The 144179-nt window shown below is 39.1% G+C and overlaps 1 protein-coding gene and 4 pseudogenes across 2 annotated transcripts; 4 read left to right on the top strand and 1 right to left on the bottom strand.

The window, feature by feature from the left end:
* Positions 1-426: 426 nt before the first annotated feature.
* LOC110346709 (metallothionein-1G pseudogene) lies at positions 427-614 on the bottom strand (annotated as a pseudogene).
* Positions 615-25197: 24583 nt separating this feature from the next.
* On the top strand, positions 25198-26942 carry LOC110346711 (protein lin-28 homolog A pseudogene; annotated as a pseudogene).
* Positions 26943-71920: 44978 nt separating this feature from the next.
* Positions 71921-72461, top strand: LOC110346796 (PEST proteolytic signal-containing nuclear protein pseudogene; annotated as a pseudogene).
* An 11058-nt stretch (positions 72462-83519) lies between these two features.
* On the top strand, positions 83520-142411 carry Sel1l (SEL1L adaptor subunit of SYVN1 ubiquitin ligase). Of its 2 annotated transcripts, XM_004837100.3 has the most exons (21): positions 83520-83720; positions 89471-89508; positions 90221-90449; positions 109895-110062; positions 111392-111497; positions 112266-112428; positions 114584-114637; positions 114728-114787; positions 116907-116988; positions 117324-117478; positions 119489-119545; positions 123048-123116; positions 124554-124631; positions 125647-125709; positions 126955-127042; positions 127522-127670; positions 128402-128567; positions 128909-128983; positions 130344-130516; positions 135555-135683; positions 138067-142411. In XM_004837100.3, the coding sequence occupies exons 1-21, from the start codon at positions 83651-83653 to the stop codon at positions 138274-138276; spliced, it is 2382 nt and encodes a 793-aa protein (XP_004837157.1). In that variant the 5' UTR covers positions 83520-83650; the 3' UTR covers positions 138277-142411. The 2 variants fall into 2 exon arrangements, with proteins under 2 accessions (XP_004837157.1, XP_004837159.1); XM_004837102.4 differs by lacking the exon at positions 90221-90449 and having other exon boundaries at positions 83581-83720.
* On the top strand, positions 95551-96702 carry LOC106007724 (mitochondrial glycine transporter pseudogene; annotated as a pseudogene).
* Positions 142412-144179: the final 1768 nt, after the last annotated feature.

The raw sequence follows: 144179 nt of genomic DNA, 5'->3' as shown, positions 1-144179 counted from the left end.
AGTCTAGACTTGGCAACCTGACATTTAAGGCCTGCAAATCCATTTTGTTTAGGAGACTTTGCCAAATCTGAATGCATTTCAATGCTACATGAAAATGCCCAGTCTCTCCTCACAGTCATCATTCTTCTCTTTTGCCTTGGACCAGCCCTCTTGAACCATATATCTTAAGTGCCCCGCTTCACACTAAGACTTTCTATGTTCATCAGGAACCATATCTGGTGTTGGGGTCAGGAGAGGAATTTTAAAGGCTGCCCTCCCCCAAGTCTTGTCTTGTCTCATCTTGTCTTTTTCGAGTCAAAAATTTTTATTATCAATCACATACTTCATAGAAATTGAGTTCAGCAAATGGACCAGGGCTGTTTTTGAAAAAGGTCTTGATTTGTTCCTGTCTTTCTATTGACATGTGGGAGCAGGCCTCCACTAATATTACATGCAGCAGCTACACTTGCCAAATCCCCCTTTGCAGATGCAGCCCTGAAAGCATTTGGCACAGCTTACGAGGCAGAAGGGCCAGCAGCTCTTCATGCAGGAGTCATGTCTGCACCCTGCATTTGCAGGAGCTAGCACAGGTCCCAGAGCTGCCTCCTGGTGGCACAAAAGCAGCAGGGATCCATAGCGAGCCAAAGCAGTTTCTGGAATCTGAAGGTAGACATGCACTGGTGCATGGGACTTGCAGGAGGTGTGGTCCCCAGGTGTTTCTAATCAGCAACCAACATTAACATTCACTGGGCTAGAACCTGCTCTCAATCCACTGCTGTGTCTTCTCTCTCTTCTGTTTCCTTTTGTAATGGATTGAATAATGCCCCCCAAAATATTCATATTCTTCTCCTGGAACCTCAGAAGGAGACATTATTTGTAAATAAAGTCTTCACAGATGTAATTAGTCAAGGATATCAAGATGACATCCAGAATTTAAGTCGCATTCTAAATGCAGTGACTGAGACAATTATCAGAAGAAAAGATATAGGAAAACACACAGGAAAGAAGGTGATAAAGGGTGGTAGGGTAGTGCAACTACAAGCCAAAGATGCCAAGCGTTCCTGGGAACCACCACTGGGAGAGGGCAATAAAGGAGTTTTCCCTAAAGCCTTCAGAGGCAGCGTGGTCCCACTGACACTTTAATTTTGAACTTCTGGCCTGCAGAACACATTTCTGATGTTCTGTTGTTTTTAGTGACCCAGTTTGCCATCATTTGTTATGGCAGCCCTCGTAAATTAATGCACCCTCACAGCAACTCAATCTCTGCCCAGAATTTCTCCAACATCTTAAATGTCTATGGATGTCCTTGTGGCTCTGGAAATAAATTGAAAATATCCTAACACTTCAGGGCACCAGAAAGACTATAGAAATGGAATAACTGTTCACAAGAGATGCATTAGACATGAGACTTCAGGCCCTTCTGGAGGGCCACAGCAGGCAGAAATCCAGGCTTCCAGGATGGATTTTTCTCATTACTTCACTTTCCTCCCATTAATGACAGTAGAGGACATGACTTTTCACTTTCCTTCCAAAGACACTAATGGACTCTTACTGGAAAGTTACTAAAGCCTCATTTCCCTCTCTTTCCAATCATCTTCTCTCCTTTCCATTTCCAAACCTTTCCAAGGTTTCTGTCCAGGTCTCCTTTTCCATAGTTACTCTGGTAGTCTCTTACCCCTGTCTCTCTTCTTTCTGGCCAACCAGATGGAGAGACAGTTCAGCATCTGAGAAGCCAGCCTTGCTTCCCACAGGCAACAGCTGCTTCCATAAAACAACCCTGGAAAGTCACCATGAGATCCACACATCTTGACATGAACTTGCTACAACACCAGGAGTCGTGGCTGAGTCACTAGAGGTGGTGCCAGGACCCTGCATGCACTGGTAGCCCTTGGCTTTCCCAGCCCCCAGAGCTGGCTGCACCTTTGTGAAACTTGGGGAACAGCCGATGCATTTAACGATGAACACCCCTCCCAGGTGCACCACACAGGTCCCATTATACTCACTCATAATGTGTAGAGTTCCTTTCTCCATGGGATTCAAAGCTTTTAGAATTAATTTTCTATCCTTAAAACCCCAGTTCACTGACTTGAAAACTATTTCCCAAAACCCTAAGTTCTCCAAATGAATTTATTCTTGTCATTGTCTTTTAAAACTACAGCTATATGCTAATTTATTATTTTCTCTCTGGAATATTCCACCAATGAGTTATTCCTGCTAGAAGGTAATGATCTGAGCCAGCCCACTTTTGACTGGAGAAGAGGGTAGGGATTGTCCCAAGGACTCTGGCATTGGGCCCTACAGTCATGTGCCACTTAATGATGGGGTACATTCTGAGAAATGTGTTGTTAGGCAATTTCATCATTGTATGAACATCACAGAGCATACCTTCACAAGCCTCCATAGCATCGACACCTACCCACCTAGGCTATAGAACAATAATATGTCTATTATATAAAGCACAAAAGAGAATGATGCTATCAGGAGATGCTGTAGATATGAAATACAGTGGACCCTCGAGTTATGAAGGGCTTGACATACGAACAACTTGGCTTACAACTGGAATTTTAGTTGTAACTTGCAACCAAAGTCTTGAGTTATGACCCAAATGCTGGGCTGTTTGTGCTTCCAGATGGTCTCAGATACAGATTTGACCCTTAATGAATTCTGGAAGGAACATTACAACATCCTTTGCTGTGCGGAGTTAATTGAGAAATCCTGAGCTGAGATCTGCCTCTTACACAGAAGAGAGATTTTGAAGGTTGTGTAGAGGAGCCTGAGCCTTCAATTGAACAACTGGAGTTATAACCAGCCCTGGAGAACAAATTGAGTTCGTAAGTCAAGAGTCCAATATATACGTGTTTGCTGTCCATGTAACACAACATACTGAGTTCAATAAACTTTTTATAAGAATCTACTCTAAAATAGCAATCAATTATAGTAAATTAGATAAACCAGTAATGGTTGTACATTACCATTATCAAGGATTATATGCTATACATAATTATATGCTCTATACTTTCAGATAACTAGCACTGCAGTAGCTCTGTTTATATCCTTATCACTGCAAACACAAGAGTAATGTGTTGCACCGTGACATTCTGATGGCTATGATGTTACTAGGAATAGGAATTCTTCAGCCCCATTATTACCTTATGGGACCACATCATCACATATGAGATTGGTCACTGACCAGAACATCATGATGTAGCACATGACTATAGTTCAAATGTCTCTTCTCCTTCTTAGTAGTATCAATCATAAATGAAAATATCAATAAGGAAAGAAAAACCAAGAGAGAAGAGCAGTTCTAACAGCTCTACTAGCTGAAATTCTTCCTACTGCTGGCAAAAATGTCCCAGAACAAATCCTTTATGTATGTGGTCTCCAAGATTTTATGCACATTCCAATCTAGCTTTTAAAAATCCTGATGACCAGCACATTCCCCCAGAACAATTCAGTGGGAATGCCTGGCATGAGAGCCAAGAATCCATTGTTGCTGAAGATCTCCAGGTGATTTCAGCATCCAGCAAAATCTGGGGTATGGAATAGTTACCAAAAGAGCCAGATATTTAGGCCCTACCAGGACTCACTCTATGACTTTGCAAAATGAAAATAAGATTATCTCCCCCTCCATATCAGAAATAGATTGTCAAAGAAAGGGACCTTTAAGGTTCTTGGAAAAAGACATTATGTAAATATGGGCTATTATTATTGCGAGTTGGCAGGTGTCTGGGACATATATTTTATTCTCTTTAATCATCCAAATGAGGCCAAATGTCCCAGGGATGTGGAATTAGCCCATCATTATGCCTAATGAGTACCAAGGATCCAAACGCAGGTGTTGTGAGAGGCAGCAGGAGCAATCATGAGTTCGGTTCTGCCACTAGGACAACCTTCACCTGCACACTTTATTGGAGGCAAACCTCCCTATGGTTCAGAATCTGTTGTTTTTCACTCCTAGCTCAGCAATGTGTATTGTGAAGCAAGTGGCCTTTTCTCCACTGACTGATGAGAATAAAAGGAATAGACCTTATTCTTTTCTCCCAGGCACAGTAGCCTCATCACACAAAATGAGAGTTTAATATTAATCCTCTCTTTTGAGTCTAATTCAACATAAAACCTGCCCCAATCTAATGGTGAAGTCCAAAACTGCTGATATACCACACAGTAACCTCCCGAGTCTTGTTTTTTCTTCAGCAGTAACTATAGCAATAAAAGGTTGGGGGGGAGTATAAATATTTAAGCACCAAAATAAATCTTTAAATGTTGAACAACTAGGTTATGTGATAGGTAAACTGGAGACTGGTCCCAGGAAGGCAGCTCATGGAATATGATTGGAATAGCAAAACCTTAGCCATTCCTCTCCTATCAGTGCAGCATTAGTGTGTGTCGGCTTCATAGTAGCTTAACTGGCTCAGCCCAGCACATGGTGTTTTTATGGCCCTATATAAACAGTACTAAGTCATTTTTAACTCTTTCTCCATAACTCAGGCTTCCAATCTTGGTGGCAGTTGTCCACCTCTCTCGTCCTCTAAAGATGCTCACGTGGAAGAGTACTGACATTTATGGAGCACCAGTACGCACCAGTCACTGCTATTTAAGAACCTGAATTTACAAAGAACAGCTACTAAGGACACAGCCAAAATTTGAACTGTTTGATTCCATTGTGATAGCTCCCCTCATTATTGCCCTAGCATTCTGAATCTCTATTTCATTGATGAAATGCACAGGGAGGAAAAGAAACAGCTGAAAATGGTTGTCCTCTTAATCCATGACTAAAAGCATCCAAATTTGTATGGCTTGTTCTTGTTTGAAATTATTACCATGTAGGGGTTTTCACAGGTTGCTTGATTTATCAATTATTCTGTTTTATATTATTAAAAAATATATCATCCCTTCAGATATGAAGCTCTATCCTTTGCTTTAGCAATCTAATTAATTACATCATTGATCAAACTCTTAATTAAGAATTTCATTATTTTTAAACACTTTAAAGATGTACTCACTTTGGCAGCACATATACTAAAACATTTTTAAGGTAAAAACCATGATTCCTGCAAATACATCAAATATTTTATTTAACTCATGAATTGATGATGGAACAATTGAAATATATACAGCCATTTTAATAAGTACATGTTAGAATAAAACTGCTTGCTTACATTCAAAATTGATTAATATCTTGCATTGTGATAAACCATAGCCTTTGAGGTTATCTTTTCCAAGAGACAAATATTATTGGCACATCTACTGAGTAAAATGAATGTTAGCCTATACTCCTAGAAAGTTGTAAAATAGACCAGTCAGTGAAGAGTCAAGTCAAACTGGGGCTTCAAAACGCAGTGATCTCTTTTGCTTATTTCAAAAATTTGGATAATTTTCTTAACATTAAAACACTGATGTAGGAGAGTTAATATCAAGTGTCTCCAAAACCCTCCAGTCAAGTTTTAGAGTTCAAAACTTGGATACATTCATAATCTGAATGATATCCATAAGTAATTGGATGATAATGCAGTGTAAATTGCACACATTTGTGCTAAATAAATCAAAGTGAGAGGAAGATTATTATAAACTGAATTAATTGAATAAAGAAGGCATCTTGAAAAAGGAAGCCATATTTTGAGCAGAGCTTGATAGAAATTATAGCATGTTATTTCATGAATGTGAAAAAGAAAGATGATCCAGATGGCAAGAACAGCATGACAGTAAAAGTAGGCGCAGAGAGGGATCTATACAACACTTCTTCTCAGCCATAGCAGCGCACTGCTCTCACCAGAGAATCTTTCTAAAATCGTCATTTCCCCAAGCTACACCCAGACCAATTAAATCAGAATCTCTAGGAATGAGACCTATACTTTGGTAGTTTTGGGGGCTCCCTAGGTGATTTCAGTGGGCAGTTATGGATACTCAAAGGGTGGCTCTTGGACTGACGGCACCTGGGATTTGGAGCTGCAAGCTCCAGCTGCCCCTCCTTGGCTCCTCAATCAGAATCTGCACATCAAGAGCCCCTGGTGATTCGTAGTCACATCAACATTTGAGATGCTGCAAGGTACTCTACAGCCAGTTCCCATCATCTCTAAACACAGGGATCACTGAAGCACTTGATTACATGCCATTCATCAGGCCCATCCCTCAGAGAATGAGTGATTCTGAGACACAGCCAAGGAAAGATGAAATTTAACAAGTGCTCCCTGTTGTTCCTATCAAAGAAGTTTGAGGAACATTGAGAAGAGCTTGCCAATTGTGAGATAAGCAATTTGATAGCCTTGACTATCAGACTGAAGGAGGTTGGGCTTGATCTAGCAGTGGTTCTCAGCCCTAACTACACATAGAACTCCTAGGGAAGCTTTCCAAAAACACAAAAGTACCTGGATCTTACACCTAGAGACTACTTAGGGGACCTTGGTCACCTGATTGGTTGATATACAGTTCAGGTTGAAAAATCACTGTTTTAAGAAGCTACCTCCTCTTGAAACAGGAACAAATGCAATGAAATAGTACCATGTATAATCAACAAATACAGTAAATATTTAATGTTATAAAATACATTATAGTAAAAGACACGTTCCCATTAGCCCCCTCCCTCAAAATATTCTCCTTCTATTCAAACACACTTATGAAATTATTCTTGTCACTTTCTGAAGCAGTTCTAGAAGACTTTTTCTTAAGTGTATTTAGTTACTCTGTCATGGCTGCCTTGATGTCCTGAATTAATTCAAAACATTCACCTTTCATGGTCATTTCAACTTTGGGGAAGAGCCAGAAGTTGCCTGGTGTCAGATCCAGAGAATAAGGTAAATGAGGTCATGCTATGTTTTTACAAGCCTGCCTTTCCTATGGATGGCAGTCAGCAGCAACAGTCACCATACTTTTTATCACATAAAGACACTCACAAATAAAGACTTCCAGAACTGCCTCAGAAAGTGACAAGAATGATGGAACAAATGTGCTTTGATGGGGAATAATGGCAATGTGTCTTTTATTGTAAGGAGTAACTTAATTTTAATTTAAACATTCACCATATTTTGATTGTGCCTTGTATTTTAGAAAATATCATCTGACAGAATAAGTGTTAAAAAAAATACAAAGAAATCTACTAGTTAGATGTTGGTGATCAAATAGAGGAGAGGGCTGTTGTAATGAGATTAAACAAAAAGCAGACGTTAATAACTAATTAGTATTTTGGAGTGATGAAAATATTGGAGGGTTATTGGTATATGTCCAATACATTATACACATTGAAATCCCCCACAAAAGCATATGAATCTAAGGGGAGGGCTGAGTTAAGGGGGTTGATGAGGGGAATGATTAAAGTATGTAATGTCTTTGTACAAATCCACCAAAATGAAACCCGTTAATCTGTATAGCCAATATGCACTAACAATAAATGTGGGGAGAATTTGTGGGAGAAGAATTTGGGGCAGAACCAACCAACATTACAAAGTTGAGAAAAGGAATTTGTTAATAGGTAAATGTATTCTATTTAGTTTTTGAAATAGTGGTTGATTATTAAAGTACAAGTGAAAATAAGCAAAGGCTGAGAACAGAGGTTATTTATTCAGAGAGTGCTATAGTGAGGGAGTTACCCACGACCACCTGTGTTGACAGAGACTTAAAATAGACAAGAATATAGGAAAACTTTATAGCAAAAGAAAGGGAAGGTTTGGGTATGTCCTCACAGTAGATTGTTCACATACAGAAACTGGAGGCCAACTAACTTGAAGCAGGGCATCCTTGTGTGATTTGTTTGAGAAGCATATTAGGCTTTCTCTGTTTTTTTCAGAAATAGAGGCAGGAGCAAAAGTTTTAGGCAGGTTGGCACTCATTGATCAAGTCCTGATCGTTTTAGGCCAATTGCTACGAGGTTGTGGGTCAAAGCTCTTTGTCATATGTGGTCTGGATGCTGTCCTCATGAATATTCACTCTTTCACATATCAAATGTCCTACAATATCAGATCTCCACTTCCCAATTTTCTCTAAAAATGACTTTTTCACCTAGTTTAACTAGGTCAATGCAGTTTAGCAACATCATCATTCATTCTTATCCCTTTAGATCTTTCTAGACCTTATCTTAACTTGATTCAGCTGTAGGAGAAGGAAACTGATTTAAGATATAGACTTTTATTATTATTTACATATAGTTCATCATGAGAGACCTGCCATTGTAGAGACAGTTTGTTATGCTCACAGAGTAGGAGGGAACACAGGAAGAAGCACTGGATTATTATGGTTTCCACTGGAAGGAACAGGTGAGACGGTAGGTAGGTTTGGGATCAGCTCCAGTGGGCTCTGGAGCACAGGGCCTGTCCTTGGTTGCATAGTACTTGGTCCTCAGGTGATTAGAGCAAGAGAATAGTAGTACTGACTGTGAGGTCCCAGTAAAAGAGGTGATGGGGTCATGGGCTCTGATTGGTCGAGGTGTTCATAGGCAGACTATTTACTATCTCTGGAAATTTGCCAGCCATGGAAAGGGCAGTCCCTCAGGGTCAGCTAGGTTCTAGGTGTCAGAGCATCAGCAAACTAAAACTCAAAAACATTGTTAATGCGGGAAGCAGATTTGGAAATAGAAACTCAGAAACTCTCTATAAACTGCTAATATCTAGTTGGTGATAGCAACTAGAGTTACTTAATGTGACATTTCGAACTACAACAGCATTTGATAGCACCATGAATCATACCAGCTTTGTGACCTGGGGCATGAATAGCAATCCTGAAACACAAGACCACCACCCCCACCTTTAGAAGTCTTCAGCACAAAGTCTTTCATCTCTGAGTCTTTCCATTTCAGAATCAACCGAGGACAGACCTGTTTTCCCCAGTACCTGGGACACTTGAGGATTGGTTAAAGCCTTGCTGCCCATCATAACCACATTTTCCATGGAACCCGATCTGGTAAAAACATTGTTTTGCCTGTTTCTACAACACCCCAGGGATTCCCCATCAAAGCAACACCCTCTTTGGTCCTTTATATAAGTGAAAGTTGGGCTCAGCCTGGTTCATTTACATGAAGCTTGTTTTTTTAAAAAACATGCCTTTAAGGTGTAGGAATCTAGCATTCCTTTAGGACTTGCTTAGAAAAGCTCCCTTTAAAAAAGGAGAGCAATTCTTCCCTGCAATGGGATGGAAGGGGACAGAGTAGAGTCTTGGATTTCACACAGGCAACATGGCCGCCTCTATGACACTTAAAACTCTACTGTCACTCCACTAAGGAACAATGTCATGGTGCCTGGATCCCAGCACCATGGCAGCAAATGGAAAGTAAGAGAGCAAAATCCCCAGCCTTAGAAGAAAGGGAGAGTCCAGCATGGCAGCACCCATTAACTGCATGAAGGAAAGGAACCTATATGAGCAGCAGGAGCAGCCACTTTTAATGGGAGTCTGATGTAGCAGCCACTGTCTCTCACTTCCCATGTATTAACCACTACCACTAGCTGGACATGGTGACACACTCCTATAACCACAGCATTTGGGGAAGCAAAAAAGGGAGTACTGTAAACTTGAACTCAGCTTGGGCAACTTAGTGACTTAGCAAGATGCTATCTCAAAATTTTAAAAGGACTAGGGATATAGTTCTGGGTTCAATCCCCAGAACAACAAAAAAAGGTACCACTGAGCTTCTCTGGAAAGAAAGTCTCCCATTCACCTTTGGGGGCCATAAAGCTTATACCAACACTCTGTCCCCACTCCTTTCCAGGTTTCTTTGTATATTATAATTCATTTTTTTAGAAGTTCCTTTAAAAAAATCAATCATGCCTAAACAAAAACCAAACTGTTTTTCTGTAATATTCCATTTTTGTTTTCCACTTGACAACACAGTGGACAGGTAAATAACCAAAGGTAAATATGAGTTGGAGACAAAGAACAAGGAAGAAGATTAAAGGCAACCAAGCCCAGGAGGATGGAAAGAAGCCAGGTTCACATGGAAGAGTCCCTCGACGCTGTGCTCTGGCCCCTACAACCACAAAATAATGATGCTTTTGTGTGCAAATGCTTGGCCCTGCCTTTCTAGACCAGTGTTTTTCCCCTTCCAAAACTGAACAATCAAGAGCAAAGTAAAAGAGAAAAAAATCTTTTCAGACCCTAGTACAGATCTGAGCTAAAGTGCTCAGTCTCTCTCTAGGGTTTTGCTCTGAGCTGAGATGAGCTTTGTAAGCATTGCCTGCTGCATCCTCCCAGCAGCAGCATAAGGAAGTGAACAATATTATTCTACCCACTCAGAGGAGCTTCAGGCAATCTGAAGGATTCTGCCAAGGCCATAGGCCGGGTCAGCATGCCTGACACAGAAATGGGATCTGGAGATTCTAATATCATGTTTGAATCCCTTCATATGAGAGCATCATTTAATATGAAATATTGTACCTCCCATCTGAAGTTCATTAAAATTAGTGTAATGTAAATCCAAATGAAGGAGCTTGTGTTTGTCACTCCAAAAGGAGGTACAACTTTAATATAGCCTTCAATCCTAGCTACACCCTTTCATCAATGTCATGGGGATGAGGTTGTTTAAATATTCAGCACCTTCTCTACCCATTCTATTTCACTAGTCCTTCGATATCAGCAGCTTCACAAAAACAAAAGTGAACATGGCATGGAGTATTCAGTGAGACGTATTTCTCTAGCCTCTGGACGTCCTTGCTGCCACTCCTGATGCAGTGGCTAACTAACCCTGCTGGCACCTCCTGTAAGGCAATATTTCAGCAGCACGAGAAGTATCTAGGTTAGTAGCTGAAAATTTGCACCTGTCTTCCCCATATAGACAAAGTGCTTGATAGGCCTTACATACAGAAATCCTTTAACCTATTACTAAAACTCAGTCAATAGAAACAAATGGTAGCTGTGAGGCAGAGGCCAGCATGGAACAGGAAATTGTATTCCTGATACCTGGAGATTTAGCCTGGTGTGAAACATAGTATTCAGGAATGAAGTGACAGATATCAGAGGCTGCTTTTTTCTTTTATTAATGCATGTTTACAGGAGACAATGTTTGCATTCCTTGTGGGGAGTTAGTACATGCACATAACACATCTTTTTTAAAAATCTCCTTTCCCTCCTCTTCCTTCCCCTCCCTCCTATTTGATCCCCTTCCTATTTGAGAAACATATATCTTCCTTCTTCCTATTATCTATCTTTTATTTTGCTCTTTATTTATATTTTGTTTCTCATATGAGAGAAATCATGTGATATTTAAGCTTCTGTGTCTGATTTATTTCACTTAACATTATGGTTTCAAGGTGCATCTATTTTCCTACAAATGACTCCAGTTTATCTTTCTTTATGGCAAAGTAGAACTCCATTGTGTGTAAATACCACATTTCTTTATCCGTTCATCTGTTGATGAGTATACAGACTGCTTCCAAGATTTAGCTATTAGGAGTTATGCTGCTACAAACATGGATATGCATATATCACTACAATTTGATGTCTGTAACTCTTTAGGGAAAATACCTATAAGGGAAATAGCTGGATCAAATAGAATTTCTAGTTTTAGGGAATATCTTTAGCAGTCTCCATACTGATTTCCACAGTGACTGTACAGTTTACATTCCCACCAACCATGTAGAAGGGTTCCTTTTTCCCCTGTAGTCTTACCAGCATTTGTTATTATTTGATTTTTTGATGATGGCCATTCTTACTGGGGTAAGGTGGTTTAATTTTTATTTCTCTAATGCACTGCAATATTATGCATCTCTCCGTGTATTTATTGGCCATTTGCATTTCTACTTTTGTGAAATGTCTATGCATTTTACCTGCCCAGTTTATGATTGGGTCTTTAATTTGGGGGTCTAATTTTTTTTAGTTCTTTACATATTCTAGATGTTAGTCTTCTGAGGAATAGCTGGCAAATATCTTTTTCCCATTGTGTAGGTTGTTTTTCACTCTGTTGGCTGTTTCTTTTGCTGCTCAGAAGCTTTTTAATTTGATATGATTCCATTTGTTGATTCTTGGTACTATTCCCAGTGCAACCGGGATTCTGTTCAGAAAGTTCTTGACTGCCCCTGTGACTACAATAGTTTTACCTATTTTATCATCCAACAGGCCAGGTGTTTCTCTTTTAACATTTAGTTCTTTGATCCATTTTGATTTTAGTTCATTACATGGTGAGAGATATAGGTCTAGATTCAATCTTCTGAGTGTGGATAGCAGGTTTTCCCAGCACCATCTATTAAAGAAGCTATCTTCCTCCAATGTATGTCTTTGGACACTTTGTCAGAGATCAGATAGTTGAATGTGCTTATAGTTGTTCCTGCATCCTCTATTCTGTTCCATTGATCCCCGTGTCTGTTTTGTACCAGAACCTTGCTGTTTTTATCACTGTAACTTTATAATATAACTTCAAGGCAGGGATTGTGATCCTTCCCACTTTGCTCTTGTTATCCAGAATTGCTTTTGCTATTATGGGTCTTCTGGTTCCATATGAATTTTAGGTTTTCTTCCATTTTTGTGAAGAATGCTGTTGGTAATTTGATTGGGATTGTGTTAAATCTGTATATCAACTTGGAAATGTGGCCATTTTGACCATGTTGGCTCTGCTTATCTAGGAATAAGGGATAGCTTTTCATTTTCTGATGTCCTCTTTGATTTCCTTTTTCAGAATATGGTAGGTTTCATTGTGGAGGTCTTTCAGTCCCTTAATTAAGTTAATTCTTAAGTATTTAATTTTTCTTGATGGTACTGTGAATGGCACTTTTTTCCTAATTTCTTTCTCAGTGGATTCATTATTGGTGTACAGGACTGCTATTGATTTTTATTTTTTAATTTTGTATACTGCTACATTGCTGAATTTGGGTATTAATTCTAGAAGTCTTTTGGTAGAATTTTTTGCATCTTCTATGTAATGGACCATGTCATCTGCAAATAATGATAATTTGAATTCTTCCTTTCCTATGCATATTCCTTTTATTTCTTTTCCTTGCTTAATTGTTCTTGCTGATGTTTCAAGTATTATGCTAAACAAGAGTTGTGATAGTGGGCATGCTTGTCTTATTTCTGATTTTAGAGGGAAAGTTTTCAGTTTTTCCCCCATTTAATATGATGTTGGCAGTAAGTTTATCAGAAATGAATTTTATCAGATTGGGATGAGATCCTTTTATACTTATTTTGTTCAGTGTGGTTTTTTTTACCATGAAAGAATATTGGATTTTATCAAAGGCTTTTTCTACATCTGTTGAAATGATCGTGTGATTTTTGTCTTTTCTTCTGTTTGTGGGATGTTTTACATTTATTGATTTATGTATCTTGAGCCACCCTTGCATCCCTGGGATAAAGCCTACTTGATTATGATGTATAATCTTTTTGATGATTTGTTCATTCTGTTTGCCAGTAACCTGTTGAGAATTTTTTTTACTTTTGGTTTTTTGTTTGGTTTTTTTTTTTTTTTTGATACCAGGGATTGAACTCGGGTCTTTGAGCTTTCAAGGCAGGTGGTACTTGTTGAGAATTTTTGTACCTGTATTCATTAAAGAGATTGGTCTTTAGTTCTCTTTTTTGGTGGATCTTTGTCTAGTTTTGGAATCAGGGTAATACTAGCTTCCAGGAATGTCTTTGGGAGTACTCTTTTCTTTTCAATTTCATTTAAAAGCTTGAGGAGTATTGGTGTGTGATCTTCTCTGAAGTTTTTTGTTGCGGTGGTTTTGTTGTTTGTTTGTTTGATACCGGGGATCAAACTCAGGACCTTGTGCTTGGAAGGCAGGTGACCAAACCACTGAGCTAAATCCCCATCCCTTCTGAAGTTTTTGTATAATTCAGACCTGGGCTTTTCTTGGTAGGTTTTTCATTACTGCTTCAATTTCATTACCTGTTACTGGATTACTTAGGATTTTAAAATCTTCTTGGTTCAGTTTTGGTAATTCATATGTATCTAAGAATCTATCCATTTCTTCTGTACTCCCCAATGTATTGGTGTACAGGTTTGTGAAGTAGTCATTAATAATCTTGATTTCAACAGTATCCAATGTGATTTCACCTTTCCCATTCATAATTGCATTGATTTGGGTCTTTTTCTGTTAGATTGGCTAAGGTTTTTTTCTATTATGTTTATTCTTTTGAAGAACCAACTCTTCAATTCATGAAGTCTTTATATTGGGGTGGTTTTTTTTTTTTTGGTCTCAATTTTATTGACTTTTGCTCTGATCTTTATCATTTCCCTCCTTGTGCTAGCTTTGGGGTCTTCTTTTTCTTGGACTTTAGGGTACATCACTAGGTTATTTATTTGACCTCATTCTGTTTTTGTGATGTGGACATTCACAACTCTAAATTTTCCTCTTAGGACTGCTTTCATTGTGTCCCATAAGCTCTGGTATGATACACTGGCATTATTGTTTAGTTCCAAAAACTGTCTTATTTCTTCCTTGATTTCTTCTGTGACCCATTGATTACTTAAGAGTGTATTATTTAGTTTCCATGTGTTTGCATAATTTCTGTGTTTCCCTCCTGCCAATGATTTCTAGTTTCATTGTGCTATGATCTGATAATATGCATGGTAAAATTTCTATTCTTTTACATTAACTTAAGATTGCTGTATCAGTTAGTATGTGATCTATTTTGAAGAAAGTTCCATGTGCTGCTGAGAGTATTCTATCACTGTTGGGTCAAATGCTCTGTAGATAATAAGTCCGTTTGTTCAAAGGTTTTGTTCAACTCCGACATTTATTTGTTGATTTTTTGTCTGGTGATCTGTGCATTTGTGATCCTAGAGTATTGAGTTGCCCACTATAGTTGTGTTTATGTTTATCTGACCTTTTATTTCCAGTAGTACTTGTTTTATGAAATTGGATGAACTGTTTTTCAGTGTATATATGTTAATAATTTTTATCTCTTCCAGTTGGATTGTTCCCTTAACCAATATGTAGTGACCATCTTTGCCTCTTCTGATAAGTTTTGGTTTTAAGTCCACTTTGTCTGAATATGGAATAGCTACACCTTCTTTTGGGAAGAGTCCTGTTCCATGGAATATTTTCCATCCTTTGATTTTTAGTCTGAGTTTCTTTTGGGGTAAAATGTGTTCCTTGTATACAGCATTACTGTTAGGTTTTGTTTCTTAATTCATTCTGCTAATCTGTGTCTTTTGATTGGGGAATTTCAGAAGGCTGATTTTTGACAGGTGGTTTAACAGGTCTACATTCTATGGGGAAATAAGAGGTGTTTTATTCTGATCTCTTTAGAGCTATAGACTTACTCTATCTGCAAATCATCATCACCATTTTTAACACTACCCTCACTGAAGGTCATTTTCTCTCCATGCTGGATATTAAACAAAAGGGTCTGAGTCACAATTTATGTGATTTACAATCTTAGCTATGCTACACTGACATCAACAGACTTAAAAATACACCAGTCAAAAAAACTGGGACTAGCATCAGCAATTACAAGAATACAAATTCAGGATCAAAAGAATTGAGTGGTAGATGGAGAGAGAGCTAAGAAATTCCACTTTAAGATTAAGAATAGTACAGAGTACCAAATACACAGAGTGAACACTGACGCCAATAGTAGATTACTCACTGATGTTATATATCCAGAAGTGTGACATCAAAACATCTGTATTATTGAGTGACTGGCCTGGGATTCATCCAAACATGTCACTTTGAACATCTACTTTTCTAAAAGATTATGTTTCAGGAGTTCTTAAAATGCTGAAAAGAAGAAATAAGACCAACATCCACAAAGCAAATGTATAAAACATTATCCACAGTTATCTAATAGTGATATACAAACCATAGGACTTGAGAGGATGCCAAGGCAGGGGAGGCATTCTAGGTTCAGGAATAACAGAGTAGTAGGATATGTGCTAATTAGAATGAAATTTTCAAATTAATCATTTATTCTACAAATAACACAGCTAAAACTGTCCAGTTCTGTTTCCTTTCCAAGGGTACTACTGTCATTACTGACCAAAGTAAAACAGAAGGGCCAGAGGTGGCACTGTAGGCACCTTACACAAGTGAGTGCCCTGTCAATGTAAACATTTAGATATTCCCAGTGGTGAAAGGTGGAAGGTATGGACAAAAGGAGCACAGCACAAGCAAAGACCTGCTCCATGATGTGTCCCCTGATATTACCAGGACAAAAGTAAGTCAGTAAATTCCTCAACCAGAGCAATCTGTGTGGGTGCACATACACACACACACACACCATGCATACCCACGTGCACTTTTCTGGACTTTGGTTCCAAGCAAGAACTGCAAAGTAGAGAGGACTAATTCTTGTAGACAGTTTCCATTTTTCTGGGTATATCTATCCCAGACTTTTCACTTTCTGGTAAACCATGAGGAAACACACACACACACACACTGTATCATAGATACCACTTTCCACTATGGAAGCTGGAAGAGTCAGGTTCACCCTCCTTCCTTACACTGCTCAATCTATAAAGGACAAAAGACTTGGACTAGGCCAACTGGATCCTGTTCCCCAAAACCTACATTCATAAGTGAGTGTCACAAGGATGTTGGAACAGCAGAAGCCATTCTTTGAGGCAAATACAGCAGCAAGAAGCAAACTAGATTATTTCCCCTGCAGGACTGCTACTTCCATTCCTGCCCAGCTTACTTGGTTTCTCTTTGTTTTATGAGACCAGTCCTCAGGTCTCTCCTTGAATCTAACAGATCTTGATATCCTCCCAACAAATTTCCTTTTTCCTTATGTCAGCCAGAGTTGGTTTCTACTACTTGCAATTAAGAATCCTGATACTGTTACAGCTTCTCAAGTCCCTCCTTCAACCCCCTCCAGAACCTCACCCAGCCTGTTCAAAGAACCACGCTCTCCATGAATTCATACTGGAATGATGTGGGTGCTCTAGGAGACACTAAGGAGAGTACAACCAGACAAAATGCAAACTTTTCAATGCTTTAAATTTAGCACATTCTCATCGTGCTCCTAGAGCTATTTTATTTAGTTAGGTTTTCAGGGAACCCAGCTTCTATTTGTCAGGTTTATGGTGGTGATGCTTCCCTCTTTTACTGAGGTGTTCAGAGTCTTAATTAGATAGCGAGTGTAAAGTGCTTTGACAGCATCAGATGAAAAGAGCTGGAGAAATCCCTAGGGAATTTCTTCTTTTTTTTTTTTTGGCTGGAAAGACACAAGAAAATTAGAAAGCTTTAACAATTGAGCTGAGGTTTACAATAAACTTTGAGGTTTTTCTCAGGCATCAGTGTGTAGTGTGGTACAAAGTTTGAATTTTTATAATTCTTGTCTTAATTTTTATTCTTCTAATTATAAATGAAAGAGTCATGCTGAAACCCCCTGCAGGGCACATTAAACTTAAATTCTCTATGATGGGCCTATATCATGTAAATAATCAAATTACTGTCTGCAGACCTAGAATCTTTTGAGCAAAAGGGAGACTGGCCCAGAGTTATGTGTTTAGGTAACATATCCAAGAGGAAGTCCAGGATTCAAATTTGAGCCGAATTATGAAAAAACAAGCCCTAAAATACAAATTTCCTGAGTAGGGGTTCCCTTTCCTGAGATTGAAACATAATGTTCATTTGTTTTTTTAAGAGTTTGGACTTTGGGCTAATTTAATTACTTTTCAGTAAGCCAAATCCTCTGCTTTAAGGTGGACACATGATGGTGGACCAAAATACATCAATCAAAAGCTTTTTCAGTTAGAATGAAAGGAGGTGGGTAGAAGGCAGCGCTGGCCACTGAGCCAAACTCCACAAGTAGTGACTCATGTACAACCCCAGGGAGGGGGGCAGATGCTGACCCTAGAGTAATGTATTGTGTTTGATGGATTGAAGGAGAGACTGGAAAGAGAAGAGAAATTCAGCAGGCCTGCAGCTCCAAACAGGAACTGGAGGCTCTGCAGGAGCCATACCTTCTCAAGGAAGCTTTTCAAACTGCAAAGTTCACCCAGTCTTTCTTTCTTTACTACTCAAGCCAGAGTATTAAGCATGGCCTTAAATCAAGATGCTTCCTTTTTCCATTTATCTCATAGAAAAGGTTGGCTTTCACCAGAGAAAGGCAAATTAAAACTACACCGAGACTCCATCTCACCCAGTCACAGTGGCTGTCATTAAGAATACAAAAAATACAATAAATGCTGGTGAGGATAGGGGAGAGAGGGAACCTTTACACACGGTTGGTAGGGATGTAAATCAGTGCACCCACTATGGAAAACAGTATGGCAGCTTTCCAAAAATCTAAAAATAGAACCACCATATGATCCAGCTGTACCATTTCTCTGTATATTCCCGAAATTGGCACACTACAGAGATCTGCACATACATCTTTATCATAGCACAATTCACAATAGCCAAGTCATAGAATCAGCAGCATAGATGCCTATCAGTGGACAAACGGATAGAGAACATGTGGTGTATATGCACAATGCAGTATTATTTGGCCATAAAAGACAAAATCATGTCATATGGAGGAAAACGAAAGAGGCTGAAGATTATCCTGTTAAGCAAAATAAGCGAGACTCAGAAAATCAAGTGCAGCATGCTTTTTTCTCACATGTGAAATCTATGGGAGAAAAATGATGTAAAAGTAGATGGAAGACTATTAAACAGGAAAGGAAATGGGAAGGGAAAGGGAGATCAAATAAGGATAAGGAGGAAGATATGATCAAAGTATGTTATACAAATGTATAAAAATGTCATAATGGAACCCATTCTTTTGTATAATTAATATGCACTAATAAAACAAGAAAATGTTGATTTAAAAAAAAAAATCTCTTATTTCATATTGGAGAATAATCCCAAGGGATTCACCTAAAGGAATAGAAGAAATGTATGTGCACTAGAAATTTGGGGAAGGATATGCTGGTCTCCTTTACTGCCACATACCCCCTCACAAGAAAAACAGAAATTTGTTTGCTACTGTATAATAAAGTGTCATTTCAAGTAGGTGATAGAAAAAGGAGCTGGAGCACATGGCTAATCTTCTGGATAAGATAAATCTAGATCCTTTTATATTTCTTTATACCAAAAGAAATTCCAGATGGGTCAAGTATTTAAATATAGATAATAATATCATAGATCTCTTTGTAAAAACTGAGCAAATCGTATTTATAACCTTGAATGATAACATCTTTTGTAGACATAACACAAAACTCTGAAGTAGAAAGGAAAAGATTGATAAATCTAATTATATAAAATATTGAAATTCTTTATGACAAAAGTGTTATATTCAAAGTCAAAAGATAAATGATAAACCCTGTCAGATTTTGAAGAAATGTGACAAAGAGATAATGCCATGAATTAATTAAGATTCTTTGCATATCTACCCAAAAAAGTGACAAGTCAATAGGAAAAGTGGCAAAAGATCTAAGCAAGTCAGCAGCAGAAAATAAAATAGCCCTTAAAGGAAAGATTGGAACTAGTTCAGAACTTTAAAAAATACAAATTTGACCAAAATGCGTTACTGTTTCATCCATCCTGTGGACAAAGATGAAAGCTCCTGCTACTCCTCAGTGTTGCCGAGGAAGTGAGATACCGGTGGTCATTTGCACACACAATTGGTGAGAGTGTGAATTGATGTCATTTTTTGAAAGGCAACTGGCAATATCTAATAAATTTACATTTCTAAGAATTTATCCCACAGATATGCAAATAAAAACATAAACAGACACTTGTTGCAGCATTTTTTGTAACTAAAAATCTGGACACATCCCACATGCCCATCAATATAAAAGTGGTTAAATAAATTACAGAAAAATCCATGCCATGGACTACAGCCATTACAAGATTGGGATCAAAAAAAAAAAAAAAAAAAAAGATTGCGATCAATCAATATGTACTATTAGAAAAAACTTGTTCAAAATAGATAGTTAACTGCAAAACAGCTAGCTTTAGAAAGGTAAGCATGATCCCATTTGTGAAAATAAAAATATGCTTGATATATAGACTCATTAGACAAGAATCACAGACAAGGGCTAATTGTGATTTTCTCTACCTAGAGAAAATTTTGGAGGCAAAACTTTTATTCAATGAATATTTGGAGAGTAGACTATTTACTAGACTCTAAAGACATAAATGTCTACAAAGCAAGCTGTGCCCTCTGGGAGTTTACCTTATGTCTACGAGGTAGAGGAGTCGGGCACCCAATACCCACCTGGATAAGTAGAGTAAGAGTGATGGCATCCTTCAAGATACAGAAAGCTTTCACAGGCAACACTCCAGAGTTGCCCACATGGACTCACACAAACCAGAGCCTTTCTTGTAATATCAGACAGTAGAGTGCAGACCCCTCCAGGCTACTGGGTCTTCACAGCTCCCCCAGAAATTGGAAACTAGCCATTCTTTGAAAGGCTTTCTCAGTCAGTGAAATGTTCACCTTTGGAAACTCTTTGCTCAGACGACCTGGGTCAAGGGATCCAGCTCACAAATAGGAGCCTGCTCTCCATATGAACTGCAGGTCTATTAAGCCTCAGATACCAAGTAATTACGAGAAAGAAGGAGAGTGAACACCTGAGGCTTTTATGATAGGCACAGAGGTCTCCCCTACAGCTGCATAACAAGTATTATTCTCCAAGCATCATTGCCCCTTCCTCCAGCCCCCTCTTTAATGCAGACACCCAGCTGCTCCAAAAGAGCTTATCTGATAATTCTATGGAGAGCTCAGAGGTAGAGCAATTTCCCAGCTCCCTACACTTCCTGCTGGCGGGACTACAGAGTCCATATTCTTCGCTATGTGACCCCACTATAAGAGAGGAAAATGGAGGTCAAGGAACAATTTGGCATGTGGAAACAACCCTGGTCCTTTCGCACTCTGTGCCCTAAGCGTTCCTTAACCAGCGGCTACTGGCGGGCACACCCTTTGCTGTGAAATCAATGAGTGGGACTAATGAGGTAATATGGTCTGATCCCACTGGGAATACAGCCTTGCACAGAAATCCAAATCAAAAGACTTTTCAGACTGGGTTAGAAAATAAAGATGAGCAATCTTCTGCTCCTTTGGGCAGGGGAGTGGGTCAGTACACCTGAGTCAACAGGCTGGTGAACTCAGCTTTCATGAACAACTTTGACGTCTTTCTTTCCTACTGTGTGTTATGTCAGCTGGCCTTCAGAGGGGTCACCTGTATATGAACAGCCTGGAACAAACCCTCTACCTTCACAGCTATGACCCAGAGCCACAGAAACATTACCTGTCACTAATCCACTGGGAGCAGGTGGAAGGGAAGATCTCACTGTTTTTCACTAACAGCAAAAACCAGTCAGGATAGAGAACTAGAGAGAGGAAAATGAAACAAGTTGTCCTGGACTCACGAGGCCAAAGCTTTGACAACTCCGCCTCTCTAGGCACAGTCACCTTTTGTGGAAAATGCTGCCTACCTCAGAAGCTAGCAGGGTAACTTGAGATATCGGTGAATGACTGCTGTAGATGTAATGGCAAACTAACTTGTACCCCTTGTTCCGGGGTAGCTGACTCACACGTTTCCTGCTCTTGGAAATAGGAACAATACGTTCCAGGTCCAAAGGACTTCTGTACGATAGCGACTCGATTTTTTTATACGTGCAGGACTTTGAGGAAGGCCCAGCAAATAATAAAAGAGACATTTGTTCTCCAAAAGTGACATCGATTTCACAATTTTAATTTTATTTTCTCACAGACAATATCAAGGAAGAAAGAAGAGGTCTATTAGTGGAACAGGACATTGTAACAGTGAGGCAGTTAAAAGTCTTGGGAAAGCTGCTCTTGTGCTCCTGCCTCCCCTTCCTGATCTGTGAGTTCCTGCCTTGGAGAATAGGGAAAGCACTTAGAAGGTACCAGGTGCCTCTGAACACGGCACCTGCTCTATTGTTATGACGCTGGAGGAGATGAGGCAGAGAGAACGTCCTCTTCTCCGCACCAGAAAATGCAGCCCTTTCCCGAAGAGCCTGACCTGCAGTGTCCGAGTCCTCTCTCAATCCTCCCCTTTTCTTTCATTTTCTACAACAAACGAGCAAAGCCTCCTTACTGGTCTCTTAGCCTTCTAGTCCTGCTGCAATCTTTCGTTACCTTTTTTAAAAAATCACATCTATGGGCCAGGGATTTAGCTCAGTGGTGCTGCTGTCTGCCTCAAAAACGCAAGGTCCTGAGTTCGATCCCTGGTACAAAAAAAAAAAAAAATCACATCTACTTCTCAAAGATCAGGTCAAACCCTATTTTCAAGCTGCACTTCACTTCCACTCAGTATCTCTGAAGTCTATTTGGGCCCTCCCTTGAGCCTCTTCTACAAACCAGGCCTATACTCTATCAGGGCCTTGCCATCAATTTTGTCAACATGAACATCGTTACACAAACCTAGGTAGTGTAAGAGTCAATCACTGGACGTGGCCTCTCGATGCAATTGAGAGACACAGTAAACATGTGGTGCGTGAGACTGCTGCTGGCATGACACAGCATATTGTTTTACAGTAAACTTTTTTATGAATGGAAGCCCAACACTCTAAAATATTTTTTAAATATAGTATAGAATGTACATGAACTACTAGCATAGTGGTTTGTCGTCATTACCAAGTATTATGCATTATACATAATTGTGTTCCATACTTTTACACAACTGGCAACACAGTAGGTTTGTTTACAACAGCGTCATCACAAACACATAGCACTTTGTGCTACTAGTTTGGGCTACGGTGTCATCAGGTAATAGGAACTTTTCAGCCCCATTATAATCTTACGGGACCACATCATTATTGGCATATGTGTGATCCATCATTCACTGGGGCATCATTATATGAAATATGACTGCATTTAACAATGTACAAGAGGCCTAGAAATCACAGAAAATATTGAATGCGGGAAGCAACTTGTAACTCCTAGATTTGGCTGTCTTGGGGATTGCAAAGCCTAGCCCATCCTCAGAAATCTCCTAGTGGGCAGAGGGTGCCACTTTCCACAAGCAGACCCTTTCCCTTATGCTTAGAGAGTTGCCTCGCATGACTAGGCTCTACAAGGAACAAAGCTCTAAGGCACACCTTCTAAGTATTCATTTCCTGCTATTTCCTACAACAAATAGCAATAAGAATGTTGAAAACGTCTGCCCCTTTCAAAGAAACCAACCACTACTGATAGGATGAGAATTGACCCCAACTCACCCACAGGAGGACAACTCTATATCTCAATGTGGGCTATTCCCACCCCTGCATGTGATGTGCTCATTAAAGCTAAGTCCATAGGCAACTTCCCCCTGCTTTGCCTGTGCCTTTCACCTTCTTGCAATCCTTACACCTCCACAAGAGCAAGTAACACTCGGGAACACGGTCCATTCTGAACTAATACTCAGAAAAAGAAAGCATTGCCCTAAAAGAAATAGCGTCTCCAGAGGTGCAAGAGACTGAAAGCACCAACATTCACAGTTAAATTCCTTCGAGTCATAGCCTCTCAGACACATTTTCTGATTATGATGTGATTGCATTTACCTAACAAAACTATATATTGGAGTGGTGCTTCCGGAGCATAGAAACAGGCTGATTCAAGTGTATAGAGTAGTCATTATATGGTGCAAGAAAACAAATTGTTTAGGGCTTGAAAATACAGGTTTATTGGTTTCTGTCATTGCCCTCTAGCTTTTGAGAATCTTCAGGCTAGGTTTTAGCCAAGAGTCAGATTCACATCCCCTGGTGTTTCTTACCTGACTGCTGTCTCTACTAAAAGAAGTACAGGAATGGGACCTCAGACCTGGCATTATGGCAGCAGAATATCTCTCTTTCTTCCTCACCACTTGCTCCATAGATCTTTGCTTTTTCCTGCTGTAATTGATAGCTGAACTTTCTGGTAAGCCCAGCTTTTTCAGTTTAGACTTCTATTTTGTCCTACTTTGTAGTCCAAGAGGAGTGTGATGACATTTGGTCTTTGAATCTCATAGACATTTGGGGAAGGAAAAGTCTCCCTGGCCTTGAATGCAAAATGCCTTGTAGAAATGTCCAATCTCTCCCAAAGGGAAGTTCTCATTTTGGCACGAATTCTTTAGAAGGAGGAGGGGAAGGCCCTGAAAAACAAATGAGCAACTTCTTAAAAAGCTTTTAAAATCAAATGTAAAATTCATTAAGAAAAGTAATGGAAATTTTATGGCTGGTGCACAGATAAATTCATTGCTGCCTCTAAATTCATCAAGCATACATACAGGAATGTATACCAAATTAATTGGAACTAACAGCCTCTTAGAAACTCTAACCAGCTGCAGACTCAGGGTAAACTAGTTGGAACAAAACAAAGAAACCCTCCTCCTCTTCTTTCTTCCAGGACCTGATTGAATTAAATGCTAAGTAAGCTTTCTTGACTCTAAAATATTGGGCAGCTTTGTTCATCCCTGATTGATGATGGCCAAGTTGTCCTCCCCTGCTCACACCCAAATAGAGGCAGAACTGGACAGGATTTTTCTTTGAATATCAGGAACCCCAATTCCACTTCATATAGCTCTAAAGCCACAATTAAAGTATTCTTGAAAAGAAAGATATTCTAACTCCCTTGTTAGATGTTGTCCTAGTCCAGCTGCACGAGGTAGGGAAAGGAATGTTGAATTTGAATGATTTACTTCCTAGGGCAATGTAGAGAAGAACTCTTGACCTCTTTCTTCAAGTTAAATGTTCTAGTTCTTTGATATGGTTTCCAAACAAGCCACTTAGCAAATCAAACAAGAAAACCAAAGAAAGTGGATAAGTCATTAAAATTATTAAAGTGGAAAAAAACATGGAAGTTGTTATAGTTCATTTCATGAATGTTCCCCAAAGGCTCACATGAAGGCTCTGACTGCAGCCTGTGGCACTGTTAGGAGGAAGTGGAGCCTTCAGAAGGTGGAGCAGAGTGAAAGGAAGTTAAGTCATTGAAGGCTGCGCTTGAAAGGAATATTGCCACCGTGGCTCCTTCTTGCTCTCTTTTTGCTTCCCAGCCACATGAGGTGAATAGGTTTCCTCCACCAGGCACTCCCCACCATTATACACTGCCTTGCCACAGGGCCAGAAGCAACCAGCCAACTGACCATGACCAGAACCTCCAAAACTGTGAGCCAAAATAAACCTTTCCTCATTACAAGGTGATTTATCTCAAGTATTTGTCACAGTGACAGAAAGATAACACAGAAGCCATGTGTTCCTGAAGATAAGTCAGTGTCACTTACCAAAATCTAAAAAGAAATTTTGTGAGATGTTCTGAATAGTATTCTATTGGTAATTATTATTTGGAGACTGTTATTGTACAGGAGAATATGGAACAGCCACCTCTTCTCACAAACACCTGTTGGCCTCGGGACTCCTCTGGGGACAGGAGCCATGGGCTCAGCCAAAGACTATGACCACGATGTCCTAGCAGCAATTTGCAAGTGGCTGTGCCAAGAAGGCTACCAAGAAGACAACTGAAGAGGCTCTGGGGCTCTGTCCTCGTGGTGGACAGCATCTGTAAGTGGCTCAACACGCGCGTGGGTCCAGCTTCCTGTCTGTGACCATCTGTGCACCAGAGTAAGCTGCATATGCAGGGCTCCCCGAGCCAAAAGGATGGTGAGGCAGTGGAGGTCACCTTTAAGAAGTCTGCCAAAGGTGTCACCAGGCCTGGTAGGGTTTTCTGTATTGGGAGTGAGAGGCAGCAAAGAGGAAGAACATGCAAAAGCGTAGATCCAAAGGAAACAAATGTTACAACTGTGGTGGTCTAGACCACCACCCTGAGGAATGCAAACTGCCACCCCAGCCCAAGAAGTGCCACTTCTGCCAAAGCATTAACCACATGGTGGCCTCATGTCCACTGTAAGCCCAGCAGGCTCCCACCTCCCAGGGAAAACCAGCTGTTATGGCTTGTATGTAGACATCTCTCCAAAGCCTCAGGCAGTCGTGGGTGGGGCTTTTTCAGAGGTGGCTGGATCTAGAGTGTGTGATGCTAGAATTGATTCATGGTGCAATGCTAGGCTCAAGGGCCCTAGAATTCAAGGTGTGAGTGCTACCAGCCCTAAGTAGCCTGGATAAGATAAAAAGGGCAGAAAGAGGCTGTTAAGATCCCTTGTTGCTTTTGCTGTCATCTACTTTCCATGAACTTCTCTGTGAATCCCTTCTGCTGTGCCACCCTGCCTTGTACCCAGCCGATTATCAACTGAAGCCTCTACAAACTGTAAGCTACATAAACTTTTTCCCCTTTAACTTCGGGTGGCAGGTATTTGTGCTAGCAACAAAAGAAAAGTTACTAAGACACCAGCCTACTTTCATTAGAAAGAAGAAGAGACCAACAGCCCTAGCCTGTTCCCAAAGGCCTACAATTGGGCACAGTGGGTGTGGGATATTCTTCTGCTACAAGGAGCAGGCTTGATAGGCAGAGTGGATGAAGTGGGGTGGGGGTGGCTGGCACCATCATATCTGGAGGGGTGCAGCATCCCCTTGTCTTCCCTTAGTTGGGAAAGGGGCTGAGGCAAAGGAACTGCAACCTGCTCTATCCAAGTGCAAGGGTTCTGGGGGAAACCACACTAAACCCTTCATGCTTTATCTGTTGTTTTACCCTAAAACCTCCAGCTTTTGAAAGTGGCCTGAATAGGGAAGTTGTTTTCCTTTTAAAAAAGGATACGTAACAATAATATTTACATTTCCAAGATAAAACAGTTATGAGACAAGATTAATGGACCCCAATCTCAAGAGCAAGCAGAGTTTATTTTTTTCACATATTGTTTCCCCATAACCCAATCTTAGGACAAAGACTGGAACTGTGCCAAGCAATGGGTTGTGAGGAGAAGCCAAAGGGTGGTTTGGGGAATGGCTGCAGACCTGCTCCTGACTCTCTCCCATTCCTTTCTGAGCCCATGGGATTTTATTTATTTGCTCCCTTGAATAACTGGACTTTGAGTCCCATCTTCTCTAGAATGCCAACTGCACTGTGTGTGAATGACCTATCTTGTGCATTTTAACTTTTTTGGTAATGTATTCTTGCCTTATTTTTTTATAGTTTAATCTCAACCTCTCATTCCTGTTCTCAGGTACATGAGCAACCTCAGAGATGAGTTGGCAGCAGCTCCAGGCCTGCACAGCCAAAATATTTTTGGCTTTTATCACCATGGCTAGCAACCATTTGGAGCGTGTAGTCCCTTCCACTACTTCATTTCTGCCCATTAGATCTGACTCTTCTGCCATCGTGTCCTCTTGAAACCCACTGCACTTTGAAAATGTTTCATGGGAGACGAGTTTGAAATGGGTTGCCTCATGACTTGATCTTCGACTGGAAGATTGGAAGGCGGTCTAAATAGGAAAAGATGGTGGAGAGAAGTTAGGAGAGGCTGGGCCGGGTGAAAGGCCTAGAGAAAAAGCCAAGTATGGGTAACAGTTGTCTAATCCTAGGACACGGGGTATGCTTTACATGCCAGAGCCACCCTTCACCATATTAACCTAGCTCTGCAATGTACAACAGGGTGTTTGTGTGTATATTTGTACCAAAAAGAAGTGAGTTGGTAAGGCTGAGTTGTAAGACTGAGATCCTTACGCTCTCTCTGTGCTGTGCAGAGATGGCTATAAGAAGCAAGGGCTAAAATTTTGAACTTTTCAAAATTCTTGGCTTCCAGGGAGACCCATAAGGGAGGGCCTTTTTGTGGCACCAGGAGACAGTCTCCTGCCCTGCCACAGCAGTGATTAATAATGTCTTGGAAGCTAAAATGGAAAAGAGGAGGGTTGTTCACATGCCCTGAGATCACCTCAAACCTACCTCACTGTGTTGAGACAGGACAATTGCAATAGAATGCACTGGCTGGTGTGTGTCTGATCTTGGTTTCTTGTCTCCCCCAAAAGCTGCCCCCTCTTAATTCCTGTATCTGCCTGGACTTCGTAAGACTTTACTGAATCTCTCAGTTGGTGAATGCTAGGTGGGCTAGTTTGTGTAAGTATAGTGTGCTGATTTTTCTTTGTGTTCTTTTGGTGTTTTATTGTTTACAAAATTGGTTTCTGGATAGAAAGAAAAGTAGTCAGTGCGTCTTTGACAGAAGGACATGCACCAGCCAAAAAGATTTGAAAAATAAGTTGGGGGGAGGGGAAAGGGATAATTTTCTTGAAGGAGGGATCTTGGACTGACTTATCTTTTTGTATTACATGTTCCTTTGCTCTCTATTTTGGACCAGGTCTGTCCTAAAAACTTGACTCTTTTCTTCTTCTCCCTCAAAAGAAAACCTATACACCCACACACACGTATTTAATTCTTGAAGTGTGTCTGCAGCTCTTAAAGGATTTATGCAAAAGTTCCAAAGGAGCCCCTGCCTCTTGTTCCCAGCCTCCTGAGTCAAGACTGTTATTTGACACAATTCATACCAAACATGTCACTGTTGTTCGGATGGATCAAACCTAATCAATCTGTAATCCTAGAGAGAAGCAAATGGGGGCTTTCTGTGTAAACAGTGGAGTCAGAAGACTAGGAAAGAGGATATGAATCTAGATCACTCAGAAACTTTTATCCAGGCACAAGAAGTATATGTCAGAGTGGCCACAAGATTGTTTATTAAGAGTCTGACAAATGCAACTCCATGCTTACTTTCAGAAACCAAAGCTTTGTGTGAAATCTTGAATTTATTGGGAAGAATTAATGGAAAGAGTGTGGGAAAGTATGTATCTGTCTGTTGTTTCCCTGATCTCTTCTCCTCATTCCTGAAATGCTTGAGACTAAGTCCCTTGGGCTTTGATGATTTCATCACTGGGGTGTTTATGTAATGGTTGATTTTGCTACATCTTTGCCATTTTCTAATCATTTCGTACATGCTGACACACATGCTGATTCTTCCCTCCCCTTCTCTGTTCCCTGGGAAAATACAATGAATAAAAACATATTGGGAGGGCCAGGGATTAGCTCAGTAGTTCTGCCACCTGCCTTGCAAGCACAAGGTCCAAGTTCAATCCCCGGTACCAAAATAAAACAAACAAACAAACAAAAAACATATTGGTACTCTAAAAAATTTTTACAATTTAAAATGTAATAATATTAATTTATTAATAACAAGTAGCATTTTTCAAGGACCAAATCTTGCTTTTACTGTACATCTACTATTTCATTTACTACTATTATAATTCCCTTCTTAAACATGAGGAAACTGATACTAGAAGAATTTAAGTAAATTGTCCAAGATTAATCAGCTAGCATATTTGTTCCAATCCAAAGTTAAGCTGTAAAAGCTCAACCATCAAGCAGTAGGTAAAGGGAGATATCAGGATCCTGAAGATTACAGAGAATTTGAGTAAGTCAACAGAGAAGCTTAATGTACAGAATGTGGGCTTGGCCAGAATTCGTTAAGAATGGATTTTTACCTCCCATGTGGGTTGCCATGTCTGAACACTGAGGCTTTCATCCTTCTGTAAAAGGGTTTTGAGTTTTACTCACATGGAAAGGGGAGAAGTTTCCATATGGTTCTAAGTATTTATTTGGGGGAAATTCATCAAAGTTAATAATGATGATATCGAAACATAACCACTACTTACCGACAGCTATCAGTCATCCTAGTCCCAGTCCTACATGGGAAAGGGAATTATTAGAGAAAAATAATCCCCTAGTCTGGGCTGCCTGCCCCTTCCATTGCTTCTCCTATGGAGAGATCTCAGACAACTTCCGAAGACATCTCTGGGCTTGATGTGGTGAGGGCCAATACTGTTCACATCCTGAGCAGCCTGTTAAAAGTTGAAAGAAGCTTTTCCCTAAAAAAGGAACAAAAATGGGCAAATCCTGAATGAGAAGTGATATTTACTTGCACAGTGCTATCATAAACATTTCCTGACCCCATTCTGTGTATCAGCCTCAAGAAAGATCTGGAGACCCAAACATGAGTGATCTTAACTGATATTTTTTGTCCCCTCTAAATGAAAAGAGTGGTGATTCGAAGAAGAAATTGTAGTTGTTTTAAATAAGGGGCTTCAGGGCAGGAACATAAAGGTAAATGGTTTGATAGTCTATGCTTTTTCAAAGATGTAAGATATCTAATTAGTCCTCTGGAGAATTGACAACTTCAGATTTGCAGCATTTTGTGTATTTGTTCTAATTGTGTTTCTGGGTGACTGCTTAATTAGCCACTTGTAGGTAACAGCAAGAAAGAAATTGCACACTGAGTTTTTTTTTCAGTGGTGTTTTTGGCAGGGCCTCTAGATCTCAGCTAGAAATTTACCTTTTATAACTATAAAGAAATTAATTAATAGTGGCTTAAGCAAATAAGGTATTATTTGTCTCACATAACAAGTCTGAAAGTAACTCTAGGATAGGCAAAGAGCCCCAAAATTACTATTTGGTCTACTAAACTTCGTTCTATCTTTTTCTCTACATCCTCATAGTGCTGGCCTTCGTGATTTTTTGGGGGGTGGGTGGTATGAGAGATCGAACTCCGGTCCTTCCACTTTCGGGGCAGGTGGCAGAACCACTGAGCTAAATCCCTGGCCCCTGGCCTTCATGCTTGTGCTGAGTGCCTCTTTGTTACCGCATAGTTGCTAGATTGTCAGCCATCATGTCTGAGTTCCAGGAAGGAAGACAAAGATGAAGATGAAGATGAAGGAGAAGGAGAAGGAGAAGGAGAAGAAGAAGTGGAGGGGTGAAGGGAGCACAGGGAATGGGGAAAAAATAAGGACCAAGATACATCATGTACAGGTACAAGCACCCAATGATAAATGTAAATGTATTGCATACCTAAAATGTACCAATAAAAGAATTTAAGAAGAACAAAAAAAGAAGCACCTACAAATTTTGACTTGTATCTCACTGGTCAATACCATCCCATAGACACTGATAATTTCAAAGAAGACTAGGAAATCAATGTTTTGTTTGTTGTTGTTTATTAACAGCCTCTCTAGTAGAGACAGAAAAGAAACAGATTTGGAATGAAAGGTTATTCAGCTGAGAGTATTTGCCACTCCTTTCAACCATTTTTAAGCTTCCTAGATGTGTTTAAAGGAAGAAGTGCAAAAGAGAGTGAAGTTGTCATAATTTTGGCATAAATATGTCTCTGGTACATATAAAAAATGATTATGCACTCCTGTAATCTCAGCTCTGAGAGACTGAGGCAGGAGATCTGCAAGTTCCAGCCCCATCTGAGCAACTTAGTGATCAGCAAGACCATTCTGAAAATAAAAACACTGGGAATGCAGCTCAGTGTGAAAGTTCTCAGTTCAGTCCCCAATATCACACACACAAAATAACCTTCTGCAGTAGCTACAGTTAGAAGCTCATTTCGTTTCCCCAACTTTGAAGAGGCTAGGCCAAATGAATGGTATTCCTGTCTTCTCACTGCACGGAGCTACCATGGAAAGCCCTGTTCATGACCCTCATAAGTTGAAGATGTCAGCAGGGCTTGGAAACCTTTGCCCATCAATATTGTGAAGAAAAATAACTCATGACAGACTTCACCACCCAAACCAGAAGAAAGGAATCTGAAATCAAAAGGACAGAGAAGACTCCTGAAGGAGTCCATAAATCATAAAAGGAGATAATTTAATGAAGTCCACAAAATAAGAAAGGACAACCCTAAAATGTGGAAAGATTATACCTTGAGGGTTAGTTTGAAGAAAATCACAAATTTTTGCTTCCTGTCTTTCCCAAATGAGTGTCTTTCCTAGATTCTCTTAGGATGGTGTGGCCCAGTGCAGTAGCCATGAGCCACATGGAGCCTTGGAACACTTAAAATAGAACTGTCCTCATGGAGATGTGCTGTCACTGTAGAATGCATGCACATTTCAAAGACTGTGTGAAAACATGTAAGCGGCCTCATTAGTAATTTCTTCCCATTGAATACATGTTGAAATGATAATAACTTAGAAATATTGAATTTATAAAACGTTATTACAGTTAATTTCATCTCTTTCTTCTTGTATGTCATTCATGGGTGTGGTTTGTGTTGTATTGTTATGGTCTCTGTAGGTCTACAAGGGTGATGTCTTAGAAAAGTCTACCTGTAACGGATGCTGCTGTATTCTGCTTCAGGTACCCTTGGCCCATGTCTGAATTCACCAACACCAGCCTCCAGGGACAGTTATATGCAAGCCTACATTTTCCAGCTTCCATCTCTAGGCCTATCTCTCTTCCTCTCTGCCTGAAAACTCCAGCACTCCCAGATCTTGCCCAGGGCAGCTTGGAAGTATCCAAAATTTGATGCTCTAGGAATAACCTTTAACCAGTAGAAAATGCTAAAGAAATACCCTGTCTTCTGGAGATGCTCAACAGCACAATTTTAAGCTATGTTCCACACATTCTCTCAGAGGGTCCCCAGTAAAACAGAGTACCAGTTGCCTGCACCAATAACTTGCCCATCAGTGTAGACTTTACTCTGTCTCGTGTCCCCCACTTCCTCCTATGCTTCCTGGGTTCACCTGCCTAATAAACTGCCTCCACCAACTATATCTCAACTCCTCTTTAATGAGCCCCACACTAGGAAAGCAACACAAATAGTTTCAAAATCCCTTGTTATAGGGCCCATGGCAAGCATCCTTGGATTTGACAAGTCATACTTAGTTTTTCTTCCTGGGCTATTATCAGGAAACATGTATTTCATTACTAGTTTTTTCTATCAATTTACTTAGGATTCCATTGTCAATGGCTCTTTTTTAAAAGATTCTATCCTAATTAAACAAAGAGCAGATCAGTTTGAGTATTTTTTTCCTTTCCAAGTAATTTGCTTCCATTTAAACTGTGCTTATGTAGTGTTGTTTTAATTATCAAGTCATTAAGGACATTTTTTTGGCTCTTTGAAATATTTTCTTCTGCTTTGGGCAGTGGTAGTTTCTTTTACCAAGCAGATTCAAACTCCACAAGACTATAAATATGTTTCTCACTGGGTCTGCAAGAAAAGGTACAACTATCAAGGCAGAAGGTTTAATGGAGGATAGCCACATCTCCTGGGCTATAAACAAGGGTCAAAGAATAAAGACACCCATAAGGTGTCCTGGATGCCTCAACCTGCATCAAAGTCTTTGCTGTCTGATCCTACACCTTCTTAGACAATATAGAGTAGTAAAAAAATTTTCTTAATTTTTAAATTTAAAAGGTTTTAGAGCCCAAAAGGTCCAGATTTAGATCCTGTCTCTACCATTCACTAGCGTGACCTTCTTCAAATCACTCATCTTTTGGAACCTCAGTTTCCCTCTCTGTGGCATGGGGGAGGGTAAGAGCCATTGCACAGTGAGCATGAGAAACATTTGTCCAGGGTCTTACACTTAAAGCGGACTCCTGTTTAGATAGTTTGCCTTGCCTCTAAAGAAAGTGTGCGTGGTAGAAAATAAAAAATTTAAGTTTTCAACCAAGCCTGCATTTTTAACATAATTTTTAGCATTTCTTCAGGCTTTATGAAGTAGCAGCCAGAGGAATGTCCTGAGCCTCTCTTGACTCAAAGCCTGATAAAAATAATTCCTGTATTTCCAACAGTTCTTTCCATCGGTTCATAGGGAGCATTGGAAAATACAAGATTTGTTTCACACCACTCATCCTTTCTTTTTTTTTCTTTATTTCTTCTTAACCAGCTCCTCGTTCCCTTCTGCCTTGAGCCTCCCATTGCGCCTCTCTGCAGCCCAGGACTCCCCAGTACTCCATCTTTTTATCTTGTGTCTGCCTCTCAAGCTAAGCATTCATGTGGACTGTCATTTCAGGAACCAGTATGTGTTGTGGCCTCAGAATTGTCTTATTCATGATCTCTCTAGGAGACCCTGAATGTTCCTTTCACATTTCTTAGTACTAGGCCTTGGAATCTACCAAGTAGCACTGTTGGCTAATGTACCTAGCAAAGTCACTGGCATATACTATACACAGTAAGTACTCGATTATTGCTAGGTTTTCTCCTCTTGTAACTGTAGTCGTCTCATCTGAGGTCTCAGAAAGCTGAGACTCTGTTCAGTGTTTAACTAAAAAAAATTACCAAGTGCCCACAAAGTTTATAGCACTTTACTAGATCCTAGAAGAACGTAAAAGAAGATCAACAAAGAAGCTTAAGACATAGCCTCTGCCTTTTCAGAAATTAGTAATCTAGTTGAATATAGTACAGAAGAACATATTGAGCCTTCAGTTTAAGATGCTATAGGCTAATGACATCTAAGAATTCCCAAATCTTGTCAGCCATCCTCCTCCTCACACTGTAAATTCTCTCACATGAAGGCCAGTGACAGGAATTTAAGATCTATGCCATTCTAATTACATGGAATCTGTTCTAAACTTCTTGTGAGGGGTTGCTGACAATCTGACTGGGGGTATATATTCTATCGCAAAGCCAAATGGGCCTTTCTAATCTTCCTAAACCCACACTCAAATTTTAAGATCATACTACCTCTGCTCTGAGGCACTGTAAGGGCCAACATGAGAGGGATGTGCACAAAGGGAGCAGAGCCCATCAGGAGCTGCCTGCCCAAATGCTGATCGAGTTACTAAGACCACTGAAGGGAGGCAGTATCTGTATAAGAGGCTTTTCAGCACGCAAGTGTCCTAGCCACTCATAAACATGGTCCAATTTGTGGATAAGAATCTAACCTCCTTCTATGCTGATATGAAGCAATCTGTATTTAATTGATAAGAAAATGGCAGGCCAAAATGCTACAAAACTCAAAGGCAAGGGTTCTCATTGGGGGTAGATTAATAAAAGAAGTAACAGAAAATTTGACAAAGCTGTTTTTAACTTAAACATAGAAGAATCCCTGAATATCAATTAAGATTAGAGACAAATTTAGTTTCTTCTTTCCTTCCCTTGGAACTTCATAGAAGTTCTTACAGGGATCTTGTTGCACATTTCTTCTCTCACCTCTTACAGTCTCAGTAAGTGTTTGCTCAATGGACGACACAATTCTGCAGCCAACTACTAGCAAGCTCACTAGCTGATCCTGCTTTAAAATACACATAAAGGAGGAGTGCTACTTGGTTGTTTAATGATATTCTTTATACGACTTCTTTCTGGGTATTTTCCATAATAGAATTGTCTGCAAGCAAAACAAGAATCGCTCCTTCTAATAGCATGTGGCATTTCATAGACAACTGTGAATGAAATGTAACAGAGCACTTTGAACAAATGCTCATTAATTGTGTAGTTCTGCTTGAGAGCAGGGCACTGCACATTTCTAAAATGAAAGAGTTGGAATGATCTAAACATGTCTAGGAAGTAATGAATAAATCTGTTTTGCTAAGTGTGGTAGAAATTGGCATCTCTTTTTATTTCACTTCTCTTTTTATTTCACTTATTTGATTTATGATAGAGAAATATTTTGCATTAGCTACAGAAAATAACTTAAAATCTAGAACTTCAATTACTATTATTTATTCTATTCCATTCTATTATCTGTGTATATCTCTCCTTCTTAGCACAGGTTTACAGCCTAAATATGTTTTGCTCCCTCACTTCTGGGTACATGGACCTAGAAAATATAAAGCAATGATAACTACAAAGCAAGTGGTGCCACAATCAGTCAGCCTTTTCCTTTGTATGCAGGTCACACAATCAAGACCCCTTCATCTTGAAAATCTGGCCAAAATGACAAAAACAAATCCATGAAATAAAAAATTAAAAAATGACCTGCCATTTAGCATGATCTGCCAATATTTTTGCTATCTCACTAAGTTATCCTCTAACTCCAAAAGAAATGTCACACATAAAAAAAATGAGGACACAGTTGAACCATTGGAAAACTCACCTTTCCATTCCTACCTCTAGAATTTTGAAAATTGCCCAAAAGCATAGTGGCTACTGTCTATATATTGTTGATGTTTAAAAATAAAAAATGTGAAGAATTCTGAAAATAGGATATCTGAATTATCACCCATGAAGTTCCCAAAGGCAGGTGAAATGGTATGAAAACTTTTGCCAGGGACTTTATTAAATTGGATTACAATCTAGGGAAGTCAGTTAGGCTTGCAATTAACAAATATGGAAAGTGGGACTTCTCTGCTTGCTCTAATGTTTGACTAATTGGTTAATATAGTATACTCCCATAGGAGACAATTAACCAGGCAGTTTTAGAAGCTGTACTTATGATTTAAGGAAAATAACACTGTACTATAGATTACAGTGAACAGGGGAGAAAAAATGCTTAGCCTAAATAATCCCAACCGTCTATAGAAAGTAAATCTCATAGATGATTACTTGCTAATTTGGCTGTTGCCACATATATTAGTCGGGATTCTCCAGAGAAACAGAGCCAACAGGTTATTAGGTTATTATATTGATATATGAGAGGGGATTTATTCAGGAATCAGCTCACACAATCATGGCAGTTGAAAGCCCCCATGGGGGACTGCCAGTGGAGACCCTGGAATGCTGGTACAATGGCTCAGTGCAATTTGGAGGGTCTCAGAATAGAAAACTGATGATGTAACTCTCAATCCACATTCAAAAAACTGAGAACCCAAAGGCTATCTGTTAAGTCATGGAGTCCAAAGGACTGGAGCTCTGATGTTCCAGGCAACAAAAGAAAAGTTCATCCCAGGTCTCATACAGACCAACTCCATAGATTGTTGCCACTAGGCTGGGCCCTAAAAGGCTTTTTTTCAAATGTACTGGGAGCCAGATATCTGCAAACTACTGAAACTGGCAATACATGAAAAGCTTTGCCAGAAAAAAAAAAAACATGTGAATATATTTTCTACCTGAAAGTCGATAATGTTGACTACTAAGATTTTTATCTGTTGGTATTCCAAAAGTGTCCGAATTGACTATGAGGTTCATATACCTAAGTTTCGGTAGAATATAAATTTAATAAATGTCCACCATATCTAATATTTTTATTCTAGGATTTTTTATTTGTTTAATACATATATATATATAGTCTATATATGGACATGTATGCTGGTGTATTTGTTTGGTAGCTTTTTGAGATCCCCAAGCACTTTGTTGGGAGAATAGAAAGGGTGAGTAGAGACAGTATCATAAATAAACTATTATTATTTATGATATACATTTTTATTCTCATGCAGTAATGCACAATATTATTTATTAGTTTAATCACTGTTGTGAGGATTGTTATTATTATTTCATGGAATAAAACTGAAAATGGAAATTGGAAAATAGAAAAGAAGAAAATACATTCTATCTGGAGTAAGATTTACCTGTAAGATTTACTAGATCTAATCTGCATGTGGACAGACTATATTTATTTCTGTTACAATGCCTTATTTGTCAGTGTATTAAATTGTGTCCTACCCCAAGAACCACTGGGCCATTAGTGACTGTCAGAGCATAAGCCTCATTTCTTCCCATGGCCTCTCACATCTCCCTTTCACTGATAGTCTTCTCTAATCACCCCATTCCTAAATTTTAAAATCTCAAGCCTTGGGTTACTACAGGGAAGAGTGGGGCACTCCTGAGGCCTTGGGGGATCCGGGGGATTCTAGGTATTCAAAACTTCTGAGTGCGTCCACTAAGACAGCCCTGACCGCAGCTCACACTCCTCTTTTCTCCCAAGTAAGGTCTTGACCTTGTGAGGTGTACCCGCTGGGTTGCGAATTCAACCTTCTCTGGTTGAATGATTCAGTGCTTCCAGTGATTAAATAATGAGCTTGCTTTGTAACTTTTCCCTCCCTCTGGCCACAAGAGATGAACGAGTGTTTATATTTACCATTCACTAGTCAAGGGCCTTAAACTGCCCACTGATCACCTTCAGTCTTTCACCCTAGCAAAAGCCATTCAATTAGTAGTCCTTATAATTCCCACTTCTCCAACTCTCCCAAGTGCCTAAACTACTGCACCCACCACTACATCCTCATTCACTGGTCTCCAACCCCAGCTCACACCGGTGGAACTTCTGGTGATGCACTACTGCAGCATGTTGATCGCTGGCATTATGCCACCTGCCATTTGCAATGGGGTTTTCATTCCCAACAGCTCCAAAATATTTCCTTAGAGTCACTTCTAAATCCACTTCTGTCTCAACTGGAGGCTGAGCTTTGTGGTGCAAGCCTGTAATCCCAACCCTCAGGAGACTGAGCCAGGAGGGTCACTGCAAGTTTCAGCCCTGACTGGGCTACACAGTGAATTCAAGACCAGCCAAAACTCCAAAACCCTGTCTCAGAAAACCAAAGGCAAAAACCGGCTTGCTAGGGCCAGTTAGTCTCTACTGGTTTAGGTCAGGTTCCTGGGAAACTATCTTTGAGGAGTAGCTTCCTGTGTAGAAATATCTGGGGGTGCTCACCTGAAACACACCTGCTAAGGCATGAAAAATAGAACTGAGCTGAAGAAGATGTTGGGCCAGGGCAGAGACTTCAGCCCATTCCACAGGAGTTCTGAAGCTGGAATTCACCTTGAGGAAAGAGCACTATCAACTAGTACTAGTTCTTGAATAGGGGGCACATTGAACAAGGCAGCTCCCTTCCTGGGGAGGGACTCCCAATGGGAAAACACTCCCATCAGCTTGGACAACACATGCTTCTCCTGAAGAGGGCCTGTGGGCAAAACACGCACCACAGCATCCACTTCATCCCCAGGAGTCAACGACCAGAATGATACACCTGATTTTAAAAAGTTGTCAGTGTTTTCTAGTCTGGCATCTGCAGATCTCTCTGGCTTCATCTGCCCCAGAGCCTCTACTCAGACTTCTCCAGCCACACTGGCCTCCCAGATGATCCCCAAATAACCCACAAAACTTTCTGCCTCCCACCATGACATTCTCTTCCTTCCCCTCCACTTCTTTTGATTGTTTCTCAACCAGCCTAAACTCCTCTTTTTCCAGAAAGTTTTACCAATGGCTCCAGCCCACACTGCCCCCCTCCAGTGACTGCAAGTGAACACTTTCTGATAATCACATGACACTGAGAATATCTTGGGTCTCTAAGTTCACTATTTTTATGTACATTTTACTTCCTTGAAACTCTGCTTCTTGCGAGGGTACATCATCCTTGGTCAGTGAGTTAGTGGGTCTCTGAGCCTCAGTGTCTCCATTGGCCTTCAACCTAAAACATATTCATTTATTAATTCAATGAACTTCTGGATATCTACTATGTATCAGTCTTAATGGCAATTTCTTTGCTCAATAGCTAGGAGAGAGAGAGTGGCCTTATTTATAGGATCTTAAGCTTAGTATATAAAAGCCAATTGACATACTGCAGCATCAGTACAAGGAGGATAAATGGAGAACAAGACAAGGGCAAAGAGGATTCTGGGAAAAATGCCATAGAGAGAAGCAAAGTCCAGACCCCAACTCCAACACCTACCTTCTGCTGTGACCGACTCTAGAAAAATTCAGGGAATAAAACAGCAAAAATAGAAAATGAAAGTCATTGGAAAGGAAAAAGTAGCTTTGAGAATTGGTCTTGAAATCTGTGATATTTCCTTTAGATTTTAGGGTCCTGAGGCAATGGCCATTCTTTATTCCTAATTTACTTTACTCCCTCACAGGTGTTAATCTCATCGGCTCTAAACTGTGCTCTTAGAATGAATTTCTCCAGGGCTGGGGTAAATAAACATCCCTCTTCTATGAAATCATGTATCCTTATTATAAAGTATTTTTGTTCCATTCTCTTGGAATTACTAAATGTGCACATTCTCCATTTTGCAAATGGGAAGAGCCTGAAGGAAGAAAAAGAGGCAAGATGAGGAAGGGGCAGGTGGGGACGAAAGCTAGAAATGTGCCCCAGCCCAAATCCCAGGCCAGTGCTGTCAGAGCATCTGCCTGGGGCTCCTCTTGAAAGAAGCACAAACTTCCAAGAAACAGACTTTCAATCCCCACAGAAGGGAATCATGCTCAGCAAATCCGCTGACTTCAGGCTAGATATCTTGTGTTTAAGAACTTGGAAGAGGCAGGAATTGAGACTCCTGCCTGCTCCTACGCCTCTGTGAACCTGAGTATTTAGTCTGCGCACTACTGAATAATTGATCTTCTTTTCCTCAGGATCTTGAAGTAAACCCCTCCAGGTCCAGCACTGTATTCAGGTACCTATCTTTTTTCCTGATTGCACTGCCACCAAGTCCTCGGTTGCCAAGCAGCACTTTTCCCCTGGCCCCTCACCTCTGTGTCCAGGAGCAGCCTTGGTGCCAGGTCTGGCTTTGTTCCTCAACACAGCTTCCTGTGGGGCCAGGAATGTTCACACTCAGGTCTCTTCCATGGCAGCGCTATGGATATATGAACATGCATTTCCCCAGAGTGCTTCTAGAATGCAGTAATACGCAGTGAACAGAAGAGAAAAGATGGTTATGATTCCTGGCAATAAGGAAGTGACAATTTCGCCACAGGTAGAGAGCATAACCAGGATGTCTGCACTACTGAAATTATAGCATCCTCATAGATGGCCCATAGGCTATCACAGGGTTTTTCATTTTCAACCCTTTTTCTCCACTCTAGTTTGAATGTTTGTGCTTCTGCAAATCCATTCATTCCATTAAAAGCCACCTAATACCTCAAAGCAGAGCTGCTTATTCTAAGTCAGGATGTTGAGTTCTTTTTCATTACTACTTGCTAGTAAGCCAAGCCTAAGCAGGTCTTCACTCCTCTGGGTCCTTGTGTCATTTCCTATACTGTGAGAATGTTAGACCACGTCCTCCAGTCCCTCCAGCTCTCAGCACACAGATGACCCATGGGCTTCACATGCATGCTTTTCTCTCACGGCATCAAAGTCATTGGCTCTAAACCTCCCATCTCCCCTCCAAATAAAGTTTAATTCATATTTAATTTTAGAGGTCCCCTCAGGACCTCCTTGTGTGGTTTGGTAAATGGTGAAGTTGGAAATAAGGAGCAGTTAGGAAGAAAAAGCACACAGGTCAGGTAATAGCTAGTCAATGATCTTTCCAAGACAGGAGGAGATTTGCCCTTCTCCACATTCCAATCATAATTCTTCCACTGAACTGTTCACTGCATTTTACACATATGTCACCCTCGTCAAACCCAGAGAGTTGGCCTAGCAGATCCATTTTCTGAAGAAGAAAACTGGAGGGGAAGAATGGGAATTGACTTAAAGCACCTTGCTCTTTTGACTTTGCCATGCTTGCCTGTCTCCCAGCACCAAGGGAAGGACCAGCCTGGTGTGGTCAGGACATCACTCTGGAACAGCCACTTATCATCCACCACCTCAGCTTTATATTTTACCTATTGTTGTTTGAACATTATATCCTCTTCCCATTAATATAGGAGAATCTGCTCTAATTTTAACTATAAAACTTTATTCTGTCGTTAGTTTTCATGAATATATTTCCACCTTTGTTGAATGCTTAATAAGTAAAATAAAATTCCATTATATGGTCAGTGAAAAAACTAACACCTTTGAGTGTTCTGAGACTTTACTAGGTGTTATGCTTCAAGGGAAAAATTGAGTCATGGCATAGTTAGCATATACAATGATGAATAGGTCTTACTGTTCTCTTGAAGTTTCTATGATTCACCCAGAGCCTTGAAAGAGACTTCAAGTTCCCAGACACTGTCACTTTTCTCTTTGACCACCTGAGAGTGGCTGTGTGCCACACTGGCCTGTCATTCTGCAGCTCATTATAACAAACCCAACCACCCATTCTTGCTAGACAGTTGTTCTTTCAACCTGTCTTTGAAATTCCTAGACAGCTCATAAAGGAGACCAGCATCACTGAAATTTGGTTGGTATAAAGCCAATATTCTCAACTTATTCTTCTTTTATTAGTTTTTTCTCTACAAGTATTTTTAAAAACTAAAAAATACAGAAAGGAACACAGAAATAAAAATCTAATAATCATCAAATTACCCCATCTAGAGTTGACCACTATTCATACCTTGTCATATTAATTTCTAGTGTTCTTTGATTTTCCAAATTTTAAAATCTCCCACATTGGTAAAAATGATATATTCATGAGAAACTAGAGACATGTATAGCTAAATGGATGCACATTAAGGCCATACTCTTAAGTGAAATAAATAGGACACACATGTGTAAATACCAAATAGTTTCACTGGTGTGAGAAACTGAAAGTGTAAATAAAGATCAGGAGGTACAATAGATAATGTGAAACAGGAAGAAAAGGTCCAAAGGGGAAGAGGAAGTGGGAGGGGTAGGGGAAAGGAAAGAAGGGAAAGGAATAAATATGAGAAAGGGAAAAAATGGAAACAAAGTCTTTGTAAATAGGGAGGGGTGGAGGGGTTGAAGGCAGGGCAGGGGAATGGGGAAAAAAAGAACCAAGATAGACTACATAAAGATACAAATTCCCAATGATGAATGTGATCATATTGTATACCTAAAATGTACCAATAAAATTAATGAATTAAAAATGGTAATCCCCGGAACAAAAAAAAAAAAAAAAATCTGCCTGCCCCACAAGCGCAAGGTCCCAAGTTTGATCCCCAGTACCCCCCTACAAAAAAAGATGTATTCATGTATAAATGTAAAAATTGCAGAAAATCACAAAGCTAAATGTGATAAAATAAAGAATTCAAATCACAACCAGAAAAATTCTTGTCCATGTATGGTTAAAATGATCACACATACCTTGCTTTACCTAAATACAGAAATAAGGAAAGGTAGATAAGTACAGAAAAAAGGGAGGGTGGAAAATCAATTTATAAAATTTGGCTTATCCTTATATGTATACTTTTCATTAAAAGGTGTTAATTTTAAATTTACTTTGGTTTTAAAGAAGTAAAAATACCAATTAAAAAATTGAAGAAACTGTTAAAATAAGTGCTTCCCTGATTTTTCATCTTCTGGATAATATCTCTGAGATTCAGAAATAAGTGTACAAGCTGGGTGTGATCATGTACATTTGTAATCCCAGCACTGAGGGAAGCTAAGGCTAGAGGATTTCAAGTTCAGGCGCTGCCTGGACAACTTGAAAACTTAGTTTGGCCCTGTCTCAATATAAAACATTTTAAAACTACTGGGGATGTAGGTCAGTGCAAAGGCCTAGGGTTCAGTCACCACAGAAGAAAGAGAAAGAAAGAAAGAAAGAAAGAAAGAAAGAAAGAAAGAAAGAAAGAAAGAAAGAAAGAAAGAAAGAAAAAGTCTTTTAGGTTAGATCTAAAATGACATCCAAAAGCCTGATGTTCAGAGGTGGGTCTTGATTGAAAAAGGTGGGTCACTGGAGGAATGACTTGGAAGGTTGTATTCTCATCCTTGCGTAGTACCCTCTTGCTTTGCTTCCTGGCTGCCATGGGTTAAGCACCTTTACCTCTACCATGCCCCTCTGCCATCCTGTTTCTGGCTTGGAACCCACCAACCATGGACTGAATCTGTGAGCCAAAATTAACCTTTCTTTCTTTAAGTTATGGGTATTAGATATTTTTGTCCCAGTGATGGGAAAGTTATGACTTGTGAAAGTTATGGCTGTTATGGCTTGTGTCTAGATATCCCCACAAAGCCTCATGCAGTCATAGGTGGGGCTTTTTCAAAGGTAGCAGAATCTAGAGTCTCAGATTGATTCATGGTGCAATGCTAGGATTAATGGTACTAGGATTAAGGATAGGTGTTTACCAAGTCCACTGATTGGTTTAGCACTACCCTAATCCCAATAGTTGGATACAATATAAGGGATAAAAAGAGGCTTGTTTTTTCCCCTTGCTTGCTTTGCTATCTTCTGCCCACCATGAACTGTTGCTCCTCTGCAATGGTTGTCTGCCATGCCATATTGCCTTGGAGTCAGCTGATTATGGACTGAAACCTCTACAAACGGTGAGCTAAATAAACCTTTCTCCCTTTAACTTTGAGAGTTAGGAATTTGTCTCAGCAATGAGAGAAAAGTAACTACGACAATGGCTAAAACAGAAAATTGATACCAGGAATTGGGCCATTGCTGTAACTGTACCTGACAAATCTATGGTTTAGACTCCTTTGGAACTGATTTTAAAGAAGTATTTGAAAAGGTTTGGAAATGTGAGTTAGAGAAACCCTAGAATGTTATGAGCAGCACTCAGAAGCTCAGAAGACCAGAAAGCTAATAGGAATGTGAACAGTAAAGGCCAGGCTAAGGAGTTTTCAACTGAGAACAAAAGCTCCATTGGCAACTGGACTAGAGGCCATGTATGTTCTACTCTGGCAGAAAATGTGTCTTCATTTTGCCCATGTCCTGAGATTTTATAGGAGATTACGATTGGAGGTAGTGAACTAATGAGTCTAGCAAAAGAAATTTCAAGGCAGCCCAGTGTTCAGGCTGTGGCATGGGTAGTACTAGCTGCTTTTAGTCCAATCGACATTGAGAATTAGGAACAAGCAGCAGAGCTGAATGCTTTGAAAAGTTTGCAGCTTTACCAGAAAGGAACCACCTGCAAAGTTGGAGTAAAGGAGAACATGGTTGCTGAAAGTATTAGCATGAAGAAGAAGCCAAGTGTTTCACACATCGACAAGAAGAAAGATGCTTTGAAGGTGTCTCTGAAATTAACAAGACTCCACCCATAGAAGGCTCAAGAGTTCAAAACTGTAAATCTTTCATTTGAGAAGACAGTTCTCGGACCCTCTGATCAAGAGAGAATGCCTCAGGAATTGGTTCTCTAGGATGCATTTCACTGTGCTCAGCAATTCAGGTACTCAGAAACCAAAACAACCATGGTCCAAGAGGGCCTGACCATGACTCAAGTCGGTAGCAAAACTTGGAGTCACCCAAGTGGTGCTGGTTTTACAGGGATGCAGAAAGCAAGAGTCATGGGATAATGGAGGCAGACCTGTGAGACCAAGCAAAGAACCCCTGAGAGGGTGATGCATGAAGTTGTTAGGTGAAGCTCAAGGTGCTGTGATGCTGGAGATGCCAGGGACATGAATTAACTACTGAGAAAAGAATCAAGCAGTAAGTGGAGCCAATCCAAAAGAGAGGCCATGTGGGCTGCAACCAGCAATGCTGTTGGGACAGGGCCAACCAAATCCTTTGAAGCTCACATCTCACTACAATCTGTCCCAGGTACTGACATGGAGCTACAGGATTTAATGTTTGCCATGCTGGGTTTCAGTCTTGCTTTGATCTCATTCCTTCTATCTCCATATCTCTCCATTTTGAAATGGAAGTGTTTAGCCTGTGCCATTATATGTTGGAAGCATTTAACTTTCTTATTTTCACAGAGGCTCACAGCTAATAGTTTGCCTTGAATCTCAGAGAAGACTTTGAACTTGAACTTCACAGCAATGCTGACACTCTTAAAATTTTGGTGACTCTTTGAGATGGACTAAATATATTTTGCATAATAAACATGACACTTTGAGGAGTCAGTGGCAGAATGTTACGGTTTAGATCTAAAATGTCCCCCAAAAGTTTACATATGGAGTTGAGGCCTGTCAAAAGGAGTGTGTGACTAGGGAAGTCACTTGGAAAGGTATACTTTATTCTTGGCTCCTCCTCTCTTCTGCTTCCTAGTTGCTCTGAGTTGAGTATCTTTTCCTCAGTCATGCTCGTTTGCTGTCCTGTTTTTGACTTGGAGCCTGATGACCATAGACTAAATATATGAGCCAAAATAAGCCTCTCCTCCTTTAATTTATAGGCATTGTGTATTTTGTCCCAGCAATGAAAAAAATGGCTAAGGCAAATGAGTGTATAGGAGGGAGGATATAGCTCAGTGGCAGAACACTGCCCTGGCATGCATGTGCCATGGGATGATTGCCCAGAATCACAAAATTTTTTAAAAAAGAAAAAAAGAAGGAAAGAAAAGAATCAAGCTCATAAAACATTAGAGGACTGGAACAAAATCTTTGTAAATAGGGAGGACTGGAGGGGTTGAAGGGAGGGCTGGGCAAGGGTGAAAAATAAGAACCAAGAGAGACTATGTAAAGGTGCAAATTTCCAATGATGAATGTCATTATATTGTATACCTAAAATGTACCAATGATTAGAATGAATAATCAATAAGGCAAAATAGGAAGAAAAGGTCCAAAGGGGTAGGGGTAGTGGGAGGGGCAGGGGAAAGGAAAGAAGGGAATGGAAAAATGATGAGAAATGGAAAAAATGGAAATAAAGTCTTTGTAAATAGGGAAGGGTGGAGGGCGTGAAGGGAGGGCTAGGAATGGGGAAAAAATAAGAACCAAGATGCATTATGTAAAAGTACAATTCCCAATGAGAAATGTAATTGTGTTGTATACCTACAATGTACCAATAAAAGAATTTAATACATTTAAAAAAAAAAAAAAAAAAAGCTAATGTTTGGGCCAGGGATTTAGCTCAGTGGTGCCGCCGCCTGCCTTGCAAGTGCAAGGTCCCAAGTTTGATCCCCGGTACCAAAAAAAAAAAGCTAATGTTAATGTAGGAATGGTTTCTCATCACTCTTCGCTTCTTGCTATGAAATATGAATGCTTTCATAGTCTCACATTTCCTCCTATTCTCTCCCCTTCTTCCTTGTGTTTATATGAGGTACAGTCAAAAGATAGGGGAAATTTTTTGAATTATAAAAATGTGTTACCGTAAAAGATGCATTGTTCTTAACTACCCTCAGGATGCTTTCCCTTGTTTTGAACACATCTATCTCAACATCCTTGCCATTGGCTGCAGCAGTTATGGAAGTTCTCTTTTATGAGTGTCTTTAGTTACACTGTTGTACCTGCCTCAATGTCTTAAATTGATTCAAAGCATTTACCTTTTATAGTCAATTTGACTTTGAGAAAGAGCAAGAATTACATGCTGCCAGATCTGGTGAATAAGGTAGATGGGAACACATGGTAGGTGATGTTTTTACAAACCTACCTCTCCATTATGGCACTCGGCATTCACCACATTTTTACCATACTTCATAAAGTCACTTACAAAGAGAACTTTCAGAACTTCTTCAGAAAGTGGCAAGATGTTGGTAGGAGTGTAAACTAGTACAAGCACTATGGAAATTACTATGGAGAGGCCTCAAAAAACTTACAATAGAAATTTCATTTGTCCCAGTTATTCCCCTTCTAGGTATCTCTTCAAAGATAAAGACACATGCATACCCATGACACATGCATACCTATATTTCTATCAGCACAATTCATAATAGCAAAACTTTTGAAGTGATTTATATGTGCATCAATGGGTGAATGAATAAAGAAAATGTGATATTTATATACAATGGAATACTACACTGCTATAAAGAAGAGTAAGTTTGAGTCATCCGTAGGAAAATGGACCTGCTTTGAATCTATAATGTTAAGTGAAATAATCATATGCACAAGCTTAAATATCATATGGTTTCTATTATATGAGAAACCCAAAGGTTAAATAAATCAAATACTATAATAGAAAGCAGACAATAGGAAATAGGGAGATAGATCTTTGGCAAATGAGAAGGGGAATGAGTTACCCTGGAAGAACAGAAGGGGGGAAAGGGAATGTAAAATGAATTAAAATGTGTCATGTACAGGTAATGAACACAATTAATGGATTCGTTATGTACCACAAACATGAGCCAACAAAAGAAAGAAAGAGGCAAGAATGACAGGATGTGTTCAAAGTAACGGGAAGTGTTTCAGGGGAGATTAATGTCAATGTGTCTTTACCATAATAAATGTTTTAAATTTAAACACTCATTCCATATTTCACTCACATTTTGTAGTTATATTACAATGCTTACTTATCCATTTTATAACATTCATATTTTGTTCTTTCACCATAAGTCCCATAATTTAGAATTTATTCCACATTTTTTTATGGATTCAGTGTTCACCAGTTGTATTTACCAAGGCTTCCACTTTCCTGTGTTCCCTATTTCAATTCAGACTTTAAGTGGCTTTACTCATTTATAGTTTCTTTCAAGAAGTACTTAAGAGTGCTGTATTCTGAGACTTTTTTCTCTGATTGTAATAAGAATACTTACCATGTGATCTGCCCTTTTAAAACTTTTAAGTGCAGGATACAATATTGCTAACTTCAGTTAACAGTCATGTTGCACAGCAGATCTCTAGAGTTTAATCATCTTCTATAACTGAAACTTTATACCAACGGAATAGCAACTCCCCACTTCCTTTTCCCTCCAGCCCCTGGCAGCTATCATACTGCTCACTGCTTCTGTATGTTTGGCTATTTTATATCTCTCATATGAGTGGTCTCATAAAGTATATGTCTTTCTGTGTGTGGCTAATTTCACTTAGCGGATGTCCTGCAGGTTCATCCATGCTGTAATATGGCAAGATTTCCTGCTTTTTTAAGGCCGCACCATATTCCATTGTTCATAAATATTCACAGTTTTTCAATTCCAGACACACTCAGCCACCTCATCTTCGACAAAGGAGCCAAACACCCTCACTGGAGGAAAGATAGCCTCTTTAATAAATGGTGCTGGAAAAATTGGGTTTCAACTTGCCAAAGATTAAAACTAGACCTATATCTCTCACCTTGCACTAAACTAAAATTGAAATGGATTAAAGATCTAAATATTAAAACAGAAACACTAAACCAGCTGGAAGAGAGGTTAGGTAGCACTCTTGAAGACATTGGGTAGGAAAAGATTTCATGAACAAAACCTCAGTTGCCCATGAACTAGCACAAACAATCAACTAGTGGGACTTTTTCATATTAAAAAGCTTCTGCACACCAAGAGATATCACCAACAGTGTGGAGAGACAACCTGCAATGTGGGAAAAAATTTTTACCAGCTGTTCTGTTCCTCAGACAAAGGTCTACTATCTAGAATATATAAAGAACTAAAAAAATCTGACCTCCCAAATTTAAAGACCCAATCCAAAAATGGGCATCTGAAGTAAACAGACATTTCTCAAAGAACTAGAAATACCAAATAAACATACAAAAAAAATGTTCAACATCACTGGTCATTCGAGAGATGCAAAGGAAAACAATGCATCCATCTCACCCCAGAAATAGTGGCTGCTATCATGAAATCAACCAATAACAAATGCTGGTGGGGCTGTGGGGAAAGAGGAACCCTGCTCCACTGCTGGTGGGAGTGTAGACTGGTGCAACCACTGTGGAAATCAGTATGGATCTACCTCGAAGAACTAGTGCCAGAAGGCCCATTTGACCCAGCTATTCCCCTGCTGGGCATCTTCCTGAAAGAATTAAAAGAATCATACCACAGGGATATATGTGCACCCATATTCATGGTGGCAAAATTTGTAATAGCTAAAACTTGGAAGCAGCCCAATTGCCCATCAGCTGGAGACTGGATAAAGAAAATGTGTTTTTTTAAATAAAATGGAGTACTACTCAGCCATAAAGAATAAGAAATTAGAGACATTTATAGCTAAATGGATGCACACTGAGGCGATACTCTTAAGTGAAATAAATAGGACACACACGAGTAAATACTGAATAATTTCTCTGGTATGAGAAACTGAAAGTGTAAATAAGGATCAAACGGTATAATAGATAATGTGAAATAGGAAGAAAAGTTCCAAAAGGGAAGGGAAAGTGGAAGGGGTTGAAGAATGGAATTAATAAGAGAAAAGGAAAAAATGGAAACAAAGTCTTTGTAAATAGGTAAGGGAGGGCAGGAGAATGAGGAAAAAAGAAGAACCAAGAGAGATTATGTAAAGGTACAAATTTCCAATGCTGAATGTCATTATATTGTATACCTAAAATGCACCAATAAAATTAATTTTTTAAAATCTTCTTGCTGAGCAAGTACAAGGACCCAAGTTTGATTCCCAGTACTGAATATATATATATTCCCATTCACCTGCCTTTTGTTGTTGTTGTTATTGTTGTTATTTGGGGAGGTTGTTTGTTTTTGTACTGGGGATCAAACTCAGCCTTGCACTTGCAAGGCAGGCGCAGTGCCACTAAGCTAAATCCCCAGCCCCTCATTCACCTGTTGATAGATATTTGTGTTGATTCCACACCTCAGCTATTGGGAACAGTGTTGCAATTAATAGTAGAGTGCTACTATCTCTTCAAGAGACTGATTTCAATTCTTTTCGATACATACCCAGAAGTGAGTTGCTGAATCATACTGTAGTTCTATTTTCAAGTTTTTGAGAAACTTCCATACTATCTTCCCTAGTGGTTGTACCATTCTGCACTCTCACCGATTATGAATAAGGGTTGGATTTGCAACCCCTGGTTTATTTTCAATTCAATCATTACTTTCTTGAATACTTCTTTCAGAGAACCACAGTGTTTTCATGTTGCGTCTTTTTTTCCCTTTTACATCCATTATCTTCCATTTCATTACTTTTACTTTTTTTGTCTTTTTCATTCATGTACTTAAATTATCTAGAGCATTTCTTGTTAAGATTCAGATTTCAGCAATGTTTAAATTTTGTTTTTCACCATCAGCAATTATTAGTTCTATAATCACATTGTTTGATTCTTCAACTTAACTCCATAGTGCATCTGTAACTCTTTTTTGTTTTGTGATCTTTGAGTTATTGGTTTACTGTATTTATTATAGTCAAATTCTTTTAAAACATATGGCCATTACAAATTTTTTCTTCTGTTCCTTGAATCAAGCTTTCTTTTAAAAAGGAGTCTGTGTAATATACTTCTTGCTTTGCTTTGTGGAGTTTTTGTTTTTGTCTTACTGTAGCAGCTTTGCATTGCAGCCATGCTGTTATTTGTATTTTGCTCATGCTGAACAGACCTATGCAGACTTGCTGGCTGGCCTGATACAGTGGATTGACATAGTGGTTCTCTTTCCACTGTATCTAAGGCCAGTTTAGTTTCCTTTCAATAGGAGGAGAAGTCATCTGAGGTAGTGGGCAGGGTAGCTTTGGTTGGAAAACTTATCCTTGCTCTCCCTTCCAATATTTTGATATCTATGCTGTACAAAGACTCACCGTACTTACAGCAGATAGCCATGGCTGAGTCTTATTCCCATTGCACAGTGACTTTGGGCCTCAGTAGACCTCTGCAGTTCTTTGCTCGGGCATAGAGGTAAGCTCAAACACTCCTTTCCTCCAGTATCATTTTCACAATTCCTCATTCAGAGGAAAAATATATATAAAGTCAGCTTGCTCAGTTTTCTTCTACCCAAATTTGGGTCTGGAAGAATTCTCAGGATTTTGTTGTCTCCCCAATCTGGCTTTGGAAGGGTCCAAGCAAGGCTAGGAATCCACTTTTTACCAGCAACTTGTGAGCCTTTCCAAAATATACAGCTGTCTCAAGGTTTATTATACCATATCAGGTCTCTTTTTTCATCTTATTACTGATTACCGTTTTTGTTTGTTTTTCCTGCATCCTTATTATTTTTGAGGGGATGCTGGCTTTAGTCTGCTATATTAGCCCATAGTCTCACATTTTCTTAAGTGATGTTGGATTGTTAAATTGTACAGCACATTGCCGCGTGCATCCCGGGAGGCAGGCAACTTCTGGCACAATAGCTGTGCCTATCCCCTTTTTCTCTCACCCAAGAATGCATTTGTGGAGGGTAAGGGTAAGCTGCCCACTCCTTCAGTAATGCTGGCTGAGCACTGGCTCCGTGGCTGTACGTTGTGGCAGACACCAATATGAAGAGAACACAGCACAGTTTCAGCCCCAATGGACCTGAGAGCCTCATGAGACAGATGGACACTAATCAGAGAATCACAGAAACAACATGAAGTTAAAATGATGTCAGTTTTGGAGGGTGAGAAGAGGTCTATAGACAGATGATGGTGATGCAATGCCACCAAGGTACAGCTAGAAACTGTTAAGACAGTAAATGTTGTTATGTGAAAAATACTACAACTTTTACAAAATGAGATTAAATATTATGAGGGGGAGATAAATGGTGCTATGAAACCGTAGGTGAAGGTAGGTCAGGAGAGTCTTCTCTGAGGAAGAAATGATGGAGCTGAAACTCAAAAGCATAATAGGATGAAAGTTATTTTAGAGATAACCTTGAAACCACTCCGATTTATAAAAAAGATAAATCATTCACAAATGTTGGTACTTTATTATTGGCATGGGAGGATAATAGATTTGAAATATTAACCAATATTTTTCCCTGTATTTTCTTTCACCTTTCTATCTTTCTTCTTGTACCACCCCCGAGCAGCCAGGTTAACCCAGATTAGTTTTGTTTAAATTAAAAAAAAAAAAAAGGAAGCAGAGAAACACAGCAAGAAGAAAATTCAAACAGCCTTTTTAAAGATTCATTCTGGATTTTGTTTATTCCAAAAGATGACGAGTTTAGAGAAAACAGAATTTGGGGATAGTATTTTTAGCGAAAACATAAATAAAAGAACAAGAATTCTTCCAACTCCTGTATTTAAAAGGATTTCTCAGGATTCCGATGGAAAGGTGAATGAGAAGCTAAGAGATCAGGGAAGTGGTGATGCTGAGGACAGGGTTCATTGGGCCAACGCCAGGAAGGTACTAGAATCCCGAGCAGGTGTGGGGCATCTGAGAGCAAAGAGGACACCTGCATTCCTGGGAAGAGTCCTCAGAGGCAGCAAGTTGCAGCAAAGCAAGGGCTGCCTGTGGTTTCTGGACAGGTGGGTACATCCGTGGGCTGCTTCACACAGTCTGCTGAACTCCAGGATGATAGAACCATCTCAATTTCCTTCTCCCTGGGCAGAGAGGCCAGGGATAGTGAAATGAACTAGAGTCTGAAACTCCTGAATCCAAGGAGCAGATGAGTAACAAACATCTCAGAGAAGCCTATATGGCCAGGTGATGTTGAGGATTAAGGATGGCTCTGTGTGTGTGTGCCCGCGCGCACACACACACACCCCAATGCGATTCTGCCTTTTACCACACTACCAGGATCAGAACAAGAGATACACATTGATGAAGATGAAGTTTCCGCCATTGCAACAGAATGAGGAGACAAAATAAAGTTAAAATGAGTCACAGGACAATACAGCAAGCTACATGTTGCTTATCTGTAGACTGATTCATAGTAAAAGATGATTGTGCCTGACATCCTCCTTACAATCCTTAGTACATCTGTGTGCCACAGCATGGACAGTTAGATACAAATGTTCCCCATGGGGGGGGGGGGGTCAGACTGGCATAGTCCAGCCCAACAGCCACGGGAGGGACCTCTGCAATAAAAAGACTACAAATAGTTGCAAGCCAGCCCTGCTTTATTATTTCAGTACACTCTACTGTTCCTTCCTTGTTTGTTCCCTTTTGTTTGAGAGCATGATAAATCTCATGTTTCTTACTGATGGTGACAACATTTTAGTTTTTGTCTCATTCTCTGTCTCTCTCTCTCTCTCTCTCATCACACAATGCTAAGTACTGAGTACCTAAAACAGGTATACAGTGGATACTCAATAAATATTTGTTGAATTAACAATCCTAGCTTTGTATTCTCTAATTCGTACAATGCTTGATACTGAGTTAAACAGAATTTAGATGAACCTCAACATGCTGCTAGGATGCTTGAGTTTAACAGCCTGGGAAACTCTGCATGAAATTCTGAATATGCCCAAAGATAGCCTCGTGCTTTTAGGTAACTTGCCCTAATTTTTAAGATTCAAAAATTCAGATCCAGCTGAGCCCTAATTTCAAAACTATTTCCAACATCTGGAATGTAGAGTGCTTAATTGATTTTTTCTATTCATATCCAGTTGACTGGAAGCCTGGAGGTTAAAACCTGTCATTTTTAAAATATTGGACTATGCTGTTTAAGCCTCTAAATGTTGTGTTAAACTCACTATGCACAGGACCCTGCGCTTAATGCTGGGAGCCATCTGTTGGAGGTGGGGCGGATTCCAAACAGTGAGCACATGCCGCCCTCTGGTGGTGAAATGCTGCAGCATCTGAAACATTTCAACGGAAAAACTGCCTAGATCACATTACCTGTTATAATTAGTACTGACTACTACTAGCAACAAATTAGACCACATTCTAAAGTTTCGACTTACTAAACTTTAAAAATTTATTTATTCCACTTAATCCTCATAAACAACCCTATTGGCAAGGATACTGCTATCATCCCCATGGTACAGATGAGAAAACAGAAGTTTACATACCTAAGCTCACTCCAGAGCTAGGAAGTGAAGAGGCGGGATTCAAGCCCCAAATGCCTGACTCCAAAGCCTATAGATTTTCCATTATACCATACAAGCATATGTCTGTAGTCTAGTGGCAACGAAAAGGGTTTAAAACGCTTAACAACCAAACTCAGGTGGAAGCCATCTTACAACAAAGGAACTCCAGTTAAAGACTCCCACTAGGCAGGCACAAGACAAAAACAAACCTGGTATGAGGCTCATCCATTGCTCCCAAAGAGGCCCAACTCATCTTTCCTAAAATATATAGAGAGACCTCCTTCCCCAAAGCTAAATCCCTGAGAAAATGATCTATCATAATTACAACTGTAAACGTACTACTAAACACAATCCAGATGCTCAGGAAAGATCCACAAGATGCTAAATAATCAAGGAAAAGAAATTCTTCAATCACATTTGCTGCCCAGACCATTTTAACATATCCTCAAAGCCTTATAGAAGCCCCAGTTTCTCACCCTGACTCTTCCCTCTCTTGAAACCCACCTGCTGTCCCTCTTTGGCAGCATATCCTGATCTAAATAGGCTCTTGTGTTGTCCACATTCCTTGTCTGTTGGTAAAATCCTTCTTACCATTCGCATCACCAGCCCTCTATAAGCCATCTTGCTCAGCACATAGCGCTATCTCCAGTCAATGCTCACCGCTATAGTTTGGATCTGAAATGTTCCCCAAAGGCCCATGTGAAATGTTCCCCGACAACACTGAGACTTGATTCCCAGCCTGTGGCACCACAGGGAGGTGGAGGGAGCTTTTGGGGTGGGGCCTAGCTAGATGAGGTCAGGTCACTGGGGGATATTGGGACCCCAGTTACTGTCCATCTTTATTTGTTTCCCCTCTGCCATGAAGTAAGCTGTTTCCTCCACCACCTCATCCCTCATGGTGTACTGTGCTGCCACAGGCTCAAAGCAACAGGGAAAAGTGACCATAGACTAGGACCCTGAGCCAAAATAAACCTTTCTTCCTTTTAAATTGATTTTCTCAAGTATTTTGTCACGATGAAAAACTGAACAGCACACTTAGTAAATATTTATCGACAAGAGCAACAGCTGTTGCTTTATAACAGCTGGTGTGTGTGTGTGTGTGTGTGTGTGTGTGTGTGTGTGTGTATTAGCTTTCCTATAGCAAGGACACAATGCCCAACACTCAAAACTTAAAGGAGGTTTTATTTGGCTTACAATTGCAGGGGATTCAGTCCATGGATGACAGGCTCTAAGGCAGAAACACCATGGAAAAAGGGTGTGTAGGCAAAGGTTCCAGTTCACAGTGGCCAGGAAGCAAAGCAGGGAAACAGTGCCAAATGGGAAAAAGCCAGGGACCAGATATAGATCCCAATGCAGGGCTCCATAACCCACCCAGACATACCCAGAAATCTGCCCCACCAATCCCCTGGGCAGTTCCCCAGCCAATCAAGTTGACACAATTAAGCTCAACTACCACAATATACATCTATAAGTTCCAGTATCTATCATGTGTTGAGTACTTACCACACACATGTATTATTTCATTATGCTCAACCAGGCAGAAGTTAAGGCTTGCCCTAATGAATTATTTAACTTGTCATTTAAAGGCATTTAAAACATCCTTTTTTTACAGATGCATGCATGCACCATTCAACAAGTATTTATTGAGGACCTACTATGTGCCCGGCTATGGCAAGGAAACAAATGAGTGTGCTTAAAACCTCGTAGCAAGTCTGCTGGCTTTTTTCTTCATTTCTCTAAGAGCTGGAACCAGACCACATCCTACATCTCTTTGCTGTACAGCCTTTTGGAGCATCGACTCTGATTATTAACATCTCAGATTATCTAAATTCCTTAACAGTTAGTAGCATGTAATCATTTTAAAAAGAAAAAAAAGCCTGTGTGTTGTGATTTTTAATTGCACTCATCAAAGCAGCCCTGGCAGAACTGCCTGGAAATCAGAACCCCGGGCAGTTTTTTAACTGTCAAAGGGCCCCATTTCAAAATTCATGAGCCCAGAGTAAGACCCGGGATCAAAGCATAAAGACCCAAACCCATCACCCATTTCTCAGTTTAATGAGCCTCTGCACAGCCAAGTGTGCAGGACACATAAGGGAGGAATGGGGAACTGGTGGGAAGAGCCATTTGGATACCTATCTACTAGTCATTCTATTCTACTCAAAAATGAAAATATTTGGATAAAAGTTGTTGCATCAAGGTTCAGACAGAAAAAAAATGCAAGTCATTAAATGTCTATTGGTAAAAACAACAAAGGAAACCAAATCATCACTGAAATCCTTTTCATCTCCAAAATATGTTGATTGAAAGAGGGAAATTGCCTTTCTGCTTCCTCTTCTCTGAGATCACAGAATCAGGATTCAACAGATCTCACTGGGTTTTGAAATCCCAATCTTCTTTTTGTGGCTTCAAATGTATTTAATCAACAAAGATTTGTTGAATAATGCTTGTGTCCTACCTTAGCATGGCTTCAGGGTTGGAGTTGGAAGGAAGGAAGGAAGGAAGGAAGGAAGGAAGGAAGGAAGGAAGGTGAATGTCACTGTTTCTTGTTCTCCCACAGGTGCTACATCTGCCCTTGGGTGAGTTCCTGGATGATGCCACCTCCTTCTTTGCCTCATTCTCTCTTGCCTGAAGGGGCCACTGAGAGTGAGCAGCTTTCCTGAGGCTGGGAGGGCCTCAAGGACACTGGAGAGGGATGAAGAGGGGGCCTTACGACTTAGTGAACCCTGCAGAAGACACACTTGCCTGAAAAGAAGGGACTGGGAGGAAGAGCAGCCTCGCAGGCTCAGCTGGTCACTGCAGGACATTTCCAATCTGGCCTCCAACCCTCTCTCGCACACTAAAGAAGAAAAACAGCACAACAGCTCCTCCCTTCTGCAGATAACTAGCCACTGCTAAATATCCAGAACAGAGCCAGTAGGTGAGGTTGCGGGAAAGTGTGTTCATGTGGGAAATGAGCTCCCGAGAAGCCAGTCAACAGGGTCTCTCCAGAGCTGTCCTGGTGGGTCTCAGGGGGTGGGAGACCCCTACAAGATAGCTATCTGCATGGGGACAGGCTGGTTGAAGATTTGAAGGCATCCTCCAGAGGCCTCACTGCCCAGCATGTCACACATACCCCACAGACATGAATTCCCCAGACTCCAAGGGTGGAGCAGACTTTGGGTTGTCATTAGGGGGATCCAGGGAATCCTGATTGACTGCTAGGTAGGTGCTGTGGCCTTTAACAAATGTTGACCCTCGATGGGTCTGTCGTCTTTTCCAAAAGGAGAGGGTGAGATTAGGTCATCACAAAGGGCCAATCCAGCTGCGAATTTTCCTCTTAAAATAGTGAAAATAAATTGCCACCCTTGTGGCCCCCTCAAGTCTTCAAAATCAAATGTTTTAGGAGCTGCGAATCTACAGCATCCATCTGACTTGCCCATCAAACTGCAGGACACATGAAATTGGCTTGGCTAATGTACTACCTACCTAGTTGACCATCATTCTACCCCTGTGGTGGGATTTATTAGATCTCCTACTATAGTCTTGGTAAAATGGAATCTAAAATAAAAGTAGATAAATAAGCAAATAATGGCTCACATTCACGGTGTGAACAGAAAGGTTCACTTAGCACTGGCTGAGCCTCACAGTTCCTTATTTCCCCTTGGGTAGAGAAATGATTGCTCTTGAAGTAAACTTACTGAGCATTCATGGCAAAGCCGATATGACCTCGAATTCAAACCAAAGTTTCTTAAGATTCAAACATGTCAACTGCTCTTCTGCAAGACCTCCTGGCCTTCAGACATACAGGGCAGGTTTTCATTGGCATTCCTCCTTGCTATGTGACTTTGTTATTTTCTCATTGCTGTGACACAATACCTGACACCCACAAGTTAAAAGAGGAAATGTTCCTTTTGGATCACAGTTTGTAAGGGGGTCAGTCCATAGGTGGCTGGCTCCAAGTCAGGGTGGCATGGCAGAGGGACATGGCAGAGGAGAAACAGTCCATGGCATGGAGCTGGGAAGCAGAGAGAGGGATTGGGAGGAGGGAGGGAATTAGACCCTTCAGGGCCACGCCCCCAGTGATCCACCTCCTTCAACCAGGCTTCACCTTCCAAATCACATTTAGCAGCAAACTCATCAGTGAACTACTCCACAAATATGTACCACATGCGTGATCTAATCATGTCCCCAAAGCACCACCTATGAATGCATGAGGCATTAGAGGGATGTCTAGATAGAAAACATAATACTATGGCTTTTTACCCCACTTGAATAAAACAAACTATTAGTCTGTCCTACTAGCTGCAATCATAAGGTGTGCCGTGAGATACTCATTTTCTCAAATCAATTTTGTTAGAAGTGACAGCGCTTTTTGGCCTCTCTTCTGTAAACCAGGAAAGCTCCATCACATCTTTCCGCACATATCCTCAATTGGCCCTCCACTACCATTGTGCATGGGCTCACCTCCAGCACCCGGCCTCCATGCCTCAGCCAGTGAGATACTCAGCCACATTCTCATTCTAAGAATTAGTCTGGCTTTGCTTACTTACTTTCCGTAAGTTAAATATTTCTACTCTGTCAGAACATTTATTCACTCCCTTCTTAGCTTCCTCCTAGTTCAAAGTCCCTGGCAACACCACACAATACTCTCTCAAGCCATCCTTTCAAAAGGAGTGAAAATTGGGGTCAGGCCCTTGTACTACAGATTGTAGGATACCTGAAAGTTCAAGAACTCTGGAATTTGGGGTGCATTTTCCCCCATAAATATTTGTCAGCATCAACCTTTGGCCAACAAGCTGAGAAAGGATGACTAGTCCAGCAGGCATGCTGAGGACTCATTACTTAGGGGGTCCATATGCACAGATGCTGTACACACTGTATATGCACTATATCCCCATTTCAGAACCATTGTTTGTGTAGTGTGCTTGTGCCCTGTGTTGGTCAGCTTCTTGTCACCATGACCAAATATTTGATATCCACAACTTAAAAGAGAAAAAGTTTAACTTGGCTCATGGTTTCAGAGGTTTCAGTCCATGGTCAGTTGGCTCTAAGGCAGAGCCATCATGGTGGTGGAGGAGAGATCCTCACTTCATGGCAACCAAGAGGCCAAGAGAATGGGAAAGAGCCCGAAAAAGAGGAAAGGGACAGAAACAAGAATATACGCTCTAGTGTCCTACTTCTGCCAACCAGGCCCCACCTATTAACAGCACATTCAGCTATGAAGTCACCCAGGGATTCACTGACAAGGTTAGTACCCTCATATCATGAATCTTTTCATATTTAAACCATGGTATGTCCTTTCTCTTGCAGTTCTACTCAGAGCAGGCCACGTGGCATTTTTTTTAAAGAAGATGCCAACTTTTTTTTTAACTTCTAGAATTATTTACAATATCTTCTTAAAGAACAGGGGAGTAGGGTTTTATGAGTGGTATAACTTGCAAAGACTAAGACCTTTCCCTTTGAATAAGTCACAAGTACTAGCAGTAAGTGGAGTTATCAGACAGGGTTAGCCAATATAAGGGTGATGTTTTTATCTGTCTAGTTCTTGTGTCTTTATTTTTTAATAGATTCTGAGACCATTGAAGGAAAATGGGATTTATTATCTTCTGCAAGCTTCAACAAGAAAAAATAATATTAAAAAGACAATACATAAATAAAAACTTAACCACAATTTGAGATTAAGGACCCTAGCATACGAAAAGGGAAAACACACCTCATGATAATATGCACAAGCTCTCCTTCATTTTGAGTTCATAAAAGACACAAACGCTGAGCATGGTGGTCTACACCTATAAGCTAGCATCCTGGGAGGCTGAGGCAGGAATATCAAGAGTTCAAGCCCACCCTGCACAACTGAGTGACTTAATGAGACCCTGTCTCACAAAATAGAAAAGGGTCTGCAGATGTAGCTCAGTACAAAGAACTCAGTGCCAAAAGAAAAAGAAAAGCACCCTGACAAAAAAATATCACCACACCTCACTTGATGATGATCCAGATAGTGTTTGGGAATTTGTTTTTTTCTGTTAGTTTTTTTGGTATTTGTTTATGTTTTTACGTTTTTTGCTACTACCTTATAATAGTTTAAACCCAGTTTTAATTTAGCTAACAATTCTTCAAATAAAAAAGACAAATTAGTTCTTAATTCTGAGTCTGTTGTTCAACCTACACTGCTCTGATGTTGGTTGTCGATATGGTCCTGTCTCAAGGAAAAGGGACCCATCCTGGACCCCACCGGGTACACATGAACCTGCAGGCGGCACAAATGCCTTGTGTGACCTGCAATCTAAACATCATTCACCGCTAATGCCACTTGGGCTGGGGAAATGCCTCTGTAAGCCTCCTTTCCAGAGGCCTTGAAACAGGTGTGTCCTGATGTCCTGAAAGGCTTTGAATTGCTCTGATGTCAATATCAGAAGTAGACACTGCAGTCAGGTGCAGTGGCACACACACTAATAATCCTAGCACTCTGGGAGGCTGAGCAAGGATGATCATGAGTGCAAGCCCAGCCCGGGCAATTTAGTGACTTAGTAAGAAAATAAAAATGTACTGGAATGTAGCTCAAGATGAGGGCCTCTAGTTTAATCCCCAGAACTATAGACACTGCTTCAGTGATGCAGCACAAATTAATTAATCCCTCTCAAAGAACATGAATATAGCAGATTTTCTCAAAATAAGCTATCATTTCCCAGTACTGTCAGACATCTGCTTTTGATTCACTTCATTCTCCAGTGCACGGCTCTAAAAATGCTCACAAATTTCATGATGGTCACAGCAACTGCATAGCAGCAAAGGGACATTTTGCAATATTAAACAACTCACATTGCTTATTTTTTGTGCTAGTGTTCAAACTCAGAGCCTTGTGCATGGTGCCTACATGTTTTACTACTAAACTATACCCCCAGCCCCTATATTACTGTCAAATTTATAGAAATAGGCCTCAAAGAACCGGTAATGTTTTAGTTACTTTTCTCATTGCTGAGACAAAATACTCAACACCCAAAGTTAAAGGAGGAAAGGTTTATTTAGCTCACAGTTTGTAGAGGTTTCAGTCCATAATTGGCTGGTTCCAAGGCAGGGCAGCATGGCAGAGGGGCATCTCAGAGCAGGCAAGAGGGAGCAGCAGATAAGCACCAGCAGCAGCAACGAGGCTGCCTCTCCCTTTTACCCCATCCAGGCTACCAGCCTTTGGGGGGTGCCACCCACACCCAGAATGGGCCTTCCCGTTAGCCACACCCAGAACTATGCTAAACCAGTCAGTGGACTAATTTAGTAATCACACACCCTTAATCCACATTCACACACTTAGATCCATCCACCTCCACAAAGCCCCACCTATGACCACCTGAGGATTTGGGGTTACATCTAGGTACAAATCATAACAAGTATAAAGCCCGATACTAATTCTTTTTGTTGGTATCTAGATGAACATTGAATGTTGGAATTAAATCATTTTATTTTTATGAATTATTTAATATGATTCAATTGTTTTCAAAAATATAAATATTTCAATTTAATTTATTTATATTAAAAATTCAATGTTCATTATTTATAATGTATACTCTACCTTTAAATTTAGAATATAGTTTAAATACAATTAAATAATTGATAACATGAACAAGATCCTTTTGGATGAACATGTTCGGGCTACATGTGACCTCTGAGCAATAAAAACACTGAATTATTACAGAGAAAATAATTTTTAGACAGGCAAAGTAGAGCTCACCTGTAATCTCAGTACTCTGGGAAGCTGAGGTAGAATCATAAGTTTGAGACCAACCCCAAGCAACTTAGGGACTTGGCAAGACCTTGTCAATAAATACATAGCTAAGGCTGTAACTCTGTTCAAAAGCCTGAAGTTCAATGTCAGTACAGAGAGAGAGAGAGAGAGAGAGAGAGAGAGAGAGAGAGAGAGAGAGAGAGAGAGAGAGAGAAAGAAAGAAAGAAGAAAGAAAGAAAGAAAATTTTTTGAAAATATATGTTTATTTTCATTTGTATGTTTGAGAACATGTCTAAATTATGTACACTTTAATTTCTATTATTTAGTCCTTTAAATCATTGAGATCATGCTAGAAACAGAATATATGAAATAGAACTCAAAAAGATAGTCCATTTACTGTTGTTATAACCAGATACCACAGGCTAAATAATTTATAAAAGTAAAGATTTATCTACTTCTGAAGGCTCAGAAGAAATGGACTGGGTAGCTGCACCTAGCAGGTCCTTCCTGCTTGTTGGCACTCTATGCAAAGTGCCCCAAGGTGGTGCTGGGGGCCTCGTGTGAGAAGACAGAAGGACCTGACCCCTCTCTCCCCTCCTCTTCTTTTATATATTTATTTATTTATTGTATATCCTTTTATTGGTACATTTTAGGTATACAATATAATGACATTCATCATTGGAAATTTGCACCTTTACATAATCTCTCTCAGTTCTTATTTTTCCCCCTTCCCCTGCCCTCCTTCAACCCCTCCATCCCTCCCTATTTACAAAGACTTTGTTTCCATTTTTTCATTTTCTCATATTAATTCCATTCCCTTCTTTCCTTTCCCCTGCCCCTCCCACTTCCCCTTCCCCTTTGCCTCTTTTCTTCCTGGTTCACATTATCTATTATATCTTTTAGTCTTTATTTACATTTTCAGTTTCTTACACTAGAGAAACTATTCGGTATTTACACATGTGTGTCCTATTTATTACACTTAAGAGTATCGCCTCAATGTGCATCCATTTAGCTACAAATGTCTCTAATTTCTCATTTTTGATGGCTGAGTAGCACTCCATTTTATTAAAAAACCACATTTTCTTGATCCAGTCTCCAGTTGATGGGCATTTGGGCTGTTTCCAAGTTTTAGCTATTACAAACTATCCTGCTATGAACATGGGTGCACATATATCACTGTTGTATGATTCTTTTAATTCTTTGGGGAAGATACCCAGCAGGGGATTAGCTGGGTCAAATGGGACTTCCAGTCCTAGTTCTTTGAGGTATCTTCATACTGATTAGAGCCTTAGTTTCCTCCCAGAGTTTCCATCTCCAGATACCTTAGAAGGACTGCATTTGTACCCTCTTGATAGGGGTTAGATTTCAATGTAAATTTTAGTAGGGACAAGGAAATCACAGAAATAATCTAAAAAGAAAACCAATAATTCTTCAGAGGCAGTTTGCGCAAGTGTGTTTTAAACTGGAAACCAGGAAAATGAGCAGATTTCTGTCAAATAAGGCCCATGTAAAATTCTCTGACCAAGACCATTATGTAAAGAACGCTTAATTAGTGTTAGAAAATTGAAAATAGCAAATTATTCTCATCAATTCACAATCTGCATAGGTCAGATAGAATCTCTACAACCAACCTCACATTCTTTACTAAATGAAGATGTAATTGCACATTATGAAACATAATTTGCAGACAGGAAAATAACAAATGTAATTACTAAAATTGAAAAAAGGAATGAATAAAAAGCAACCAATAATATTCAATAAAGATAAGCAAATGCCAGTTGAGAACCTTACCATAATGTCCATAATAGGATGGCATTATAGATTCAAAATTTGCCAAGCATAATGATGCTTTCTGTGTCAGTGGGAGAACAATACCTAGGTCTAGGAGAAATGGTTTCTAGTTCTGAAGCCAGATGAACAAAAATATAATAAAGAAAATGATCATTCCCAGGATAGAAAATTCCAGATGTGGCTACTAATTTAATGAATAATGAGGTGAGAGAAGAAAGCATAAAGTTTCAAAAGTTATTGTTCCTTAGTTCAACTGAGTTGTACCAAGATCAAAATCAATAATCACTATATGTACTATTGAAGTATTAGAATAGGAAAATGAGTCAATACTAACTAGTATAGCACTGGTTTTATATCAGTTGTAAAAATAAGTTTAGAAGATTTAGTTGGTGGAGGCATTGCAAGATGTCAGCTGAATAAGATCCTCCGGAAGATCATCTCCCCGCAGACACACCAACTTGAGCCACTATTCATGCACCAAACTGCTTTCATGGAAGCTAAGAAAGTCAGGCTAAAGACCATGAAGTGCTAAGTTTGGGCCTAGTAATAAGAACAATAAAAGATGTATTGAAGAAAGTAGAAAGGAAAGAGCTGCCTGTGTCATCCCTTCCCCAACTCCAAGCAATGTGGAGAAAGATGTTTCCTACTTGAGGGAGGGTGAAGGAATTAAGTTCAGGCCTTACATTTGAAACCCAGTACCAGGTCTACCACCTTAAAATCTCTTGCCAGGCAGAGCCCCACAACCTCTGCCTCCAAGCCAGCACCTGTACACTAAGCTGCTGAAATTGTGTTAGCCAGTATCATGGTATAGAGCTGAAATATCCACCCCTAAACCTCATGTGTTTAGAAGGTGATTGGGCCATGGGGACACTATAGTCATCAGTGGGCTCATCCAATGATGAGTTCAGCAGCTGAATGTGCTATTGGGAGGCGGGGCCTGGCTGGAGGTGGGTCACTGTGGCCATGACTTGCAAAAGTGTACTCTTGTGCCTCCTCCTCCCTTCTTTCTCTGCCTCCTGGATCCCATGGGGTGAACACCTTTTCCTCCACCATGCCCCTCTGCCAGCCTGTTTCTGCCTTGGAGCTAGCTGTCCATGGACTGAAACCATGAATCAAAATAAATCTCTCCTCCTTCAACTTGTGGTTGTCAAATACTAAGTCCAGTGACAGCAAGGTGACTAAGACAGCCAGTCAGCTGACTGCCTCTACCACCCCTCCACCCCGCTCAGGCCGCATGGGAGGAGCAACACTTCACTTGTTGGAGAGCTAGGACTTACTTTGGAGCTCAGGGGCAGGCCTGCTGTGGTCAAACTCTAACCCTTCTTCCTCTTAGCCTAACTCTAACCCTTTTTAGTTGGTTTTAGTGGCAGACACCTATATGCCCAGAACTCTGAGAAGCTGAGGCAGAAGGATAGCAAGTTCAAGTCCAGCATGGGTGTCTTAGTGACTTAGCCAGACCCTTTCTTAAAATAAAAAATTAAAAGAGCTTGGAATGTAGTTCACTGTTAAAGGCAGTGCTTACCAAAATAAGGCCCCTATAACCAGAACCATGCTTACAAACAGAACTTCTTGCCCTGGCCTAGCTATAGACAGAAACTTGCAACCCACTGGGATAGATTCAGGTTTCAGCCTGAATCACTGCCCGCCTTGGAGTAGGCCTGGGATATGATCAACTCCACAAGATTGTGCAAGTCCCTGTGGCTGAGAGACTCAGGTATGACCCAGTTTAGCATCGGCCTTGGCAGCCAATGGACTCCCCACCGCCCACTCCCCAATCTCAGACAGCACATCTATCCCCAGGCCAGTGCTCAAAGGTGGACCCTCTAGACCAGTTTCAGCACCCAGCAGAGACACATGCCCCAGCAGGACAGACTCACTGTTTGGTTTGCAACACTTCCACCTGCAGCGTTGGCTTGATGCATCCCTGAAGGTGTGTGGGTTCTTACAGCGGTGAGACTCAGGTCTGACCCAACTTGGCATTGCCTTTGGTGGTTGAGGGACTGCCTTCATCAATACTATTCCAGCTGTGGGGAGCATAGCATAAAGCAAAATTCCACTTGCTGGAGGTAGAAGAAGGCACTAAGCATAGGACTTTGTTTTGAATCTCAGTGTTGAGCTGCTAAAACCTAACACTGGCCAGATCCTAGCAACCAGTGCCCAAAGGTAGAGCCTCTTGAACAGCCCCAGTGTCTGCGATAAAAGTGTGGCCGCAGTCTCTTTTATATTACTCCAGTCAGTATCACCTGTGGCTGGTAAAAGGGGCCTTGAGTCACAAGTTCACTGCTGGAGTAGGCAACACATAGCAGAGTGGGTCGTGGTCCTGCCCAGTGCTGTGCTGGCCTTGGTAGTCTGTATGCTCAGTGTGATACAGAATTCTGGGGTTGGTGGCCACAAGTGTGGCATAGGAGCCTCAGTTTTTTCCCTGAACAGATTATGCCCAGGTCTAGGAAGCAAAATGTTCATAACATCCCCTAACCATCAAAATAATGTTCGTAACATCGTCGAACCATTAACATAAGTTACCAAATACCAAACAGACAGCAACCAGTATAAGCAAACTCTTGGATGGAGAATTTAAAGCAGCTGTTTTAAGGAAACTCAAGGAGCTTCAAGAGAATACAGAGAAATTATTCAACACTCTAACAGAGAATCTTAACAGAGAGATGGAAGCAATAAAAAAAAAAGAAACAAAATCCTTGAGCTGAAAAATATGCTTGAGTGAAATTAAAAGTGCACTAGAAGCTAGCACTAATAGCAAAATAAATCAGACAGGAGAAATATTTAGTGAGTTTGAAGACAAAATATTTTCAACTATACAGCTAAGGAAAAAAAAGAAAAGAATGAAGAGAAACAAAGAAAGCTGATGAGAACCTTAGGCAGCAATAAAAAAGCAAGTATTTGGAATACTGGGGTCCAAGAATGACTTGAGAATGCTAAGGGGGTAGAAAATTTTAGAGATAACTACACAAAACTTCCCAAGTGTAGAGGAAAAATAAAAATATCCAGGTACAGTTGGGTCAAAGGTACCAGTCAAAATTAACACAGCAAGTCTACCCCAAGATATATTAAAATCAAAAACTTTCAAAGTTAAAGATAAAGAAAAGAGTCTTGAAACAGGAAAAAAAATCATAAAGATATCCCAATTCACCTGACAGCAGACTTCTCAGTAGAAAGAGTCAGAAGAGAATGGCATGAGATTTTCATAGTACTGAAGAGAAGAAAAAAATCTTCCAACCAAGAATAATGCATTCAGCAAAGCTATAGTCTAGAAATGAAGAAGAGATAAAAATATTTCTAAGTAGATAAGAGGTGAAAGAATGTATCTCCACCAGACTTATTCTACAAGAAATGTTAAAGAGAGCTCTTCCAACTGAACTAGAGATATTAATACGAAAAAAAAAGGGAAAGTATAAAATTCACTGCTAAGTGTAACTCCAAACTCAGAAAGCTCTAATATTGTAAACATGGTACACAAACCATTCATCTTTAGTATGAATACTTAAAACAATAACCACATTCATGTATTTAATGATAGTCAATATAGAAAAATATAAAATGAGACATCAAAACTTCAAAAATATGGAATGAAGTGAAATGTAAGCATAAAAATTTTTATTATTATGGTTTTCTCTCTTTGTTTTCTTTATGATCCTGTTATATTGCTAGCATTTCCAAAGAGCTTGTTATAATCAAAAGATATTTTGTAAAGTTCACAGTTACCATAAAGCAAAAATCTATAGTAAACAAACCAAAAATAATAAGCAAAGAATCAAAACACATTGCTAGAGAAAATCACGTAGGTGCAAAGACAGTAAAAAAGGAGAAAATAGAAAAACTATAATAAAGCTGGAAAACAAGTTAAAAATGGCTATAGTGGGCCAGGGATTTAGCTCAGTGGTGCTGCCGCTGGCCTCACAAGTCCAAGGTCCCAAGTTCAATCCCTGGTACCAAAAAAAAAAAAAAAAAAAAAGACTATAGTAAGAACTCACATACCAATAGTTACCCTGATATAAGTGGATTGAATCCTCCAATCAAAAGATATAGAGTAAGTGAATAGATTTTTTAAATTGGATTCAAATGTACGTTTCTTATAAGAAACTCAGTTCACCTATAAGGACATGAACAGACGAAAAGTGAAGGAAAAAATGCAATAATTGATGCAAAAAGAGTCCAAAAGAAAGCCATACTATAGCCATACCTATATCAGATACCTATATCAAATAGAATTTAAATCAAAGCCACTTGAACAAGACAAGAAAAGACATTATATAATGAAAAAGCATCAACTCAGCAAGAAGTAACAATTCTAAATATATATGCACCCATTATTGGAGCACATACACCTTACCAGGATTAATCAAGCAGAAAATGTAAATACACTAACAATAAGTAACAAGGCAGAGTGATTAACAAAAGTCCCCTATCAAAGAAAAACCTAAGACCAAATGGCTTCACTAAAAAGGTTTTTATTGAACATTTAAGAACTAATACTACTTCTTCTTAAATTATGTATTCCAAAACATAAGCAAGAAAGAATTCTTCCAAACACATCCCATGAGACCATCATTACTCTGACATCAAACTGCAGAAGAACAAAAAAAGAAGAAAGAATGAGAAAAAGAACGAAAAAAAGAGGGGAAGAAAGGAAGGAAGGAAGCAAGCAGGGAGCTATGGGTCAACACTGATGAACATAAATGCAAAAATCCTCAACAAAAGAGTAGCAAATTGAATTCAAGAGCACATTATATTAAAAAAAGAGCACATTATAAAGGATTATTCTCCATGACCAAGTGGGATTCATCCCAGAGATGAAGGATGGTTCTACATATACAACCAATAAATGTGATCAACACATGAACAGAATGAAGAACAAAGAAAGAACAGATGACCATCTCAAACAGATTCAAAAAAGGCATTTGATAAAATTTAACCTCCATTGCTGAACATATTAAGTGTAGAACTAATATACCTATAATAAGACCATGTAAAACAAGCCAACAACTAACATCATACTGAATGGAGAAAAGCTGAAAGTTTTTTCTCTAAGATCTAAAGCAAGATAAGGATGTTCACATTCATCATTTCAATTCAATATAGAATTAGAAGTCTTAGCTAGAATAATCAGATGGAGAAATAATTAAATGGTATCCAAATTGAAAAATAGGAAGTCAAATTGTCACTGTTTGCAGATAACATGATCTTATATACAGAAAACCTCCACCAAAAGGTTTTAGAACTAATACATGAATTCAGCCAAGCTGCAAGATACAACATACAAAAATCAGTAGTATTGTTATATGCCAGTAGCCAATCTCTGAACTAGAAATCAAAGAAGCAATCTCATTTACAATAACCATTTTTAAAGACCTAGAAAAGAATTTAACCAAAAAAAGAAAGCTCTCTGAAATAAAAACTATAAACGTTGATGAAAGAAACTGAAGAGGACATAAACAAAAACAATGAATATTAGTAATAAATATGTTTGCCCTGATTCAAGACATCTATTTTCATGGATTATAAGAGTCTGTATCGTTAAAATATCCATACTACCTAACATGATTGACCTATTCAATGTAACCTCTATTAAAATACCAATGGACATTCTTCACAATATAGAAAAAGCAATCCTAAAATTTACATGGAACCACAAAAATGGGATTGTATCAAACTAAGAACCTTCTGCATAGCATAAGAAACAATCAATAGAATGAAGAGACAACTTACACAATGGAGGGGGTATATTTGCTAACTATGCCTCTGACAAGCATTTAATATCCAGGATATCTAAGAAACTTAACAGTAAAAATACAAACAGCTTTATTTAAAAATTGGCAAAAGACCTAAATAGACACTTCTCAATAGAAGGCACAAATTATCAACAAGTATCTGAAGAAAATGCTTGACACCACTAATCATCAGAGAGATATAAATCAAAAACACATGATATTAACTCACTCCAGTAGGAATGGCTATTAGCAAAAACTCTAAAAATAACAAGTACTGACAAGAATGTGGAAAAAATATAGGAGGTTTGAACATTGTTGGTAGGAACATAAATTTATAGAGCCACTATGGAAAACAGTACAAAGATTCTTCAAAAAACAAAAAAATACAACTGCCATATGATCCAGCAATCCCACCATTGGTATACAAGGATATTCAGAGAAAATCAAATCAGTATCTCAGAGACACATCTGTATTTTCACACATACTGCCATACATTCACAGTGGCCAAGAAATGGAAAGAAACTATGTGTCCATCGATTGATGAATGGATACATATACCCAAGGTAATACTATTCAGTCACTAAAAGGGATGAAATTCTTTCACTTGTGACCATATGGATGGAACTGGAGATTGCTTGTTAAGTGAAATAAGCCAAGCAAAGAAATCCAAGTACCACAGGATCCCACTCATAGCTAAAATATAACAAAAGGCCAGGGATTTAGCGAAGTGGTTCTGGCGCCTGCCACGCAAGCTCAAGGTCCCGAGTTTGATCCCTGATACCTAAATAAATAATAAAATATAACAAAAGCTGATCTCATGGAAGTTCAAAGTAGAATGGTGGTTACCAGAGAATGGGGACATAGAAGGGGGGAGGGTGGGATGGGAAGAGGTTAGTCAGCGGGTACCAAGTCATGAATAAGAATAAGATGTTCTGGTTGCTATTGCACAGCAGTGACAATAGATGACAACAATATACCATAACTTCAAAAAGCTAGAAGAAAGAATTTTGAATGTTTTCCCCAATAAAAAAAGTGATAAATGTTTGAGTGATAGATACGCCCTGACTTAACCACTATACAATATATACATGTACCTCAACATTCCTTGGACCCCATAAATATGTGCAAATTTTATGTTTTCACATATCATTTTAAAACAAAATTTAATTTAAATTTTTGAAAAGAAACTTTAGTGGAAAACTAAGAAAATAATTCTCAGTTTTAGGCATCAATTGAAGAGATGGACAGAGGCAAGCTAAATGGCTTGCTTAAGCTCACTAATATGCAAAGAAAAAAAGTGATTTGGTCAGAATTTTTACCAAAAATCCAAAAGCATTTTCTTTGTGCTATGTATGGCATGTAGTTGGAATTTAGTGATGGGAGAAAGGACTCACCTGTACCAATAACCATGCAATTCAGAGAAGAAATCCATTGTCTTCTGAATCTACCTTCAAATGGACTATAGTGATGAAACATGTACCAAAACTTAAACCCTACAACCGTAACTTGACACACAATGGGAACACAGGTTACAAACTATTAAAGCAATTGGCTTCCTCTTAGACAAGATCTGGGATGAACTAGGAGAATCGGGCAAATTAATATTCCCAAATGGAAAGTTGATTGTGAATTTGTGCCACCTTTGTGCAACTACTTGACTGCGTCAACTTGAGTAAGAAATACCCAACTAAATTGGATTAGCATAGGTCCAAGACAGAAGGCCCACCCTGGGTGTGGGTGGCACCAATCATCAATAGCTCGTACCCTAGCTGGGATAAAAAGGAAAACAAAAAAAGGAAGGCTCACTTCTGTTTCTTCAGAGGAGCTCCAGTCTTCATCTTCACCTGAGATTTCATCTCCCGGCTTCCATCACAGGCCCTGCAGCCTCCTGATAAGGACTCACACAGGACACTACAGTGAGCTCCAGGCCTTCGACTTTGGCTGGATCCTTCGGATCTCCAGCGCACAGAGAGGCCTTTTGCTCTCTTCCACACCTCACTCTGACAGCAGCCATTGTAAGCCTACCTTGTAAATCCTTATATATTTATATATCTTACATTAAATGTGCTTCTGACCACTGACTGATGCACCATGTTTAATATGGTCTATTGCTAATTTTTAACTTTAAAATGTAACAAAAGGAAACACCTGATATTTCTCTTTTAAAGCATTAAACCAGGCCAAGGATGTAGCTCAGTGGTATCACACCTGCCTGGGAAGCAAGCACTAGGTCCTGAGTTCAACTCCCAGTACTGAAAAAATAAAAGCATTAAACCATGTATTTTTAAAGTTTTAAATAATTTTTTATAAATTGAAAGAAACTAGTATAAAATATCCAACAATAATCTCCTAATAAAGCATGCAGAATTTGTAAAAGGGAAAATTTTTTCATGACTGTGAAAGAAGATTCATATATAAAAATTCTAAAACAAATTTCACAAAGGCTATTCTCCAACAAATCCTAGATCAAGGTATATTCTTAATTGAAGAGGGTTCGTTGTTTTTTTAACAAATTGAATACCAAACTGCTGTTGGTACTCAATTGAAAAAATTTGAAACAACTTCAGTTTGGACCTCAATATTGCTTTAAAAGACAGTTGTAATCGTGATAGAAAAGTAGCAATGATGAATTAAAATACATCGCAACACTTTCATTGATAAAAATAATTTATCACATGCAAACACATAGCTCTGTCAGAAAATATTAATATTTGTGGCTTATTTTTAAATTTAATAATGCTTAAGAACTTTATTAGCAATGCTAATTACTACTACTGCCTCTGCAGAGTGATTCCCTAAGCTAAAATTTAAGAACTTCAGTGACTCAAGGAAGATTATATAAGGGCCAGGGATTTAGCTCAGTGGCACCACACCTGCCTGGCAAGCACAAGGTCCTGAGTTCTATCCCCGGTTCTGAAAAAAAAAAAAAAAAAAAAAGAGAGAATATGTAAGGGTGGTGTAAGGGGAAGTAGATATTATCAAAATATATACACTGAGCCGGGGATTTAGCTCAGTCGTTCCACCGCCTGCTTCGCAAGCGCAAAGACCCGAGTTGGATCCCCGGTACAAAAATACATGCACTGAAACCCAATACTTTGTAAAAATTAATAAGCATACAAGTAATAAAGAGAGAAAAGGAGAGCCGGGAAAATGGCGGACGGAAAGGCGGGAGAGGAGGAGCCTGAGAATCCGAGGCGAGCTGGAGTGGCCAGAGTAATGCAGGGGAAAGTTCCAGCCGCAGTGCTGAGAGGCCATCAGCTGAAGAAGAAGCTGCAGACCTCCCCACCAAGCCCACAAAGATCTCCAAGTTTGGATTTGCCATAGGGAGTCACACAACAAAGAAAGCAACAGCTACATCCATCAAACTTGGATCAAGTAAGCCTGAAGAAACCGTTCCAACTCTTGCTCCAAAAACCCTTTCAGTAGCAGCAGCTTTTAATGAAGATGAAGATAGTGAACCAGAGGAGATGCCTCCAGAAGCAAAGAGGAGGATGAAGAATATTGGAAGGGATACATCAACATCAGCCGGACCAAACTCTTTCAATAAAGGAAAGCATGGGTTTTCTGATAACCAGAAGCTATGGGAATGAAATATAAAATCTCATCTTGGAAATGTCCATGACCAAGACAATTAAATGATGTGTTTTGAATTGGGGTGTGGGGTGGGTGTAAAGTTAAAAGGAACAGTTTCCTTTTTAAAAATGGTATAAGACTATCTTTGGAGCTGCTTGTACTTTTTCTTTTTCTTTTTTTAAAGATTGACTGGTACACTAATAAGTGAGAGTTTGAAATTAAAGGTAATTTATGTTTTATATACAGATTTCAAGACATTTGCTAATTTTGCAGTTTCATGTGATTAGTTCCCAAAGGTTACAGATAATAAAGAAATCAGAAATAGTACCTTTTTAAGAATTGCATATTTTTTTAGACACAACTATTAGCACATTAAGAGGGAAGCAAAAAATAACTGTCTATTTAAAACTGTCAGCAGTTACTCCTAAATTAACTCCCTCATTACCTAAACTGAGTGTCTGGCTCTGAGGAACAGCCTTATAGAGAAAGGGGGAGTATTGTATTGAAAGGAAAATGTTGCTGGACTATTGACTAAAACTAAATTTAGATAAAATTAAAATAGTTTTTTTCCTTATGGGCATTTGTTTTGTTATCATATTATTAGGTATGGCATTGCTATCAGTGGATACAGATGCTTAGCTCTTTCACCAAAAATAATTTTTTTAAAAAATTTCTATGTGAAGTATCGTATTTGAAATAGCCCATTTCACTTTAATGGTCTTATCTACCTTCATTAGTCTTCAAAGAACAGCCATTTGCTACCAAAGTAAATCAGTATTTTGAATGTGCTTCTCTTGGTTTTTGTTTGTTTATTAGCTAATTCTTGTAAGCATTTCCAACAGAACTTGAGGCAAATCATAAGGAAGCTGTTTCTTTTAAAATAAAAACCACCACCAAAAATTTGAATGTACATACTGTTTAAGTATTTGGCTGGTTTTATTTTTTAAAAGGTATAAACACACACACAAAAAATTTTAACATTGTAGAAGATGGAAGACAATAAAATGCATTTTCTGTAACTTTGTCTACACATTTACATTACTAAATTGTTAAATCCAATCTGAATTGAACTCACTACAGGATTTCTTATTAGAACAATTATATTGTTTATTTTAAGTGTATACATACTGCCCAGTGGCCTGGGCATATTGTAGATACTGAAAATGAAAGAAAATGCATCTTCAAACACATTTTATAGAATTGTTCATCACATATACTGTTAGATTTGTGTACTGTAGGGTGTTGTGTTTTGTGTTTTTGTATTGTATATGGACATTTTTAAAGTGACAGTTAAACACATCTTTGAAAGCATAGTCACAGACAAATGAAAAATGATACAGTGATTTCCTTCAGAATGCCTACATTGTTAAATTTGGAGGTAGCTTCAGACTATTTTGTTGGTGGTAGTTACTTGCTGACCTTTTTTAATAGTAATTCCAGAGAAGAAACCTACATATATGGCTAATAAGTTGTTCTTTTACATTAAAGTTTAGATTAAGGCCCAAGTAAAACAATGGAAATGTATATAGACCTATTAATTCTTACATGATTTAATTATACCAAGATACATGAATTTAACTTTAACTTTACTTTTATGTAGGCAAACTGTTCATTTTTGTCTGTTTTACTGTTTGTTAAAATAACATCCCTCTCCTACATACTGTTTTCTTGACCCAAATGAAATACTAAACTAAGGTCAAGATGAGGAGAGAAATGACTGAGATGAATGTCTTTATTAAAATAACCAATAAAGGGAATATCACAATCCCCAACCTGCAACTATACTACAAAGCTACTGTGATAAAAACAGCATGGTACTGGCAAAGAAACAGACCTGAGGACCAGTGGAACAGATTAGAAGATGCAGAAACAATGCCAGACACATTCAGCCATCTCATCTTCGATAAAGGAGCCAAACACCCTCACTGGAGGAAAGATAGCTTCTTCAATAAATGGTGCTGGAAAAATTGGGATTCAACTTGCCAAAGATTAAAATTACACCTGTATCTCTCACCATGCACTAAACTAAAATCAAAATGGATTAAAGATCTAAATATTAAAATAGAAACCCTGAACCAGTTGGAACAGAGGTTAGGAAGAACCCTTGAAGATATCGGTGTAGGAAAAGATTTTATGAACAAAACCTCAGTTGCCCGTGAACTAGCACAAACAATCAACAAGTGGGATCTCTTCTCATTAAAAAGCTTCTGCACAGCAAGAGAAACCACCAGGAGTGTGAAGAGACAACCCACAATGTGGGAAAAAATTTTCACTTGCTCTTCCTCAGACAAAAGTCTACTATCTCGAATCTATAAAGAACTTAAAAAGATCAGACTTCCCAAATTTAAAGACCCAATCTGAAAATGGGCATCTGAAATGAACAGACATTTCTCAGACAAAGAAGTCGAAATAGCAAATAAACATATGAAAAAATGTTTAACATCACTGGTCATTCGAGAGATGCAAATAAAAACAACACTGAGATTCCACTTCACTCCAGAAAGAATGGCTGCTATCATGAAATCAACCAATAACAAATGCTGGAGGGGCTGTGGGGAAAGAGGAACCCTGCTCCACAGCTGGTGGAAGTGTAGACTGGTGCAACCACTGTGGAAATCAGTACAGAGATACCTCAAAGAACTAAGACTGGAAGTCCCATTTGACCCCATTATTCCACTGCTGGGGATCTTCCCCAAAGAATTAAAAGAATCATACCACAGTGATATATGTGCACCCATGTTCATAGCAGCACAGTTTGCAATAGCTAAAACTTGGAAACAGCCCAAATGCCCATCAACTGGAGACTGCATAAAGAAAATGTGGTTTTTTTATAAAATGGAATACTACTCAGCCATAAAAAAGAGAAATTAGAGACATTTATCGCTAAGTGGATGCACATTGAGGCAATACTCTTAAGTGAAATACATAGGACACACATATGTAAATACCAAATAGTTTCTCTGGTGTGAGAAACTGAAAGTGTAAATAAGGACTAAAAGGTATAATAGGTAATGTGAAATAGGAAGAAAAGGAGCAAAGGGGAAGGAAGTGGGAAGGATAGGGGAAAGGATAAAAGGGAATGGGATTAATATGAGAAAATGGAAAAATAGGAACAAAATCTTTGTAAATAGGGAGGACTGGAGGGGTTGAAGGGAGGGCTGGGCAAGGGTGAAAAATAAGAACCAAGAGAGACTATGTAAAGGTGCAAATTTCCAATGATGAATGTCATTATATTGTATACCTAAAATGTACCAATGATTAGAATGAATAATTGATAATGCAAAATAGGAAGAAAAGGTCCAAAGGGGTAGGGGTAGTGGGAGGGGCAGGAGAAAGGAAAGAAGGGAAAGGAAAAATGATGAGAAATGGAAAAAATGGAAATAAAGTCTTTGTAAATAGGGAAGGGTGGAGGGGGTGAAGGGAGGGCTAGGAATGGGGAAAAAATAAGAACCAAGATGCATTATGTAAAGGTACAATTCCCAATGAGAAATGTAATTGTGTTGTATACCTACAATGTACCAATAAAAGAATTTAATAAAGTGAAAAAAATAAAATAAAATAAAATAACCAATACATTTTGTTAAACTAAAAAAAAAAGAGTGAGAAAAGAACTATAAAAGTATTATGTAATTTGACATTACTGTCAATGGGACAGAAATTTTGTGAAAATCTTGATTAAACAGCAAAATTAGAGATATTTCTGACAAAGCATTTTTAAAAATTAACAGAAACAGCCTGGTAAGAAATTCTCCATAAGTCCTACTCAGCCATAAAAAATGAGAAATTAGAGACATTTATAGCTAAATGGATGCACATTGAGGTGATACTCTTAAGTGAAATAAACAGGACACACGTGTAAATACTGAATAGTTTCTCTAGTGTGAGAAACTGAAAGTGTAAATAAGGACTAAAATGTATAACTGATAATGTGAAATAGGAAAAAAAGGGGCAAAGGGGAAGGGCAAGTGGGAGGAGTAGGGGAAAGGAAAGAAGGGAAATGGAATTAATATGAGAAAACGAAAAAATGGAAACAAAGTCTTTGTAAATAGGGAGGGATGGAGGGGTTGAAGGGAGGGCAGGGGAAGGGGGAAAAATAAGAACCAAGAGAGATTATGTAAAGGTGCAAATTTCCAATGATGAATGTCATTATATTATACACCTAAAATGTACCAATGATTAGAATGAATAATCGATAATGCAAAATAGGAAGAAAAGGCCCAAAGGGGTAGGGGTAGTGGGAGGAGCAGGGGAAAGGAAAGAAGGGAAAGGAAAATGCTGAGAAATGGAAAAAAATGGAAATAAATTCTTTGTAAATAGGGAAGGGTGGAGGGGGTGAAGGGAGGGCTAGGAATGGGGAAAAAACAAGAACCAAGATGCATTATGTAAAGGTACAATTCCCAATGAGAAATGTAAATGTGTTGTGTACCTAAAATGTACCAATAAAAGAATTTAAGTAATAAAAAAATAAATAAATTGTACCAATAAAATTAATTTTTAAAAAAAGAAAAAAAAGAAAGAAATTCATATACAGCCAGGCATGGTGGGCACATGCCTGTAATCCCAGCACTTGGGAGGCTGAGGCAGGAGGATTGCTGTGAGTTCGAGGCCAGCCTGGGATACATAGTGAGTTCAAGGCCAGCCTGAACTACATAGCAAGACCCTGTCTCAAAAAAAAAAAAAGAAAGAAAGAAAAGAAAGAAAGAAAGAAAGAAAGAAAGAAAGAAAGAAAGAAAGAAAGAAAGAAAAGAAAGAAAGAAATTCTCCACATACAGTACTCTTTGACTATTTAGTTACCTGCCATACAGGAAGTAGAATTCAAACTACCTTGTCATGCTTGATCATTTCTGTATGTCCACTGGACAAAAACAAGGCCTTGTATTTTCAGATTTTTGTTGTCAGCATTTTCTTATCCTATTGCCTTTACTTTTCATGACAGATCTGAGAGGTAAGCCAAGAATACCTGTCCTGATTTTAGGGATAAGAAATGGAGGATCAGGCTGTGTTCCTTCTGGAGGCTCTCAGGAACAATCCATTCAGTGCCTTACCCAGATTCTGTCTGTCTTCATCCTTCCACTTTGTTCATTTCCAACAATGGTGTTGCTCCAACCTCAGCGTCCATCACCACAGCTTTTTCTTCTGACGTGGACCCTCCTGCCTCTCTTGTAAGAAGACATCTGCGATTGCACTTCGCCACTGTCCAAAGAGTTCAGGACAGTCTCTCCATCTTGAAAGCAAAGATCAGCAAAGTCCCTCTGGCTACGCAGAGTCCATGTACACTGGTTTAAGATCTGAACTCAAACATTCTGAAGTGGAGTCATTATTCTGCCTATTACAAGGTAAAATTTACATCGAGTAAAATGAATATATCGTAAAGGCATGGTTCTATGAGTTTTACAAATACGGATACTTCTGTTACCTACAGCCAAATCAGATTACAGAAGACGCATCCCCTAAAAATTCCTTCCTGCCCTTTTCTGATTAGTGTTCTCCCTGCCCACGTTTATTTGGAGCAACAGCTGTTCTGAAATCTATCACTATAGATTAGTTTCCCCTGTTCTTAAGCTCCATATGAATAGAATCATAAAGTATGTGTTCTTCTGTCCCTAGTTTTTTTCATTCAGCCAGTTTCACTCAACATAAGATTTACCCATGATGTGGTACATATCATTAACTCTTTCCTTTGCATTACTGAGTAGTGCTCCATTCTATGAATATCCTACAGATTGTTAATCCATCCACCAGAAGGTGAACATTTGTTCCATGAGCTTCACTATTGTGAATATACCATTTATTCTATGGATGTATTTTGCATGAGACCTTTATGATACATGATTTCACCTCTCTTAAATAAATATTTAAGAATGAAAATGCTGGTGTATAGGGTAAGAATACACCTAAATTTGTAAGAAATGCTGCCAAACAATTTTACATCGTAGATCTAACTTTTCTTCAGTAAGTTTATTGGTACATTTTAGGTATACATAATGATCACATTCATCATTGGGAATTTGTATCTATGCATGATGTATCTTGGTTCTTATTTTTTCCCATTCCCTTCCCTCCCTTCAACCCCTCTACCCCTCCTTATTTACAAAATCTTTATTTATTTTATTTTATTTCTCATTTTTTTCTTTCTCTTCTCCCCCCCCTCCACCAGTTCCCTTCCCCCTTTGAACATTATCTTCCTATTTCACAATATCTATTATACATTTTGGTCCTCATTTACACTTTCAGTTTCTCACACCAGAGAAACAAATCTAGATCTAACTTTTTATAGCCCTACCAGTTGTATATGAGAGTTCTAATTGCTCCAAATCTTTATTAATATTTGATATTATCAGGATCTTCAATTTTAGTCATTTTAGTGGGAGTAAGCAATATTTTAATGTGATTTCAACTTGCTTTTCCCTGGTAGCTAATAATGCTGAATATCTTTTCATGTTTCTATTTGTACATATTCCTTGAAAAGCATCTATACCATTGTTCCATTTTAAATTTTTTATACTTGGCCAGGGATTTACCTCAGTGGTTCTGCTCCCTGCCTCAAAAGCGCAAGGCCCCAAATTCGATCCCCGGTACCAAAAAAAAAAAAAAAAAAAAAATTGGGGCTGGGGATTTAGCTCAGTGGTTCTGCCACTTGCCTCCTAAGTGCAGGATCCTGAGTTCAATTCCCGGTACTAAAAAAACAACAACAACAACAAAATTTTTTGTACTCTTATTATTCTTTTTATATATGTGTGTAATAAATGTTTTATTTATATTCTTTAGTTCGCGTTTCTTTTACCTTATTCTACATAGTTATTTATACTTGTTAGAGTTTGTTATTAATTTTTCATGTATTTTGAATACAAGTTATCTCTAAAATACATGTATTATAAATATTTCCTCTGCATTTCATTCATTCACTTCCTCAGAGATTTTTAAATGACTATTTTACACTCATCCTTCTCAATTTCTAGCCAATCTACGAACATCCTCTGAATCAGACATTTGAATACAGCTGTTCTAATTGATCACATTAACATTATATACAAGCAATTAATAAAATAATGTGTTTAATAAATGTACTCATTGCTCTGCTGGAGAAGGAAGATCACTAGACCATTGTCCAAGCCTCACTGCCCCTCTCAAAGCCATCAAAAGTAGTATTCTGGCTGTCCCTTGAGTGGGCCTAAAGTTCCTAAGCTGTCCAGTCCACCAGCACCACTACTGACTTCATCATTCTCTGACTCTCTGACCTCCTGTCTTGCCAATCCCTCTACTCAGGAGTTAAGTATTCTGAATTTAATGGGAACTCCAAGCTATTTACCTCCATTTTATCAAGTTCACCTCATCAAGTTACTATTAAAATTTAGTTTTAACCTAGTCTTTCTCCAGAGCTAAGACTTAGCAAATCTATAAAAAGATTGGATCCCAAATTCCCATCCAATTATTCATAATATGAAAGTATCCTGGCCCTTCCTTTATCTGACATGACTCAACACTGCTCAGAAAGAAAGAAAAAATACCTTCCCATCCCCAAAAGTAAATGTCCCTTCAGGTTGAAACTTGGTAAACAGACTGGGGCCCACTCTTTCCCCCACCTCACTTTCTTTTGGCTTCAAAACTTAGTAGAGGGCTGGGGCTTTAGTTCAGTGGCACTGCACCTGCCTTGCAAGCACAAGGTCCTGAGCTTGAGCCTCACAAAAAAACTGAATAAATAAAAAACTTCGTAGAATGAAAACGTTCCTCTAAATTCTGTGACCTACACTTTGAATTTTGCGACCATTATAATAATATAATATAATATACCTATCCCAAAGTTATTTAATTACTTATTGTATGCTTGCCATGCATTGTCCTGAGGAATGTGAATTATGAAATATGCAATGAGATATAAAGCCATTGCTCGTTTATTCCAAAAGCTCCAAAAAGAATGTAAATGAACACACACCCTTACATCTCACTACATAGAATGCAAGGATTTATATTTTATTTGTGCATTAAAAATAAATGACTTTAAGCCAGGTATGGTGGCACATGCCTGCGATCCCAGCACCCGGAAGGCTGAGGCAGGAGGATTCCCATGAGTTTGAGGCCAGCAAGACCCTGTCTCCAAAAAGAGAAATGACTTTAGTTCACATCATCTATATAAAAAAAAAATACACTCTTTTCTAAGCCCTATGGGGGAAAACTCTGCCTCTCTCTCCTTCAGCCTTCCCTGGCATATACCTTGATACAGGTGCTGGCAGCCTGCACACATTTCCAACTCAAGCAGATCCCTAAGAACTGCACAGAAAAGGAGTAGCACCCCGGAGTTAGTGGCAATCACTCCATTCTCAGGAAAAGTCTCTGGGAGTTGTTCCACCAACTGTAAGTGAGAAACAGGCTGGGTCTATGTGCTCAACACTCTCAGGAGGCCTCCATATTTGCTGCTTGCTTGATTTACCTCAATGAAATGAAGTCACATAGAATGTCATCTGCATAGAAAGGCGCCATGACCTCCCTCTGTCAGGTCCTATGCTGAGTTGGAATGGAGAGCTAACAGGTTTCCCACCATTTGCAAATCTTTGAGAATGACTTAAAACACTGATGTGGACAGACTTAATATAGTGCAGCTGAGCAAATATTAAAGTCTATGAATTAATAAATGACAACATTAACATTGTGTACCCCGCAGAGTCCATAATTTTAACTGGGAAGGCTGATAGGGAACCTTGAGGGGTATATGCTCAGACTAGATAAGGCCATGGAGAATTCACAGTCTTTTTTCTAATTAAACATCATGCAATGTAGCAGGCTGACCAAATAAACCTGATGTTCCCATACCATATTTTAAACCTGCTTTAGAGATCAGAAACTTCCCTCAGGAAGTTGGGGTCCTATGACCATTCTCAGAAGACTTACTGCTGGCTAATGACAAAAGTTCTAGCAGCTCTAAACTCTTTCAAATTAAGGAGATAAAACTGATTTATATCCTTTACAAGAAATTGACAAAAAATAATGATATCTGTAAACACTTCACAGTGCAGAAAGTGCTTTTTCCCTGGCTCTCTCATTTGAAAATTACAATAGGCAAGTAAGCTATGTCTGTCATTCAACAATAACTATCTAGGGCTATTGGGGGGACCATTTCTGTGCTCTAGACCCATACACAGAACCATATCATTGCTTCTGGCCTCAGTAAGTCGATAAGCTCTCTAAAAGGCAAGATTGCAAATGTTTGGTAGATACAAAGAAATCAAGATTGACGAGGAGAAATCTTAGCCGAGAAGAAATACAAGTGAAATTGGGAAGAATGCCAGGGCTGCAGCAAAGAAGTAGGTTGGGAGAGGGTAGGAGAGCCCAGAGGCAGGCAAGATGGTGCTGCTGTGAAAATCTGTAAAGCAGTTAAAAAGAAGTGGAAATCAGTCTATGCAGCACCCTGCACGGGGCCTTGACTATAAGAAGACAAAAATGAAAAGAGAAGTTGGGCCTTAACTAAGCCGAGAACTTCTCCTATCAAATTAATCAGCTAATCACTGCTTCTTGGGTGGAAGGTGGACATGTCTTGCACAACCCTTCCCCAAAAGGGAACTGCCAGCATGTGTTCCTATTTCATGAGTAGAGGAACTTCTAATTTTTTATTCTATTGGAAAAAAACTCGCTGAAAACTCTTGAATAAGTATATACAGGGGTGTCCAAGGAAAACTACTACGGCCACGGTGTATGACCTAGGTTAGAGTGAAAGGAGGATGGTGCCAGTGAAGATAACTAGTACAACTCTAGTGCACCATCCACGGAGGGGAAAATGAGGGTATTAAGGAAGCAAGAGAGGGAAAAAAGGTAAATAATACAAGAAAAAAATTTTTTAAATTACATGGTTTGAACTGATAGGAACTGATGATCAATAAGATGAAAAGGGAAGAAAAATAAACCAGATTTTACTCCATGATTTAAAATCAGAGGAACTCTGAACAAACACTGGTAGTCGCATCAATGGAGATAAGAGCCAAGGTGGGTGCAGAGGAAAAGAGAACTTCTCTGTAAGATAGTATGGTCCCTTCATCCTCTGTGATTTGAATGAAAAACAGCAGTCAAGTGTTTGCCTTATTCCTGGAAAAAAAGACTCTTTCTCAAAGAACATGGGCGACAAATGACCCAATCAAGTCCACAGAGTCAGGGTGGGCTTTTCCAAAGGTCTGCTGGAGGCCTGGCTGGGCCCAAGGGCCAATAGTTGACTGTGGGTGTGCATTCAGGAAAGCAGAAGGACACAGTTTGATGAAAGAAGTCATTGCCCTGCTGCCCAGCGGGAATATGCCTGAACTGGTGCTTATCACAGAAAGCATCTCTGTTTCTCCAGTGCTATCACTATCATCTGTACCTCTACAAATACCAACCTAGCCTTGAGGGCTGCTCAAAGAAGAAGACTATAGTGCAATTGGCAAGCCAAGAGGCATGAGGACAAGTGTTTGAAAGGATTTTGCAACAGGTGTTGCCACATTTTCCAAATAATTATCAGATGACCTTAATTAAAAATGAATACTAGCAGTGAAATAATCTAGACTAGGTGCAATTTATTTCCTTTTGTTTTTGATGGGAAACAAAGGACAGGCAGTTGGTTGCACCCTGGCTTTTGTATACCACGGTACTGTTTTATGTTAGTTATTTTAAAATATCTAAATCTTTTAAGTCTAAATTAAAATAGTGAAAATTTTCAGTTTTTGTATTTTAAAATTTCTAAATAAACAAGTAGGAAAACATGCTGAACGAGTTACTAGTTCTTAACCTTATCATATCTGTTCTTTTGTATTTATTTTGGCTTAAAAGCAAAACAAAAAAAGGCTGTGGGTTCATAGCCTTCACATGTATCTCAGGTGCCGCTTACAATTACAAAGCTTGCTCTACAATGGACTACGGTTCCCAAGAGCAAACGCCCAGTGAATTCATGAAGTGCATTGTGGGGATTGTAGTTCTGAGTGAGTTTCCCGCCTCTCAACCCAGAACTCACACTCGGATTCAGGCGTTACCAATTATCAGGGGCCAGGTCGGTGAGGCCGTGGTCCAACCGGGAAAGCTGGTGTGAGAACCTCGCACAGTGATTGGCCAATCTATAACATTGGGCTGGGACAAGGGGGTGGGAGGGACGACCACGACGATTGGGCGAGTAGCCCACGGCGGCGGGCGAGGATTGGCTGGTCTCTGGATCAGGGAGGCCTGGGAAGGGGCGGAGGGAGGAAACTGGAGCAGGAAGAGCGGCGGTAAGGCGGCGGAGGTGGCTGAGTTGGTGGTGGCAGAATCAAAGGCGACGGACAACTCCCGCGGGTGGCGGAGGGCTGCGACAACAGGATGCAGGTCCGGGTCGGGCTGACTCTGCTGCTCTGTGCGGTGCTACTGGGCTCGGCCTCGCCGTCCTCGGGTCAGTATCCGCCCCATGGGCCGAAGGCCCGGAGCCGTCGCCCCCCGGCCTCCACCTGCGGACGGGCGCCGGGGGCTCGGGGCTGGCTCGCTGGTCACACCGCGCACTGCCTGTCACTTGTCTTTCCTTGGCGTCGGTTGCCTGGGTCAGTGGGGCTGTCTAGGGAGCTGAGTGGGAGGATGAGAAGGGGCAGGCACCTTGCCCACACCTCTCCCACGTAACAAACTTTGCCCGACTTCTCTCGGAAGAGGAATTGACTCCGTGGGCTTGAACCCCGACAGCTGGCTTAGCCCCACCGCGAAACTGGGATCCGACTGGTGCTTCCTCGACCTGAGTCATATAGACTATGTCTTGCTTCCGTTCTGGAGCTCTGGGTTTGGGATTTGTAATCGGCACATCTGGAGCTGTCACTTTGGGCAGGGCAGGGCCCATCAAGGCTGAGATGTGGACAGTGGCTCGGTGGGTTTGCTTAACACCTGAGGTGCTCCCTGATCTACTTGTTTAGAAACGGAGACTTCTGATGTGGTTGTAACCACCCTACCTCTCTTTTAAAAAACTTCTTGAAAGAGTGGTGACCTCTGTCACAGTGTTTCTGACTTGCCCTTGTTTGTTGACGGGGGGTTTATGACTTTTGAGAAAGATTTGGTCCTTACAGAATAAATAACAAGTGTTATTCGCCTTTTCATGTAGACACAAAAATTCATGTGCTTTTGAATTGATTTTCCAACTAGCTGGTTTATATTCTGGTTTTCTTTTTTTAATCTTTTGATCTGCTTACATCAAAAAACTTCTATTTGGGGAGTGTTAATTTTAAAAATACTTAGTATTTCTAGGAGTTGGTAAACAATTGTACAGTAAAGTTTTCAAATTTTAATCAGCTTCAGTTAACAAGACAGCTGTTCTGCAGCTTTAAATCTGGGGGAATAAGACAGAGCATAAATGTCACTTTTTTTCCCAGCAGTAAATTTCCCAGATGGTTATTTGAATTCCCAGATTATCTGTCCTACTTGTAAATCAATGCCATAACGTCATCCTGCTTCTAAAATAAGAGGCCTGAACCAAATTTCTGTTCTCTTTGTGGTTTGAGATACGATTTCTAAAGCAACAAACATATGCTAATTACGGCCACCATCACTATGAGGTCCATTCCCCTCCCGTTGCGGTGATACTTTGTGTTTATGACCAAATCTTTAGAGACTGTTCAGTGCATAACTCCTGAACCACTTCTAACAGTTGTTTGAGCAAAAGAAGTATGAAATGAAGCTGTTGAGAGTTTAGTAGGTAACATGCCTGACGAACCATGAACCACCTGCAAGAGAATTCCTTTGAGGAGTTTTTTAAAACTCAGTTTTAGGTCTGGAGTAGGTCAGGTATCTGTATATGAATTTGTATAAGTTCTTTAAGTGGTTCTTATTAAAGTTTGAGAACAACAGGGCCAGGGATTTAGCTCAGTGCTTCTGTCGCCTGCCTTGCAGGTGCAAGGTCCCGAGTTCAATCCCTCGTACCAAGAGAAAAAAAAAATTGAGAACTACAGTAACTAAGAACATGATATGTATTCCATCAGAATTCAATTTGTGGAGTTTAAAGAAAAGTATTCAAATGTTCCTGTGTCATCTTTTGATTATTTAACTTAGAGCTCTATGTAAGGAGATGGGTTCTTAAAGATCTACAGGTAGGTTTTTCAGGATGTTATAATGCAAAGCTATTAATACCGAAGTGTTAAATCTTGTTGGTGTATTGATGTAAGAGGAGGTCTGTGTTCAGGAATTACCTGCTTTGATTTCCATCATAGTAAAAGGTATGCCAAAACATTTCCCTAGTAAATCTGAAAACTTAGCCAGAATTAAAAGAAGATAGACATTCACGCTGAAAGGTAATAGAGGCCATGGTCTTCCCTATTTGGCAAGTCACATAAGTGGATTCAACCTACCCAAGATGGAAAATACTCAGAGGAAAAAATTGTGTTTGTGCTGAATATGTATAGACTTTTTTCTTGTTATTTCCTAAGCAACACACTATAACAGCTACTTACATAACGTTACATTGTATTAGGTGTCATAAGTAATTAGGTTATATGTAAACCACTGCATTTTATAGAAGAGACTGGCATCAGATTTTGGTATCCTGGGTTTTTTTGTTTTTTTGTTTGTTTGTTTGTTTTGGTACCAGGGATTGAACTCCGGTCCATACGCTTGCAAGGCAGGCGGCAGAACCACTGAGCTAAATCCCCCGCCTGGTATCCTGGGTTTGGAGGCTGGAGAGTCCTAAAACCAATCCTCTGACAACTGTGCCATCATCACCTGAAGTTCACATATCATAAAACACATGATATAAAGTTTTATAAGTTAAGTGCTTTGATTTTTTTAGTTGGGTTTGTCATTCAGTAGAGTGCTTATTTATATAGGATTCCAGCCTTGTTTGAAATATTTAAAGCTTTGCTCCTATATAAAAATCAATTTTGGCACTGCGCCTGCCTCACCTGTGCAAGGTCCTGAGTTCGATCCCCAGTACCAAAAAAAAAACCCCACAAAAATCAAGTTTTTGGTGGTAATTTGTGTGTCAGTGTTAGTGGTTACCCAGGGCGAGTTTCATTTATAATCAGGTAGAATATGTTTAGCCAACAAAGAAGATACTGATCTTATCCTTGTCAGTAGCAATTATCTTGTACCCTGTTTTAGAGACTTGCAAAACATAGGAGAGTTACATTAGAAATGTTTTCTTTTCCCTGTGAATAAACTTTAAGGAGATTAAAATTTCTCTTTCATTTTCTTTTTTTTGGTACCAGGGATCGAACTCAGGACCTTGCGCTTGCGAGGTAGGCAGAGGAACCACTGAGCTAAATCCCTGGCCCTCTCTTTTTTTCTTAATAGTGAAAAGGCAGTAAATTTTCTCACTTAAAAATATGTTTACTTGGGGCTGAGGGCATAAACTCAGTGATAGAGCATGTGCAAAGCCTGCAGGAGCCCTGAGTTCACAGCCCCACACCAAAAGGAAAATAATAATAAATGCTTTATTGTTTTGGGGAAAAAGAAGCAAATGATTTACTTTTGTTCCTTTGTGCCAAACAATAGTACAGTATTTTTAATAAGACCCACTGCTAGATATTTCAGATAATAATTATACTAGTAACATAAATTCTGAGAGTAGTTTTTAGACTGCAGAAGATAGATAACTTCGCTGTTTTAGTTGTTCTTTTCATCTTGTGAACCAGCAGGATGGATGAAATTATTCCCTCTTGATAGACTGAGAAAATGAAGGCTGAGCAAGCTTTCAGTGTTGAACCATGAGTGTTCAAATTAATCTGTGGGGAAGCCAGGTCTCAAACTGGTCTCGGATTTGGAGTAACTCAGAGTCAGTACTGTCATAGGATTCGCATAGATCCTAAACAAAAGGGCAATGCAGAAGGCAGGATATCTAGTCCCTTTTCACCAAACTCTTCAGACTGCATGCTTGAAAGTGATCAGTCTGTTTAAGTTACATGACAGGTGGTAAAATGAATTTGTCATAACATTTTGTCCTTGAAAAAAGATCCCTAGTGCTTTGCAGTTTTGTCAGCTGATATACAAATGAAAATTGATGTTTTTCAAGGGAAGGTGCGCAATTAATAAAGTAGTGTGGATAATTGTATTTTAGGTGTGATACCAGTGAGTGTGAAATCTGTAACTATTGAGTCCCTTTGCATTCTTTTTGCTTGATGTCTGTATTCTGGTGAAAGCAGAACATTTACTATTTACTTTTTCGGTATGCATAACTCTCGTGTCTCTCTAATCTTTTCCAAAAGACTACATGTCCAAAGTGCATTGGTCATAAGCAACCTTATAAAAAGTGTTGTGTGAATGTGGCTGTCAGTCTGAAAGAGAAAACAGCTTATGCTTAAGACTACCATCTGGAGTAGGTTTTCCCAGTTTAGTAACTGAAAAAGAATGCTTGTTTACCAGTAATCTTAGTATATATTCCTAGTTTGTTAAGAGAGAAGCATGATGCAATTCACATGAAATGATCCTGATGTCACAAGTCATGTTTTGTGGAGTTCAGAAATAACATTTTGCTTCTCCTATGCCTTACGGCTTATAGTAAGCTTTCAAACATATGTGTCTTTGTATTTATTTATGTTATCTATATTATTTTCCCATTAGCTTCCAAGTGTCGTACTAGATTTAGTGATTAGTGACTAGTCTCAGCTGCTCCGAAGTTCAGTGGGAATATATCATATAAATCTGCACACTTAAAGTCTGCTCTTGATATATTAACTAGTTAAAAATTGTGATTAACTATATGCATAAAACTTTGCTACATAATAGAGATGAATATTTTCCTTTGTCCCAAATTTACTGAAAATGGAACTTGAACTGTCTGTTAGAACTTGGGCTTTGGGTGATACTTGTAATGAAGTTACTGGGAAGGATGAATCCCAATTGACAGCACTGCCTAAATGTTACGGGCACTGTGGGACCAATACGTGAAATACTCTTCTCCTTCTAAAAATAAAAACATATTTTGAAGGTAGTCTAAAAGTAAGTGAATGTAAGTAGTAGCTTTAATTTAAATTTTCTTTAAACTGACACCAGCTTCATATATGGCAAAACTTCACTGGTAGACTGATTTTCTCAGATACTCAAAACAAGTTTTGTGAAATAAGAGTTGTATATTTTGTGCTTCTTAGTTTGATACTTTGGTAACAAATTCCAAAACATGTTTTTATTGTAAAGAGTTACAAGTTCCAAATAATATTTAGGGTATAACCATATCTGTATGAAGTAAGGTAGGACCACATTTACCAGTAAAAATCAAGTGGTCTTACAGCATTTTATCTGCTGGTTAATTTCTCAGATAGCTGACAGAGCAGGCAGAATTGAAACTTGCTCCTATATAAACTCAGGTAATTTCAAGAGCAAGCAGAAAACAGAGATAATCTCACAGTTTGGTTTTTTTAAGCTGGCAATGAATACAAAGATCAAACATTTGTGACTGAACATTGGGTTGGTGCATGTGTTTATATAAGAGCAGGAGAAAGAATAATAAGCAGCCAGTATAACAGTGACAGCCAGAAAATATGGAAAGAATAATATAAGGAATATTATGTAATCCAACAAAACCAAAACAACCTGTATGAATTGGGAAGAAAGGTATAATTAGTGGCTCGATTCATCATTTAACATGAACCGTTAATGTCTTAATAAATAGCTTTCACGTGAGTGAGTACATGACAGGATGATGCTACTTTTACCTATATCTGGTTATCTCTTTAGTAAAGTAGAATACAAGTCCTAAGTATATTTGTCTGGTAACTCTATTGACAAATAGTAATAATTATTATATTATTTATATTATATTGATTAATAGTATTATCAAATAGTAAAATGCTAATTGGCAATAAGATAAGCTAATTTACCTCCACATCCTGAGCAAAGGAACAGAATAGGTAGAAGCAGGAATATGAAATTAAAGGTATATTTTTATACTTAGTAATTCATTGTCAGTAATAGACTAAATATATACAGAAAATTGACTGGAATCTGAAATATCTTTGGCGGGGAACAGGGGTAATTTGTCTTCCTACCTAGAGAAAATCTACCACCTGAACCCATTTTTTTTACTTAATCTTTTGTGAACAGTTGCTGACTACAACTAATTTTTCAATCTAGGCATAGTGTCTTATTTGTTGTTGTGCCTATCAGATGTTTTCTTTTAATAACATTTGTAATTTCCCGACAAAAAGATGACTAAATTATCTTAAAATTTCTTTGCAGATGAAGAAGGCAACCAGGATGAATCCTTAGATTCTAAGGTATGTACTAAAATTTGCAATGGCTGATATTTGCTGCCCAATTTAAAAGCAAAGAGTTATGCAACTTAGAAAGGATATGAAGTCTGCATCTTTTGAGTGACAGAATTGAATTTTTTAAAAAAACAGATAAGTGGTTATCAATATTCTAATTCTTCTGGGGTAAAAAATTAAAAAAAAAAAATCACTGACCTACGAGGGAGAATAGCAAATGTTTTCATTGAAAGTGTTGGCTGATTCGGTGAGGGCCTGAGTTCAGTCTCCAACTTTTAAAGACTCTGCCATTTGTGTCTATTTACATAAATTTTCAAAAAGAATTCTAAGGAGTTAATGCATCTGTTGGTTGAATGAATAAATAAGGCTGGTTCTTACATATGCCAGGAAACTGCTTAGTTAGGAGCTATAATCTCTGGATTAGCGGAAATACAGATAAAGACGGGAAGTTATGATAACAGAATTATCATAGGGGATTGGATCATGGAGAGGGAGAAGCTAACCCAGATACTAGGGATTAAGGAAGACTTCCTGGTTGAAATTCAAAGAGTTCAACAGACGATAAAGACATGTGATTTACACAAGCTAAACCCTGTAGAGGTGATGGAGGGCGGCACTTTAAGGAGCTGAAGGAGACGGCTGGGTTAGTAAAAAGAATGGACAAATTGGGTTGGATGAAATCTTGATACTGTTGATAACTAAAAATACTTCATATTCTCAGACTTCTTTGCCATCAGATGAGTCAGTAAAGGACCACACTACCACAGGCAGAGTAGTTGCTGGTCAGATATTTGTTGATTCAGAAGAATCAGAATTGGAATCCCCCATTCAAGAAGAGGAAAATAGCCTCAAGAGCCAGGAAGGGAAAAGTGCCACGGAAGAAATCAGCTTTCTAGAATCTCCAAATCCAGAAAAGGACTATGAAGCACCAAAGAAAGTACGGAAACCAGGTAGTCTGGACGTTTTCTTTGCTTTTGCCTGATGTAGGAAAGAGACTGTTATTAAACTAGTAAGTGCAGAAGAAAAAGACTGTTGAAGATGTTGAAAAAGACTGATTTTACTGATTATTAACCATATATAATTGTATAAAATGTAGTTTTGTGGTTTTTTCTATATTTTAATATTTGACTATCAGAGTTGACCCACATAGCTGAATTAGGTAGATGAAGTTGTACACAGGCTACATTAATACCCTAACATTTCTTTTTGGATACTGGTATGTCAGTTTCTTCCTGAGAAATTTTTAAGAATAATCTGTCAGGACTGGGGATTTAGCTCAGTGGTTCCAGTGCCTACCTTGCAAGTGCAAGGTCCTGAGTTCAATCCCTGCTACCAGAAAAAAAAACAATCTGTCAGTTAATGCACAAAATAGAAGCACAGAAAGAATTGTCTAACATGCTGCTTTGGACATTTTCAGAATTATGTTAGGATTTTTACTATAGTAACCTTTCTAATCATCACTGTAATTTGATTTAGTTGTTTTTTAACCTCTCCATTTGAAACATACGTAAACTTACAAACTTTAATCCTTTTCTCTCACCTTCTTGACACTTCTTTTAAATTTAAAAGTTGGTCTTTCTCATAATAGTGTACCAAAAGGCTATCCTTTTAAAAATGTGTTAATGTGTCTATTCTGTGTTTTGCTTCCACCCTTCTGTTACTCAGTTTATGATTTCAAAGATCGCCACCATGGCCACTTACTATTTCATTATTAACGACACAGGAATTGATCCAGACTTGAATGTTTACATCTTCAAAATTTTTACAGGAAATATATCATACTTGTGCATAGAAAAACCATCTTTAAAAAATGAAAAAGAACTTAATCCCATCAACTAAAAATAATAACTATTAACATCATGAAGAATACTCTTACAGGCTTTTTTCTAGGTATATAAATAGTTTTAAGAAAAGTAAATTGGGGCTGGGCACCTGGCATACACGCATAATCCCAGAACTCCACGGGTCTGAGGCAAGAGGATTATACATTCAAGCTCAACCTGGGCAATTTAGTGGCTTAGTGAGACCCTGTCTCAAAATTAAAAATATGAACCTGTCTGGGAAAGTGGTTCAGTGCAAAGGCCCTAGATCAATCCTTAGTACCATAAGAAAAAAGAGAAAGAAAAAAAAAAACTAAATTGTGCCAAAACATATATACTAGTTTACTTTTTGCATTTTGCACTTAACAGTTTACTATGAACATTTTCCCATGTTATTTTTCTTTTATAGTTTAATAGTTAATGGCTGTAAAAAGTTGTGTAAATTTGCTATAATTTAGACATGGACTTTTTATAGTGTTTTCCTGGGAAATCGTTTTAAATGTATCTTTTTGGTTTGTTTGGGGGTTTTTTTTGGTACCAGGGATCAAACCCAGGACCTTGCACTTGTGAGGCAGGTGGTGGAACCACTGAGCTGAATCCCCGGCCCATTTTCAATGTATCTTCATGTGCATCTTTGATAATTTTCTTAGAATTCTTAAATTTTCTGGAATGAATGTAAATTTTTTTTAAACATTTGTTTTTTTGGTTTTGGTACCAAGGATCAAATTTAGGACCTTGCACTTGTGAGGCAGGTGCCGGAACCACTGAGCTAAATCCCAGGCTTAAAAACATTTGATACGCATTGTTGCATCATTCTTCAGAAAAACAATTCTGTTTACTTTCTTTGAGACTCTTCCTATACTTTGGTCCAGTGTGTATTGACTGTTTTAAAATCTTTCCAAGTCTTAGTTTACTCCATTCCTTTTTATTTTTTATGAGGATTTTTAAACACTCATAAGAGTAGAAGATGTCTTAGTCACCCAACTTCAACAACTGTCAGCATCCTGCTGTTTTTGTTTCATCTTTACCACCCCACACAATTTTACCCTGTTTTCCTTTCCTAGAGTATTTTAAATCACATTTTACATGTTCTTTGACCAGAATTTTTTCAACCAAATCATGAAATTAGCTTTTATTCTTTTATCACCTAATATACAGGCTGTCCTGTTTTCTCACTTGTTCTGGGTATTTTTTATAATGATTTGTTTAATTCCATATCCAAGGTAAGATCTACAGTTTCTCTTAATCTATAATAGTTCTCCTGCCCTTTAAGTGTCATTTTATGTATTACAGAAATAGTGACTTTTGTGCTGTACATTTTCCCGTGTTTTGAGTCTAGCTAATTTTATTCTTATAATGTTATTTAGCTTTCTCCACAATTTGCTGTATCTTTTATAAAATGGGAAGTTAGCTCTACCTAGTTGGTGTTGTATACTTATTGCTTTGCTTTACATTAGGAGGCATATAGTATCTGACTGTCCTATTTCTAGTGACATTAAGTTTTTTTTTCAGTGAAATCAGATAGTATCAGGCTGATCCAGCTGTTCTGGAGTTGTACACTGACCTGCTGCCTAGTGGTTTGGGCAACTATTTATATTTATCTTTCAGACCTTCTTTCATTTTGGTTTGCGTAGTGGTGACTTTGCAACTCTACCATTCCTCCTGTATTTGTTACTTGGGGTTCTTTTCTAAAGAATTCAAGGGCAACTGAAGAACTTTCTGTACCTTAGAGCTTCCTGTTCACCTCCCCATTTTCACTCTTTTTCCTTCTTTTCAGCTCTCTGACAGAGGCCTGATTCATCCTCCTTTCTGCTCAGAAGCCTCCTGTGGCTTCCTCTCATACCCAGAATCTCACCCTTACTGGCATGGCCTTATGTGATCAGGCTGTCTCTCTCTCAGCCTTCATCTTCTGCCACTCTGCTTACATGACTTCATCCGTACTTGCCTTCTTGCTTTTTCTTGACTATTTTATACTTATTCCTAACTGTGTTAGGGATCCCTAAGACCACAGCCTCAGTTTCAGTCATTCACTGGGAAGACTCAAAGCCCCTCAGCATGTGGTTGTATTCACTGCTATGATTTATTACAGTGAAAGCATACAAAGCACAATGACCAGAGGAAAAGGTGCAAGGGGTGAAGTCTGAGGGAAACCAGATGCAGGATTCCAGGGGTCCTCTCCTCTCTCAGAGGAGGCACACAGGACACGTTTAATTTCCAAAGCAACAATTTCAACAACACACATCAGAATCTTCTCCGGGGAAGCTTATTAGAGACCCTATACCTGGGATTTTTAGTGAGGCCTGGTTAAGTTGGCACCTTCCGCCTGGCACATACCGAAATTGCAGTCTCTCCGAAGGAAGGCAGGTGCTCAACATGAACCAACTATTTGTACAGTGTGGGTGAACAATTCTTATCAGGACGGTGGGAACTCACCAGAAATCTAATTTCGCAGATGCCAGCAAAGGGCAGTCTGTAAGCAGGCCTTTTCGGGGACAGTTTAGGCCTGCTGTGTTTAATCTTCGCCACACAGTCTACCCCCTTGTCATTGACTAAGACGTCTTTATGGCAAAAGTATCATCAGTAAGACCCAAAGAATAGTGAGGCCAACCTGCTCTATTGGTTTCGATTGGACCCTTTAGGAATCATGTACTTAGGATAGTTAAAGCAAATCCTATTAATCATAATAGGTCTATCTTAGAAAGTCAGGTGGCTTTCTCCATAAGTTTCTTACCCAAGGCATCAGTTCGGGCATAACATCAACTATGACCAGTAATTTGAAGCTGACCAGCAAGCCATCCCAGACTGAGACAGTGTCTTGAGAAGTTCCATCCCAGAGAGTACACGATAATCCTAGAAACAAAGAGAACCTGCATTAGGTAGAAGCACAAGGCCTCCTGCTTTGAGCAGCAGCTTGTTCTTTGCTTCCTACTCCAGCCCAAATAATTTAGTCCAGTCCTTGGCTTCAGAAGGACTATCAGTCGGTTCCAAGTGGTTTTGCTGTCGGTGGCCTAGTTCATCTACCTCATGAGTTTGAACATCTGCACGTTTTCAGATGGAAAATACAGGGGCTGGGCCGCCTGGCGCTAGGCCATAGTCAGCCCTTTTCGGTGATCAGACACTCAGCAATGTTATTCTCAGCAGCTCGCAAAGGCATACTCAGAGGTTTTGTTCAGGAAAAGGTAGAAGCTTCCAAAAACAGCTTTGAAAAACAAAGATCACTGATGCCCTCTCTGCTCCCTCTTCCCTAGATGCAGAGGCTTCCATTTAGTTTTCTCAATTGTTAGAAAAATCGGTGTTTCCATCTACAATTATAATTTTACATTTTTTAATCATCCTCTTATCTGGTGGGGAAGGGGTAGGTGTTGGCAAGAGAGGCAAAATATCTTCACAGAAAAGCATTTTTGTACAACTTCACCAGAAAGACATCATGTACAGAAATTGATCAGAACAAAATCTCAAATTTTCAGAAACTTCCCCACCCATTTCACCTTGATCCTTTATCAAGTGAGCAACCTAGAAAAGAGCAGTCCCTTTCTAAGGAAAGCCACACTTAATCAAATTTCACTAAGGTGCATGGAGCCTGAGAAGCCAAGTTGGGTTGTCAGTCCATTCTTTTTATTTTTTTTTCCTCCATTAAGTTTATTGGTACATTTTAGGTATACAATACAGTTACATTCATCATTGGGATCTTGTACCTTTGCATGACGTATCTTGGTTCTTATTTTTTCCCCATTCCCCTGCCCTCCCTTCACCCCCTCCACCCTTCCCTATTTGTAAAGACTTTGTTTCCATTTTTTTCCTTTTCTCATATTTTTTGTTTTCCCTTCTTTCCTTTCCCCTACCCCTCCCACTTCCCCTGCTCCTTTAGACCTTTTCTTCCTATTACACAATATCAATTATACATTTTTAAAAATTACAATATCAAGATTTAGAGGATATTACCACAGATTTTACAAAATTTAAAAGGATATAGAAAGCATATTACAAAACTCTTTTTCAAAATAAATTTGATAACTTCTGTGAAGTACTTTGGAAGACAAATTAATGAAACTGAGTCTGAAAGATATATAAAATTTGAATAGCACCTTTTAAAGAAAGTATATTCCTAGTTTGAAAACCTACCTGTATGACAACAACAGACTCATATACATTTTACCTGATAAATTATATCAAACATTTAAAGCAGAAAAAAGAAGGAGCACTTCTCCCCTCATTTTAGGAACTCAACATTGTGCTAATCCTAAAACTGGAAAGCGCGGAGTCCAGGCTGCGGGGTGGCCAGGGGTGGCCGGAGGGCGGGGCCGAGGGGCCGGAGTGGCTTCCGGGAAGGACCCCCCACCGGTCGCCCATGATCCAGAAGGCTTGGGCCGAGCTGCTGCCCCCGCAGGACGTCAGTCACAGCCACGTTACATCCGGTGATAAAGGCTTTCCTGTGTGGCCTCATCAGTGGGACCTGTTCCACCCTACTTTTCCAGCCTCTGGATCTCCTTAAAACACTCCTGCAGACTCGCCAGCCCTCAGACCATGGGTCCGGACGCGTTGGGTTGTTGACTGTACTCTTGAAGGTGGTGCGCACAGAGAGTCTTTTGGGCCTTTGGAAAGGGATGTCCCCCTCCATTGTGAGATGTGTCCCTGGTGTCGGAATCTACTTTGGTGCTCTACTCTTTGAAGCAGTATTTCCTGCGAGGCCATCCGCCCAGTGCCCTGGAGTCAATCATATTGGGCATGGGCTCTCGATCTGTTGCAGGGGTCTGCATGTCGCCCATCACAGTGATCAAAACACGCTATGAGAATGGGAATCACGGCTATGAGAGCATCTACAAAGCCCTGAGGAGCATCTATTGCAGCGGGGACCACCGAGGCCTCTTCAGTGGCCTGACAGCCACCCTCCTTCATGATGCACCCTTTTCAGGAATCTACCTGATGTTTTACAGCCAGACCAAAAACGTAGAGCTCCACGACCAGTCTGATGTAGCCTTCATTCCTGTTGTGAATTTTAGCTGTGGAATATTTGCTGGTATGCTGGCCTTGTTGGTAACTCAACCTGCAGATGTTATCAAAACTCATATCCAGCTCTCCCCAGTGAAGTTTCAGTGGATTGGCCAAGCAGTAACACTCATTTTCAAAGACTATGGGCTACGTGGCTTCTTCCAAGGCAGCGTTCCCCGGGCCCTCTGCAGAGCTCTGATGGCAGCAATGGCATGGACAGTCTATGAAGAGATGATGGCAAAGATGGGCCTAAAATCCTGACAGGAAAGGACAGGAAAGAGTGTGCTGTCATCCCGCTTATTTGCTGCCAAGTGCTGCTTTATGGCACTCTGCAGTCAGGTGAAATCTTGTCTGGAGAACCAGGCAGAAACACTGTTGCTTCAGCCTCGATTCAGGGAGGCAGAGGGTCTGACTGGAGCCCTCAGTCTCCCAGAAGAGGAGTCACCAGTACACGTAGGCCCCTGGGGATTTGGGACAGAGGTCAGCACAACCCACAGGACTACCGGCAAGGCATTTTCAGAGAGAGAGTATTGCCAGGTGGCCTCACCTGCACTAGAGTCTCTTTCGGGATGTGCTTGTGCAAGGAGTCATGGTCCAGAGAAACTAGGCCTCCTGCTGCGTCTGAGGAACTGCCCTGGGGAAGACAGTATCTGGGTAGCATTCACGGTCAGCAGCCTGAAGATTGTGTCTGAGGTGCTTTCCTGAGGAGGAACAGTAGTCATTAGGGTTAGGGTTAGAGAATGGGGGCAGTGACTTACTTGCGTCCAAATGTACGAAGAAAATTGTTTGATCTTGGCCCCAGCACTATGTCAAATCTAAGGTATTCTGCCATTTTCTATGACTAAAGTTCAGATGAATAAAGTAAAGCCCTTTATTAATGAAAAAATACTAAAACTGGATAAAGATAATAGAAAAGTATGAACATTAATAAAAATTTGTTTAACAAAAAAACTATTAGAAGTCAGATCTGGCAGTGTGTAGAAGGTGCTTTTATTATAGGGATGGCAGTGTTGGTTCAACATTGGAAGATCCACCCCCATAAGTCATCACTTTAACAGAAGAAAGGAAAAACCCATATGATCCTATCAGTAGTTGCAGGAAAAGTATTGGACTAAATTCTACAGCTGTTCATGGTAAAAGCTATCAGGAGACTAGAAGTAGAACAGAAACTTCTCAACAGATAAAAGACATGTACTCTATACTTCCAGCAAAAACATCTTATATGAATGGAAAAGATACAATGCTTTCTCCCTAAGGTAGGGAACAAGGGCAGATATGCCTACTCTTCATCTGTCCATTAAACTTTGAAACATAGGTCCAAACCAAAATAGTCTGGCAACAAAAATAAACAGCACAGGATTGACAAAGTAGAAGTAAACTCTTTATATGTAGATAAAATGGTCATCTACAGAGAAAATACTAAGAAATCTCTAGGAGCCCCTAGAACTTGTATTTGAATTTAGCAGAATTAGAAAACACAAGATATATATAAAAATTCAGGTCTATGTATACTTGCTATAAAAAGACTTCCTCTAAAGCTACAGTAATCAAGGCAATGTTGGTGTAAGGAAATATATATAGATCAATGGAATAAAACAATCTAGAAATAGAAGCACACATATATGGTCCACTGAGTTTTGAAAGATTATTTAATATTAACATTTTATAGAACATAAACTTGGCTCAACAGCAGAGGAAAAGATAATGTTTTCAACAAATGGTAGTAGAACACCTGTTATCCGTATGTAAAAAATTAACCTCAACCCTTTATTTCCATATATTAAAAATAACTGAAAGGATCTATGAACCCAAATATGAAAGACTAAAAGTATAAAACTTTAAGAAGAAATTATAAGGGGAAATGTTTATGAATTTAGGGTAGGCAAGAATTTCCTAGGATACAAAAAACATGATGTATAAAAGAAAAAAGTTGATAAATGAGATTCCATCAAAATTTAGAACTTTAAAAAACATTGTCAAGAAAATGAAAAGTAGTCCTTAACCAGAACATATTTATAATACATATAACCTATGACCAGAACTCTTATAGCTCATTAATAGACAACCCAATTAAAAAGTAGACACAAGAAGATGATAAATAGCCAGTGCAGCACAAGGAAAGGTGTGCAGCACTAGAATCAGAAAAATACAAATCAGTACAATAACAAGATCGTATTATACACTCATTAGGGAGATGAAGTTAAAAATTTTAAAAGGACAAATGTCAGCTTAGTTGTGAACCAAGCAGAACTTTCTAATACTGCTAATGTGAATGTAAAATGATAAAACCCAGTTTGGAAAACAATATAGAAATTTTTTATATTACTGTTAAGAACCAACAGTTCTGTTCTTATGTTTTTACTTAAGAGAAATGAAAACGCATGTTCACAATAGATTTTTACATACAGGTTGACTGTCCCTTATCTGAAACTCTTAGGAACAGAAGTGTTTCAGATTTTGGTTTGAAATCCACTTGATCTGCAAAGAGGATAGCTATTCCTCCTTTTTTTTTTTTTTGCATTCCTGTTGCAAGGAGTATCGTTTTCTACCCTTTAACTTTCAGTCTATGAGTTTCTTTTTAAATTAAGTATGTTTCTTGTATGCAGCATATTGTTGGATCTTGCTTCTTGACCCATTCTGCCAGTCTCTTTCTTTTGATTGGTGAATTGAGACCATTAACATTGATAGTTATAACTGATACATAATGACTTATCACTGTTATGACTTTTTCTTTTTGTTGGATTCTCCCCCTTTGCATTTAATTTCTTGTCGTGCCTGATGGATTCATTCTGCTGGGCTTCCTGGGGTTGTGATCCTCGTTGTCTTTTCCTAGGATAGTGTCTAAAGTTTTTTGGAGTGCTGGTTTGATATTCATGAAGTTCCTGAGGTGCTCTTTGTCATGAAAGTGTCTTACTTCTCCATGAATTTTGAGAGATAGTTGTGCAGGGTACATCAGTCTGGCTTGGAGGCTGTTTTCGTTTAGGGCTTGACATACGTCACTCCAAGCTCTTCTTGCCTTGAGGGTTTGCATTGAGAAGTCTGCTGTGATTCTGCTGGGCTTTCCTTTGTATGTGATTTGTTTCTTTTCTCTCACTGCTTGTCAAATTTTGTTCTTCTGTTGGGTTTCTGGAATCTTAACTATTATATGCCTATGTGTAGATTTTTTTTCATCAAGGCTAGTTGGAGTCCTATATGCCTCACTTATCTGTATGTCAAGTTCTTTTCCCCTGCTTGGGAAGTTTTCTGCCACCACTTCTGTGAACAGTTTTTTTATGTCGTCTGCACTCTCTCCTCTTTCTTCATTGACTCCAATCAGTCTTATGTTATTCTTCTTTGCATCGTCTAGTAGCTGCTGGATTGATTTCTCATGGTCCCTTACTATTTTAAAGCAATTTTTCTTTTCCTGTTCCCTAATTGGAATCTTATCTTCTGTATCTGAAATTCTGTCCTCACATTGGTTCATTCTGCTGCGTAAACTTTCAGTGGAGTTCTTAATTTCCTGGAAATCTGTTTGCATCTGTTTTATGGATTCCATTTGTTTCCTATGTTGGGATTCCATCAGTTTCCTCAGCTCCTCTATTTTTTTAATCTGTGTCTGCTCTGTGGCAGTGGTATGGCAGCCGGAGAGGCTCACCTCCTCGGCCCTCTGGGTGTCAGTCCATTCTTGGAAAGTGCAGCTGATTGGGAAAGCAAATAAAGGGGTCAGCTCCAGAGGGAGTTGGGTCAGTCTGTCCAGAGTAAGTAGAGGATCACAGTCCCTGAGATGTACGCTCTCCCAACCTGCAGCTTTAGGCAGTACGTCATCACAAGTTCAGAATGCTGTTAGTCACTGTATCAGAAATAGTTGTCAGTCAGCACCTGCATTTCAGGTGGGCCCACCTGGAACAAGCTCTTTCCTGTGGACATTTGTAGGGGACCTAGGCAGGTAAGCCACTCAGTCTCTGCTTTCACTGTTGAGGACTCCATGGAGAGGTGTCCCAGTGTTGCAAGATGGCAGAGTCAGAGGCCTGTTCCTTGAGCCACAGTGTTCAGTCAGCCCAGCACAGGTCACACTGAGCTGGCAGCTTGTATGAGCAGTATAAGGTTTTATCTCAGACTCAAGTGCAGGCAGTTAATGTCTGTGAGGTCAGGATTTAGAAAAGCCAGAGACATTTTCTTCACCAGCAATGGAAGCGCAATGGTACAAGGCCAGAAAGTCCAAGTAACAAGAAAGGCCTTTCTAAGCTCTTCTTATCTTACCAGTCTTAGAGTTCACATTCACCCACTGAAAACTATGCTCATCAGGTTGGAAAATCATTGTCCTTTAAGACCTCAGCTCTCACAAAAATCATTAGCAAACCAAAACCAGTTTTTTTAAAACTCCAAAAGCAAGTCTCCATCTGTAGATCACCTCTTTTCCTTATTGCCTTCCTTTTTCCAGAGGCTCCAATACAGGAAATTTTATATCTTCCATAGCAGAAACCGTCACTACAGGGACTTTCTCTGTGTAAGTTCCTCCTGCCTACTGGCAGTGAAAAGCAGAGAAGTTGTGTCCCATTAATACATTTCTTTTTTTACAGCTTCCTTTGATCGTGATAATTCCTCTACCCTTTATAAAATCCTAAGTATTTAACATTTTTATTCATTTTTTTCAGATATCCAGATGTACTAACCACAAAATGCAAAATTTTCATTTTTTTCCCCTCACTGCAGTAAGTAAACCCCAGCAGTAAATTCAGCATTTGCTATGTTAACATTAGGGCTGCCAGGGAAGATCCAGACTGGAATGCAGTGGAGAAGGGAGGCAGGGAGGCAACTGCAGCAACAGCAGCAGCTGCCAGGCTGCAAAAATCTGGTGGAGTGTTACCTCCTCCCACTTTTTTTAAAAAATAATAATCAGTTATTTGAATTTTTCCCACCAACTCGAAGGAGAGAGCAGTACAAACTTAACATTTTTGGCACAGCCTAGGGAATTTTTAGGACCCATTGGAGGAGAGAACAAAAACCAAGGACATTACCTACCATCTGGGGTACTGTTTCCCATCACTTTAGCCAGCCAGGGGATCCAGCAAGCCAGCTGTCCTGGAGCTGGATCTATCATTTGTAAATTCTACTTTTACCTCTCATAACAAACAGCAGCCCAGCTGTTATCTCATGGGTAACTCCATAACCACCCGGACACTAAAAATATCCATACCCCGTCCCTTATCCTTCCTCTTACAAGACAATGCTTTTACATATGTCTGTGAATGAGAGTCCTTCTAGCAAATCCCACTTCTGATGCCACCTGTATCAGGGGCACCCAAGACCATCTGAAGGTGTGATAATTTGCTGGAAGAAATTACAGGATTTATCTATGATTTATTGTGGTGAAAGTATACAATGCAAAATCAGCAGAAGGTAAAGGTCCTTAGGGCAAAGTCTGGAAGAAACAAGACACAAGCTTCCAAGCAAGGGTCCTCTCCCAGAGGAGACACAGGAAATAATCTTCCCCCAGCCACCAAGTGTGATAGCATGTGTGAGAAGCTCGTTGGAGACCTAATCCTTGGTGTTTTAACTGGGGGCCAGGTCATGTAACCACTCTGCCTAGCATGTACCAAAATTGTAGACTCAGAAGGAAAGCACGTGTTGAGCATAAACCACCTGTTTATACAAATAGTTTAGGGAGAGCCCAGCTTATAAGACCTTTCAAAGGATAACAGGTTCTTTTCTGCATATCATCTCAACACTTGTTGAAAATGAATGACTAAATGGCCATCAGAATGATTTACATTATCATGTTCCTATTACACAATATTTGTAGTCATTTGAGAAGGAACACGTTTGGTTGCAAATAACAAAGTCCACCAAGCAGAGGCAGAAACTGAAGTTTATTTGGCTGTCATAACTAGACCTGTGTGGATATGCAGTTCAAGCCTTGTCTTCAGTAGCTTTAGATTTCTTTCTTCTCTGTTTCACCTCCTTAGCAGAGTACCCTCATTCTCATGTTTGTCCCACAAAACTAGAGCCGGCTGTACTCATCAGAAGTGCCTACCTAAGAGTAGAAGCTACTCAGAAGATAACTACTAGAACTCTGCTGTTGTGCACCCTAAGCCTATAGAAGAATATCAGTGATGCATTAAGTAAAAATGGCATATTACAAAATAATTCACTTAATATGATCCTGTGTTACTCAGAGCTGTCTTGATAAATCACCTTCTAGAAACATCTAGAATAATGACTGACCAAATATCTGGGTACCTTGGCCCAGCCAGATTGATGCACAAAATTAATCATATGGAACGTTGGAGGGTGGGGGTCATGTTTGCAAATGAAAAGAAAAAGGTCCAAACCTTCTTTTCTGCTTGCAAGCATTACTTCTGGAGAAAAAGATTTTGAAGTGCTGGGTTATGATGACTGTGATTTTTCTTTAATTTTTTATGTTTTCCTATTGTTTGGAGTGCAATAAATACATTGTCCTTATAGTTGTAAAAAGAAAAAGAAAAATTAAATAGAATAATCAGCATCTTGATCTATATCAGATAACACAAAAGGATTTGAGTTTAAAGTTATTAATCAGGTCCAAAGGAAGCAAGTTGATTGAGTAATAGCATGGAGTTCCTGCTTTGCTTTTGCTCCTGTGGGTGGCAGGGAAAGGGAGACCCCCACCTAGTGGGCAGAATAAACAGAAGGTGAGATAGAAGGGAAGCATAGGCAGTGGCCTGCAGCTGGTTCTGACTTTAGTGGAAAGGTGGTTTTTGGTTTTGTTTGTTGGTGATGGTATTGCTGTTTCTTTGGTTTTACAAGACATTATTTGTGCAGGGAGACTCCTTTAGGACAGCATCCCTATGGAGAAGTACCCATGCCCACACCTGCCATGGCCTCCGAAATGCAAAAGAGCTTCCTTTAAAGCCATCGTGTTCAGGAACTCACTGCTAGTAGAGAGCAGTTTTCCTGGATACATTACACTCTGTTTTTTGACAGTGCTTGTCACCTGATTGTCACTCTGTATTGAGCATATCGACCAGTACTTTCTTTTGTTTCTACTTTTAAATGATCAGTTACTTCTCATAGAGAATGTTGAGCTTTATATGAACTCTGATCATACGTTTTGTCCATCCTTCATGTGATGGCTCTTGTTTTTTCCCACTAAAAACATTTTAATCTGTAAACAAAATGCCTTTCCTTGTTCACAGATGTAGTTTCTCAGCTGTATTTATCACTTCTCAAGTTTTGGTAAAAGCAGTCTGCTTGTAGAAAATTATGTAACACTGGTTATTTTCCCCAAAAAAGTTACTGTGCCATGTTCCCAGACAACAATAAATTTTTTAACCATTTATATTTTCATTTATTTATTCTTTGTTTCCAAATGGATTTATTGACATTTTTTCAGGGCCATATTGAAAGTCAGGCCCCCAACTTTGCACTAAAGCTAGGAACAGAGACTCTTAGAATTTGAAATCTTGAAAAAGTCTTGGTTTTCTCAATTCTTAAATACTAGGGTTAAAGCTGGGCATGACGGCACATGCCTGTAATCCCAGGACTCAGGAGGCTGAGGCAGGAGGATCACTGCAAATTTGAGGCCAGCCTGGGCCACATAGAGAGTTCGAGACCAGCCTGAACTGCATAGTGAGACCCTGTCTCCAAAAACCAAAAAAAGAAAAAAAAATTAAATACTGGGGTAGGTCAAGTGATTGTTGAAGCCAGATGCAGCATCAAATTCTTTTTTTTTTTTTTCATTTTGCACAGATACTGACATTCAGTATCCTTTATTTTTGGTTTTTATTATGTGCATGTTTTGAAATACCTATACAGGATGGAATAGTTGAATGTAGCTGGTTAACAAACGCATTACGTCACGCAATTATTTTTAGTGACAGCACACAAAATCCACTCTGTTTACATTTTTCAGGATAACAGTATACTGTGTCATCAATTATTACAGCCCCCTTGCTGCACAGTGGACCTCTTAAAGTGGATTCCTCCTAACAATAAGCATGTATCCATCCTCTGAGCAGCATCTCCCCACCCCAGCCTGCGGTCACCACCGTGCATTGCACTCTCTCATTCTGGGAGGTCAGCTTTTTAAAATTCCACAGATGAGTGAAATCATACTACACCATTTACTTTAAATCAAGTTTGGTTTTCTTTAAATCACTTATACTAATGCTTTGTTTTTAGTACTTTGAAGGGTTTTTTGGTGACAACTGGTTGGTTGGAGTTTTTATCTTGGGGCTTAATAAAATCAATGAACACTATTATAATTTTCTTGAAATTGGTAGCTTTTTAACGTGAAATAATTGAGTTCCAACTCTATTTGCCTATAAATATATTTGATTGAAATACTACTTGCTGCTGTGTGAGAAGAGTAAGATTGCGTCAAGTGAGCAACTTTAAGTACTTTTTTAAGTACTCCTTTTCCATTTAACAGAACATTCATCTGTTTATATGTGCAATATCAGTCTTTAATGGCATCGTGAGAGTTCTTAAAGTGGGAAGTTTGCAAAGCAAAATTCTTTGCATTTGTACAGATCAAGAAGTTAACTCTTTTGGGATTTTGATAAAATGTTTTGTCTTCCTAAAACACTTAACAGCATTCTAGCTATATTCATAATTCTCATGGATTCTTTGCTTCCACATGCAAATGAGCCATAATCACTTACATGTTACAAACAAAACCCTTCTGCCCCCAATTCCCCTCCAAGTACCACCCTACTTCTCTATGCCACTTGGTAGCATAGTTTTTGACAAAGTCGTTTACAGTCACTGATTTCACTTCCTCTTTTCCTGTGGTCTGATCCACCTCCAGGAGACCCAGACCTCCTGCAGACCACTGAATTGGTCCTCCACCAGGTGTGTTCTAACTGCTAGTAGCCTGGTCCATCCTTCATCCTCATCTTAGTGAAACCACCAATATTTGTTCTGTCTCTAAAGGTGCTTTCCATACTGGAATGCTGGTTTCTTTGTATCTTCCTGGTATTGAAACATGAGCTCACTGAAGGACTCAGCCTGTGATCCTTTTTCCTGTCCAGTACTTTCTTATGACCTTTAACTCTTTCTCTTGATGATGCCCAAGTTTCCATTTTGGGCTGCACCATAGTTGATGCAGCCCTTCTATCAGTAGACCTTTGAGTTCTTTTTGTTTTTAAAGTTATATTACACAGATATTCTCTCACACATAGTCTCTTAGTGTACTTGTGGGAGCATTTCTGTAAGTAAAGATCCTAGAAGACAGATCTAAAGAAATGGACCATTTAAGCAGGGCATAGTGATACATACCTTTAAGTATTTGGGAGGCTGAGGCAGGGGGTTCGCCACAAATTAGAGGCTAGCCTGAGTTATATAGTGAATTCATGGCCAACCTGAGCTACATCGCAAGACCCTGACTCAAAAAACAACAAAAAAAATGTTTAAAGATATACACCTTTTAAATTCTAAGAAATATTACTAAATGCCCTCTGAGTGGTTGTACTAACTTACACGCCTACTAGCAGTATGCAAATGCACATTTACCCATACCCCAGACAACACTATTTTCAAGTGTTTTTATTGTTTTTTACTTTTTCTAGCTTTCTTGAATAATTTTAATTCACTTTGCAAGAGCAGATTTCTACTACTTTAAATATAAAGCAGTCTGTTCATTGTTACAGTAAGTTTTCACATACCATAAAGTCTCCAAAGGTTTCATATGTAAATAGATTGTGACACCATGTCATTGTCATAGAAACAAAATGTGATTCCTTATCTAGAAAATGTGAAGTTTTACATGAAGCTGCACAAGTGACTTAATGACATATTTTCCCCATTCATTTTAAGCCCTATATTTGATTACTGGCTATCATGAATTGTTTTTTGGTTTTTTGGAGTTTTTTTGGTACCAGGGATCAAACTCAGGACCTTGCACTTGTGAAGCAGGCAGAGGAACCACTGAGCTAAATCCCCAGCCCAGACTATCATTAATTGAAGTTTCATGGCCAGTCGGCTTTGTTACACCAAAAGAGAAATTGCCTTGTTTTTAAACTAAGTATTAATTCTTATAAAGGATTTAAAAGGGATAATTTTGATTGTTGCAGAACTTTTCCATGGAAAGAAAACTAACAATGAAATTAATACAATTTTAAGGAATTTCTACTTCAGATAAATTATTTGAAGCTAGGAAGTCCCAGTCAATAACTTTTAAAATATTTTAAGGCTGGGGATTTAGCTCAGTGGTGCTGCCACCTGCCTCGCAAGCACAAGGTCCTGAGTTCAATCCCCGGTACAAAAAAAAAAAAAATATATATATATATATATATATAGTTTAAAAACAAGTTTAAAATATAATAACAATTTCCATATTGTAATTTTACTTGGAGAAGGTGGTTGAGAGATACAAAACTTCCTAATAACTCACTAATAAACACATTATTTTGACAGATTAAGGTTTTGACTGAATTGATGTAGCAGGTACATCCCAGGATTCTTCTTGCTTAAGTTGGTACTGAATCTGCAGGAGGTTAAAACCTTTTGGTGCCAAAATCCTTTTGGTTCTCTCCAGGTTCTTTTCTACTATGTGATTCCATCACATGACAAAATAATTATTTTGTATTAAAGTATACTTTTGATAAGCTAGAATTTCAATGATAAGCTACTTGCTTTTAAGACAAAGATTTTTTTTTAATGTTTTATTTTATCCTATTCCCCCTTCAAGCCCCCTCCCCTTCCTATGTACAAAAGCTTTGTTTCCATTTTTTCCTTCTATTTTGCCTTTTTTTGTGTCCCTTCCTTCCTTTCCCCTCTCTCCTCCCTTGTTCCCCTTCCCTTTTGAACACTTTCTTCCCATTTCCCAGCATCCATTATACATCTCAGTCCTTATTTCCACATTCAGTTTCTCACACCAGAGAAACAATGTGGTATTTAAACATGTGTGTTGGATTTATTTCACTTAAGAGTGTGGTCTCAAGGTCCATCCATTTAGCTATAAACGTCTGAAGCCCATCCTTCTTTATGGCAGAGTAGTAGTCCATTGTATAAAAAAAGTGCATCTTCTTTATTCACTCATCAGTTGATGAGTATTTGGACTGTTTCCAATATTTAACTATTACAAACTACTGCTATAAACATTGGTGTGCATCTATCGCTGTAGTATGATGCTTCTAATTCTTTTGAGAAGATACCAAGAAGAGGTATTGCTGGGTCAAATGGAACCTCTACTTTTAGTTTTTTGAGAAATCTCCGCTTTGATTTCCACAGTGGTTGCACCAGTCTACACTCCTACCAGCAGTGGAGCAGGGTTCCTCTTTCCCCACAGCCCCACCAGCATTTGCCATTGGTTGATTTCTTGATAGCAGTCATTCTTTCTGGAGTGAGATGGAATCTCAGCATTGTTTTAACGTGCATCTCTAGAATGACCAGTGATATTGAACATTTTTTCATATATTTATTTGTTGTTTCTAATTGTTTTTTGGGGTTTTTTTGGTACCAGGGATCAAACTCAGGACCTTGCGCTTGCAAGGCAGGGAGCAGAGCCACTGAGCTAAATCTCTGGCCCTGTTTCTAATTCTTTATCTGAGAAGTGTCTATTCATTTCAGATGCCCATTTTTGCATTGGGTCTTTAAGTTTGAGGGTCTGATTTTTTTGAGTTCTTTATATAGTCTAGATAATAGTCCTTTATCTGAATAGCTGGTAAAAAAATTTTTCCTAATCTGTGGGTTGTCTCTTCACTCTGTTGGTGGTTTCTCTTGCTGTGAAAAAGCTTTTTAATAAGATGAGGTCCCAGTTGTTGATTCTTTGTTATATTTCCCATGCAGTCTGGGTTTTGTTTGTGAAGACTTTGCCTACTCCTGTGTCCCCAAGCATTCTACCTATTGTGTCTTCCACCAGATTTAATGTTTTTGTTTTAATATTTAGATCTTTGATCCATTTTGATTTTAGGTTAGTGTGTGGAGAAAGATACGGCTCTAGTTTCAATCTTCAGCATGTGGAAAGCCAGTGTTTCCGGCACCGTGTATTAAAGAGGCTATCTTTCTTCCAGTGAAGGTGTTTGGCTCCTTTGTCAAAGATAAGGCGGTTGAATATGTCTGGAGTTGTTTCTGCATCCTCTAGTCTGTTCCATTGATCCTCAGGTCTTTTCTTTTGCCAGTACCATACTGTTTTTATCACCATAGCTTTGTAGTATAATTTAAAGTCAGGGATTGTGATACCCCCTGCTTTGCCTTTGTTACCCAGAATTGCCTTTGCTATTCTAGGTCTCTTCTGGTTCCAAATGAATTTTAGGATTTTTTTTTCTAATTCTGTGAGATATTCTATTGGGATTTTGATTGGGATTGCATTGAATCTGCATAACAATTTTGCAAGTATGGTCCTTTTCACTATATTGGTTCTTCCTATGCAAGAACAAAGGATATCTTTCCATTTTCTGATATTCTCTTCAATCTCCTTTTTCTGAGTGCTGTAGTTTTCTTTTTTCTTTTTGGTACCGGGGATCAAACTCGGGTCCTTGCACTTGCACAGCAAGCGGTGAAACCACTGAGCTAAATCCCTGACCAGTACTGTAGTTTTCAGTGTAGAGGTCTTTTACTTCTTTTGTTAGATTGATTCCTAGGTATATCATTTTTTTGGATGCTATTGAAAAAGGGATTGTTTCTCTGATTTCCAAAGATTTCTTTTATCATTGAAAAATTTAGTATTCTTTTAAAATATCACAGGCTACTTGATGTGAAATTCAGGTTTAAGTGTGAAATTCTACACTTTCCAAAACTGATTTGGATGTAACAGCAATGCTTAGGGATGCCCTTTTCAAAATCTGTGGTACTCTTCAGAGGTTACTGCTAATAGATACTTTGTCTATTCATTTCATGAAAGATAATTTCTTTAAAACATGGGTATATTAAAGGGTAAGAAGTAATTTACCTCTGTTCAGTGATTACCAGGGTGATAAATGACATCTACCTGGTGGTAAGCCATTTGAAATTCATTTTGTCTTTCATAATTTACTGAAAACCTTCTCTTTCAACACTAGAAAAAAAGAAGAGATACTTTGTACCCTTTCAGATAGGTGTGCCATTAATAATACCCACTGTTATCTTTTGAACCTTTATTACCTGACAGGCACCATGTGAAAAAGTCTTTTGGGAGCTAGAGTATGGTAAAAAAAACAACAACAAAAAAAATCACTTTAGTACTTGTATGATAAGTACTCTAATAAAATGCTGTGGGGTCACAGAGGACTTTGTGAGACCTTAGCTCTGCCTAGGGGAACATTTTGCCTGAATAACTTTGTCTTATTGAAGAAATTGCTTTACTACATTCAGGGGGGAAAAAAAGAGGGAGTTATGTTGAGCAGTAAAATTGATTCAGATGCATTTTGCCTTATTGCTCATTGGTTAGGCAGGAGTTTTAACATTCTAAGGTTATGTCTCAACACCTTCAAAAAGTCTAAGCCAGATAATAGATCTGAGTAGGCAGCTAATCATACTAAGTTAACTTAACCTTAAGTCCTCTCTAATAAAAATGAGAACTGGCCCATTACAAAGCATTACATCATGTATTTTTGCCTGTGGATTCTAACAGCTGAAATTGATTGCAGTGAATCCCTGGATCCCAGAAGTGTTGTTGATGTTTAGATTTTTATTTCTTGTCTTTCCAGCCTTGACTGCCATTGAAGGCACAGCACACGGGGAACCCTGCCACTTCCCTTTTCTTTTCCTGGATATGGAATATGTTGCGTGTACATCCGATGGGCGGGAAGATGGCAGACTGTGGTGTGCTACAACCTATGACTACGGAACTGATGAGAAGTGGGGCTTCTGTGAAAGTAAGCATTGTTCAGGAGAAGCCTGTCCACGTAGCTGATGTCCAAGACATCCTTTTGAAGGCCTCTCTCTAGCCATCCTTCCCATGTGGTCAGACATGGCCCAGCTGATGATGCGTTTATAGCCGTATAGAATAGACTTGAGAGCTGGAAGAATGTACATTTATTTCAGGCTGCCAGACAGCTTATCACACTCATGTCTTACTTAAAAAGGTTTTGCACAGGTGACTCATAAACCCTTTAGGCAAGCTGCTAGATTAATTAACATACAACAGTTTTTAGCAATAAAGGAAACAGACTCTTATGGTGAAGGGTAATGAAAATTAAAAGAAAACTGCCTCTCTAAAATACTTTGAGTGAGGTGTGCTGTTCTAATGTAACATTTGACAAATGTAATATATTTAACTATGCTAAGTATAAATGTTGGTATGAAGAGGCTGAATTCTACCGGCAAACTATGTTTCCAGGGAAACTTTGGATGTAAGTAGACTGGTGTGACAGAGAATTACAGATTTTTCTATACTACAAGAATTTGCTTCTATTTCTGCAAATACTGGTCTTAATGAAATACATGAATTTTGATGAGGTCTATATTTCTATTTAAAATACCTTATTATGGTAGCAAAATGATTTTGTAAAACCCGTAACAAGTCTTAGGATTTTCAAGGTTGTATTAGTGAGTATGAAAAATTAATATGAGAAAATTAATGGACTTGAATGCTAAGTCTGGATCTATAGTTAGTAAAAATCAATTTTTTTGTTTTCCTGAGACAGGGTCTCACTATGTAGTTCAGGGTGGCCTTGAACTCACTGTGTAGCCCAGGCTGGCCTTGAACTTCCAGTGATCTTATTGCCTCAGCCTCCCAAGTCCTGGGATGACAGGCATGTACCACCACGCCCAGTTTTATTTTTTATTATATAATTGCTTTCTCCTTGTAAAATGCACATTTCAAATAGAGCTAAAGTATTCTTTGATTACAACAGTGCTTTTCTGATCACTGTTTTCTAATATCTTTCTTATTTTAACTAACCTTGATGTATAATCTCAAATTTTAGTTGAATTATATAAAAATGTAAGCAGAAAAAGTACCCTTCAAAATCAGTTGATAGTGTTTCCTCTAAAAGAAAGTAGCTTCAGTAGATTTTATGTTTTGAAAGTCTTACCTTGTGTCAGTGAAGGCCACACTTAAACCATTCTTAGTCATATTTGGAAATAATGATAGATCATTCATTGTGTTTGTTTGACTGCCTAAAAGAATCCATTGTGGCGTTTGATAAATAATTGGTGTAGAATTGCAATCCATGCCAATGCGTGTGATGTTATATTTTCAGCTGAGGAAGAGGCTGCTAGGAGACGGCAAATGGAGGAAGCAGAAATGCTGTATCAGACTGGGATGAAAATCCTCAATGGAAGCAACAAAAAAAGCCAAAAAAGAGAGTAGGTACCAATGTCAGCTCCACTCTTGCCCCCAGACAGGCCTTCCCTGAGATAAATAGCCAAATACTTACTTTTTTAAAAAACTGCTGCCAGAAACACAGATTTCTTAAGTCCATTGCAACAAAACTTAATATCATTTGTGTACATTAGTGGTATTACTCTTAACAGGTTTTAACTTCTTAGGATAAAAAGATTATAAATATTGTTCAAAATGATGAACAATGAGAAAAATGACTGAAATTGTCAGTTTTTAAGAACTAAGAATGGATATACTATTCAGGATTTAACAAAAGGAATTATCATTAAATGTGTGTTTTTTGGTGTTGCTTTTAAACTGTCAACTGAAATTTAAGAATTTTCACATAGACTGTAAACCAAGTGATTATATTCTCACTTTTCAAGTCTGCTTAATTTCAGCTAACTTTTGTTACATTCTGTGCAAAGAATTAAAAAGAAATTAGAATAGTTAGGGGATTATTTATTGGACTTCATCATATTACAGGTCTCTTATTGCAAAGCTTGTTAAAGGTTTTTAGGATTATTGATAGTGTAATTAGATTATTCCAAGATGCTAGAATAACAGGGAGAACTGGCACCTTAGATTTCTACATATGTAAGTAAAATGAATTATTCAGAAAAAATAATATCGGAAAATTTTTTTTTAAATAAGGAAATTATTTATACAATGTTTTGGTAGATCTTGAAAAAAACTTCTAATGGCAGTTCCAAAATGCTGCTAATTTGTTTTTTAATTGCTTGCATTTAAAGAGCATATCGGTATCTTCAAAAGGCAGCAAGCATGAACCATACCAAGGCTCTGGAGAGAGTGTCCTATGCCCTTTTGTTTGGGGATTACATGACACAGAATATCCAGGCAGCTAAAGAGATGTTTGAGAAGCTGACTGAGGACGGCTCCCCCAAAGGGCAGACTGTAAGTGCACCTTCAATGGAGAACATGTCGTGTACCCCACTTGTTGATTCCAATGGCAGTTTATTCTCTGTGCCCTGATGTCTTTTAAGAAGTAAGACTGGAGGGGCTGGGGATTTAGCTCAGTGGTTCCACCTCCTGCCTTGCAAGCGCAAGGACCTGAGTTCAATCTCCAGTACCCAAAAAACAAAAAGAAGTAAGACTGGGCAGTAACATATCTTTAAATATTATTTTGGCAGACCATTTTATCTTTCTCCTCCTGATACTCTTTTTCTTCAGTCTGAATAGTTAATGAAGGCATTTTTTTCAATTGCATCTTGCCACAGTTACATTTGTTTTTCCAAATTACATCTATAAAGAATGAAATATGCAAGAAATACTCTTTTACCTGAAATTACTCACCATTGCATTTTTTTCAAAGTTCATATTCTGTAGCTATTGTTAATACTAACTTCTTTTAAATTTTTTTATTATGGAAGCAATACATGTCCATGACAGAACACTAGAAATACAAACTAGCAAAACTAGAAAGCAAACATCACCTCTGCACCATCCATTTCTGAGCAGTGATACTGTAGTGCATGCATACCCTTAGACCTTTCTCTTTGTGCATATTTATGTATGAATTTTTATTGAGATGCCACTGTCTACTGTTCCATAATTTGCTTTTTTCAATCAACAGCCTTAACCTGTCAATTCCAGCATGTTTTTACGTCACATTACACCCATACTGTATTCATGTCCTGTTGAGCCAAATTTTTTTTTACTTTGTCCAAATGAATACCTCGTCCTGCACTACACTATATCTTTAGTTGTAATTTCTAACATAGTCCCGTGCCTTTTTTTTTCTCCTGTGTTAAAGATAGGGCCAGGTTTTCTGCAGAATGTCCTACCTCTATTTATTTGCATCTTCATGCTGTTATTGATTTATTTCTCTATCACATATATTTCCTATAAATAAATGTCACAGCTAAAGCTTGATGAACTCAATTAAAATAGTTTTGGCTAGACTACCTTATAGGAGACGTTCTGTATTCACATTGCATTGTATGTTTGCTCATTTTTTTGTAGCACTTGGGATTGAACCAGTCTTTGCACTGAGCTGTATCCCCTGCCCTTCTTTTACTTTTATTTGGAGACAGGGTCTCACTGATACATAGGCTGAGCTCAAACTTGCAATCCTCCTTTCTAGTTCATGCTACATTTGATACTGCTTTCCTGCTTGCATCACTCATTTTGAAATGACAACTCCTGATCATGGGCCACTTCCAACATGTAGCTTCACATTCTGGAACACAGGTGTCCAAGCCATCATGAAGGGAAAAGAGGGAGCTAGAGGAATTTCTGGGCTGTTTATAAAGTCCAGGCCTGAAAGTGGCTCACATCAGTTCCATGCACATCAAAGGCACATGGTCCTCTTACCTAACTACAGAGGCTGGGAAATTTCAGGGAGCTCATGGGTTCTGATAAGCACAAGCATTCCCTGCTTCACTTGCCTTTGCAGCCTTCATCGAGAACCTTACCATTGCATTGTTTGTTCACTGTTATGTTTTAGAAAATAGTATGTGCTCTAACCTTGCAAAGTAGCATTTCATCCTTGACTGCTTGCTGCCTCTTTTTATTCCTAAAACAGTTTGTCCTAATAATCTCTTGTTTTTCAGAATGTATTCCACTCTACATAGGTAGAGAAGTATGTCAGTGTAACAACACGAGAGTTGTTGTCTTTATAATGATTATTCATAAGATGAAATAGAAGTCACATTTAAGTATGTTTAGCTCTGTTTTTCTAGTTAATAGAAAAACTTTTACTAGATTTTTAATCGTTAAGGTAAACTTTATAACTTGTTTAAGGTTATATGTAGTTGTGTAATTTGTAAAATGCAGAATGCATTTCTGAGGCTTTTTAATTCCCAGTTGTACATATGTGTGTTCAAACCTTTTAGCATTTAAAGGATTTTACATCTTTTCATAGTGCATAAAACTGTGTCTGTCTTGGATAAATTTTTACCAGAGGAAGAATTCTTTGTTTGGTTTTTTGTTTGCTTTTGGTACCTGGGATCAAACTTAGGACCTTGTGCTTATGAGACAGGCACCAGAACCACTGAGCTAAATCCCCAGCCCCAGAGGAAGAATTCTTACTTTTACCATTTTATTTCAGGGTCTTGGCTTTCTGTATGCCTCTGGACTTGGTGTTAATTCGAGTCAGGCAAAGGTAAGACAATTAAAACTTTATTGTATGTTATAATTTGAATTGAATAAGTAGGTCCCTATGTTCAGTTAAACATCTTTTGTTCTTTTACAGGCTCTTGTGTATTATACTTTTGGAGCTCTTGGAGGTAACCTAATAGCCCACATGGTTTTGGTAAGTATGACCTCAGTAGAAGACCAATGATTTTAAATAGCAGAAAAATTTGTGAATGACTCTAGCTACAACTTTTCCAGTGTTCTTAATTGAGATCAGCTTAAGATCGAGGTTTGTTTTTTTTTTTTGGTTCCAGGGATCGAACTTCGGTCCTTGCGCTTGTGCAACAGGCGGCGAAACCACCGAGCTAAATCCCCGGCAGGATCAAGTATTTTTTAGATTAGAGTGTCATAGATGTTACATTTAAATTGATGGAGGACTTAACTGTACAAAAACTGCCCTATAAAGGACATTTAAGAGTATCTGTATGTGTTACCTGATAGGGTTGGTCACCTAAATAGTTTGGTGATAAATATAGAATCTTTCCACCAAATTGTTTTTCTACAAAAGCAGTTAACCTGCCTTCTGCTTTATAAACTGAATTTGGATTGGTCACATGACTTCTGATGCATATTACTGTGTTTCAAGTGAATGTAAGTCCACTAGTAATGTGAATCATAGGCTGGGTAGAAATGTGACTGAAAGCAGAGAAATGATTTACAGGTTTCGTCATTGATAGGATATGAGACTTTAAAAAAAGGAAAATGTAGTTTTCTGGCTAACTGAATAGATCCTAGCTCTCTTTACCTATATTATGTTCAAAATATTTAAGGGTTTATCATCAGGATTCCAAAGATGAATAATGTGTAGTACCCGCCCTCAACAAGAAAGGGAAACATAAGGAGACCATTACAGCACTGTACAGAATGTCACAGAATTTGTGAGAATGTTATGGAGCACTAGGATTGACAAAGAATGGATTTAAGGATATATTACTGGGGAAAGAAATAGCAGAGGGGTGGGCTGGGGATTTAGCTCAGTGGTTCCGCCACCTGTCTTGCAAGCACAAGGTCCTGAGTTCGATCTCCGGTACCCAAAAAAAATAGCAGAGGGGTTTTTGAGGAATAAATAGTAGTAAATGGAAGAAGCGGAAAGGTGCTCAGGCTGCAGAAGCAGTAACTGCAGAGGGACAGCAGCAAGGTGTTTGCAAGAAAATACAAGCAGTTCACTGTAGCTGAAGAGTAGAACTCCCAGCATTTCATGAGCAGCCTGGGAGAGGAGACTCACGTGAAAAGGCTGCAAGTCATGCTGAGGAGCTTCAAACTGGTCCTACACCACTGAAGAAGTTGAAGCACATGGAAAACCAAAGTGTTGCTCTAACTTTCTGAAACATCTGTCAATAATTTTGATGTTGTTTCCACTTATTTGTTTAATCTATAATAACATTTATTCCTCAAACAGGAATTGAAAATTTCAGATGAATTTTCAAGAAATACAAAACTTTTACCTTTATATGGCAAATGTGTATTAAATATTTTTGTACAACTCCCTTTCAAATTATATTTACTAACCTTCTAAAGTGATGACTCCAGATTTGGAACATTTAATACTGTGAATGGTATCACACAGTAATGCCCTAAAGATTATTAGTCTCCAAAATCATTTGTGCAGAGTGATTCCAGAGAGTTCTACTTTCTGTTTTCTGTACTTTGAATTAATAATCTTCACACTTATTCTTTTTTATTTTTATGAGTATATGTTTGCAATAAATAGTGATTACATTCATCTCAGGAAATTGGTACACACCCATATCACAGCTTGATCATTTTTCCTCCCTTCTCCCACCCTCTCTTTCCACTTAATTCTGAAGTCATTTATTGCTAGTGTTACTGTGCCTGCTTCTAATAGTCTCACTTTTCTTATTTTGTTAATTTGTTATTTGCTAGTTTGAAAGATTAATGCATTTGCATTAAGATTGTGCCTAAAGTAAGATTAAAATCAGCTCTAAACACAACTCTCAGTAATTTTCTCGAGTAAAATGCACACACTTAATACATAAAGTTCATGGCATTTATTTTGACTGCTGTAGAAACTTTATTTATTTTCTAGTTCTTAGCTATAGTCTGTTGTCGATGCTAAATAAAATTACCTCAGAACTTAACACTCAGGGTACATGAGGTGTTACATTGGATCATAGGACAGCAAAATGACACCCTAAGTATGGCGAGCTTGGTTTGTTCCAAGAGTAATGGCTCTGGCCTGTGAAACTGCATTCTTCTCACCTGAAGGTGTCTTTCAGGGCTACCGGTACTGGGCTGGCATTGGAGTCCTCCAGAGCTGTGAATCTGCACTGACCCATTATCGTCTTGTTGCCAATCATGGTAGCTACTTTTTCCCTTTCACCTTTCTGGAAAAAAGAAATAGAATTAATTTTAAATGCATCTGTTTTTATTGTAATATTTGAAATATGACTGGCTTAAATAGATTCATCTTAATTAAGTCTATTTGTTAAAAAATTTTTCTTTGCATTCTACTTCTTAAATATTTTGTGGGAAAGGTCTAATTTTCTAATGGTTTAGTATTTTATAATCTGTAGACTACTGTAGAAACCATTTCCTCTAACATCATGTCTGCACATTTGGCAGCTGAAGTTATACTTTCTGGTGAGACACTCTTCTGACTTCCCTTTGCATCCCTGCTTTGTCTCCTGTTCCAGTTGCTAGTGATATCTCGCTAACAGGTGGCTCAGTGGTGCAGAGAATACGACTGCCTGATGAAGTAGAAAACCCGGGAATGAACAGCGGGATGCTAGAAGAAGATCTGATTCAGTATTACCAGTTCCTAGCTGAAAAGGGCGATGTACAAGCGCAAGTATGTGTTCAAATATCTCAGGGAATTTCTTACTGTGTTATATACTTTAACACAGGGGAGGGGAAGCATTCACTTCTGTAAGTAACATTTTCATGGCTCTGTGCAATTATTAGCTACGTAGTAGGGTCACCTGAGGAGTACTAAAAGAAATACTAAGAGTTCTACATGCTCAAAAGAGTACATCTGGGCTCATCTGGGATGAATCCCAGGTACTGATAGTCCCTAAAAGCTTTTCACGTGACTCTCCCCTGTACCACTGCTTGAATGGAGCAGCATTGCCATTGAGAAGGAAGGCTCCTACCAGAGTCACCAAGAATGAAAACTGTCACTTTCTCTAAACAAGACCCTGAGACTTTTAGAATATCACATGCTCTTCAGAGCTATTTGCTGCGTATGTTTCTTGTGCTCATCCTTAATCATGATTATCGCAAGGTCAGGAACAGAAGTAGGTTTGTTCAAATCATATGATGTCATTGATTAAACATACAAGTGTGCGTGTGTGTGTTTCATGTTTTATTTTGATATAGTACCATAAAAAGAACTTCAACTTTTTTTCTATTATGGTTGTAGTTTTTCTGATTTAAGAATATATAGAAATAAATAGTAGATACTTAATTAAAAACAATTTAAGGCTAACAGAAGGAAGTCATTAAAAAAAAGTATAGTGAAAAGTAGATCTAAATCTTAGCTCATGGAAATTAATTACAACTGAGTTATTTTGTCTCATTAAACATCTTTCTTTTACATTAATGATGTATTTTGGTTTAAATTTTCTGTTTTGCTTTCAGTTTATTGTGCTTTTCCATGTTCCCTTATCTCTGCTGTCTGTCCCTCTTGCTTTGTGTGCTTCTGGCTGCTGCATCTCCTCCCTCCACTAACATGATCATCGGACAGCCTTTCACTACTCTCAGTGGTTACGTAGAGACGCAGCATGCTTCCCTATCAGAGGCTAGTGTGGAGGAGCACTAGCCGTTTTCAGGATAACAGAGTACAGTACTCTGCTTTAGGTTCATTCTCTCTCTCCCCCTCTCCCTTTCACTCTCAGTCTCTGTCTCTCTCTGTCTCTTCCTCTCCCTTCCCCTCTCAATCTCTCTCTCTCTATCTCTCTTCCTTTCCCTCTCAATTCTTCTCTCTGTCTCTCTGTCTCTCTCTCCTTTTCCCTCTCAATCTCTCTCTCTCTGTCTCTGTCTCTTTCTCTCCCTCTCAATCTCTCTCTGTCTCTGTGTCTCTCTCCCTCTCTCTCTCCACCCCCTTTTTTCCCCTGATCATATGAGGAATGAACTCGTGGCCTTTATACCAGCCTACATCCCCTGCCCTTTTTAATAAAATCCCCCCCACCTCCAAGGTCTCGCTAAGTCACTAAGTTGCCCAGGCCGGGCTCAAACTTGTACTCCTTGTACCTCAGCCTTACGGGGCTTGGGATTACAGCCATGTGCCCTCACCCCATCCAGCTTGAATTCCATATATTTTTGAACCTTACAAAATATTGTTTTATACATACATATCTATTTAAATTCATGCACCCATTTACCTTTTCATTGCTTTCTTTCCTTATTGCCTCTCCAAGTTTCACTGATACTTTTGCCTCTTGCCTCAACAGCACCTTGAAGAGTTTCCTTTAGAGCAGGTTCACTGAGGATAAATTTGGCTTTAATTCTATTTATTTTTACTTTTTTTTTTTTGGTACTGGGGATTGAACTCGGGACCTTATGCTTTCGAGGCAGGCGCCAGAACCACTGAGCTAAATCCCTGGCCCTGGTTTTAATTCTAAAAATGCCTTTATTTCACTCTCCATTTCATAAGAATACTTTGTAATTTGAAGCACACCTTTTTAGTTCTTAGGAATTTTAGCATAATTAGAGTAATATCTTCAGGATTTAAGATGAAATGTCTAATTTTTTGAGTCATGAACAGAAGCCTTTTTATGACTAAATGGTTTCTTGTTGGTCTGATGTTAATCACATGCAAGATGCTACCACTTGCTTTTGCCTTGTGTCTGTTGATTTTCAGGTTGGTCTTGGACAGCTGCATCTACACGGAGGGCGAGGAGTAGAACAGAATCACCAGGTAACTGCCCCATTCCTGGGCTTTGCACCTCATGTTGGAACAAGAAACTATGCTCCACATGTATTTTTTGCTAGGCAGTGCCAATGTGCAGCATATGTCATTTAAGCACTCATCACAAATGAGCTTTCAGGATCTACCTAACCCTGCAGGAAGTTAAAGAGTGAAAGCGTGAATAAACCTCAGAGTGGTGAGATGTATTCATGTTAAACCTAATTCTCCATGCTGTCCAAAAACACATACAGGTCTTGGTTTCCTGTAACTATGTGATAGAAGTAGGTCTTAAGACACCTTTTAGAAAATGTTTTATGGAACTGGGAGGAAAGTAGGTTATTTATGAAAAATTAAGAATATATAACTATAATCTAGTCACCAAGTTTTGTCTTTTCTCTATCTTAAATATGACTCGTCCTTCCCGTCTTCCCATCATTGTACCTAGCTCTTGTGTGAAACATTTGCCACAACCTTCTTCCCTAAGTCTCAGTAAACTGCATATCTGATCCTCTGGTTCCAAGATGAAAACTCTTAAACGCTGTGATTTCCAGTAGTTTAAAATCCAGTCTTCATGCTCTCCAAGGCTTTGATCCAATCTGTTTTTCTTAGCAGCCCCTTGCTCCCCAAGTCACAGACCCGCAGACCTTTTCAAAAATATCTGAGCCTCTCAAGGTCACCTCTGTCTCAGAACTTCCGAGCCACTGGTCCCTCTGTCTGGAATGACTACTGCTCCACCTGCTGTCTTCATGTGGCTAATTCCTGCCCATCCTCCAGAACTCAGCACCAACCTATCATACATCTCCCCTGAAGCCCAGCCTCATAGGAATAGGTCATGTACCACAAAGAATTTCTGAAAATCTCTACCCCTTGTGGCCCTTGTCCATTGTAAATCAGTTATGTAATGAAGTGTGTCCCCTGCTAGAACCTAAAGTCCAAAAGAGCATGAACCATGTCCACTTCGTTTGTCACTTTATTCCCAGCCCCAACAGGGCCTAGCCTGTAGTAAGTTCTCAGTAAATGTTTATCAGACTACTAAAACTTTTCTACCATGCCAATTAAGTATACTAATTAAGGTCTTTTTGTATACTTGTATCCCTTTTAGCTTTAAGAATAAAATGGTAGCAAAATATATTTTCGCTAAAACTGTACCAAATATCGATGGGTTTGCTTTTATTCAGACAGCTTTTGGCAACTTTCGTTGTCTTTAGGTCATTGAGATGCATTTCTTATGCCAGTGAAGCATCAGATAAGCTAGTAATGAAAGCATCAGGTAAATGAGTTTGGTGTATAACTTTTGCATAACAATTTTGAGAATATTCTTATATGGTACCTGTGAATAAAGCAACTACAAAATGATCAATTATCGCAAAAGAAATTAGTAACTAGTTCATAGCTGTATTAGTTCAATAAATATTTCAGTACCTACTGTGTGTCATTCACTGCTAGGTATTTAGGATACAATATTGAACAGAATAGCTTTGGTCTGTGTCTTCACAGATCTTCAGTTCAGTAGGGTCATTACATATTTAAGTGATTGCACCAACAAATGAAGAAGTAAAGGATGTAATAATTGGCTAATCGGTGGAAGGAACCATTTGTCAGGGAAGCCTTTTCTAAGGAGATGTAGATGATATTTCATTTGACAGGAGAAGTAGTGTCATCCTGGGCCAAAAAGAACAGAATATGCATAGGACCCAGAAAAGGGCTGGTATGCCCAAAGTGCAGAGATTTTTATACATGGTGCAGTACTGAGATAAGCAGTCCATCCTTAATCATACCAGTATATCCCTCAAGCTCCAAGAGGCTATAAGGGTCAACATTGTCAGATTTCGAAACATTGGTTCTGGCTGCTGTATAGAGAATGAATTAGAAGAGGAGAATACAGTGGACCCTTGACTTATGAACTCCATCAGTTCCTGAGAGTTGGTTTAAACTCAAGTTGGTTGTAAGTCAATACAGCTGAGATGTGGATGTTTACCAGGGTACACGTTATAGATTACAAGAGGCAAATGAATCTTCAATTAATGTAATTAACCTAAGTTGTTCATATGTCGGGCTGGTCATAACTTGAGAGTCCACTGTAGTTCAGAAGTTCATGTGAGAGAAAATGTAGCTTGAACTAGAACCATGATAATGGAAGATACTGGATAGATTCAAGATGTATTTGTTGGTCACCAGGACATAGTGATGCATTGGGTATGAGTGAAGGGGTCAGGTCCCTTGAGCAACCGGTAGGTTGCATATAGCCTAGCTAAACAGAAATACTGGAGGAGAAGCAAGGTGAGGTCAAGAAGAGATTTCAGAGATCTGCCCAAGCTTTGAATGTTCAGAAGTAGAATAGACTACTTTAGAGCAAAAGTAAAATAAAATTTAGAGGTTACTATCATCTTGATAGAATGTGAAGCCATGGGAGTGAAAATAAGATTGCTTAGAGAATGTAAAGTGACAAATCACAAATTGAGCCCTAAAATAAGTAGAGTTCAACCAGTAGAATAAGAATCAGCAAAGGAGGCTTAGATGATACAAGTAAAGGGAGAAACCAGGAGAGTGACATCCTGTATGCCAAACAAAAGAGTGTTTCAAGAAAGAGAGAGATGGACTTTGCCACATGCTATAGAAAGGTGGAGGGAGATGAGACAAATTTTACTGGCAATATGAAAGTCATGGGTGGCTTGGTCAGCTTTCTTCCTGAAGCAGTGTGGATGGAAACCAATTAAGACTGATTGTAGGGCACATTGAAGCGCCTGTAGTCAATTCATTTGAGAAAATTGTGAAGGAAGGTAGTTAACAAGTCATCATTGAAGAAAAATTGGGAATCTAAAGGAAACATGGGTTTTGTGTGTTTTGGTTCTGCTTTTTAATAACAGATTACTAGAATCCAGTTGAGTGGGAAAGGACCAAAAAGAAGGGGAGGTTAAATCAGCAAGGCGCAGAAGTAATTGATGGTACAAGGTCTTTAACAAAGATGGACGGTACAGTTGAGGGTAATGTTAATGAATTCTGCTGACGCCAGTTTGTTCAGTTATGTGATTTTTAAGTAGAATCCAAAATTTGTTTCTAAACAATACAAAAGTAAGTTTTATTTCTTTAGAGAACAATGAAAATATGTCCCATGGCTTGTAAAGACCTTAGGTTTTTTTCCCTTCTCTCAGGTTACCAATAGTAAGGTAGTGAGAAGAAATTGAGCTGCTGTTAGGTGTCGTAAGCAGCCTGAATCTTGCTGACATTGCATGTAAATAACACAGGTCTTCTTGGCTTAAGTTTAGGAAATACAAGAATTTCTTTGTGGCTGTAACTATGAAATGACTTAAGGATACATGGTTCCTTGGTGTAGCTAGTGGATAAAACAAAGCTTCTAGATATACAGATTTCTAACTATTGATGACTGGATATTGTTTATTTATAAAGCCACATAATATAACAAGATTTCTTTAGTGTTCCTGGAGTAATTACTTCAGCTAAAACGGATTCTTTTAAAAACTAATGATTATCATAAATTCTTTTCTCACAGAGAGCATTTGACTACTTCAATTTAGCAGCTAATGCTGGCAATTCACATGCGATGGCTTTCTTAGGAAAGGTCTGTATATCCTGGGAATGTATTATGCAATAATAAAAGATGTTTGCATAATAAGCACATATTATATTCAGAAGTACAGTGTACCAAAAATAAATGGGAAATAAAATGTCCAGTACAAAGTTGTATCTTGTCTTGAGGTAAATGCTATTCTGAGGCATTTTCTTAGGCAACTTAAAAATACAGTATTTGGCCATTAATATGTTAATCCTCTGTTGAGTATCTGAGCTCTGCTTTGTGGCATTTTACGCAGTAATGACAAATTTACACCTTATGTTGTACAGTTTTTTGCTGAGGTTGTCACAATTGCATGTTTCCTTTCATGCAGAATGAAGATAAGAGTTCATTGAAATTTATCTACAGAACTGTTTAAAATTGACAGTTTAAATACCTACTTCTCAGTGTAGTTCTTTTGGAAACATGTACATCTAAAGAATTACTGAGTAGGGCCCGGGGATTTAGCTCAGTGGTTCCGCCACCTGCCTCGCAAGCGCAAGGACCTGAGTTCCATCCCTGGTACCAAAAAAAAAAAAAAAAAAAAAAAGACTTACTGAACAGATTCCATAGAAGAATCTCAAAACTTCTTCATTATTTAGAAAACTAATGCAGTATAAGCCAATGGTTATTTTCATGTACAACCAGATTCTAACGTAAGGAAGTTCAGACAGACTGTATCTCAGAGGTTTGTACACATAGGAAAGTCTCATCAATATTTCCCATGTGATCACAAAGGCCTGATAACTACATTTAAATGTTCCAACATAGCATGGAAATTGGTATTACCCCATCCATTTCTGTTAAGTATTTAAAAACTTTTTTTTTTTGGCCCTTGCTTTGAATTACTAATTAACCCTACCTCAGAACACAACTTTGTTAATTCTCCAACGTGTACTTGGATAATTAATGGCACTGGCCATTCTGTTTTCCTTTCTTTTAGTCTCTTGTTATATTCCATACCTGATACTCTCATTGTTTAATATTTTAAACCTTTTTTAAAAAAACCTTTAGGTATTTTTTGTCCTGAACTTAAGATCTATCATTTCATTTCCCTTACCCTGAGAGAAGCAGAGGTGGGCAGGGGAAGTGAATCCTACTGATGGCCTCCTTGGCCTCCTCTAGCCACCCACTTGAGCCCAAGGCAATCATTAGCCATGTGACTGCCCTGGAATAGACCAAGACAGATTTGTCTGCAGGTTAAAGGTTTCTTCTTTTGAGATGAGTCTGTAAGCTGATTTTATACATTTGTATTTATGCATAAATTATAAATTTGATGTGACATGAAATATATTTTTGCTTTTAACTCTAAAATACTCTGTGGAGGATACTAAACTTTGGAAAGATTTCATGAGACTTAATAAAAATCAAAATGAGTTGAGATTTTTAAAAATGTAATTGGAGAGAGAGTTACTGCACTGACCGAAACTGGGGTGTGTTTTCTAGATGTATTCAGAAGGAAGTGATATTGTACCTCAGAGTAATGAGACAGCTCTACACTACTTTAAAAAAGCTGCTGACATGGTAAGCCTTCCTGACTCGATGTATTGCTAATATTTAACAAATGTATGACATTGAAAGATTAATCATAACCAAGTCATGCCATAAGTCATTAAAGGTCTGTATGTAAATATGATTCATGTGAAAATACTGACTGGACAGTCTTCCTAATAAGCAGGAAAAATTTTTTTAGGAACTAGACTGTTGAATATTAACTCTGTTTCAATTTCTTTGAGAAGTTTCCTAATCAAGGAAACATTGATCTTAGCAGTGGAATTGGGAGTTATATAACCTCCCTTATTTGGATGGCAACTTGAAGTTTAAAAGGTTACATAATTGGGCTTTTTTGATAATCTTAATACATAATTTGGCTTTCTTTGGCCCAGAGAAAACTGCATGTGTGTAGTGATGCTGTGTCTCTCCAGCATGTTCACTTACTTACCAACCTCGTGTTCCCATACTCCAGCTGTCACCTGACTGCTCTTCAGAGGAGTACTGTTGGCCCCTTTGTTGACACGTTTTCTGTTGTGTCAGCTTTGGTGAACTCTGGATTTCTCTCTTTTGAATCTCAAAGCAACTATTATTATTTGAGTATCCTTGCTCTGTGACACTTTACTAATCTTAAGTATATCTTTGCCACCTGAATAGTGGCATTGCTGTCATTACATTTGACTCTACCCAAGGTTAAGAGGGAAGATGTCATGAAGTAGAGTCAATAGTCATGTGACATCTTTTAATCTTTATGAAATATGTTATTCATGTTTTATATCATAAATCCATGATATAGATAATCGTAAGTCACTAAAATTTAATTCTAAATGAATTACTGCTTACTCTTTGTAACCAGATTCCTGTCAGTCCCACCAAATGTCTGACAGTTAGTACTATGTTTCGCCTGATAGGAAAGGAAAAGTTTTGAATTGAAAACTATTAAAACATGTTTTGAATGTGTTTATGAATGATTGCTTTTGTAGTCATTTATTCTTGCCCACTTTTCAGTGAATTCTTTTCACTCTTGTCTACTTTCTCTGGATTTCAGGGCAACCCGGTTGGACAGAGTGGGCTTGGAATGGCCTACCTCTACGGGAGAGGAGTTCAAGTTGTAAGTGTTCAGCTTAGTGTTCTCACTCGAATACCAATCAGCTAACGAGGTCAGGCGGTGTTCCGCCGCTAGTGTCCAGTCAGCCCAGGGTGCTCATTCCATGGTGCCTAAAGTTGAGTGTTTTCCCCTTGTCTCTGAGTCTGGCTCCCTGCCGTGTCCTGCCCTAAACCCCTTTCTTGCTGTCTTCAGAGGATGGCTCCAATTCTGGCATCTTCTGACTTGGGTGAAGCTGTTCACTTTTGTCTCTGCTCTTTGTCCTCCTCACTCTTCCCATTTCTCTAAGACTAAATACCTCCCTTGCCTACTGCTTAAGTCAGTCTTACAAAATGCTTAAGTCTCCTGTTTAGGAGGGAGAAGCTTTCCATTCTGCCCTTTGCCCCTTCTAGCTACCACCTCTCTTCTCCAGCCCTCAATACAAAGCGAAATTTCTCCAAATAATAAACTTCATGAAGCCACTGTCATTTGTCCTGTAGTTCTTAGCAGTACTGCCCTCTCTGTCCCTCTCTCCTAAATGCCAGTCCAGTTGACATTTTTTGGTTCTACTTCACTTGAGCTTTCTCTTCCCTGGGGCTCTGTGGCTGCTGGCTCTTGGTTTTCATTGGCCATAGTTTCTCATTCTTCAGTGCTGCCTTTTCATGTTGGGTATCCCTAGATTTGTGATGTGTTCCTGTGATCTCTCCAATCAGTGTGTTCTTTTAATTTGGGCCTGAAAGTAAGATCTAGATTTAAGAGTGTGATCTGTGGTTACTCCCAAACACAAAACACAGTGGTGTGGTCTCGCTGTGACTCCTCCTAGTCATTTTAGGATACCGAAGTGTGGAGCAGTCTTTAACTTTTCTCTGGATAACCTTTGCAATCTAGCGGTCATAGATTGTCTGGTAAGGTACACAGAGCAGGAAAAATTAAGGAGAGAGGTTTTTTTTCTTATTCGATATTAGAAAAACTGGTTTAAAAGGATTAGTTGGTTAATAGAAAAGGGTGACGATTTCTTCTGGTCTCATATTCTAGCTTTTATGCTGAAAGCAATCACACAAATTGTTTTACAAGACTTTTATTTGTTTTTCTTCAGTCTTAAGTATTTATTGCTCTACAACTTGAAACATTAATATCTGTAAAAAATAGTCCTTTTAATAACTCTTGAAGATATTTTAGTTTCTTTTGTTTATTCTTTTTACTGTGAATCTCTTAACTTCTAAATGTGTCAGCCCTTTAAGCCTTTTCATCATTTGATGTCTTTTCCTATAGAATTATGATCTGGCACTGAAGTATTTCCAGAAAGCTGCTGAACAAGGCTGGGTAGATGGACAACTACAGCTTGGTTCTATGTACTATAGTGAGTAACGTTGGAATTAACTCATTTATGCCAAAGGTTGCAATTTTTGCATGAAATTCATACATATTACCTAGAAAAGCTCAAGGAACAAAAGTTTGAAGAGAAAAAGTTTTATTATGTTCCATTGTTATGTGCCATTCTGAAAAATGGAACACAGCACATAAAAGGTTTAACAGTGAAGACACCAAGACCTAAACTAATGTATTTTCCGCTAGGTGGCACGATGATATGGAAAAGAGGGCTGTCCAGTTCTGGCTTTAATGTTCTCCAACTCAGTTGTGTGTGTGTCTTGCGGTTTGTTCACTGTAAATTAATCAGTATTAATATATTAATCTTTTTAAATCAGGTTCACTTGTTTACTATGAATTTTGACTTTCCTAACAGTTTTATTCCTCATAGGGAAGTCTACTCTGATGCTTACCCAAATCTTAATTTAAGGCTCTTACAGACCTTTTATGTGACTTTTTTTTTCCTTACAGATGGTATTGGAGTCAAGAGAGATTACAAACAGGCCTTGAAGTATTTTAATTTAGCTTCTCAAGGAGGCCATATCTTGGCTTTCTATAACCTGGCACAGATGCATGCCAGCGGCACAGGTGTGATGCGGTCCTGCCACACTGCAGTGGAGGTGAGGTGCTTCTCCTGGCCCATGCAGAAAGTGGGTTTTCCTTTTCCCAACAAGGGGCTGGCCCTTTCATTCTGGCTTTCTTTGCATGCTTTCTTCTCCTGTAGAAAAAGACTTAGCTTTCTTACGATTACTGTACTAAGGGAAGACCCTGGAGGTCTGCGTAACTGTTGTACTTACTTAGTTTGTCTCTCTGTTAGAATAGGTGTTCATGAGAGCAGATGGTGGTGTGTGCTGTATCTTGGACAGTATCTGGGGTGTGTGTGTGTGTGTGTGTGTGTGTGTGTGTATAATCAGCATCAAAGAGAAAGAATGTGCTGAATGAATGCTCCAAAGGGGAATGCTAATATCTCCTAATTGGAAATTTTCCTCTTTAGCTCCCTCAGACCTGACAAATCACAGTGACATTGATAAATGGTTAGCAAAGTTTCTAAATCTCTCTGTGCTTTAGTATTTTCACTTGTAAAATAGGACTGCATAGGAGGGCCCCTCATGAACTACTCGGCCGGACTTAGTGTGTTACTATCCATAATATACATACACCACTAGGATAGTACCTGGCTAGAGTGAATGGTATATAATTCTTTGCTGTTTCTTTATAAACATGTTAACTTCTGAAGAGTAAATAAAACCAAGCTTCTAGAGATTCAAAGAGTAAGCTTAACAATCACTTGTAGCCCAAGGTTCAGAAGTTAGTTTTTGGCATATCTTCCCTTTTTTCCCTCTTCTCATAGTTGTTTAAGAATGTGTGTGAACGAGGCCGCTGGTCAGAGAGGCTGATGACTGCCTATAACAGCTATAAAGACGGTGGCTACAATGCTGCAGTGATCCAGTACCTCCTGCTGGCAGAACAAGGGTACGAAGTGGCACAGAGCAATGCAGCCTTCATTCTTGATCAGAGTAAGGTTCATGTTAGTTCTCCTTATGTCTAACTGGGTTCATTAAACATTTCTCAAAATACAGTGGTTATACAATACATTTTCCCAATATTGGATGCCTAGAGCTGTAATTAGTAATTAGTCTCATTATTGGTACAATGGTCAAAACGTGTTTCAGGAAGTAGCAGCACCCCAAATCCATTGACTCCTTTGAGCTCAATCTTTTATTCAGATACTTGTTTGATTTCAATACTCACGTAATACTTTTTATGTGCCACACATCCACACTAATTTGCAAATGAAGCCAAAATTCTAGTGCCTTTCCTTGACTGCTTAATTTGTACTTTCTTTCTTCTCCTGTAGAAGAAGCTACCATTGTTGATGAGAATGAAACTTATCCCAGAGCTTTACTACATTGGAACAGGGCCGCCTCTCAAGGTGAGTGGTTAGTACTAGGATAAAAGTTTGACCCAGGGACCTCTCTATTGATTTTTATCTCCCATGAACATTGTCATGTCATTCATCACTTTAAAATTAAGCAAAGAGGGCCAGGGATTTAGCTTAGTGGTGCCACCACCAGCCTCGCAAGCTCAAGGTCCCAAGTTCAATCCCCAGTACAAAAAAAAAACAAAAACAAAGATACTGTTGCTTAACTTGATTACATCATGATCAGAATTTATTCTTTTTTTTTTTTTTTCCGGTACCAGGGATCAAACTCAGGCCCTTGCACTTGTGAGACAGGAGGCAGCACCACTGAGCTAAATTCCTGGCCCAGAATTTATTCTTAAAATGATAACTCTAGCGCCGGGGTTTCTAAATTGAATCGTACTGTCTTTGTACTGGATATTCCATCTTACTATGGTTTGTACTTTGGTGTAGTTGAGGCCAATTTATTATATAAAATGAGACTTGAATAGAATGTGTAATAGAATATTAGCCTAAAAGTCAAGAGGACACTGTCTTAGTTACTTTCTCATTGCTGGAACAAAATGCCCAATACCACCCACAAGTTAAAGGAAGAAAGGTCTATTTTAGTTCACAGCTTATAGAGGTTTTAGTCCATAGTTACCTGGCTCCAAGGCAGGGCAGCATGGCAGAGGGGAATCACGGAGGAGAAACAGCCCAAGGCATGGCAAGCAGGAAGCAACAGCCTTCCTTCTGCTTTTGCCTTTTCCCTCCAAGCTGCAAGCCTATTAGTTGATGCCACCTATACCCAAGGTGGGTCTTCTCTCTTCAGTAAGTCCATCATACCCACCCAGAACTGTACTAAACAAATCAGTGGACTAATGTAGTATCACTCACCCATAATCACACACCCATGATCCAGCCACTCCTAAAACTCCCACCTATGAGTGCATGAGGTTTTCTGGAGACATCTAGATATAAGCCATAACTGACTCTAACCTTTCCCTTGTCTTTTTCTTTTTAATATATCTTTCTCACACATACTCTACTCAACAATGCCTGTCCCTTCTTCAAAACTAAGCAATGGTTAAACTTTTTAAAGATGTGAACAGTGTGATAAAGTAGATCACAGTCATTTAAGAGGAATATTTAGTAAAACAATACTGCTGCTTTGTTTTATTTTTCCCTAACTCTTACAGTGCATTCTGCAAAAGAGGTATATTTATAGTTTAAATTTTCACTGACCCTATGGCTTAGACAAGGGTTGTATTATAAAGTTTGTGTACTATGAATTAAAATTCTTTGTTTTATATGAGCATGTTAATGGAGATAATGACTTTGGTCTGTTTTAAGCACTTTATTTATTGGCAGTTTTGCATTTAACTTCTTTAAGGCTATACTGTGGCTAGAATTAAGCTTGGAGACTACCATTTCTATGGATTTGGCACTGATGTAGATTACGAGACTGCATTCATTCATTATCGTCTTGCTTCTGAGCAACAGCACAGTGCACAAGCAATGTTTAACCTCGGATACATGCATGAGAAGGGCCTGGGCATTAAACAGGTGAGTGTGGCTGCTTCTCAGCAGATGTTCAAGTCATGGGATGGTGATGGGAGATGCCTGCCTTTGTATGGAAAGTAGACTTGCTTTGGAATTCCATCAGATGTTAGGCCGTTAAGTTCCAAACCTGAGTTGTTATTTTGGAAAACTGCCCTGGAATCTCATCTCCCAGCACACACACATCAATCTCTGCACTGTTAGAGTGAGGGTATTAAGCTGAAGACAGATTCATGAAACAGAAATGTAGCGTGCCTCTCTTAACAGCTCCTTGTTTAAGAAAATATCTCCATCTTCAGCCAGATTCTGTGTTGTTCCTAAAATTTTTTATGGTTTGTTTTTGTTTTTGTTTTAGACAGGGTCTCACTGTGTAGTTCACCCTAGTCTTGAACTCCCTCTGTATTCCAGGCTGGCCTTGAACTCACAGCAGTCCTCCTGCCTCAGCCTCCTGAGCCCAGCTTCCTAAATTATTTTAGAATAAATTAAAATTTTTTCTGATGAACTTATTTCTGATTCTTATACCTTCCTAATGAAGTCTGACATTCTCTAAACCCATGGTGTTATGTTTTTGCCTGCATAACCTCAAAAGAATTTTGAAAAAATTATGTATTCCGAATTTTTAAGTTGACATTTAATATTTGTCTTATGTTGGAAAAAATCTAAATTTCAGCAAAGCCAGGCATGGTGGCACATGCTTGTATTTTCAGCACTTGGGAGGCAGAGGCAGGAGAATCACAAGTTTAAGGCCACCCTGGGCTACATAGTAAGACCCTGTCTCAGTCAGTCAACCAACTAACCAGTCAACAAATTCCAGCCATTTTAAATACCAACATTTTTTAAATAAAATTATTAAATTGCTCTTAAAATGTTCATTGGAATCTAAATAACAAATGATATCTACCATTATTGATTTTTATATATAAAGCAAGTTCTTTAGTTGAAAATTGTATCTTTATACCTCAAAGAACTAGGACTAGAGGTCCCATTTGACCCAGCTATTCCCCTGCTGGGTATCTTCCCAAAAGAATTAAAAGAATCATACCACAGTGATATACATGCACCCATGTTCATAGCGGCACAGTTTGTAATAGCTAAAGCTTGGAAACAGCCCAAGCAAGTGCCCATCACCTGGAAACTGGATAAAGAAAATGTGGTTTTTTTATAAAATGGAGTACTACTCAGCCATAAAGAATGAAAAACTAGAGTCATTTATAGCTAAATGGATGTATATCAAGGCCATACTCTTAAGTGAAATAAACAGGACACACATGTGTAAATACCAAGTAGTTTCACTAGTGTGAGAAACTGATAGTGTAAACAAGAATTAAAATGATTAAAATGAATAATTGATAATTTGAAATAGGAAAAAAGGTCCAAAGACGAAGGAGTGAAGGGAGGGGAAGGGGAAAGGAAAAGAGGGAAAGGAAGAACTATGAGAAAAGAAAAGAAAAATGGAAATGAAATCTATGTAAATAGGGGAGGGCGGAGAGGGTGAAGGGCGCACAGGTAATGGGGAAAAAAACAAGAACCAAGATACATCATGTACAGGTACAAACACCCAATGATAAATGTAAACGAATTGTATACCTAAAGTGTACCAATAAAATGTACCAATAAAATTAATTAAAAAAAAGAAAATTGTATCTTTAACTTTGCTCCTTAACTTTATATTTTTAGCTAGACATGGTGCACCCCTATAGTCTCAGCACTCGGGAGGCTGAGGCAGGAGGATTACTGTGAGTTTGAGGCCAGCCTAGGCTACATAGTGAGTTCAGGGTCAGCCTGAACTACATAGCAAGACCCTGTCTCAAAAAAAAAAGTTTATATTTTCAACCACTGCTTCCCCATATAAAATTACATTCTAATGTTATATTTTTAATGATTAGGTCTTTATATATATTTTTTGTTTTGGTTTGGGTTTTTTTTGTTTTTTTGTACCAGGGATTGAACTCGAGTCCTTGCGCTTGCGCAGCAGGCGGCGAAACCACTGAGCTAAATCCCCGTCCATGATTAGGTCTTTAATGGTCAGTCCATCATATTTTCAGTTTCATAGTTACCTGAAACAATTACACAAATTTATTTTGAGCTTTATTTTCTATGATCTAGAAATTTTAAAATTAATGTTAAAAATTTAGATGACTAGTCACAGCTGGCCAGTTATTAATACATTGTTAATCAAATCAATAAAATAATATGATTTTGATTTTTTAAAACTTTGTGTTTTTTAAACAGTAAGTATGTGTAACTCATGTATAATTAATGTATGTATAATTAGCACCAATTCTGCTTTTTGTTTATATAAATGTGTGACTGAAACTTGTTCACATAAATAAGTTTGTAGGAATAGAAAATAGTCAGTTCTTTCCATTCCTTTATCGTGATATGCCAAACATCAGTGATCTCGCCTTAAAACAGTTATTTTTAAGTGCACCGTCCACTGGCTTGATGAGGTGCCCCTCGTTTATGATAAAAGGAAAGAATCAGAAGCCAGCGGCTTGGAGGAGGAGGTGTTCCAGACCACTCGAGCCATTCACATTCATTTTCTGGGCAGAACACTGAAGAAGCTTCGCTGAGACTTCTGAAATGACTGCTAGTCCTACCCCTCGCTTCGTCACATTGGCCCAGGGTAGACTGAAATTTGTTAATTTCAGTTTGCTAATACACTGTTTTTTGGCAAATTGCATTTTCTAAAATATTTAGTTATTTCAACATGTAAATTTTTATATTATAAAGTCATCTTCACATTTGCAATATTAATTATTACTATTAGCTACTTAAATGTAGTTTTATCAAAACTCTGGGGCTGTAGACCCCATGCATTCAGTTTTGAGAAGATCTCTGCCATGTAACTTTTTATTTTTAATTTTTTTTTTTTTTTCAGTACCAGGGATCAAGCTTAGGACCTTGTGCTTGCCGGGCAGGCACGACACCACTGAGCTAAATCCCCGGCCCCCTGTGTAACATTTTTTTTTTCTTTTTCGGTACCAGAAATCAAACTCGGGTCCTTCTACTTATGAGGCGCGAGGTGGAACCACTGAGCTAAATCCCCAGCCCTCATAAACATTTTTAATGAAGCCTCTCTTGGTTGTCAGGCCAGTCAGCCCAGGCATATATTTAAGGGATACAACTAATAACTTGCTTTAATAATAGGTTATAAAACAAAAAAATTAAAGTGTACTTCTTATAATTTGATTTCTAATATAAAATATATAGTAAATAGTATAAATTTTTATGACAAAAAAAGGCATAATATTCTTTTGATAAGCATAGGGGGAAGGAACTTGAGTTCAACTTTTGAGAATAAATATTCCTGTACGAATATCATAATAGTTCTGTTACTTTTTATAAGACATCATGATTACCTTTTCCTATTTTTCCCTATTTTTAAATGAAAGAAATACTTATACTGCTGCATACTAACCATTTCACCATCTAGTATAGCTAGAAAAATGTAAAGTAGGGGCCGGGGATTTAGCTCAGTGGTTCCACCACCTGCCTCACAAGCACAAGGACCTGAGTTCGATCCCTGGTACCAAAAAAAGAAAAAAAAAAAAAATAGGAAAATGTATTAAGTAAAGATGAGGACAGTTGGAAACAGGATTTGCTAAATCTTAATCACCCTGTTGAATTGTCTACAGTTTCTGTTATCACATAGTTTGAACCTATGATCTTAAAAAATAGAGCAGTCCAAAAAATATTCGTTTTTTTGTTTTGTTTGGTTTGATTTGGTTTGGTTTGGTGTGGGGGATGGATCCTAGGGCCTCGGACACACTAAGCACATGCTGTACCACTGAGCTACACCCCAGTCCTGCGCTAATGTATTTTTTTTTTTCTCAAATTCTTTTATCGGTACATTTTAGGTATACAACACATTTACATTTCTCATTGGGAACTTGTACCTTTACATGATGCATCTTGGTTCTTATCTTTCCCAATTCCTAGCCCTCCCTTCATCCCCTCCACCCTTCCCTATTTACAAAGACTTTATTTCCATTTTTTCCATTTCTCATCATCTCATCATCCTGCGCTAATATATTTTATAAAAATCAGGGACACCATACTATTGGTATTTTTTGAAGGTACCATTCTTTTTAACTAATGTCATACCAAGGACAAACTGAAAGTAACCGTATTTACTTATGGGGGGGGTCCTTTTTAGCCCTTTCTCATGTCTCATGGGATTCTTTCCTATGAGTTTGGTATTTTTCAACAATAGTCAGGAATGGAAGAAGAGAGATTTTTAAGTGAAAACTGTCACAATTCCCACTATCCCATTCATTCTAGCACATACCTGAATTCCCAACACTCCACCCTGAGCCTAAATTAATAATGACTTCTGTGCTCCTTTATAGAAATACACCTAAAACAAGATGTCCTGTAACAGGTTTTCAATTCATCAATACCGGAGCCTTCTCCAAAACCAGTGTTTCAGGGTGTGTCTCCATGCGATGAGCCCCGAGGTCTTTCTGTGCCCAGGCAGTGCGCCTGAGGCAGGCTGGCAGGCAGCCGAGCCGTGGGGCTTTCTCTGCAGGGGAGAGAGGTGCTGAGCACACAGCCTGTCCTCAGAAGAGAGCGTGTGTGGACACTGAGGACCTGGAGTGTCGAGGCCTCTAACACTGAGCAAGACAAGCGCCTCTTGGAAAATCTTGAGGGAACTAAGAATTTAAACTAAATCAAAATGTCTTACACTGAGTGATGTTTAAGTAGGAGAAAACAACTTGAAACTTGGAGCTCACCCTTTGAATCTCCAGGTTCACGGTAGCCATGCCTGCGTGCAGCCAACAGGATGTTACATTGGAGGAAAGTGAGCTAAGTGTTGTAACTTCTTATGAAATTCATCAAAATTTACAGTTAGATAATTAAAGAAATCAGAAAACTTGGGTTTTTCTTTAGGTGAGGAAAATTCATTTTTCTTTAGGTAAGGGAATTTCATCTTAAAATGAAAACTTGAAAGGTAAAACAAATTTTCCTAATATAAAAACTAAGTAAGTATTCTTACCTGGTTTGACACGGAATGAATTTTGGTCTTTTGCCTGTATTACAGGATATTCATCTTGCAAAACGCTTTTATGACATGGCAGCGGAAGCCAGCCCCGATGCACAAGTCCCAGTCTTCCTAGCACTCTGCAAATTGGGCGTTGTGTACTTCTTGCAGTACATCAGAGAAACAAATGTAAGTGGTCTGTGGATCTTTTAATTAAAATACAAATGATACCACTGTCTCAGGCCTGGGAGTTTGTATTTAATAGTTCTGGGACATAGGGAGGAAAACCCTGGGAGTGTCGGGTCTTGTCCCTTCTGCTCACCTGAAGCACCAAAAGACCTCATCAGGTGAGGACTGAGTGTAGACGCAAAAGGATTTAGGCAGCATTATGAATTACTGTAGTTCCTAGTGCTCAGGCACTTTCCGTTGGTGCGGGTGTTTAGGGAAAACCGAGATGGACGTGTGGCAGTGGAAACCGAAGTTAACTAAACACAGTAAACATTAAGTCAGGTGACTGCCGGGTGAGTATTTGAACCAGTACCTTCAAAAGGAAAAGGGAAAAAGGAAGAAGAACCTGAGAAACTGCCCAGGCTGTTGTACTTCATATTTCTCTGGTAATAAAACATCAGTTATAATTGCCACCAGAATTTTCTTCCCTAAAGATAGCTTGAGTTGTTTAAATAATCTAATAGTAGAACCTACACAGGAGATGGGTTACCTGTTCTCCTCAAAACCATCAACTTGATTTAATAAAATGTACAGGCAGGTGCACTTAGAATCTACGAGTTTTACACTAGAGTTCTCCCTAAAATGTTCAGAACCCTTGTTAAAAAACAAAGGCCATTTAACTTTAGTTCATTCAGGACCAGGAAAGGTTGAGGTGTCAGGCCTTCGTCAGTGTCTCCTAGGACAGGTTGGTGCACTGCTGCGGCATTAGCTCGAGATCAGGCTTTCACTGACAAACGTAAATGTAATCTATCTGCTCCAGCATCGGCATTGGTGAAGAGAACGAGACTGCTGTCTCTGCCACCTGAGCCCAGCTCCTGAAGTCCTCTAGACGTGGGGCTCCCCGGTTCCTGTGTGTGTGTAATGCCAGCTGCCGGGACTGTGGAGCAGCAGGAGCCATGGTGTGCTGCACCCTCTGCCAATTGAAACAGTCTTGTTCCTCTGATTAAAAAGCTACTCATGTAGCAGCTCACTGACTCTCCGTCAGGACTACATCAGACCCCTGTCTCCCACAGCCTTAATCACTGGCTGCAGTCGAGGGCAGTGGTGGCCAGCCTATGGCATGTGTGTTGTTTTTCTTTTCTTTTTCTTTTTTTTTTTTTTGGTACCAGAGATCGAACTCGGGACCTTAAGCTTACTAGGCAGGTGCTGGAACCACTGAGCTAAATCCCCGCCTCCATATTGTTTTTCTTTGAAGACAAAAGATGCTAATATATGAGTTGTTTTTTCTAAACTAAAACCTCAGTATTCAGGTTTAATTGCAATGTTGGCCCTTTGTGATAAACAAGTGGGATTTGGGTTGCTATTTGGGCACTCGTCTCTCATAGGTTTGCCATCACTGGTCTAGGATGTTTGGTTTTTTTTGGTACCGGGGATCACACTCAGGTCCTTGCGCTTGCGCTTGCGCAGCCAGCGGCGAAACCACTGAGCTAAATCCCCGGCCCATTGGTCAAGGATTTGATGTTGCATTATACACCATACTGAGTAGATTGTGTGTTTGATTTTTTTAAATACAGAAATGTAAAAGGTAGTAAAATAATCCTATCACCCAGATATTCCAAGTTTTAAAAAAGTATTGATGGTAAGAATGTCAGTACAGAAAAGCACAAAATCTCCCATCTCAGGTACCTTCTCAGGGAACACGGTAGTTTGCAATTTTGTTTCCAGAAAACCTTAGTACCTATACTTATAAGACCTTTTTAAGTATAATTTTATTTAAAGGAATACCTCATGTTTACTGTTTTGGGGGTAACAGAAAATGTCAGTAATTTCTCAAAAATGACAGTAAAACCAAAGTCTCATAGATGATGAGCATGATGATCAATTTTAAGTTCAAATTCATATTAATACAGTTTTAGTTAAAACCTAAGAAAAGCACATTATTCACCCAGATACTCAAGCTTCAAATTCCTGCAGTTTTTCGTCACACGAGAGAAGTAGCGGCACACCTCAGCTGTCCTTAGAACCGACCTTCACAGCCCCTGTGCCGTCACCACAGATAGATAACAGGTGTTCCCAGATGCTGGCTTTCTCCTCTTGTTCCTGTATTGCTCCAGTGTTCCTTTCAGACATTTGCTGTGAAAAATGGTTGGCAATTGATACATTATATTACTAATGAAAAGAACCCTATGAGACATTTTATATAGCCAGCTGCTATAAAATTATAGCTCAGTTCCTGAGACACTTTATTGTGAGCTTCAGTTGAAGGTTTTTAAAACACATTACAGAATATTCCAAATAGCAATTATCTTTTAAGTTCCATATTTCTCTCTAATTTGTGATGTAATTTTCACAGTCCCTTGCCTGACATTGAAGTAGTAATGATTTGTGTATTATTTTCATTAAGATCCGAGATATGTTCACTCAGCTTGACATGGACCAGCTTCTGGGGCCCGAGTGGGACCTTTACCTCATGACCATCATCGCTCTTCTCTTGGGGACGGTCATAGCCTACAGACAGAGGCAGCACCAGGACCTGCCTGTGCCCAGGCCTCCAGGGCCACGGCCAGCCCCGCCCCAGCAGGAGGGGCCACCCGAGCAGCAGCCACCCCAGTAATGGCCACCAGGCCCAGCCCGGAACCTCTTTGCTTCGAATTGCATTTGACTTAAGACTCTGGATTGGTGGCCACGTCCTGAAGAGGCACAAGGAAGTGTCGAATTCTTAAAGCTGCTTAGAATCTGATGCCTTCATTTTCAGGGATAAGTAACTCTTACCTAAGCTAAGCTGAATGTTTCAGTGCCATATGACATAACAACTCTCAGTGGCTTTCCTTTCTTTTTTTTTGGTCTGAAAACAGGTGAGACACTCAAAGTAATGTCTGCTGTACCAGCTGTCTTTCTCTTGGGTCCTTTTGCTCATTCTCTCAGTGTGCTGAAGTTCTCACACCAAACATCTTTAAGGTCTGTGCATCAACACTAAGAACTGATGTAAAAAGGAAAACCCAGTTAGTTGCAAGTTAACTGTAAACATGCTTAAAAGTCTGAAAGTAAAAAACAAAGATATCTTCAGAGTGTTTTGGAACTGCTATAACTGAGCAACTTTTACCAGTCCACTTGCAAGTATTCATATGCAGCATATTTTTTTCCTTTTAAAAGAGAAAGTTGGGAAGTTTCTTATTATTGGCAATTGTCACACTTCATGCCATACCTCTCTCCTTCAGAATCTGAAAGGCTTTGTTGAAAGAGTTCTGTGGGAACTTCACTTCCTTGTAACGGAATACGTGTAGGATTCTGTGAACAGACTTTGTTAATGTGAGTCTGCCTCACCTACTCAGTGTAATTTGCTGGTTTATTTTTAATATACAGAACCTTGATCTAGAAGCCAGAGGCTGGACTAAGTGGGAGAAGTTAAAAGCAATACTAAAAAAACTTCAGATGAGGTAGCAGCACCATAGACACGCTTTCCCAAAAGTTGAAGCATTTGCTCCCAGGTTTTATTTTACTTTGCATTTCTTACTGCACAAAGAACCGATCACCTTCCTGAACTCTTCAGATGTGAAATACCATTTTTAGTATATGGCACACAGTAACTACCATTATGATACTAGAAGTCAGAGCCCTGAAGACGAATTAAACTCAGTGACGGAGAGCAAGGCCTGTTTGTAACTGTTCGGTGTGTTCAGGTAGCTTTTCCTGTCTGACAGTTGCATGTTACAGGAGAAAGCCAGCCACTTGCTTCTTGATCACACTCACGTGTGCCCGGTGTTGGTGGCATCAGGAAGTTCAGGGCCGCTACACCATAGAATTGCCTGGTTAGACAGAAAACAACAGCCACAAAGAAAATTGGCAGCTTTGCAAAGTCACTCAAATGAAAGTACCGGAACGTAAGCTGAATTTGGATTCCTTTGTATCATCAAATGGTGGGAGCTGATCTGAGATTCACCAGTGAACAAGCAATCCGTGGATGTTTTCTCTAACCCTCGTCTGCCAGAAAACTTGAAGAATTGTCATGCTATGGATTTTGAAGTCGGGTTGTTTTTAGAACTAGATTTAATTAATCAACAGTGAACATGAAGGCTTTAAATGTGAACTTGTGTGCGTTTTTGTGTGTTTATTATGGGAAACCCGGCAAGCAAACTTTCCTCCCAGATACTTGCTTCTGTTTGAAGAGGTGGCCACACAGAGGACCATACATATAAAAGTGTATCTGTGAGAGAGCGGAAATCTGTCCTTAAAGGTGTGATGTTGCCTTGGGCAGCCCTTGTAAATACGAAGACTTGTTTGGTCTCCGACATTTAGAGATTGGACTGCAGGTGGCACAGTGTGTGGGCATCTTCACAGATGCCTTTGCTCCACCCCTTCAGAGCCAGTATCCAGGAGAACAGCCACGCTTCATTTAGAAAGCACTTTTAATTGATTCAGCTCAGTGACACACCTGCAGTCCTGGCCACTTGGAAGGATGAGGCAAGAGGATCACTTGAGCCCACAAGTTTCAGACCAGTTTGAGGCCATACACCAAGACCCTGCCTCAAGAAACATGAAAATGCTTCTAAGAGATGGCTGCAGAGTTCCATTTCCCCCCCGCCAGCCACATCCTTTCTCCTCAAACAGCATTTTCAGATTGATCTTTACTTCCCTCCACTGGTACTCGGAGAAAACACTTCTTAAATCAGTGTGCACTACCTAAGGCTGGATGGGCAGGTGTGGTCTTGTTCTTCATGTACTAACAGGCTTCTTGTTCATCTACCCCTGCCATGTCCTTTTTCATTATCATTATTATTATTATTAATACTGCAAGTATCCTTCCCTTGGCTTGTTTCTACCTCCTGTTTTTCCCTGGGCCTTTTGCTTCCAAAAATTTAGATAGTATGTTTAACTCAGCCCTTACGGCTCATTTTAAATACTGTCTCAAAATACTTGGTTCCCTTTATCTTTTGGTTCGTGAGACATGGTACCAAAGCAAATAGGAATTGGGTTTGGTTTTTGTCCTAAAAATAATGCATAATACTTACCTAATCAAATGGCATCCATTTGAATAAAATGACAGTAACTACAGCTAGTTAATGTCAGTGACATTAAACTAACTCCAGGAGTCAGGAGTTCTAGCATTAGGGTTTAGAGTTGCCAGTAGAGGATGGCGTCATCTCTCATGCAGCCCTTCCCTCCTGACGCTTCTGCAGCCTTCTCAGCCTTCAGAGGTGCGAGACGCTTCAGTTTCTGTCTCTGTGCTTTGCTCCCTTGCTCAGCCAGTAGTTTCAGAACCTTGAAGCCATCTATTTTGTTTCTATCTTATTTTACCAAGGTGGCAGTGGTAGGTTTTTTGGTTGTGTTTTTCTTTTTGTGCTTGAAGTTTTTGTTTCTATTTTCAAGGTTAGGCTTGTCTTATTTTTGGAGGTAAATCACAGGTGGTTTTTATCCACAGTTGACTATTTGGCATTTAAATTAGATTATGAACTATTAAAATGTTGACATTCTGGAGGACACATTGCTCTTCTGCATATAAGGGTAATTCCTGAGAGTGTTAGCACCAAACTGTTTGTCTCTGTGCCATTGGAAAAGCTTAGAAACTTCTGCCAGCAATCTGGTGATGATCTGATGATGGATTAAATTAAAAAGCCTCCAGGAAATGCACACACACATACACAGCTTTTTGTGCTTTATTTTTCCTTCTCTTCTCTGCTCCTCATGTCTGTTCTTTCTTTTTTTCTTTTGGTACCGGGGATTGAACTCGGGTCCTTGCGCTTGTGACTCATGTTTGTTCTTCAAACCAATGTTCTGGAAGTATGCATGCAGGCTTCTAAATGAAAACCACAATTCTTCATGTGTGTAGCATGTGTACTAATGTCTATTTTGAGGCAGGGTCTCAATAGGTTGCCCAGGCTGGGCTCAAACTTGCAATCCTCCTGCCTCAGCCTCTCAGAGAGCTAGGATTACAGGCGTGTGCCACCATGCCTTGCACTAATGTCTAACTATATCTGCAAAAACTTCCTTGACAGAGGTTTGGACTAACATTTCACATGTGCATTTCAAAACAAGATGCTTCTTTACCTGGCAAAAAGAACAGGGCTACATTTGTTCCAGTATTTGTTTTTAAAGTGAACCTAATATATATTACACAATATTGTGACTAGAAATATGCAAGAAATAATTAGAACAAAAGAAAACCACTTTTTATGCACATGTTCTCATCAGTCATCGCTCAAATAGGAGTGAAAATATTAAATGTCTGAGTGGTATATTGTCTGAGGCACTACCTGGCTTTTAAATGTGTTGTCGTTGAAAAACTATATTTCTCCAGCTGAAATTTGAAGAAAATTTAAAATGACCCCAAGTACAATGATTTGTATCTAAATTGACCTGTTACAGAAGTAGAGATCCAATTTTTGTACACATGGGAAGGGCCCCTGTCTATGCTCAGGGCACCCTTTCATGTGTCGCATTTTTACTGTTTCGATTGACACTCCGGCTAACACTACTTCTCTTTCATTGAGAAAAACAAAGTTGTTATGAGCAAAGTAACCACTATACATATGTAGGAGAGGAAGTTTCAAAGACCATCAGCTGGCATTGTGAAAGAACACCGTGGTAGATTCTTTTTGTAAATTGATTTTGTATTTAATGAAATGCAGTATACAGACTGGCGAAGTGTAATATAATTGTGTAAACAAACAAACCCTGTTAATAGAGAGATGTACAGATTCGTTTTGTACCGTATCTTGAACCTTGTGAAATAAAGATTCCGCCTCTGGGTATCTGTGTTGTGTAGTGTACCACAACCATACTCCTTCCCACTCACCCCTCTTTTACCCTGAATGACTCGACTTTTTAATTTTTTGGAAATTCAGAAATAGCTGGAAACATTCATTCCAAGCAGTTCGAATCCACCTTTTGTTTGCAACTCCTGAAATTCAAATTCTGAAAGTTGAACATTGCTCTAGGGAGAAGACGGATTTGCTAAGAAATGTCAACTGTGGTACCTTAGACCCCGAGCAGCCTTGATACAGTAGAGCACAGTTCACCGTAACTTAGCCCAATCTTAGGCAGTCAGTGTATTCGGGCCTTCTCTTATTTCAGGGAGTTTTTTGGGGGGGAAGGGTACTGGGGATCGAACTCAGGTCCTTGCACTTTCGAGGCAGGTGGCAGAAGCACTGAGCTGAATCCCCGGCCCTCAGGGAGTTCTTAAATAAGGCTTGCATAGACACACACACCATACTGTACACAAAGTCTGTGTAGAATATGATGTAAATAAAGGGGAATGGGAAAGAAAATATTAAGCCAAGAGCCCTTAGATGCAAGTTAGAGGCTGGGGATGTCACTCGGTGGGAAGCTCTTGCCTCATGTATGAGGACCAGACTTCAGTCCCCAGCAGCAGCAGCAACAATGCCAGTTAGAAGTGGGCTTCAATCTGGCCCTCAGCTTCCTAGCAGCCAACTCAAAGAGGCAGCGGAAGGGACATGTTCCAGCCTGGGACATGAGATGTGAGGGAAAGTCTGGAGGTGAGGCGGCAGTGCTTACTTCAGAGAGCAGGCCGCTGAGGCTGCAATAACCGCCGAGGGCAGGTTGGGCATCAGAGCCACAGTTCAGCCTGGAGTTGGAGGTGACGCCTGCTCACCACTAAGCCCCCTCTGACAGCTCATTTAAATGAAGTCCCAGGGCTGGGGATATAGCTCAGTGGCACCAAGGCTGCCGCAAAAGGGCAAGGTCCTGAGTTCGATCTCTGGTACCAAAAATAATGGAAGTCCTCAGTCTCTGGATGAGAAACAGCCCCTTTTCCTTTTGCTTCCTTTAGGGTCCTGGTCCAGATTGGTTTTACCAGTTTTGAAATTTACTTTCACTGTCATTGCATAGATCTGAATTACATGTAAGTAAAAGCCTAGAAGTACCTAGGGGTGGGGAACACTTGGGAGTCTGAGGCAGGAGGATTGTCGGGAGTTTGAGGCCAGCCTGGGCTCCATAGTGAGTTTAAGGGCAGCCTGAACCATACAGTGAGACCCTGTCTCAAAAAAAAAAAAATTAGAAGTAATCTCTGTCATGGGAACTATGAAAAAAGCAGAAGGAAGTTTTTACCTTCTGGATATTTACCACAAATAAAAATAAAATTGGCTTTAGAATCAAAATACTCAAAAGCAAATGCTCTAATGCTTTAAAGCAAAATGAGCTTTAGAGCTCAAAAAGAAGTACTGCTATGTCATGAACCTTGTATACTTGTGTGACTTCTGCTATGGTTTCTACATAAGCTTACAATTGGATCCTGAGAAACAGGATACTATCAGTCTGGTAGAATTTTCAGACTGACAATGTTGTTACATTTTGGGCAAAACTGATTATCCTAAAGGCCAAGTTATTTTTCTCTGGATTAAGTTCTTTTAAACAGGACCTAGCCTGGCTGATTAAAAGCTGAATTGTGAGTTAAATGCCATTTCTGAACACCTACATAGTTTTCTCTCCTGTAAACTGGGTAGAATGTGGTCGGTCAGGTCGCTGACGGTGGAACATTCATGTAAGTATTTGTTCTTCAAT

Source organism: Heterocephalus glaber, unplaced genomic scaffold (genome assembly GCF_053883595.1).
Source record: "Heterocephalus glaber isolate CG9 unplaced genomic scaffold, H.glaber_assembly_v1.0 deba00001608, whole genome shotgun sequence".
NCBI classification, from domain to species: domain Eukaryota; kingdom Metazoa; phylum Chordata; class Mammalia; order Rodentia; family Bathyergidae; genus Heterocephalus; species Heterocephalus glaber.
This window is presented reverse-complemented; position numbering and strand designations above follow the sequence as displayed.

What these genes read in the sequence shown, in the direction of transcription:
- Sel1l (XM_004837100.3), top strand. Translation starts at nt 83,651, where the DNA reads ATGCAGGTCCGGGTCGGGCTGACTCTGCTGCTCTGTGCGGTGCTACTG. An exon ending in GAGTAGAACAGAATCACCAG is followed by an intron (nt 119,546 to 123,047) that starts GTAACTGCCCCA and finishes CTTTTCTCACAG; the next exon opens with AGAGCATTTGACTACTTCAA. An exon ending in AGGGCCTGGGCATTAAACAG is followed by an intron (nt 130,517 to 135,554) that starts GTGAGTGTGGCT and finishes CCTGTATTACAG; the next exon opens with GATATTCATCTTGCAAAACG.